Below are 130,493 nucleotides of genomic sequence, written 5' to 3' on the forward strand. Positions count from 1 at the left end.
ATAGTCGAGGTATCTCTGGATCTGAGGAACTTAAATATTCAGTGATGTAAACAAGGGACTCTTGTATCAGCCACCCTTCTGACATACTACCCTCTGGGCGAGCCATTTGGCGAACAAATCCCTTTAATGTCTTCATAAACCTCTCCAAAAAGAACATCCATCTTGAATGGACTGTTCCAGCAAACTGCAACCTCATCTACAACATGAACTAGCAGATGCATCTGGATTGTTAATAAACTTGTAGGGAAAAACTTCTCTACCATGCAGACTGCCTCTATGGAGTTTAAACGCGCTGTATCCAAAGTGTCTCTCTTTATCTCTTTTGAAGAAATCCAGCGCACCAATGTGCCAATCTTATAGATAGTAGCTCTAATGTCTTCAGTGAGGCAATCTTTTATTGCTATGGGTAGCACAAATTGTAGAAACTTGTGCCAATCATGACTCTTGAGGCCACTAAGATCATCATCCTTTGTAAATGCACTTTTCAAGCAATGCATACAACCTGTAGGAGTCCGAAACTCTTAAGTTGTCCTCTTGACTTGTTATTCCTCCATCTTGCTAAAAACCCATGGGGCTCTTGGAAGTAGCACCTTTCCATTGAGTCCAGTGCGAGCCCACAACTCTTGCATGCAACCAATCTCTTCCAAGTCATCCCTTTGGCCTTTAGTCTCCTTTTTTCCTGTCATGGTCTTCCACAGAATGTCAGCTACATTCTTGAAAATATGCATCGGGTCAAGCAAATGGTTTATAAGGAGATCACCCCAATAGGGGAGTTGGTGAAAGATAGAGAGCCTCTTCATCCCAGGACATGCCAAGTTGCCACATTCCTCCCATTTGATCTTCCAATCGCTTGCCTTCAATGCACTTGGAGGAGGTCTTCCTAGATTACCATCCCGTAATTCATGATTTTCTGGAAGATACCTAACATGTCCTTGGTAGACATTCTTTCGTAATGCTTTTGAGTATCTTGAATCAAGTCGAGGACCACATACAGGACATGCATTGTAACCCGATATAGACAAACCTGAGCATTCTCCATAGCCAGGCCAATCATGCATTGTCCACATGAGAATACCTTGCACAGTTGTAAGTCTTTGGCCACTCTGCTGCTTTGACATGTCCTTCACTTCAATTCCATTCCATAAGATGCGTAACTCATCAATAAGTGGTGCCAAATATACATCCATGTTCTTCACCTTGTACTTTCCTGGAACTATTAATGAGAGCAACAAATGACCTTTCTTTATTGCTAACCATGGCGGCGGAAGATTATAATTCACAAGGCAAACAGGCCATGTGCTCCATGAAGAGCTCCTTAAACCAAAAGGGTTTACACCATCCATTGCTAGGCCAAGACGGAGGTTTCGAGGTTCTTCCTTAAAAGCCGGCCATTTCTCTTCAATGTGTCTCCATGCGGGTGAGTCAGCAGGCACACGCATCACTTCATCTGTGGATCGAGTTGTGGCATGCCATGTCATCAAGCTTGCTATAGATTTGCACCTGAACATGCTTTTTATTCTTGGGATGATTGGAAAGTGCCTGAGAACCTTTACCGAGACAGCTTCCCCCTGAACATCTTCTCTATATCTGTTAGAGCCACAATGGGGACATTCTTGCAAATGCTCATATTCATGGCGGAAGAGGCAACAATCATTGCGACAAGCATGAATATTATTGTAATCCATGCCTATGGATTTCAATAACTTCTTGGCATCTGCACGAGATGGAGGCATCTCGTTGCCAGGGGGCAATATCTGGTCTTTACTATTAAGATTTTCTCAAATACAAGTTGATAATTTATCTGGTCTTTCAAAAGCCTGCAAGTATGGCAATATCTGATCGTTACTATTAAGATTTTCTCAAATACAAGTTGATAATTTATCATTTCAACAGTAGGTGTAATCTCCAAAAAAAGTCCTTACTTGAATAGTTCAGTGACACTTGTATTAGACCATCCAAAAATTGACTGCAAATTTAGCATCGTAAGAGATGCACGCAATACAGATATGTTGGCACCATTGTATAATGGAAGGCGTGCAAGTTTACGCATGGCCTCTTCCTCTGGTTCATAATTTGACCGTTGAGAATGTCGTGGTTGATGATCTTCATGTTCATGCTCCTCGAAGAGAGCTTCTTGTTGCTCGATGAAGGCATCCAACATTTCTTCCATTGGACCTTCTTCCATTCCCTTGGGTGCTGTTAATTGAGCTCCATCTGTCACTCCCTCCTGCGATATCCTCATCCTTTGTTGGGGACGAGAATTCACAGGCGCAATGTTATCAAGATGCGGCTGCACACTTGCTTGGTTGTACGATTGAAACCGTAAATTTTGCAAGCGCTCCATTGGAAATATGCCAGCGTCATGAACATGCTGGTTGCAAATCCTTCGTTTTCGAAAGATTTGGTACTTACATCGCATGCATGGACACGCTATTCTCTCTTATTGAGAGGCTCCATCTAGCAGGATAACATGTATATGCAGCTCATTAAACACAAATCATTATGCATTACACAAAGCACTATGTAAACCATAAAACAGGGCTTCTTTTCCCCAGCCGTGAGGGAGATTTTAAAAAATAACATTTAAAGCGTCAAACGGGCTTCTTTTCCCCAGCCGTTGAGGGAGACTTTAAAAATATTTAAAAAAGCGTCAAACGGGCTTCTTTTCCCCAGCCGTTGAGGGAGATTTTAAAAATAACTTATACATTAGCTTATCTTCTCTCCATACAAAATTAAGATGAATTTGAACAAGGATGGAGAGAGAAGCTATCTCTATTCATAAATAGCTATTTATAAAGACCTTATGCAAAAATCTAAATGCATAGATTCTGTAAATAGAGCCTACACATTGAGCTCTCTACGTAAGTCTTATGCAAGCTTTATGAATAAGGTTTATGCAATCGTATGCATAGTAAGGCTTGTAAGCCATAAGTATAAGCTTGCATAATAAGGCTGCAAGACTTATGCATAAGCTCTATGCATAAGCCAACTGCATAAGCCTTATGCATAAGCCTTATGCATAAGCTCTATGCATAAGCCATATGCATAAGTCTTATGCATAAGCTCTATGCAAGACTTATACATAAGCTCTATGCTATAAGCCTTATGCACTATTCTAACCCTTAATCCCATCACCCAATGGTGTAATAAACATGATCTTGTTTTACATGGATAAGAGATCTTACCTTGATAACATATATAAACTCTATGAATAAAGAGAATACCTTATGCATAGAAAAACAGAGCATAAGACTTATATGTTATATGTATAAGAGAGTATAAACATTCAAAAAGCTTATGCTTTCCATCCATGCAAGGCACTCTACATCAAAAAAAGGTTTATGCAAAAAAACATAATGCATGTGAAGCCTTATGCATAAAGCTCATCCATAAGATTTATACATAAAACATTATGTATTAAGCTTTATGCATAGATCTTAATTCATGCATTCAGCTAGATTCATATAGCTCTATGCATAAACTCTATGTATAGAGCTTGCATAAGCTTACAAGCCCTATGTATAGAGCTTTCATAATCTTACAACCTCTATGTATAAAGCCTATACATAGAGCATATGCATTGAGCTTTTACAAGAAGGCTATGCATAGAGCTTTCAACAAGAAGGCTATGCAAGCTCTATGTACAATGTCCATGCAAGCTTTCAAGAAACCTATGCATAGAGATTTTATAAGCTTGCAAACTCTATGCATAAAGCCTATGCATAGAGCTTATGCATAGAGATTTCACAAGCTCGCAAGCTCTATGAATAGAGCTTATGCATAAAGCTTGCAAGAAGGCTATGCATAGAGATTGCAAGCTTATGATAGGTTTTATGCATAGATATTAAATTAATCCTATGTATAAGCTTACAAGAACCCTAAACTAATCCTAAACCATAAAATAGGGATGCAATAATACATAGAAAAAAGCATAAACAAGAAAAATCGAAAGAGGATCTACCTCTTTTTTGCGAAGCTGAAGGAGAGGATTGGTGAAAGATTGGTGAGGTGAAAGAGCTGCAAAACAAAATATTAAACAAAATAATTAGTAAATTAAACACAAGAATAAGAACTAATACAAAACCCTAAAATCTCTATGCATGCATTAGGAGATCTATGCATACATAGAGAGCTCTCAACATGCATAGAGAGCCAAAAAAACACAAAACCCTAAACATCCTAATTCTTAAATTAAAAAGTAAAAGCAAGAACATATTAGGAGAAGGAGAAGAGGAGAGAAGAAGAAAGAAGGAGAAAAGAGGAGAGAGGAAAAAAGAGGAGAGGGAGAGAAAGAGACCTTCTCTGCAACGCTGCCTGCGAAAAAATCAGAAAATACGCTCTCGGTTGTAAAAAACTTACGAGCGTCGGTATATGCTACGGAATGTGCGTCGGTATATGCTTCGGAATATGCATCGGTATATGCTTCGGAATAAGCGTCGGTATACGCATCGGTAAACAAAAATTTGAAAATACCCCGCCCGACTTGTCTCCTCCAACATTACGACGGGCATACCGACGTTTGACATTTGCGTCGGTATGCCCTCAAGCTCTTGTAGTGTTTTTAGAACATAAGAAAGTAAGTAGGAATGTGTCGAGGCTGTCAGCCTCATAAAAATCGCGGAGTAAGACATTGGTTAAGCCTAGAGAGCCGCCAAATCACCTCTTACTTATGAGATTTATGAAGGAGACATGCATTTGCAGAGGAATCATATGCATTTCCTAGTGTAAGGATTTTCTAGCGCAACTACGAAAAGCGTGTTACTAGATAGCCTAACGCTATGCCATTATTGTGAGGCCCCTAGGTGAGACTCTCTACCCTCGATCGAGTCTTTCGCTGTAGTTATATCTAATAGATATAGAGGGTGGGGTCCTTATACTATGCATGGACCATGACCCATGAACTTTTGTAGATCCCCATGTTTTGGATATATCTACTATGATATATAGCATAGACTACGGCCAAGTTACACTAAAGAATTGCTATATAGTACATTATAGGCTATAGTTGCACTTAAATCTTGAAAATAAAGCTTATGTTATATAGCTATAGTTACACCAAAAAAAGAGAGAAAATATTGCTACTAGTGTTATATTATTGTTGTGTTAGATAGCAAAGAGATTGTGCCATATAGCTTACACTATAACAAATAGCAAAGAGACTGTGCTATATAGCTCACATTAGAACAAATAGCAAAGAGATTGTGCTATATAGCTCACACTAGAATAAATAACAAAGAGATTGTGTTAAATAGCTTACAATAGAACCAATAGTATAGCTATAGATTGTTGATAAGCTCAATAGCACATCATGTATAAGCATGCTCATTGTAGCACAAAACTATGCTATATAACATAGACTAGGCTAAAGTTACACTACAAAAGTACTATATAGCAGCACATAATGAGCTATAGTTACACTTAAAGCCTCTACTAAATAACATAGGCTATAATTACACCAAAAACAAAGAGAATATTGCTAAAAGTACTTTATAACACACACATATTATGTTATTGTGCTACATAGCACACACATATTCTGCTAATATAGGAAAGAGATTATACTATATAGCTTATAGTAGAACAAATAGCACATCCACAACTGGTGCTATATAGCACAACATGCTAAGCCTACTCATTGTAGCACAAAATGGTGCTATATAGCATAGACTAGGCTATAGCTATACAAACTTTTAAAGCTATTAAAATCAAGCGTATATATTAAAGAATTGTGCTATATAGCATAGACTAGGCTATAGTTACAATAAAGAACTTTTAAAGTTATTAAAATCAAGCTTATACATTTAGGAATTGGATAAAAGTTATTAAAGTCGAGCTCGCACTTCACACACATCATGGACACTAGGTTTTTTATTTTTCGAGCCGAGGTTAGAGACGAGCGGACTCATTCTGAGACTCCAACAGAGAAACACTTTTGTCATTAGCTTCGTCGTCTGTAGACACAGAGATGGTTTCGCTACCCCTTTAAGGCAATGCCGTGGAGGACCCATGTTATGGGCACAATAGCGACCAAGTACTCTCGGAGAAGCTTAGGTACTGTGGGACTTGCCTCGTGATGCACCCACTGAATTTTGGATAAGAAATAGAGGTTGGTACGAAATTGTGGATGGCTAGCAAAATGTGTGTGTCTAAATGCACAAATTTCCCTAAACTCTAATGAAATGGATACATACGGTCATTGACACGTGTGAATTGCCTCAGGAAGCAATCTTGTGTGCATGGCCGGCCAGGTGCGAGGAGGCTACATTATATAGCATGGGGGGGGGGTAAAGCGTTGCAGCCAGCAATGGCATCCACATTATTATACAGCGGCCCTAGGACTACTGATAGGAGCAAAGATTTTGTGGACACTTTCTCTTTGACTCAGGAGGGCAGAGATGGACGTGAAGAGGACACCCCCTAGAAAATTAGAGCATAGCATAGACTTGCACAAATTAAAAGCATAAATCTTTAAAAAATAAAAAATAAATAAACAAAAGAACTAGAAAACAGAAAAAAGATCACTGTTGACACAAGATGGATTGAATCTCCCCTAGATGAGTGTGGTCCATTGTACCACTCATCCATATTTATATGTGTTAAAAGCTTGCTTTTTTAAAAAGACAATTTCAAAATCAAAAGCGTAAGAGCTTTTGAGTTTTTGAGCATAAAAGCTCTTCCAAAAATATAGTAAGCTACAAATATAAAGTCTTAGGCCTACCAAAAGTATAAAATACTAATTGGTATGTACAAAGGCTTGAGACCTTAGCCTCACAAAAATATTAATGCCAAAATTTGAAACCATAAAAGGTGTTCACATGTCTTCCAAATATCTCATAGTGGCCCAACACATGTTTCACCCGCGATTAAGACATAATCTGCCACTCAATATTACCTACATCCCAAATAATATTAGTCAGCGCATAAAGCTAGTTAAATACATCAATCTTGACTATATCATACCAGTACACACAGCTGATTGAACATATTAATCATGATAAATTATATAAATAAAAGGCACATCCAAAATAAAATAAAATAATGGGTATCTCCATAGAGGTTATGACTAACGTTCCCTCTTGCTCGGGTTGCAACAATGATCTCAATTGGGTGGATGGTATGAGTGGATGAGATTTTGTTAAGGATGGAAAATTTTTTATGGCATCCATTTGATATCTTCAATAGGATGATTCTTAAAAGTCACAAGATACTTAACATAAGTATTACTTATGTGTGTAGTGATGGGCTCATGGTCAATGATAGACTAGGGAATAAGATGTTCTTCTTCTAGTGATAAAAAATGCATATTAAAATCTAGGAGCTAACTTTACCATAGATTACTTCCTTGTCCTTTCATTTTCAAAGTGACAAAAAGCCCGAAAAGTGGTATTGGGAGATTTTAAAAAGAAGTGTTAAAGAAGCCCAAAATCTTGATACTAAATTACCTCTGAAAATCCTTAATTGTATTACTAAAGATTCACCTTTGATAAAACCTTTGAAATTCTCCTTTTACTTGTAATCCTTTGGGACTCGACTTGCTTTTAACTAGGCTTTTCAAAAGAATTCTCTTGGAAGCTTTGACCATGAGGTTTTTCTCTTGAGTGTACTCTTTTAGATGCTTTGAGACTATAAAGACTTGAGCTTGAATGACTTAAAAAAAAAAGGAATTTGGCTAGAACTAAGGAAAGTTTGAAAATGGAAATTTTCTTTAAAGGAAAGCTTGAAAAGGTTTTAAACTTTATATAAATAAGGCCTTTGAATAAAAACCTCACAGCTTTTTAAAAGTTTTTTTTTGGGATCAAAAGTTATATATATATATATATATATATATATATATATATATATATATATACATACATACATACATACATATGTATATATATAAACTGAAATTCTTTGCATCAAAGTATCTAGAGCTTCAATCATCAAAATACCAAAGCCCTACATCTGTTTATACATCAGTTTATAGTCAAACCCTGTTCAGAAGGTCATTAATCAATATCCATCTCTCATCCTTGAACACAAAGGAGGTTTTCTCCCATGAAATTTGATACCCAAGCTGAATGCAAGCTTTCATTAAACTTTTTGTTGTGCACCATTTAGGTGATTGCTGCTCCAAAACCTCCCCTTTTTTTGACCAAACTTTGACCACTAGTCTAGTACCCTGAATGCTACGAAATTGTAATCCATTTGTTTAACTTTCTTGTACCACCTTTTAGTTCATGGCCCATATTTCACTAGCCTTGTCCTTGTCTTGGGCTCTGTACAAACCTGAATATACCAACACAAAAAAAACAGTTAGGCTCAGCCTGGTATGCATGCAAATATCCCCTTTCATAGGTGAAATCAAGAGATAGCTGCCTGCAAATTCTTTATCATTTGTACCATCACAACCTTGTTCAACTTATACATATATACGCACTTATACATTAATCTTGTTGTTTCCAAGCCTATATCAACAGCTTTTTGAAAAACAATGCGATTTTTGGTGTTCCAAATTTCCCATAGACAGCGAAATCTTAAAATGTTAACCACAGAATCAGTACATTCCTCATTAACAATCCATTTACCAAGCAACCAATCCTCCCAGATCCATGTATCTCAATGGAATTATACACCCATTTGCATATTTTGGCCCAAGCACCTCTAATAGTTGAATAGTCCCAAAATGCATATTTCCCATCTTCAATAGTAGTTTTGCATCTAGGACATCATCCACTAGTGAAGTTTCTCTGTATTAGCTTGGCTCCCAAAGGAAGGGCTCCCGTACAGACCCTCCATATAAATGTTTGGGTCTTAATAGGAATATCCAGCTCCCATATACTCTTCCATCTTTTCTTCCAACTATGAGGACTCCAAATTATTTTCCAGATCTTGTTACAATATACCACATTATCTTCAGTTTTCCTAAGTTCATTATATACACAATTAGGGTTTTCCCTATCTAGCTTAGTCCCATTAAACCAGGTCCAGTCCCTAACCCAACATGTGTCATCCTGACCAGTGGATACGTAGCCTTTATGTACCTTTTCTAGCACAGCTCTGACTAGTTGCCCTTCCCTGTAGTTGAGATTGAAATCCTCGTCCATCTGTTCCGGTTCTTTCCATCCCAGCAAAACTTTACCCCAACAATCAGACAGCTTCTTGAGCCCTTTATTATTCAGCCTCCCAGCAGTTTCAAGATCCTGAACCGCAAGAGGAGGATTGAACTTATGAGTCTACCATATCCCAAGACATAGCAAAGAATTCCCTAAGGCCCTAGTACATCCTTCCCAAACTATAAGAATCAGGATCTCTTTCCACTTTTGCTGCTAAACATCTTAGACAAGGCTGAACCTATAATTTTCAAAGGAGCATCTGAAAATAACTTGTCTTTCCAATCTAGTCCTTGCCAATTACCTCCAGCCCAAACTTGATGATCTTCAACAATTTCCCTAAACATCTTTGCCCAAGCTTGATGATCTTCAACAATTTCCCTAAACATCTTTGCCCAAATTTCCTCTTGTTGAAGGCATTTAGGAAGCAGTAGTGCAATTCTCGCAGTTGTGTGAGAAGGAAGGTGAAGAATGCCAATGCCTCCTTCCTTGGGCAATGCCAATCTATCCCATGCCATCCAAGCTAGAGTCTTCTTACCAGAGTTGCCATTCCTTCATAGAAACTCTCTAATGGGTTTTATAATCTTCTGCCAATGACTTTTTCCAAAGTCTAATATTGGACTTAAAAACATAATATATGCATTTCATACTGTATTACAGATGGCAACTCTATCATGAAATGGAAGTCTAATACCCTCCCACTTCCTAAGTTTCTGTTGAAACATGTCCAAAGCCCAGTTAGTAACCTGTTTGTTTAGTTACATCCACTCCAAATGGTACCCCAAGGTGCCTAAGCATCTGTCCTCTTCTGATGACTTCACAGCCCCATCTCTCAAGGTCAAAGTTATTATCCTCAGATAAACTTATGATTTTTGACTTATGAATATTTCAATTGGATCCTAAGGCATCAGCAAAGTCCTGAATGATCCCCAATGCTCTCTTAACATTCTCATTATGTGCTTGCAAAAATAAAAGAGAATCATCAGCAAAACACTATATTATCAACTTCTCCCCATTATTCAGCTTCAAGCTAGTAACTCTTCCTTCCATAGAGGCGAATTCCAGAGAGCCACAATCAAAGGGTGAGAAGCAATAGCAAAGAGTAAAGGGGCAAGGGGACAACCCTGTCTCACAGATCTATTTACTTCAAACCCTTGGCATTCAGCAAAACAACTTAGATTGACCTCCAAAAGTGAGGTTATATATACATGTAGCCATCCTTATCCCAACAAACCCTAGTTTGTCCATCACCCTAGAGACAAAAGACCAATGAATTCTATCATATGCTTTCTCTAGATCCAACTGCATCATAACACATTTCTACCTTGTCATCAAAGCCAAGTCTCTGCCCAACATTGTAGCATATATGTTATCATATATAGACTTGCGGTTGATAAAGCCATGTTGTCTCTTAGAAATAATATCCTTAAGAGTAGGAGTAATCCTGATGGCAATGACTTTAGCTAGGACTTTGTAAATCACAGTCATCAAAGTAATTGGTCTCCAATGATTAAATCTCTCACAAGCAAACTGTTTGGAATAATCAACATTCATCTACTTCAATATCCCTCTCCAGCCATCTAGCCTTGTTCAATCCTTCTATTGATTAAATCAAGCATTTTGTTTTCAGCCTAATATCTCTTTGTAGACCAATCCTCCCCTAGGCTCAGACTAGACCCCAGAAATTTTACCCATCTCTCAGCTATCATTCTAATGCCCTCAACCTTATGTCCATTCTTATCCAACACTTTCCCCATCACTTCTTTGTATCCTTTAGTCTCATTCAGTCTAAACAAATACCTTTCAGGAGACTTTTTACACCTAAAAGTTTTCCATTTGTCTCTACTCTTAGCTTTCCTAGAGCATTTTCTCATCCTCCACTTTTAGCCCTTCTTGACATTTGAGATACCAAATAACCTCTTCTTCAGACAACTTCCCAGTCTGTCTTTTTTTTTAAAATAATTGGCCAAGAGGATCACTCCATCTCTCTCTTTCTTGCCTCTTCTCCTCAGCTCTCACTGATTTACCCACTCTCCTAATTATCCCTTGTATCTCATTAGCAAAGAGTCTCTAAGACCCTTATGAGGTTCTCCTTTTCAATCTCTCTATAGCTTCTTCAGTTTGTGATCTAAACAGCTCATCTCTCAACAATGAATTATTAACTCTCAATTTCCTAGTTGGAAATCTATTCAAATCATCCTCATCCCAACCCTTGGTGTGCCACCTCCATCTAAGAGGCATATGATCAGATAATGCAATACTAGAATCTATTGAAATCTTAAGAGTATGAGGAACCCAAGTAGCATGTTGGTTGAACAACACTCTATCTAGCTTGGATGAAGATCCAAAATACTATAGGTTGAAATACGTGTGTCCTAGATCCAACCCCCAGCCTCCCATTTCCCATCCATCCATTAAACCCAATCTCCCTCTCAAACTTGCCCACTGCCTCTTCTCATGGCCCATCAACACAGAGATCACCCCACATCTATCCTTTGTCTCTCCACCATGTTGAAATCTGCCATTATAACACACTGCTTTTGAGTATTCACGTTATTAGTGCAATCCCACATTTCACTTCTTATTTTGTGATTAGGAGTCCCATACAAGTTAACCAGCCATACCCTCTCCTCTTGTAATAAAATTTCTACCACTAATATCCTCCCATTAGGATGATTAGCAACTATAGTAGGCATTAGAGATATTTTAATAATGAACATAACTCCACTATATCCTCCAACCAACCCCCCATATACCACAATCCAATCCCTAAACTTATCCCTCCTTAGCAACTCATGCCCAAAAAGGTTATGTTCTTGGACATCATAGATAGATAAATCACACTCCTTTATTAAATCCCAAAAAGGTTATGTTCTTGGACATCATAGATAGATAAATCACACTCCTTTATTAAATCCCAAAAAGCCAAACTCTTGCTTTTATCTGTAATGCCTTTAATGTTCCAGGTGCATCCAGAGATTGTTCATGTTAAAGCAGTCTCAAGAACTATATCTACTTCCCCTTTCCCCCCACTAGGTTCATTTTCTTTATGAATCATTTTCCATTCTTCATCAACCTGCCAATTAACTTTTTCAACAGATGATGACTCAAGAACTATATCTACTTTCCCCCCACTAGGTTCATTTTCTTTATGAATCATTTTCCATTCTTCATCAACCTGCCAATTAAATTTTTGAATAGATGATGACTCACTTCCCTCTTCCCCTAAAGGATTGAAAGGATTGGACTAAAGAATAGAGCTCCCAATCCGAGAAGGTTTGCTTCTTGAAATGATCTTGGAACCCTGACCAATAGTTCCGTTCCTTGCTTCCTCCTTAGCCTGTCTAACACCACTGACCTTACCTTCCAACCTAAATCACACGATGGTTCAGTATTAGTCCCTACAACCCCTTTTCCTTTATTCCCTTCTTTGACCCCCTTATCCACTATTTTTGTAGGCATGTTCCCTTTGTCTTTTCCTCTATCCTCCTCACCTTTATCTTGTGTTTCATTTTGTCCTACTCCTACACAATTTCTAGCAATATGACCAAACTCCCCGCATTTAAAGCATGCTCCCCAGAATGAACCAAATTTAAGAGGGAGCTCAAGTTTTCCAATCTCCCCTAGATCCACTTCTATAGTTTTAGGAATCTCTTCTAATGTATTTCAAGAAATACACACGCTATTATCTTGCCTACCTAACAAATCATCATACATACAACACCAGCCCAATAGCTGTCGCTATTTTCCTTAACATAGGTATCAACCAGGGTGGTAAAACCACTATTTCAACCCAGACTGGATAGGCCTCCACTAGACTTTTATTTATGTGAAAAGAGGGCTGAAAGGCATTGCATGAACTATTTTATGATTCAGAAAAAAAGGGGCTTTAGCAAAGAGTTCAGAAACTGCCTACCCTTTGATGAACAACACATTGTAAAAACCTTTTCCTAAATAGAAGACTTGTGAAACTACATTCTCATGAAATATCTCTTCCTACAACCATTTACCTATTTCTACTCTCGAAGGTGGCTTACGAGAGCAAAACAGAATACCACTGCAAAGCGAGAACAGACCAACCTGGTGCTTCACCAACTCAGAAGATACTTGCCAGCATACCTTACTACCCCTTGTTCTCGGTTTTTGAGGTTATCCTCCAACCCTCCCAACTAACCACTCGGGCGTCAACTTCTTACGCTCCCTCTCTTCCGCTTGCTGATCATGGGGTTGCTTCATCTCGTCAATGCATTCTTCTCCCCACATCTCATCGGTGCATTCTTCTCCCCAATCTCCCCATCCCCCTTCTTGGTCTTGAAACTCCATCGGCCACTCCCCCTCCATGCATGCGAGCCTCCTATGTCTCCATACTAGGACATGCACCACACACGTGTAGAAAATACCCTCCTAAGTGCCACTCACATTAATGATCGCTCCTCGTCGTTGCCATTGCTCCTTAGATCTTTTCCTTTTTCTCTTTTTAAAAGCTTTAATAAGTAAAGCTTATGCTAGCTAGGCTAGCTAAGACAACCAAACAAAAACAGGCCAGCCTCGATAGTGCACAAAGTGAATAGAGAGAGAGAGAGAGAGAGAGAGAGAGAGAGAGAGGTATAAGGCGATGGCGACCACTGCAAAAGGAAGAGAGCGAACAAAGGAATGGCTGGCGATGACACAAAACGCAAAGAGAGAGGAGAGAGAAAAAAAGAAACTAGCCATTCCCACCACCTGGCTTCTTCAACAAAATCCAACAAAAAAGGGAAAGAGGATAAGAAAAGGGAACCGACAGCGCACATAAAAAGAAACCATTGTTTTTTTATAGATAAATGATTGAAAGAAAAATATGCCCTCCATACTGTCGAATTCTGAATCTTCTTCAGAATTGAAATTAGAAGAATGATTCTCAAACCTTGCTCATTCCATCCATGTCTTTTGATCTTGAAGAGGCTGAGGGAGGTGAAAGGTGATTAAGTGGTTTTGCAAGGTGGTTTTGGGAATGGTGGTGAAGGAGAGGCCTTAACCAATGATAAAGGACCTATTACCCCCAATGGTCCTCAAAAACATGTCAATCAACCTTTGCACTTCCGCATTAATTTTTGACAATGCCTCATTTCTTCCTTTTTTGAAGCTCTTATATTTACCAAAAACCAATTCCTTGGCCTTCTTTGCTCCAAATAATTACGTAAAAATTTGCTTTTGAATTTTTCTTCAAAAATCCTTCTCCTTGAGTGATCCTTCCCCAAATCTCTAATACCATTGGAGAAAAAATTCCAACTCTCAAGCACAAAAATTAGAGCATAGCATAGACTTGCAAAAATTAAAAGCATAAAAATTAATATAAACAAGAGAGCCAGAAAATAGCGAAGAGATCATCATTGACACAAGATTGGGTTAAATCTCCCTTTGATGAGTGGCCCATCTTACCACTCATCCATATTTATATGTATTAAAAGCTTGCTTTTCAAAAGGACAATTCCAAAATCAAAAGAATAAGAGCTTTTGAGTTTTTGTGCATTAAAGCTCTTGCAAAAATATAGCAAGCTACAAATATAAATTCTTCGGCCTACCAAAAGCATAAAATACTAATTGGTATGTACAAAGGTTTGAGACCTTAGCCTTACAAAAATATTAATGCCAATATAAAACCATAATAGGTGTTCACATGTCTTCCAAAATATCTCATAGGGATCCAGCACATGTTCTATCCGCAATTAACACATGTTCTATCCGCAATTAACACATAATCTACCACTTAATATTGCCTACATCCAAAATAATATTAGTCAACACACATAGCCGATTAAACACATTAATCTTGACTATATCATACTAGTGCACATAGCTGATTAAACATATTAATCCTTCTAAAAGGTACATCTAAAATAAAATATCTCAAAATAAAATAATGGGCATCTCCGTAGAGGTTATGACTAACAATTTCGTTCTAAGAGAGTATGTGTCCATGTATTACTTGAGTGGAAGGCTAGACCCATGGGATGAGATGGGACTTGGTTGAGCCTATAGATCTGGTCAAAGTAGATAAAGGATAAAAACCATTGGAAAGTAGGGTGGACCCAAGCTTGTGGGGGTACTTTCTAAATGAAACTAAAATTGTTTGAAAAAAATACTTTAAAACTTGGAATAAACTAGAACGAGATTTTTAGAACATAAGAAAGTAAGTAGAAATGTGTCGAGGCTGTAAGCCTCTCGTAATCGAGGAGTAAGACATTCGTTAAGCCTAGAGAGCCGCCAAATCAGCTCTTACAGGAGACATGCATTTGTAGAGGAATCATATGCATTTTCTAGTGTAAGGATTTGTTTGCGTGGACACGGCCGGCTTGCAAAGTGTTGTGTGTCTAAATAGAGGTTGGTATGAAATTGTGGATGGCTGGCAGTGTTGTGTGTCTAAATGCACAAATTGCCCTAAACTCTAATGAAATGGATACAAGGTCATTGACACGTGTGAATGGCCTCTAACGTTTAAGGAAGAGGCGGCGAAATATATATATATATATATATTTTTTGTTTGATTGCATGGACACGGCCGGCTGGGAGGTGCACGTAAGGAAGGAATCTTGAGTGCATGGCCGGCGGCAAGGTGCGAGGCGGCTACGTTATATAGCATGGAGGGGGGTAAGCGTTGCAGCAGCCAGCGATGGCGTCCGCAGCATTATACAGCGGCCCTAGGTCAACTGATAGGAGCGAAGATTTTGTGGACGCTTTCTCTTCGACTGAGGAGGGCAGCGATGGACGTGAAGAAGAGGACACCCCAGAAACGCTGCAAAGGCCTACGTCGCCCCTCTGGAAGCTCTTCTCTGCAGCAGATGGGTGGGACTGCTTGCTCATGCTCGGCGGTGCCCTTGGTGCCTTCTTCTTTGGGCTCACCCAGCCTGGCTTCTTCATCCTCTTCGGCAAAATGATCAACGCTTCTGGGGACATCCAAGACGATGCTAAAGCCCTTGGTGCTGAGCTCTCTCGAGTAAGCCCCCTCCCACAATAATAATCATCTTGCTAATCATATACGCTTAGGTTTTAATTTTGCATTATCCAGGCAGAGGGGATTATGGGGGATCATGGTTCACGAGTATGATTAATAAGGCCTGGAATCGAATAGGGCTTAAAAATGCCAGCAATAATCTCCCAGGTGGTGTCAATACTCAACAAAGGTGGTGTGTATCCTAAGTAGAGGATATCATAACTAGGGGATATCATCTCCGAGTTATAGCCAAGTGTAACAAGATCCCTGTCCTAAAAAAGAAGTTGTGGGCCAAATTGAGTCAACCATGCAATAGTAATATAGATAGATCACTCCTCAATCTGCCCAAAAGTTGGGCTATAGTACCCAAATTCTATGTGCTCCTTTGCACTCCGATAAGCAATGATACATTGTCTTGGATGGCTAGGATAAGCCAAAAATAGATCTCCATTGGTTGGTGGGCAACCCACCGTGCAGAAAAGCTAGAAGAAGTAGGATACTTGCCTCCTCATGTACAAATGCCAGTCTCTACCAAAATCTTCTCTAAATAAGGGGTGTAATGTCATACGCCTTCGCGGTGAGGCCTCAGAGTGGGAACGTTGTGGGTTTGTCCAAGCATGAGAAACCTAGGGTTACACACAATGTAGCTGAAGAAAACGGTATGCTCCTCATGGGGTTAGTCACATCAATCGATTCCCACTCACCAGTGTCCCAACGTAGATATGTGATAGGGCATGCATAGGCAAGTTTGTATGCAGTCCCAAGGAATGTAATAGGCCTCCACTGGGTAATGTTAGTTTTATCACCATCCTTAGGGATGAGGTGGATAAGATCCTCCATAAGAAAAGGAGAGCTCGTGTTCCACATATCCCTTATAATGCCCACACATCCCAAATGTCATCTCAAAAACTCATGAAAAATGTGAGAGAGAGGCCATCATTCCCACTGAGAGAGGTAGGTTTCTTGAGAGAGAGAGAGAGTGACAGAGACGCTGCTTGCAAATTGATAAGTAGAGTGAAAAGTAGAACAACTCTAGAATTTATTTCTATTTTTAGAAGATTTAAAAGACATTTAAATAACACTATTTAAAGGTGATTTTTTCAAAGGAAATGATAATGTGTGGAATATTTCAAGTGCATCAATAAACTAAATCAAGCCAGAAAATGATTTCAGTGCCCTATTTACTATTTTGTCTAAGTTCACTACATGGGTATTTTGTTGCAAAAGGATAGCATAAATTTAGAGATGTAAATTTCTTTTTTGGAAAACTTTATATTGTCACAAGGTTTTCTTCTCAGTTCTAGTTACATCCCAAGGTTGATGGCCTATAGAACCTAAGTTCAGGATTAAAAGTTTAATGTCAAGGCTATAATTTATGCCTGAACCTGTTGCTAGCCAGGGCATGTACCAGGGGGGGCTGAGGGCACATAAGAGCATTTTCCCATGCCCAAGTTAATTGAATCATGAGCGTATCAACTGAGGGCACATAAGAGCATTTTCCCAACTGTGCCAAAATCGGCATAGTTGGATTCTTCTCTAGGACTTGGCCAGCATAATTTGCAGCCCATAACATTCTACATAGGGTTACAGAGAGAGTTTGAGGATCAGAGATGCATTGACATCATTTAAATGAGATTACAGAGGGATCTGTGTGTGCTTGTGTCCACACATGCTCTCCTTGCTCTCCCCCTGTATTTCTGCCTTCAAATCTACTTGTAACTTTTGTCATGTTTGTTCTTGATTGCATCATGTTTTAACAATAGTAGAAAAGATTCTTATTTCTTTCCAATATTTTGCAGCTTGCTGTCTACATGTTTGCAATCTCAAGCACAGTTATAGCTTCTACATGGGCTGGTACGTGTTGCTTTGGACAAGAATGCTTTATTTTGAGTCTCTCTCTCTCTCTCTCTCGTTCATTGTCCGTTGGTGTCTTCTCACTACATGTACACTGTTTTCTTCTCATTTATTCTGCTACTTGAGGAATTTTTGATCTGCGTAGGACCTACGAAAGGCAGGCTATGTACTCCTTATTCATCACCCGATCACCCACCCCACCTGTGGGTTCCCAAGTTCCAATGGATTCATGTTGTTAAGACTTCCAAGTGGTCAATCCTCGAGTTATTGGAGGTCGCAACATCCTAAAAGCCATCGTAGGTCCACAAGGTGACAATGCAGCGGTTACACGAGCAAAGAGTGGCTCAAAAGAACCTAGATAACTTGATGATAGGGGCTGTCAAGGTTCGAGCCAACCAGTCTTGCAGAAGTGTTAGGACCTCAGGCCATTCAATCTGCATTATGACTTCATGCATAGCTGTTATCCCAAGCAGAGACTTCCATTAAGCGAAAAGAGCAAAACAATTCTTCCTTTTATAGATGATACTCCTAAAAAAACCGGGGGGAAGCGTGTGAGTAATATCAGCCCATTTAACTGATTTAGACTGGGAGTGGAAAGTATGTACGTCTTAAATTGGCCGAAAGGGGGTGTGCAGAATCTGAGCCATACCTTTGTCAGCATGCAAATCCAGATCATAAGGAGCATGAAGTTGTGTAGAATCTGAGCCATACCTTTCTCAGCATATAAATCCAGACCATAAGGAGCATGAAGTTGCCGAATGGGTGTGTGTAGAATCTGAGCCATACCTTTGTCAGCATAAGGGGGTGTGCAGAATCTGAGCCATACCTTTGTCAGCATATAAAGCCAGACCATAAGGAGCAGACCATAAGGAGTGGCCTCATTCAAATTCTGGGGACCACCTTCCGTGAGCCATGCAAATGAGGCCCAGAGAGAGTGGCTCCCTCCCAATGAGAGATGTAAGTGAGACAATCCTGTGCCATATTGTCTGGGCCTTTTTACAACACAAGGGAGTCTGTGGTTTTCTTTCTACTATGAAAATTATAGGTATAATGGGATTTTGGATTACAAAGACACACTTATCGCCAAGGGTTTTCCACAGGTTGAGGGATTTTTTTTTCTTTCCAGAAAAGAGACTTCTATTAATCTTCGTCACCTTATTCGGAACTTCCTTTGGTCTAGATTAGATGGCACAGTACACACCAAGGTGAGAGTAGCTTGGGGCACCATTATTATTCCTAAGCAAGAGGGAGGATTGACCATCATTGACCTTGAGGGGCAGTGTAAGGTTGCTTTGTAAGCTGGTTGTTAGAGTATTTTTTCGTGGCGCTGAGCCTTGGAAGGGCTTTCTTTTGCAGTAGATTACGAGGCGCACTCCGATTAGGGGAGCTGATTGGATTTCATAGTCACATGGAACGTCGTCTTGGAATGTGGGAACACCACTTAGCACATGTGGGGAGCGTGGGAACGCCATGGAACGTGTGAGGCGGCTGGTCACACAACTCGCGTTCCGAGAACGGATGGAAGGCGTTCCGGGAACGGATGTATGTAGGGAGCGTGGAATGGAACAGAATGTCATAACCTCTCATTCCTATAGCTATGAAGTTACAGAATGTCCACATTTTCTATCTTGCAATCTCTCTCTCTCTACTAGCTCACTCTACTCTTTAGAGTTTAGACTCTCTCTCTCTCTCTCTCTCTCTCTCTCTCTCATGATGACGTGTCGTTCCCGTTTCCCGTTCCGAAATCCGGCCACGTTCCTGCTCCCGTTCCATGTTCCATGTAACTATGTTGGATTTACAGCCCACAATATTTTTTTTTGGATGCAGAGCACCGACCACCTTCTTCGCCTTGGTGAGATCTCTTCTACGAGCTTGGGATCACATGAGGAGTTTCTTGGTTCATATACCTCCGCAGTCAGTTGAGGAGGCTAAAAGGCAACCCATTTTGTAGAATGACTTGATTTCGGATGAGTATGGTAGACCTCTTGGGGCAGCCACGCATATCCAGTGGGTTGCCTGGTCGTCTCTTTCCCCACAGTGTTGGATTGGAAGAGGCTTAAGAGCCTCATGGAGGATGAGAGAATGCTTCGCACACAACACTTGAGAGGCACTAGTTTGAGGATTATGCAGATTGATGTAACCATACACAGTGAGGTGGACAATCCATAGGACGGAATGATAGTGACTACAGGTGTCAGGACTCAATGAACAGGACGAGATGACGACGACGGAAAAGGAGAGTGCCATGAAGAGCTGGATATATCTTGGATCCCTCGGGTTTCTTTGATGCGTTTTTTAATGCTCTGGCGAGTCTCACTGCTTGAGGATGCCTTTGGTGAGAATCATCTATCTTTGGTTCAAGGATGCGTCGGTGGAAAAGATGCCAATCAGCGGTTGGTGAGGAAGATGCCAATTAGCGTGTGGTGTCTTCAATGATGCGTGAGCCTTTCGCTTTTGGAGATTCTTAGAAATCCGTTCTAGTCTATCAAGATTGTCCAACTGGACTAGTCCAATGAGGATGTCTTGGACCGGTCCAGTGAGGATGGTCGAGGCTGCAAATAGTCACACTGTGGGCATCCTTGGTGGCTATAGTTTTGTGGAATGCTTCAAAAATCATTGCCACTTGGTTGCAAAGGGTAATAGAAATGGCATGATGTTTACTTTGAATGTTAACATTCCTGAAGTTAAAGGAGCCATGTTTGCTCATGGAACATGTATCATTAGAGATATTGGCATATGGCACAATGCATTGGTCATGTGAATATACAGCAACTGAAGTCTATGCAGGCCCAAAATATTGTTGTAGGTTTGTCAAAGTTTAAGGTTGATGGTATGCATAAAGCTTGGTAAGTAGGCCAAACATGCTTTTCCGCATGAAAAGCACGTCAATGCAAGGCCATTAAATGTTATGTATTTGGATGTACAGGGAACGACCAAGACTGCAACAATTGCAGATTGTAAGTATTATGTTACATTCATTGATGATCACACTAGCGAAGTGTGGGTTTATTCATGAAGGAGAAAAGTGAGGTGTTTACTCACTTTCAGAGATTTACAGTCTTAGTCAAGAAGTTAAAAAATATGCAAATAAAATGCGTGAGATCAGACGGTGGGGGAGAATATTGTTCTAATGAGTTCAATGATTTCGTGAGAAAGTAGGGAATCAAGAGAGTTTACATGATGCCGGTACACTCTGCAACAGAATGGTGTTGCAAAAATTAAAAATAGGCACATTGCAGAAGTGGCATGTGCCTTGATGTCCGAAAAGAATATGCTAGATTATTTTTGGCTAGAAGCAACAACAATTGCTGTTTACATTATGAACAGGATCCTCATTGTAGCTATTCATGGGATGACGCCTGAACAAAATTTTATACGCATAAAACTAGACATGTCTCACTTGAAAGTGTGACCGGACACATGTCTCACTTGAAAGGGTGACTGGACAGGGACTTGAAACAATAGAAAGACACTTCAAATATACCAAACAGAGCTATAATACACAACAGAAAGAACCACAATAATATGACGACATAGTACTGAGTCGGAAACGGCATGAACTTCTCTATTCAAATAGAAGCTTTGACAAGAAACTAAGGTGCGGGTGCTTTTTGCATTGGATTTTCCACAAAGAATCAACAAGACTCTTGCCCAGATCTCTGTCCAAAGTCAAGATAAAAACAACACCAACAGCTGTCCCAAAATAGTCACATAATTAGCCCCAAACACGGCTAGAATAGAGAGAAGAAACTAGCAGTTGTACGGCCAGTTATGTACGGTCTCTTCTATAGAAAATAGGCTACAAACAGCCAGCAGATAAGAGGGCAGCACTGCTGCTGTACGGCCATCACAAGGAACACTTGCAGTCAGCTGTACGGCCAGCGCACAGAAAGAAGGAGAGAATCTGCACTGTACAGCCAACGCTTGAAGACCACCAGCTGTGCCTGCTGTACGGCCAGTTCTGTAGGAGAGAAAGAATTGCTGCCGGAGCGCCAGATGATCAGAACACAGGCCCCTCCCTGCTTTTATAAAGTTGACCAACTCTATATTTGTTGTGCTTTTCTCTTTTTGCTAAAAGTAGCTGAGCTTCCCCAAAATATCAGTTTTTATGCTTTTCCCAACTTGTAGTCCAAGTTTTCTCTAGGTGCCTCCTTCTGTCTAGGGATCCATGCCCAAAATAATAATAAGTCCATGAATGATGTGTGAACACACTGACTTATAAACATTATAAGTCACTTTGATGAATAAAAATCCATATTGCTCATGCTCTTTAGCTATCTTTCAGGCCAAACTTTGCCAGTGTGTAAACGCTTCAGCTATCTTCTGTGGAAAATTCCCATTCTCACCTTGGTTCTGTTTAGTGTATGGGCTTGCTCCAAAACACCGATCAAGACTGGTGAAGGGACCAAATGGTGACATCCCCTCTGTCTTATAAAATAGTTGTCTGCAACTGTGTAAGCTTGAAATACTCTTGTATAGCACATATTTTGCCAATTTGAAGTATTTCATAATCCGGGCATTAAAGCCATAAGTCCAAATGCACGATCCGAAATCAGATACAAGCACAAGAGCCAACCGTATCGAAAACAAACTTTAGGTATATCTCGAGTCAACAACTCTCATAATAACTAGACACAGGCACAAGAGCCAATCGTGTCCCAAATATTCATAAATTATGTCTCGAGTCAACAACTCTGATGCTGATGATAGAATTCCCTAGAAAAATTCTCAATCCATAAGATATCCACTGCATCCCATAGAACAGGGAGCGAGATAAAAAAATACTCCATCCCAGTAAAGGGAATGATAGAGCTGTATATAAAGCCCAAGAATTACTGAGGGATTGATAACCATATAGATGCGCCAAATCATCGTATATGTATAAATCCTTGAGCAAATATATGCCAAAAATATACTCCATAGTCCTTGGACATATCCATATGAAAAACCATATAAACTAGGGTTTTCAACCATTAATGTTGTTTACTTGAAATAGTTCAAGGCAAACAAACAACACACAATTCTCCTTGTACGGCCATACAAGGGTTAAGTGTCCAAAAACACTTACAATAGATTGCAAAAAGCATCAACTTTGTAAAACTCAAAGTATACTTAGTTAGCTTTTCTTTGCTAGGCTCGTCATTAAGTCAAAAGGAATATCTCATCACCATATCCATAAGATATCCTGAGATATATCTTCAAATAGCTTGCTCATAAACTTGATTTATAATCCACAATAATCCATATGGACAAAGTGCTGAACACGGGCACATAAAATTAACTCCATACTTTGAGGATAAATTCTGTGAATCCATAAATCCTTAGTCCAACCTGTCTACTACTCATGCTCTTGACACATGACTGCTTCCATATTCTCAATAACAAAACTGGTCAGTGTGGTCCCCACTTCTAATCTTTTCTCTTTCTCATTGTTGGAAGGAAGTTTTTGCATTGTAACCGGATGGGGACTTGAAACAATAGACTAACACTTCAAATATACCAGACATAGCTATGATACACAGTGGAAAAGAACGACAATAATATAATGACACAACACTGAGCCAGAACGGTTGGCCTCCCATAGGAACTTCTCTATTCAAATAGAAGCTTTCACAAGAAACCAAGGTGCAGATGCAAAAAGCACCGGATTTTCCACAAAGCATCAGCAAGACTCTTGCCTAGATCTCTGTCCAGAGTCAAGATAAAAACAGCACCAAAAGCTGTCCCAAAACAATCACATAATCAATCCCAAACACATCGAGAATAGAGAGAAGAAACTAGTAGCTTTACGGCCAGTTTTGTACGGCCTCTTCTGTAGAAAACAGGCTGAGAACAGCCAGTAGATAAGAGGGTAGCGCTACTGCGTATGGCCATCACAAGGAACACCTGCAGTCAGCACATCTGTCCTCAACCTACCCGACCATGGACTAACACCAGATCCACTGCTAGGGGACTCTCTGTGTCACAAAATTCCTTACAGCTTCTATTTTTTCTACTGTTCATGTGTGGCATGTGGAGCCTGACATGACATACATGTATGGTTGGTGTAGCCTGGCATGGTGTATCTGTGTGGCATATGGAGCGTGACATGACAACACATGTATGGCTGGTGTAGCCTGACATGATAATACATGTGTGGCTTGTGGGGCCTGACATGGTGTACATGTATGGCACATGGAGCCTGACATGATGAAATTCTCTGGGACTAGCTGGAGATCTTTTGTATTTATGTTCTGGGAAGGTTCCGGAAGGATCATGAGCCTTGGACATTTTATCGGATACAATTGAGCAGATGGGTGTTTCTTCCAATATAATTGCACTTATGTGTGTACATGACTTTGATTTTATCTTTGGATGCCTTGTCTCATTTGCGTGGACAATGCCTGAGATTTTTGCCTGTGTTGTCCATGGGGCCGGGGACGCCTGGGCACCCTGTGCACATGTATGTGCACACCTGTTTGGGACTAACTGGTGGTCTACATGTGTTTTGCATGTGGTAAGTATTCCCAAAAACTCAATTTACAGCTTTATGAGTTCACATGTTATTTCCCTTAGGGTTACCCTAACCCACTCTCCCTTCTGGCTACCCTCACCAGTCTCCTTCATCATTTCCTTTCCCTTCTCCTCCTTCTTTTGGATCCCAACCGAAGCAGTAGTTTTTCCTACTCCATTTTTTTCACCCTCCTTCTCCCCCTCCTCTTTTGTCATTGGCTGTTCAGGGCAATTTTTTGCAATGTGACCAAACCCACCGCATTTGAAGCACGCTGCAGGAAAGGCTCCAAATTTCAAGCCTAACTCCATAATACCCCAGTCGCCCAAGTCCACATCTAAGGATTTCAGCGTTTCTTTGGAAGTATTCTAAGAGATGCAGACACAGTTAGCTTGTCTACCAACTACATCATCATTTGGAATATACAACATAGGACCAAGAGAGTAAGCAATATCCCGCAACGCTGGTCTTAGCTAGGGGGGAAGGCACACCACTTCGACCCTAACAGGACAAGCATTCTGGATACTCTTGTTAACATCAAAAAGGGGGTCGAAGGGGAACACATGCACAAGACGTTGGCCCAAGAAAAGAGGACAGTGGCAAATAACTCTATCACAGACTGACCTTTGGCAAAAAGGACATTGAAAAAGCCTTTACCTTGGTAAAACACCTTGGAGACAACATTTTCATGCAGTACACTTTCCTGAAGCCACTTCCCCAACTCTGCCTTAGATGGGGGTCTACCAGGATAGAAAACAAAGACGCTACACATGGAAAAGAGCCGCACTTGATTTGTGACTAGCTCCTGATTAAGCATCAAACATACCTTCTCCTTCGATTGAGAACAAAGTCTATCGTTTAGCCAATCGGGCACACACTTCTTCCTGGATAACTTGACCTCCGCCTCCTCTTTGCGTCGCTTCATCTCTTCCTCAGCATTAGGCTCTCAATCCCCCCATCTGCTCGAGCCCTCCACCCCATCTTGGTGCCACAAATTGGGCAACCCTGCCATGCAAGCCCCGTCTCGTCGACCACCCGTCGACGTACGGGATTTCATATTTCTCATGATAGTGTAGTTTCTAAGTGCTGCCAGAAGTAGTGCTAGGTGCTCCAGTAGATGAAGAAGTCAGAACACTAGAGAGAAGGAACTGGAGAGGGTGGAGGGACTCTTGTGTTGAGATTCAAGCTCGATGTCAGTGTGAGCCAGCTATGCTATGTGCTGGCAGATTAGGTAGGAACATGTGTGAGACATAAATGACCGCGTGTCCAGCTGGTCATAGTGTGTGTGGACATTACATTAGGTTTACTTTGTAGTGTGGACATAACACTATGTTGTGTTCTCCTTTGTGTGGGTGAGAGAGATGGTGACTATGGCTTCTCTCCTTCTTTATGGTTGATGGTTATGGATTAGGGTTTGCTTCTCTTGTGTGTGTTACATCCTGCTCCTGTTTTTTATCTTGGTATCAGAGCCAAGAGCTCATTAGCTGAGTTGTGAGAGTGAGTGAGAGAAGAGGGAAGAAGAAGAAAAAGCTGTGAAGGAAGCCATTGGAGCTTGGAGCAAAGGAGAAGCTGTGGAGCACACATCGGCATCAGATCTGAGAGCTAAGGACCATTGGTGAGTGTAGCAAGACCCCCTCTGCGGATTGCAGGTATCAAAGAGCAAGTTCAGTGAAGATTGAAGTGCATAGAGCAAGTGAAAAATTCTGGTTTTTTCTCAAAGCTTCCATGGAAAGCTTGAAGTGAATGTATACTCTTGGCAAATGTATACACAAAGGCACATGTATTCGGGCTTGAAAATGTATTAACAAAGTGGACACAAACAACATACAGAATCTTGAAGCAGATTGATGCATACAGATTTGAGCAAAATCAAATGAAAGTGAGTTTATGCAAAAATTTCTGGTTTTTCACAAAAACAGAAAACATACCCCCCGTGGAGGATCAATTGCAGGAGCTAGAGGCAAAATTGAGCTAAACCCTTCATACCCAAGGTAGATTAGGTCATTGCTAAGAGGCCTATCTATTCAATTGTGATTTCCCCTCTCTCTACAGCCCTCTGGAGTAGGCGGTGCATGAAGATGCAGAATTCTGGACAGTTTTCAAAGATTTCATCCTAATTCACTCATTTGGACACCAAATTGAATGCTTTAAAGCTTGGAGAGTTTAGCAAAGACATTGCTAAGGACTTGTGATGCTTGGTTGCAGCTCATTTCGTGGATTTGGAGCTCATTGAAGTGATTTATCAGAGGTGTGCAGGTTTACAGAAATTCTGTCCAGAAACAGAGCATTTTTAATCAAGGCATTAATCTTTGCCTATATCAAATTGGCCAAATTCCTCTGGTACAAGTAGAGTCCTATGAGTTGCTAAACGTTTGAATCAAAAAGTTTTGGATTTGGAGAAGATTTGAAGGAGATAGAGCAATTTTAGTGAGAGGTGGTACCTGACAGGTGCAGAAAAATTCAAACCAGAGGTTACAAAAATTGGTGGTTCTCATTCCCCTTGAAGAATTGGATCAAACCCTTCTAGGATATGTTGGAGCAATGTGTTGGGAAGCTAATGCAAGTTGAATCATTGCATTTGGACAAGATTTGAAGGATTTAGAGCATAATCTTGACTGGTTACTGGCGAGAATTTACTGGCGAGAAAAAAACCAGAAAATTTTTTGTGAAGGAGTTTCATTTGATTTCAACTTTGATCGAGTGTACATTGTTGGTGAACCATTGTGGGATGTTAATGCACACAATTTGCAAGCATTTGATGTGATTTGAAGAGATTTGGAGCATTACAGGTACTTCGTACATTGTGATCGAAAGGGTACATCTACTCTATTTTTTTGCAACAATGGGAGATGGTCCGATACAGATTGTTGGAGAGAAGCTTGATCGCACTAACTTTCAAGTGTGGAAGTTTCGAATGAAGAGTTTTTTGAAAGGCAAAGGTTTATGGAGTCTTGTCTCGGAGGAAGATCCGGAGCCATACCTACCTCCTCAACCAAATAATGCTCAGTTACTGGTTCACAAGCAATGGGTAGAGCGGTCCTCGAAGGTGTTGCATTATTTTTCAATATGTGTAACAGATGCCTTGCTTATTCACATCCAAGATGCAGATACACCGAAAGAAGCATGGGGTATCTTGTGCAGAATGTATGAGACAGACACTGGTGCCAGGAAGATACAACTAAAGCAACAGATTCACAGTGTAACACGAAGGAATCGGAGTATACATGAGTATGTTCAGGAAATCAAGGGTTATGCTAAGGTTGGGAGGAATGCCAGACTTTAATGAGCTTGTGTCATTGCTCATTGTGGAAGAATTGAAGCTTGGCCTTGGTGGTATGAGTGTTACAGGTGGTGCATCCTCGTCAAGCAATGATGAACATGCAAGAAATCAAGCTTTTTACTCATCTAGAGGCTTTCGAGGCAGGGGGAGATTCGCATCACGTGGACGTGGTGGTAATGGTCGTGGATGGCAGGATAGGCCTCCACAGCAGAATTTTCAGCCTTCATATGGTGCTCGAGGTGGTCGTGGTTATGCACCTCAGCGAGGCAGAGGTAACCCCCGTGGACGAGGACGTTGGCAAGGCCAACAAAATTCTATGCAAGATGTGGAATGCCATTATTGTGGCAAATATGGTCATATGGCGAGAGATTGCTTTCGCAAACAGAATGATTTGAGAGGGGGAAGAGCACAACGTGGTGGTCATTATGGTGGAAACTATGCACAACATGGTGGCAACTATGCATCAAGTAGCAATGATGGAACTGCAAATCATTTGTTTGCCATGAAGCATGTTGTGGGTTCTATGACAACAAATGCTGAGAATGATGATACATGGTACATGGACTCAGGAGCATCAAACCATATGACATGTCATGGAGAATGGTTTGAGCACATGAAGCCAATGGATGTGAAGGGCTATGTGGAAACAGGTGATGATACCCAGCATGTCATTACACATGTTGGAAGTGTACCATTGGTCATGCATAATGGTCAGACAAAGTCTATGTCAGATGTGCTGTATGTGCCTTCGATCACTAAAAGCTTGGCCTCAGTTGGTCAAATGGTAGAACAGGGATTACAGGTTAGATTCAATGAGCATGGATGCTTCGTTGAAGACTTTAAACATGGATGTAGAGTGATTGCTAAAGGCAAGAAAGAAGGAAGACTGTTTAAGCTGGATGCTGGAATTCCTGAGCTAAAATCAGCCATGTTCTCAAAGAGCAGGAATGTGGTACAGGATATTGACATGTGGCACAAGAGGATTGGTCATGTCAATATACAGAGATTAAAGAACATGCAAACAAGGGGCATTGTCAGTGGATTGCCTCGATTCAAATATGATGGTCATATGCATGTTTGTGAAGCCTGTCAGTTTGGAAAGCAGGCAAGGTTGAGGTTTCCTAGAGAAGGAAACATGAGTAATAGACCACTTGAAATAGTTCACAGTGATGTATGGGGCCCAGCACAAAACCCATCTATCAAAGGCAGTTTATACTATGTTACATTCATTGATGACTTTAGCAGGATGACATGGATATACTTTCTCAGGGAGAAGAGTGAAGTATTGGAAAAATTCATGGATTTCAAAGCTTTTGCAGAAAAGCAGTATGGCTGTTGGATTAAATGTCTGAGGACAGATGGAGGTGGTGAATACACCTCAAAGGCCTTTGAGCATTTCTTGAGGAAGCATGGGATAAGGAGACAGTTGACATGCAGGTATACACCTCAGCAGAATGGTGTGGCTGAGAGAAAGAATCGTGTCATATGTGAAGTGGCAAGGGCAATGCTCAATGAAAAGAGCATGCCAGATTACTATTGGGCAGAAGCATGTGCTACTGCAGTGTATATCCTGAACAAATCACCTACAGCAGCCATTCATGGAAGCACGCCTGAGATGCGGCTCACAGGTTATAGGCCAGACATTGGACATCTTAAAGTCTTTGGATGTGTAGCTTATGTTCATGTGCCTGATGAAAGAAGACGGAAGTTGGATCCTAAAGCAGAGAAATGTGTCTTTGTTGGATATGCACAGGATCGCAAAGCTTACAAATGCTATAACCCTCAAACTAGACAAGTAGTCATCTCACGGGATGTTGTATTCGATGAGCTTGCTAGTTGGTATAAAGCCAAAGATGAGGGAGTCATTGACACACTTGAGGCGAATGTGCCTGTGAACTTGCCATCACAAGCAAGTTCTAGTTCTACTACTATGTCTGGGCCAGCAGAAGCTGAGAGTAGTAGCAGTGTACGTCCATGGTCAGGACGTCTGAGACATGAGAGTGTGAGCACTGGGAGTAGTGCTATGGATAAAGGCAAGAAGAAAGTCGAAGGAATTGGGATCACAGGTTATGAGTCCTCTAGTTCTGAGAGTTTGGATGAGGAGCTCGGGATACCTGTTGTACGCACACCTGGTGTTAGGCAGGACAGATATGTGCCACCACATGCTCGTGTTACAGGTGTACAGAGTGACCCGCATGCATTGCGGAGATCCCAGAGAGTCAGATATCCAGTGGAAAGATTGACATATAGAGATTTTGCTATGCATTATGCATACATGACATCTATGGTAAAGCATGTGGAACCTACATGCTATACAGAGGCTATTGGAGAGCATGTATGGCAGAAAGCAATGGATGTGGAGATGGACGCATTGGTCCATAATGATACATGGGACTTGGTTGCTCTACCAAAGGATAAGAATGTTATTGGATGTAAATGGGTTTACAAAGTGAAGTGCAAATCTGATGGGTCTATTGAGAGACATAAGGCAAGATTGGTAGCAAAGGGTTATGCACAGACCCAAGGATTGGATTATGATGAGACGTTTAGCCCAGTGGCTAAGATGGGCACAGTGAGAGCAGTCATTGCTATGGCTGCAGCTAATGGCTGGGAAATGCATCAGATGGATGTTAAGAATGCATTTCTGAATGGAGATCTACAAGAGGAAGTATACATGGCACAGCCAGAAGGGTATGTACACCCTAGATATCCCACTCACGTATGCAGGTTGAAAAAGGCATTGTATGGTCTGAAGCAAGCACCACGTGCTTGGAGTGATAAGATGAGCAGATATCTTATCTCACTTGGTTTTCAGACTTCTACAGCAGATTCTTCACTGTATGTGAAGAAGACACAGCATGGGATTGTTTTACTAGTCATCTATGTGGATGACTTGATTATTACAGGTGATCATAGTGCAGATGTGATGCATGTCAAGAAAGCTTTAAGTGGGAAATTTGACATGAAAGATCTTGGTGAGTTGAGATATTTCCTTGGCATTGAAGTGGTGAAAGATCATGCAGGTACTTGGTTAGTACAGCGCCAATATGCATTGGATATGTTGGCAAAGTATGGCATGACAGGGTGTAAGCCTATGAGTACACCATTGGAGCAAAATGTGAAGTTGCGGGCTGATTATGGCGAGGAATTGGATGATCCTTCTATGTACAGGAAGATGGTTGGTAGTCTCATATACATGACTATCACACGCCCAGATTTGAGTTATGCAGTGGGGCTAGTGAGCCAGTTTATGCAGAGCCCCAGGAAACCACATTTGGATGCAGTGAGACGCATTATGAGATATGTGAAAACCACAGCACATTATGGTTTATTCTATGAGAGTGGTAAAAGCTTGGACATACATGGCTACACAGATGCTGATTGGGCAGGTAGCGCATATGACAGGAGGTCTACTAGTGGATATGCTTTTACACTTGGCAGTGCTGTGGTGAGTTGGAGTAGCAAAAAGCAACCTACAGTTGCTTTATCCAGTACAGAGGCTGAGTACAGAGGTGCAGCCATTGCTACTTGTGAGGCTATATGGTTAAAGAGTCTCTTGGCAGATTTATGTGAGCCTCTTGATGGCAAAGTTGTCATACATTGTGACAACATGAGCAGTATGCAGTTGGCAAAGAATCCAGTATTTCATGCGAGGACCAAACACATAGAGGTCCATTATCACTTTGTCAGAGAAAAGGTGCTGGATGGTACAGTTGATCTTCACTATGTGAAGACTGATGAGCAAGTGGCTGATATCTTCACGAAGCCACTTAGCAGGGAGAAGTTTGAGTACTTCCGGACTATGTTGGGAGTACATGGGATGAGCTTGAGGGGGAGTGTTGAGAGTGTTGATATCCCAAGCTCATCTACATCTTCATCGGCAGTACATCATGAGCTTGAGAGGGGCTGTTGAGATTCAAGCTCGATGTCAGTGTGAGCCAGCTATGCTATGTGCTGGCAGATTAGGTAGGAACATGTGTGAGACATAAATGACCGCGTGTCCAGCTGGTCATAGTGTGTGTGGACATTACATTAGGTTTACTTTGTAGTGTGGACATAACACTATGTTGTGTTCTCCTTTGTGTGGGTGAGAGAGATGGTGACTATGGCTTCTCTCCTTCTTTATGGTTGATGGCTATGGATTAGGGTTTGCTTCTCTTGTGTGTGTTACATCCTGCTTCTGTTTTTTATCATCTTGGAGGGTATCCAATTCGGTTGCCTGGACCCGTAAAGAGACCAGCTGCCGATTCTGCTACTCCACCAGATTGCGTAATACCACCACCTTCTCGGTGCTTTGGGAAGATGAGGAGCGGAGGTGGTTGAGCTCGGACTTTGCTTTGTGGAACTGCTGTTCCAATGTGGAGACTTGAGGCTGAAGACCTTGGATGGTATCTACAGCCTAGCGAGTGCGATCTCTCTAGTGACGGCGATCATGGAGAGCTCAAAAATGTAGTCGGTGAGGTAGGCGGAGTAGATACGGAGATTGGTCAAGAGGTTGTCTAGACCCCAAACTATACGACAAGCTCGAAGTATGAGAAAAACATACAACAGTCACAGCTATAAGCCGGAAAAGAATAGAATCACCCCAATATGTAAGGTGATTTCAACCACTGAGGAGCATCATGATGCCATGTAAGATCTGTACTGCTGTGGAGATCTCCCACCAAGATATCTGGAGCAGTGTAGGAAAATGGGGAATTAGGAAGCTCTATGCGCTCAGTGTCCTCCTCCCGATCAACACGGAAAATCACCTCATGTGGGGAACCCAGAGTAGGGGCACGCAATGATGGCCCTTTTGGCACGAAGGCATATTGCCATTGCATCTTGTAGGCGGTGCTCCCATCCTACAAAGACTGTGCCTCACCTTCTTTGGTATTGCTGTCACTCTCGGGATTTTCTTGATGATTTGTTTGGACATCTCTGGTCTCGTTTTCTGGGGAGGCGTTTCGGACGAATGTTCTGGCTTTTTGGGTTGCCTTTCTCCTTCGCTACCAGATTATATAGACTTCCTTGATTGGACTAGATTCTGGGCATTGTGGACTATCTATCATGCTCGGAATCAGTTTCTCTTCTTTGGCGATTATGTTCGGCTCTTTGCTTACTTCCAGAGAGCCCTTTTACAATCCTTCCAAGATTCTCAGGAAATCGGAGGCCTTTCCTTCCAGCAACTAGAAGTGTTTTCCCACTGTTTTTGAACTGAGTAGTAGCTGCCCCACTTTGGGACAGCTATGAATGTATATTTGTTTTCCCTAATGAGATAGTGGTTTCACTAAAAAAGGGTGTGGATAAAGGCATAGCCAAAATTTTCCAATTCCCTCTCATGGACCTCGGACATTGACTGGGCATTTAAAAAATTAAAATCAGGAGTATGTCTGGAGAGGCTTTACTTGGATTCCTAGCGAAGCTACTACCAAATATATATTGGGGTTGTTGTCAAGGGGATTGTGAACATCAACTTACACAGCCGTTTTGGCCCATTAGATTATGAACAAAAGATCTCATTTTATTTGATTAAAACTTCCTCCCAAAAAAAAAGCACCTACCCAAAAGAAAAAGAAAAGTTTTCCTTCTGATTCTACAGCCACCATATTTAATTGTCAAAGGCCGGCCCTTTCTATCATATAATGTTCTCTAGCCAGAGGCAGGAGTTTGAAATCTGACTTCATATATAATATATGACTCTCCCAAGTATTGGAGAATGCACAGGCAGAAACATAAACTGAACAAGAGAGAGAGTAGAAATGAAATGAATGAAATGTTATATTAACGTCTTCAGTAGAGAGAGCTTGTGGACAAGGTCACCTTTTATAATAACAAACAGATTTACAATGGCAATAGCCAGCAAGAGATGTTTAACAATGTGCACGGGATTGGATGACTGAAGTGAGCAATGAGGAGCTGCCTTATATAGTAGAGAAATGACCTGGCCGACTGCCTCTAGAACAGGCGGCTCACGACTCACTACACAAGGAAAAATACATAAATGCCCATAAAATAGGCTTTGCCCAAATACACTGAGATGCACTAATTCTAACAGTATATACATTGCAGAGTCAACATGTTGGATGTACACTGGGGAGCGTCAAGTCTTCAAGTTAAGGTCCAAGTTTCTCAATGCAGTTTTACAGCAGGATGTCGGGTTTTTTGAGACACAGTCAAAAATGTCTGAAATTATCGGAAATATTTCTGGGGACATCTCTGTAATCCATGATGTTATCAGCTTTAAGGTACTTCCTGCTCCAACCATAAGGGTCAGAGTTTACATCACCTTTGTTTTGTTTAATAATGATCAAGAAGCAGCCCATGATTTCTAGAGCCTATATGCCTTATTAAGGTTTATGCTTGGTGGCAGATGGGAAAATTTTTGAGGTTCATTACGACATTCGTTGCCGGGATATGTGTGGGCCTGTTTTATTGCTGGCAGTTGGCTTTGCTCACCATGGCAACTGTACCCATCACCATGGTATTGGCTGGCATATACAACAAGGCTGGTGTAAAACTTGCAGTTAAGATTCAAGATGCCACAGCCCGGTCCTCAAACATTCTTGAAGAGGTAGCTCAAATATACCCTCTTGAAAGCTAGCTCTAAAATATATATAAATATATATTTTTCAAGGAAGAGACCTCTAGCTCTAAAATATATTCACATTGCAGCACATTGAAAATTTGATTACTTTCTGTGGGCCAGTAACTATGGCACCATGCTGCTCAGGAGAGCTGACTTTTGAATCCAACACCTAAATAACCTATTTAACTCAACCAAAAAAATGGTCGCTTTCTCCTCAAACCTTTTGCTTTTTGCAGTAAGTGCGGGATTTGAAATAAAAAGAGGGGCGCCCAAGTGGTAGCACCTTGGACCGCCAGCACATAGGTCCAAGGTTCGAACCTTGGTACTTACATAAAATTACTCTCTCAAAAAAGAAAGGAAGAGGGTCAAGAGCATGTGTTGACAGTCCTGTGAAGATACTTTAGATACTGATTTCAAAATGCAAGAAAGTGAATATGTTTTAGATGTCCTTCCTCATGGTGTCCTTGGGCTGCTGGTTTCTGTGTATTTGTTTTGGGATACTCATTGGAGTGTCCATGATTGGTGATTCTCAAAAGCTTGTGGAGCTAGGATAAGGCAATATACTGACCTCAAGATTGATCCACCATAAGCCGCAAGCTCACTCAGAGAGTTTTTCTGTACATATGAAGATTGGCTGTTCCTAAAAGAGTCCACTTTTGAGGGCTGGATCTGGTGCTTGTTTGGGCTGAAGAGGGGACGTCTATTTATAAGTGGTAGGCCTACTGGATATGCGTTACTTGCTATAGTTGCATTTGCATTTGTTTTCTTTTGGTATGGATCCTATTGCCACACGTTCTCAGGCTTCACATGGCCTCAGTGAGGACATGCAAGTATGTTGTTTGCGGGGACTTATCTTGTATTATGCTATCAACATCACTCCATCTTCCACTGTCTAATGCACAATTGGGTTGAATCTGATTTACATGGGGTGTTTGTTGTTTTTAGGGGGGGCGGGGGTGTGTATGGTAATGGCAACAGCCTATGATTTAGGGGCCAGTTGAGCATACTACGTCTCACTTTTTTAGGTGATGGGTGGCCAAGTATTTTTTCTTTCTATTGAATTACCATAGCATAGAGTGGCAATAGCTGGTTATAGTTCAGTTCTATTTGGTGTGATATTTGTGCATATAAGGACAAAAACTAACTTTTTGTAACTTTTATGCTACCTAGTCTCTTGTTCCATCCTTTGCAGCTAATAGAAGTCTCTCTGGGTAGTCAAAAGTGGTCGATTAGATGCAGCGCCATGCTTCCTCTTGGTTCCTAAATGGGAGATACCATTGGGATGATTACCATATTACTAGAGCTTTGGAGGCGGCTGAATTTTGGCAGAAGCCTAAACAGACTTCTTTTGGCCTGATACTTCATCGTGGATTCCTTGTCAACCAATGGAGATCAGTTATAGGCGTAGGCCTCTATTACCTCAGATGCACTGCAGCATTAGAGACAATTTTAACATTTTGGTTGGGGATGATAGAGGCCTAGAAAGTAGGCAGACAATGACGTCTCGTTTGTCTCAGATCCATATTAAATATTCTATTATGGGTGCAATCGGAATGACTATGGCATGTATGCTATGATTTATACTAAACGTTTTATCATAATTCATGTGGGCAATTCAAATGACTATGCCATGTATGCTATTGGTGAAAAGGTCCATGTCACTACCTTTTCACATATTTCTGATTCTCCCATCAGAATAGTAGACTCAGCTTTGGCAAAGATAATTGAAGGGAGTTTGGTATCTTGGCACAGAGGCCATTGAGGGCACTCAGACATATCATGTGCTCCATCTGGTCTGATGTAAACCACACCCTCTCTATTATTTGGAATAGCGATTTTGGGCAGGTTCAGGGAAAATGTCAGGAGGACTCTCTTGGGTGAATTAACACACCATGCCCCCCCTTCTTCCTCGCTTGTGTGTGTGTGTCCCACCCCGTCATGAAAACAATGCGCTTTGGTTGCGCAGATCTGGATGGTCCCTGTATACGAGCCCATGTGGTCAAAAGAGTGTGAATAATATATCCCCATAAAGTACAAATGCACTGAGTGTCGTATATCTGAATGCCCTCTATAGCCTCTGTGCATCTGGCCCTTTAAATCTTCCAAGTTGTGATACTGGCAATGATCTCTTTTCCAAGTAGTGCAGAGGTGGTCTATACTGTGTATGAGGAATATCCAATAGAATGAGACGTTGGGCCACACCTCTGGATATCATTATGGTGGTGTCCAAATCTCCGCCCTCAAAAAATATGTGGACCAGACTAAGTGAGCCAAGAAATAGCACCCCAAGTAACATAGATGGTATCACTCCTCAATCTGCTCCTTTTGCCCCCCTCCACAGCCCCCAGACTGTGTGCCGCCCTCCCCTCCCCTTGCGCTGCCCATCAGTGCCTCTTGCGTGCTTTTCTTCTCGCCAACCCTTCCTCTTCAGTGGCCCCTTTTTCCTCAGCTCTGGTGCTTCACTTCTGGGTTGTTCTTCATCAGCAAGCGTAGGTGCCTCTGGTCTTTGCCTTCCCGGAGGATTCCATGGCAACTGCTCCCTCAACCCAACTGAGGCCGCTGTCCCTTGCCTTTTTTCAAAGGTGGACCTCTAGCTTTTAGCTTTGACAGGTTCCTCCCTTGTGGCCTCTTCTTTGGTTTGCAAGATCGTAGGGAGCCATCCCATGCACGGACATATCCGAGATTTGATCTAGATAGCCTTATTGGCTATCCCAGAAAAATAACTGGCATTCATTTTCTTGGGTTTGGCTACTCTCAGGTGGAGCTTGATTCACCCGCACGGCTGATCGTGTGATGCAACAGATTTCTGTCACGCAATATGCAACGCTCAGGCGTTCTTCGTGAGATGGCACCATGGCTTGGACCCTGTGTCTGACCCCTTGGCAGGTGTACCCGGCCTCCCGTGACGATCTGCTTCCCTTGCCTCCGAAAGGAGTATCGCCCTCTGATTTGATCGATTGGACAGTTGATAGGGCAGGTTCTGGAGTGTCGGAAGGCTTCAGTGGTGGTGGCCAGGATAGCGGGCATCGCGTCCATCATAGTTTGCATTGCTTCCTCAGAGGATCTCCCGCAGGTCATTGCGCTCCCCAGCCTCTAGGGCGACCTGATTCTACAGTATGCCGGGGAGCCTTTGCTTCTCCAGATCATACCAGAGGATATAGGGACTGAACCTCTCGTGCATCGACAGATTTTATGTGGATGAGTGGGTGTGCAACAAGGGTGGTTTGATTGGTATCCTCGTAGGCACCACATTATTAGACCACTTGCCAGTTGTCCTTCTTTTGGAGGACACATGGAGACTAGAGCATCAGCAGAGCGTTCACATTCCTGATTACTTGGTCCAGGACCCAGAGATTGTCAGAAGAGTCAAGAAGATTTGGGAGTCCCTTGCTTTTAGACCGGAAGAGAGGCGGCCACAACGCTCGACTATGGACTGCAAGAGATCAACACACTTTTACAGAGCGTAGTGCAGGACTGACTCACCATGTTCAGAGAGCAGGAGAGGAGTCTCCACATTCTCTCTTCCAGCAGCTATAGGAGCAGACTCCTCACAACCCGTGGGTGGAGTCTGAGTTGGAGGCCACCTGTGGAGATCCGATCGATCGAGAAGAGGAGGGTGCAATATCGGTACCATGCATGATACTAGGGCTTCCTTTTGGACTCAGGCAGGGGACAGGGTCACCCGTGATTTCTTTGAGACAAGTCCTCACCATCACAAAGACAGAATTTGGACGTTGAGGGGCTCAGACGGTACCATTGAGGCACATCCCCCCTAGGTTTGGGCCATAGCAACAGGTTTCTTCAGAGATCTCCTTTCAGCAGATGCCCTCATCCTGTAGGTGGAGGCGGCGAGGGAGAGAGTTTGGCAGCATACACGGGAGGTGGTGCCCCCTGCCCTCCAGGCGTTCTCTCTCATGGAGCTGTGGGATTCACTTCGTGCCCTTTCGTGGGGCATGTGTCTAGGCGAGGATGGCTTACTGGTCTCTCTTTTCCCGCACCACTCGGATATCATGGAAGGCGGTTTCATGGCCACCTTCAATGAGATCATGGCCTCAGGATACATGCTGAGGACCTGATTCAGTTGATTCCAAAGGAGGGTGGTGACCGTTTGGAGATTCATCAGTGGCGCCCCATCACCCTCTTAGGAAATGCTTGCAAAATCCTCACCAAATCCATCAGCCGACACCTGCAGCCTCATCTCCTTGACCTGATTCATGGCACCCAAACTGGCTTCATCCAGGAGAGGAGCATCTTGGATAATATCTTCACCTTCTGGAGGTGACAGCTTTAGCCAAACTTCATAGGGAGGACATGGCAGTTTTACTTCTAGACTTTGAGAAGGCCTAAGTCAATTGGGCTTTCTTGGAGGGAACCATGTGTAGGATGAGCTTTGCGGTGGAATGGATCAGAGGTGTCTCCGCCCTTTAGCCAGGTCCTCATCCTGGGGGCAATGGGGGATAGGTTTCCGATTTCGAGATGGGCTTTCTTGGAGGGAACCGTGCTTAGGATGGGCTTTCCGGTGGAATGGATCAGGGGTGTCTCCGCCCTTTATTTGACAACTCATAGCCAGATCTCCTCATCCAGGGGGCCAAGGGGAATAGGTTTCCAATTTCCAGATCAGTCAGACAGGGATGCCCCCTTGCCCTTTCCTCTTCCTCTTTGTTGAGGCGATGAGTAATTTTCTCTCTACATGACATTGATGACCCACTTGGGTGATAGATTCCGCACTTATACCATTGGCATGGTCGGTGAGATTAAGGTTGATATACCGTGTGGATCACAAGCTGTGTGACAGCCATAGTTGGATTACTATAGCCACCATGGAGTGTTATAGTATTACAGTGTTGCAATGTCACAATGTTGCGATGTTACAGTGGAGAGTCCAAGATTCTCCAAGTGGAATGTCTAGTGGACACTCCAGCATGTAGATTCCAGGGCACACCACTCCAAGGCGTTTAAGGCACCGCACCCCGAGAAATGAGATGTGCACCATGCATCTGGCACCTTCCAAAGATAGGAGATGCTCACCAATGATTACCGACAGCATCTTTGTGACTCCAGATTTATAAGGCATTCTCCCCATTCAAAGGGGATATAGGCTATCCTGTAGTTCCACCTTGTCCATTTGCAAGGCTACTCTGTGCTACTCCGTGCTATCCCACTCTACTTGAGTTTTGTGTTCATTGTGTCACTCCGTCCTAAGCAGAGTGTGTTATCCCTCACTGCGACCACTGCTGACTGTGCATGGTGCAGTGAGTGGTGATTGTAACTACTGGTTCGTAGTAATACAAGTGGAGTACATTATTCTTGTGCACTGTTCCTTGCTTTTCCAGTTTAATTAAGTATTTCTGAAGTGTGTTATGCCATCATTCCTTTCCTACTGTTCTATTCCATGACTCCCGTGGACATACTATCCAAGAGTGAACCACGATATCCTCGTAGTGTAACTGGGCAACCTGACCTATTACAGGTACACTAAAAATGGGACAATCAGTGGGAGTTCGCAGTGGGAGTTCCTAGCTTTCTTTCTGTGAGTATACATTATGTGTTTTCGTAGCTTTCCTTCTGTATGCCCAATACTCTTCTCGTGTCAATCAGGTCAGTCTAATCTGAAGCCCTCTCTCTCCCCGTTATTGTAGTCGTAGTAGGTTAATGAACTTTGTACCACCCCGAAATTCTCCTCCACCCCTTCCCATGGCACATGCACATCTAGCAAATCCTACTGGCAACAATCAGGGTGGAAATTCCCTTGCTCCAGAACCATTGACCACCGTGCTGGACCAGGTCAATGTCAAGCTTCCCACTTTCAGAGGTTCTGGCATGGAAGACGTGGATGACCATGTTCGACGCTTCCTGGCCATGTGTAGGAGCTGGAGATAGGACCGAGAGGATGCTTATGTGGTACTCTTTCCCTCCATGTTGGAAGGCTCTGTTGACAAATGGTTCAGCCAGCTCAATGTGGATCACTTTGCAGATTGGCCCACCATGAGGGACACCTTTCTTAGGACGTTCTGGCCGGGCAACTACGAAGAACTCATTCTACAAGAACTGGGGAAGCTGCAACTCTTGCCTGGGAAAAGTGTTGGTGGCCCGCCTGCCAGCATACCCAAGAGACTTCATGGTGCGTTAGTGGGTGATGCAGGCTTTGCCTAGGACAACCCAACAGAAGATTTGGGAAAGTACACCAGTCACACAACCTTGCAGGAGTTCCAGGAGCTGAACTCCCAACTGGAAATGCACGTACCATGTTTGAACGTGATATGGGTTCCCCAACTCTTACCATTCTACCCCCGGACGACCTAGTAGCTTAGCTTAAGCTTGAGCTGGAGGCGCTGAAGCTGAGTCAGAAGTCTCAGAAGGAAGAAAGCACTTTGGCACAACTTAAGAAGGAGATTGAGGATCTCAAGTCTCGGCAAGAGTCTAGGGAAGATCACTGGTGTGCACTGTGTTAGTGTCTTGGGCATGCAGAAATACTTCTCCTTCTGTGAGAAGAATGGGCACGAGGATAAGGATTGTTATTATCTTAAGCGATTCTGCCAACTGCACCAGCAACAACAGCTCCCTACCTTGAACTCTCCTGCCACCCCCACTAGTCATTATACTACCCCTTATGGTGCATCCCCCTCCACCTACTCTCTACAACCCCCTCTCATTCCCACTCCTCCGGCAACCCCTGTCACTATGGCAGCTACTCCTACTCGGAACCATCCCACTCGCCCCCCTCTACCCCGCAATCGCCCAACCATGTGCTATAGGTGTGGGGAGTATGGACACTTCCAGAGCTGGTGTCCCTTGCCAGAATGCTCATCTCCATGTAAGTTTTTTCCAGAGGTGAAATATTGCTATACCAGGGACAGTCCAAGACAGAAAGCACCTCTGCTGCACCACCCCCATTGGATTTCACATTTCCTGACTCTTACTTGATTTCAGTGGGTGAGCCTAAGGCTGTTCCCTCCACTTCCCAACCCCCATCCGACATCCTCCCATGTTGTATCTGCTGGTTGTCCCAAGGAGAGTTTAGAGGAGGTTCACCCCACTATTGTAGCAATCACTCGGGCTCAAAGCAAGGCTTTGGGGCCACCAGAACGTGCCTCCACCAACAGCCAGGATGCCAAGCACTCTTCCCCACTTCCTCGTAATGTTATAGATCATGCGTTCCTACAAGCTGTGCAGGATTTCTAGACTGCTCCACTCATGCTAGTGGAACCCTCCAAGGATAGGCACTCACCCCTCTCCATGGTCCCCCTCCTCGACTAATCCAAAGCAGAAGTCTCCTTGTATGACCTAATCCACTCAAGTCTAGGTATGCGCCAACAACTCAGCACTTTGCTCCAGCTGGACAATACAGAGTTTTCTAGTGGTGGGAGACTCGTGGAGAATCGTCACCTCACAGTTTAGATCAATGGAATATCTCTCTCTGGTGCCATCATTGACGCAGGATCTGAACTCAATTTGATGCCCGAATTCACCTTGGAAGCCGTGGGCCTTAAAATCACTAGACCTGCCAACTTCTCAATCAGAATGTCCGATCAGTAGGATGTTTTCCCCGTGGGCATTGTGGAGCATGTCAGAGTAGATGTGCAAGGCACTAGGTTCTTTCTAGATTTCGTGGTGATCAGGCTAAAGAAATTCGGGGTGCTTACTCCCTTTTGATCGGACATCTGTGGCTGAGGCAAGCTGGAGTGTTGCATGACTGGAAAGGAGACAAGCTGTGGCTTCCCCAATCAATCGGCCGCCTTGAACTCCAATTGGAGGATAGTGTGGACCAAGGCGTCCAGGGTGCTAGCATAGCAGCCATTCCAACCCTCAGGGGAACACCTGATTCCATCCAAGAAGAGGAGATTATCCTTCACAGTGAAGATTTTGAGCTTTTGGATTGGTTGGAAGCCACCCACAGCTTAACTTGCAATATGGTGGAGATCACAGAGGTTATTCCTAAGAAGCTTGAGGAACACTTTGAGGTGATCATCTTGGGTGGACCAGTCACCAACTGGCTCAGGGGCAAGAGGACCTCCATTCCTTCTGATGACAAGAGCCCTAGAAGCATGATCTGGAATAGAGGGGAGCCAGTGGAGTATGTTACATCATATGTATACTTGGGGATTACTTTCACAGGGCCAATTTTCTCCATGAGGGGAGCAGCTGAAGACCTGACACGAGGATACACAGCCCTGGGATCTTTAGAGAGGACGTGCTCACAGGTACAGTTCCAGGAGCCGAGGATGAAGCTGTGGCTTTTCGACACGTTGGTCACTCCCACACTACTATATGGTAGGTCATTTTGACCTTCTGTAGTCGTTTAATACAGCAGATGTGAGAGTCCTTCTCGCCCCATGCCCCATGTATGATGTACTACATCCCACCGTCGCAACTGGGTGGAATTAGTAGTATACCAGTTACCATGATTGTACATCTATAGCATGCTAGACAGTGACTGCATAGTGAGCTGCACATGACTAGGATTAGCTTTTCATTTTCATTTCAGTTTTTCTTTCTAGGACACTTAGGAAATGGACTTGTTGTATACAGATTTGTCTCACAGGCCAATTTGGCCTTCCACCAGGATCCCGACCACAGCATCCTCACCATCGCCAGATCAGAGCCATTATTGCCCGGCATCGGAGGCCCTACCTCGCTTCTACGACCTCTCCATTCTAGACAGCCCCATGGCAGCACTTTAACTGATCAGCATACATGGATCTACTTGATATACATTTTCCAGTATTTTCTACTAAGTACATAGTTACAAGAAACGTTTCGAGGTTTTTTTCGTTTCAAGGTTTTTGGGGTTTTGTATTGAAAGGTTTCGTCCCTTGGCTAAGAAACCACACGGTTTCGAAAAATCTATAATTTCATAATCTATAAATACTTAAAGAACTTGCAGTAGCCATCTAAAAACATAGTGTAATGATGAAAAAATGGTCTCTTCTCACACATCTCGGGGAATATAGAACTGAATCTTTGGGGGTATCTATGAGGATCCCAACCAAGTAGTGTGGTTGTGTAGGCGAAGGAGGTCCGACCGAATCAGGTTTTCAATACCTTGATGGGTGAGAGGGAGTAGGGATGTATCCAAGCGAGAGAGAGAGAGAGAAAAAAGAAGTAAGAAAGAAAGATCTCTTAATGTCTACAAAAGACGTTAATAGATCTATTAATGTCTACAAAAGACCCAAAGGGCCTATGAGACCATGAATATACAGTGCCATAGAAAAACCAAAAAAGAACGTGAAAACTGAAAACTGAAGCATGACTCTATAAGCCTCCTAGCAGGAGATGTGGCTATGGTGAGGGCATGTCATGTTGTTGGAGAATCTCATGGATCTGTCTGTGTGTGGTGCAGATCCTCGGTGCTCTACCTGTTAGCACGTGAGGGGGTGGGGGCTAGGGGGAGGGGGGGAGGGAGGGAGGGAGAGAGAGAGAGAGTAATGAACGTCTACGAAAGACCCAAAGGGTCTACTATGATCTCCACTCTCTTCATCCTCCTCTCCTAGATCACCTCTCCAAATTGGAGCCCCATACATCATAGCTGGCCTCACCAATGTGTCAAACAACCAACTCTTTGTGCTAGGTTCTTGAAAGCAGGCTTTAAAGCACTCTCTCTGGATGAGCAAGTGCGGCATATCCTCTTGCAAGGTGGGCCTAGGCAATTGTGCATGGTGAAGATAGGACACGTGAAGGTAATCCCCATACATACATATGAAGTAACTATCTCCATGGTCTCGCCTCTATATGAGAAAGAGTGTCTGCGTGCCACTTGGTACATGTCACAATCCTCCAGAGATTTATGCCATGTGGAAGGATTTCCTAGAGCATGATGGATTCACTCATGTAAGAGTTGGTGACTTTAATGAGTGATTAGAGTTGGTGACTCTAAGTCAGTAAGAAGAGTTGGTGACTTTGACTACTGTAGTTATGTATTTATACAAGGGTTGGTGACCCTCGTGTCTGCATAAACTCATGAAAGAGTTGGTGACTCTGTTCAGTGAGTATGTTAACTCATGGAAGGGTTGGTGATCCTGGTGAGTTAGTTGGGCTCATGCAAGGGCAATGGCTCTAGTGAGTACAGCATTTGGATCCATCATGGGTGGTGCCCATGGTCACGAGAGTTTTTGTGTACAAGATGGCATGTCGGGAGATTTAATCCAAATCATCGCATACAAGCATTTGCCTATGAAGTGCACTTGCATGTGTGACTTGTTTTGTTTGCCTGGACATTGCATGGTATTTTGCTTGTGAATGTCCACGGGGATCGGGGATGCTTGGACACCCTGTGGACGCGTGTGTGCACACCTATTTGGGACTAAGACGGTGAATTTTATGTGTTTTGCAGGTGGTAAGTGTGCACACTCAACCTTATTTAATTATTATTTCTTTGTTTACTAAAGTCTATGGTTGCAGGTTCACATTCATTAAAGTTTGGGCGGACAAACTTATAATTTATAAGAGAGTTCATATCGGGCTGGACCATTTTAATGAACCAGGACCAATTTTTAGGTTTGGGCACCCGTGCATGGACCAGAAACCCATGAGTTGCTAAAAGTGACCCTGGGGGCTATTTTTGCCAGACACGAGTTGCTTTTTTGGGTGCTTGGGGAGTGGAGCAAGGAAGGTCAGCCAAGAGAGATGGTCTAGTGCTTCGCTAGGGAACACAGGGCTTTTGAACAACAAGGAAGAGACCTGTGTGGCTGGCCGACTCCATCTACTGCTACCAGACAGTTGGCCGACTCATGAAACAGTGAATATGTGGCTGGTCGACTGTGGAAACATCAGCTACAGGGCTGGCTGTCAATGTTACCTCTTTTCTCTAGTGCTGGCTGGGTTGTATACAGGCTACAGGGGCTAGTCGAGTTGCATAATTGCTCCCTAAAGTTGGTCAACTTCCTCTACTGCTTCTTTTTTGGCTGGCTGTACGGAATCACAGAAAATCTCAGCCATACTTCATGGGTTTCCTTGAGATGGAACAGACACAGGTTGTGCCTGCTTCAACACAGCTTCATGGGATGCAAAACGATTGGTCTAAGTGCTGTTTTGGCCTGTTTGGAGCTGCTGAATTGCACAATCGTGTGGACAGCTGTGAAACTAAGGAACAGTTGGTGACTGTTAAGCCCAGGTTGGTGACCAAGGGCTTGGTTTCATTGGACAACAATTGGTGACTGCTTTGGCCTTGGTTGGTGACCGACGATTTGTTCTCTATTGGGCAGTTAGTGACTGCCTTGCTCTGGTTGGTGACTAAGAGCTTGTATTGCTTTGTTTTACACAGATTTGGATAAATCCAATGCCATCAGAGGAGTGGAACTCTTGGGCACCCGCATCTTGCACAAGAGATTACTCTGTTGGTAATAAAGATACCTCGGGGGGGCTGGCCCAACTTCATCCCTTAGTGCTATGTCATGTGCAAGATTATCATGTGGTTTCAGGATGTATATGTACATGATGTATGTGACAGATGTGTTGATTCATGCTTATGTTGAGATGTATGTTGAATGTATGCTGTGATTCGGGCCATTGGTTTTTTGTATTACACGTGCCCACATGTGACAATATCAACTATTGAAGAGCATGATCTTGGTTTTACCAAGATCACTATGAGATCTCTCTCCTCACAAAAAGTCTGTAGTGCATCCAGAAATCTTTTTAGCTCCTCCGCTGAATTTAAGATGAGGACTATGTTATTTGCATACAAGAGGATGGGGGCTTTTGTGTTGGCTAGCCGAGATCCTCTACCCCCCAATTCGGAGATAAAATCTCATCAATATAGAGTGTGGGAGAGAGTGGGCAACACTCTTTGATCCCAATGGTGCTACAAATCTCACCTAACATGCGCCTGGAGCCCAAATGCAGCCTGTCACTCACTCATAGAGGGCCAGCAACCCTCACATTATCTCGTGGAAAACGGAGCTTCTGTAGGAGAGTAGCACTAAATCAAAGGCCCTCCTAAAATCCACCAAATAATTGAAGATCCCTGTATTATGTGGAATAGAAAGAAAGAAAGAAAGAAATATACATTAAGCGTCTACTATAGACCCAATGGGCCTATGAGACCAAAGTGATACAATAATATCCATGGCATATCTCATCGGAATGGAAAATAAAACAGAAACAAAACATAAACATAGCTATCTGACTGAGGTGATACAAAATTGTCCATGGAAATCTCATCATGGAATACCAAGAGCATGAAACATGAAACATGAGAGGAGCATCATCCTCCAATAGACGGTATTCCACTCTCCAAAATATCAAGCATGGGGCTAATGAGTATGGCCGAGAGTTCTCCCTTAGCTGCTTGATGTGGAAAGGTAGCTCGATGGTGATGGAGCATGTCTTGGATCTGCTAGATCTACCACATTGGCTAACATCAAGTTTATGCTCTTGCAAGAAAAAAATGTCCATAGAACCTTTCGTGACTGTAGAGTGAAGCTGCTTCTTGATAAGTTGTTTCTGACGGCGCGGGACATACCAATTAGTATTTTATACTTATGGTAGGCCCAAGACTTTATATTTGTAGCTTGCTATATTTTTGTAAGAGCTTTTACACTCAAAAACTCAAAAGCACTTATGCTTTTTTTTTTGGAGTTATCTTTTTTTAAAAGCAAGCTTTTAATACATATAAATATGGGTGAGTAGTATAAGGGGCCACACTCATCCGAGGGAGATTCAACCCAATCGTGTTGATGGTGATCCCTTTTCTACTTTCTAGCTCTCTTGTTTATTTAATTTTGTTTATTAACGTTTATGCTTTTAATTTGGACAGACACCACCAAGCCCTTGTATGGTATTTGAGACAATCCTCATGAAGACAAGGACTGAAAGTTGCGACCAGATCTCGTGGTCGATGAAGGACCCCCTTTCAAGGTGGGAATGCATCTTGCATAAGTGAGGGAGGGGAAATTCTCCAAGGAAAATCTGAAGGTCCTTGATCTTGAAAGTACATCTGTTGTAAGTAGTGTCGGCCAGGGATGACAAAGCGGATGCTGTGAAGTCCTCCATGAGGGGTATCCCATGCACGAGACCACAAGAAAGAGATGAAGACGCAGGGAAGGAGGAGCTATCGGGCATAGGAGGGGCTATAAGGCGAAGCAAGGCGACAAGAAAGGGACGATAAGAAAGAGGAGAGCCGAGGGTGGGGGAGCATGGAGGACAGCTGGGGTGGGGGTTGTGTGGGGGGGATGCAACAAGGAGAGGAAGGAGATGGCAAGGCAGCATCAGGAGACGACGGAGTAGCAAGGCACATAGCGGGAACGGGCAAATGATGGCAGGGAGATAGGCTTGTGAGGGCGGGCGGAAACACGAAGGAAGAGCCTTCTGGCGGGGGGAAGGAAGCACGAAGGCGGAGTAGAGAAGGGTGCAGGTGCGCAACAAAAAATAGGGCGAAGGGGGGGGGAGGTTACATTGTCAGTTCCATGAGGGATTTAGCCCACTTTCTAGTATCGTTTTCTTCTTGGACCAAGGTTGCCTAGGGTTCTTCCTGCTCAATCTTCGCAAACACAAGGACACTTTCTTGAGTGAGCTTTGGCCCCATCCACCCCGACCCCTCCCTTGCCAGCTAACCACCAGCTTCTTTGAGACCCAAGAGGAGGACACCAATACAATGGATCCCATGGACCCACATTGAGAGGAGTTACGTCGGACCAGGCCTCTACACTCCAGCATGTCCCACGCCCCCGGCCCCCCAGATGTTGGGCTGATCCATGTACAGAGAGCATAAGGCTCAAGACCAAAAGGATTACATCATGTCCATTGAATACATCATCATGGCTACTAAAATGAAAGAAAATGACAAAGCTAAAATGCTAAAGCTGAGATGCTAGGGCTGGTCCATGTACAAAGAGCTAAGGCTCGCATATCATCCTAAGATATCCCGCATGGGGCGTCACAACATGACACTGAGAGTGGTAAAGCTGAGCTGGTGTGAGGAAGTCCTATGATGGTGTAAGATGATGGCCTTGATCCTCCTATGGTGGCGCTATGAGGTGATGAGCAGCACAATCAGTCTTTACCTCTACAGCTAACCTCTGTCAGTCTCTCAACCCTTAAAAGCTTCCAAAGCATAAAACTCTTGTAGTATCATAATCTGCACAACTTGTAGGTAACAACACCAAAAGTATTTGAACTCGATTCCTCTGTGGAAGCACCAAAATATGGGAAGACCAAACAGAATGTGCCTCTATAGCATCTAAATCACTGAAAACATCCAACTCAAGGTACCCAGAAACCCTACAGCTATCCTCTGACTCTCTTCGAATGCAGTCGGACACCTAATCATCCTTAGCCTGAATCAGCTGACCCACCAGAATGTCCTCCTGGGTCAGATCTAACTCTAAACAACTCTGATCTTTAGTCCTATCACCTCAGCTGACCTCCTCTGATCTGCTGCTGCTGACCTTATCTCACGCCAGCTGACCCTCAGCTGACTGTTATTGACTCTTGTCTGATCCCAGCAGACTTTATTAGATTTTTAGGCAGCTTCTTGTCCTCTAAACTCCCAAATTTTCCTCCATGTCTAACAACCCTCAAATGCCTTACTCCAAAACCCTACTGATCATGTCAACTGACCTCCGTTGAATGCCTGTTGATCCCTATCTGATCCAGCCCTGAATCATCTACTGTCTGATTCAACTCTGATTTAGCTAACCTCATACCTTCTTATTTTTAACCTCTGACATATACAAACCTTTAAACAACCTAGATCCTACAAAGATTCAACACAACAGTTTCTTATCTGACCTCAGCTAACCTTCAGCTGATGAACCACTGTCTGAGTCTGACAGTCCTCTGGCTGTCAGACTTGACCTTATCTAGCTTCCTCTCACCCCAGAAAGACTATTTCTACCCTTCTACCTCCTCAACTGACTCATCCTGACATTCAGTTGACCTTTAGCTATCTATTGCTGACCCTTAGTTGACTTGGTCTTGACTCAGCAGACATCAAATCATTTTTCTCAACAAACTCAATCAAAACAACACAACCAAAACACCATAGCATAAGAAACTCATCTATCCACTCACAAAATGGTCAGACCCAAACACTCTATTTTTTGCATATATGCAATATCAAAACCAGTCTCAACAACCCTGAGACCCTGGGCTCAAACAAGAGAAAAAAACATAAAAAGTGAGAGAACGTCCACAGTTTTAAACCTCCTTGTTGAATTCTGCAGATCTTCTTCTTCAAACACAAACTCTATCTTCTTCCTCTTCAAACACCAATCGTAGTTGAGCAAAGTCTAGCACCAAGTTCCAATAGAGGTCCAGACGGAGATCCTAAGCTTGCCTCTTGCAATCTTCAAATGATCCTCTGACTCACTCACTCCCTCTACTCTGGCCCTATCCACACTTGCTCACACTGTTTTGACAGACTTCACTCTGAGTTCTTCTTCTCTCTGGTCTCTTGGTGACTGGCGGTATCGCGTCCTCTCTTCAAGGTCCCGCGCGATCTCCAGCCAAAAACCTCTCTTTATAAAACTAAAAAATACCTTTTCTACCTTCTTTCCTCAAAAAAGGGTTGCCGCCTGATTCCTTTGATCTCCCCATTCCTTTCACCCTTTTTTGTCGCCCGCGTTTTCTAGATCACTCTCCGCACCGATGGAGGAGGTATCAGGAGGTGTGTGGGCTGGGGTACTGATGCTGGTGCTGGTGCCGAAGAAATCTGTCAGGATCCTCTGTCTAGGTACATCATGGCTCGGTCTACATACCAATAGGGTCTCTCTGTGTCTCCTGAGCTCAAGTAGTAACAATCCCAAGCATCTCTGATCCTCAAACTCCATGACCTTGCGTAATGGCCCAAAACCCTCTTGGAGGAGGCAGTGAAATCTCCCACGGATCTCATAATATACTGTACATCAGCAAATGTAGTGCTACTCTGTCTCTGCCTCCTGGTAGCATAGCTGACAAATGCGGTCATCCGAAATCTGATGCACATATCACCCTGTCTCAATCCGCAGCTAGTGTGATGAGGTCCGGAATCTGTCCAATGGCACAATGTATCCCATGTGATAGGTGTACATCCATGTACGCCGGGCGGGTGATAAAATCATTTGGTGAGAGGTATAGAAAATGGCTCTTGTAATGAGCCATTTTTGTGCCTAAGGGCTCAAGGGGACTAGTCCATGTCCTCCCTGTGTCCACTGTGACGATATCCATCCTAATCACGCAGTTCGGCTCTGAGCGGGTGAGATCCAAAAATGGACAATCCAAGTTGTACTGAAAGGGTGGTAGTGCCCCTATCCGCAAACCATGTAGGTGAAACCATGATCTCATCTGAGCATACCAGCAATGAGTATCTCCATCCTTTGCCAACTGTATGGATGAGGTCAATGCCAATCGGGAGTACCTCTGCTGAGGGAGCTCCCATAGCTGCTGTAAAAAGGTAACTGCCTGGAATAGGGCCTCGGTTCACTACTGGTGCAGCACCCAACTCAGCCCGAACAATCTCATGTGGTACCAATGATTTGCTCTGAATCATGCGGGCAATCATCATAATCAGTGGTCTCTCCATTTGCCTCCATCCCTCATCTGTCCCTCTCTGAGATCTGTGATGTATGCTAGGCCCCCAAATTGGAGCTCCGTACACGAGGGTCCGTGTAACAAGTGTATCAAATAGCCACAATTTGGCGCTCGGCTCCTGAAACTGTATGTGTGCACACTGCCTCTCAAGTGCCCCCAAGGCTGCATGCCCTTGAGCTAATCTAGCTGCTGCTGCCTCCTTCAAGGAGAAACGCGGTCCTATCAAAGTAACTCCCAAGTAGACGTATGACCTAACGTACTCAATTCGCTCCCCTCAGAAAGTGAACTGAGACTCTGATCTCGTCACCCATGCCTGTGTGGTGTTAAACACCATAACCTTGGTTTTTCCAAGGTTCACTGTCAGATCTCTATCCGCACAGAATGCCTGTAATGCATCGAGATGTCTATGTAATCCCTCCAGAGAGTCTGAGATTAGAACAATATCATCAGCATATAACAAGGGTATCAACATCACTACCAGGCATGCCCCTAGGCCTCCCAATCTGTCTACATAATCGAAGACCACATCAATGTACAGTCCAAAGAGGGTGGGTGATAGCGGGCATCCCTGCTTCACCCCTATCGTGCTGGTAACCATATCGGATAGTCCGCCTGGAGCTCGGACTCTGCCTGTCATAGACTCATACAAAGCATATATCCCCCACTGCCTATCCTCAGGTACCTCAATGTCATGCAGTTTGTGCATAAGCCTGGCACGTGGTATGGTATCAAAGGCTTTGCGGAAGTCCACAAAGCAACAGTATATCCTTCTCTTCTGTGCCTTGCCCTCTTCAATAAGTGCCCGGAGTGTCAGTATGTGATCCAAGGTAGTAAATCCTCTCCTGAAGCCGGCCTGTCCCTGTGCTTGATGACCATGCCTCTCTGCCCAGTGGCTCAGCTCCGACTCCAATATAGAGCCATATAGTTTGGCCAAGTAGTGACTAATCATGATCGTCCTATAGTTGCCTGGTACCATGGGGTCCCCACTCTTAAAGAGTGGTACAATGATATGCTTTGTCCAGCTTGCCGGGAAACCCTCACAAATGGCACGATTAAACACATTTACGATCAGCGGAGCCAAAGTATCGCGCGCATATGAGAAGTCCTCTCCAACTAGCCCATCATGATCCTGTTCCTTTCCATTATGTAACCTGTCTATCGCATCTAGCACCGTCCACATAGTAAAAAAGGTGCTGCTAGCCTGTCTAGCTCCCAGTGGATGGGGGGTGGGGGGCTGTCCTGGTGCATCTTATAGCTCTCTAGCATAAGCATGCCATGCCTTAGGTGCAATAATCGGAGTACCAGGCTGTTTCTCCAGTAACATCTTCCATGCCCTCTTGCTGTCCTTCCCCAAGAAGAGTTGGTAGATCTCTTCCTCTAACTTAGCCACGTAGGCTCATTTCTTCGTCCGCACAAGGCGCCGAAAGATCATCCTGCCCTGTCCATGCGTGTGAGTCCCAATGGAAATCTTACGCTGTAGCTGTGCCCTGTCTCACGACACTCATCGTCGTACCAACTATTCTGTGGGGCAGAGAGAGAGAGAGAGAGAGAGAGAGAGAGAGAGAGAGAGAGAATGTCTTTTTTAACCTTTGGTAATCTCAATATAATGTGCAGACCACATCACAAATCAGAACTGTATATTCCTTCACTTGTGAGAAGAAGCAGACTAAAAAGTTTACAGAGGCTTTAAATGAAAAGACTCAACTTGGTGAGAAAGGAGGAATGGTGAAGGGTCTCGGAATAGGCTCTCTTATAGCTAGTGCAAATCTTTCATGGGCACTTTTACTTTGGTTTGGTGGACTGCTCATAACTGGACATCAGACCCAAGCTGGCTATGTTATTACAGCAATTTTTAGCATAGTTTATGCTGGCCAGTAAGTTCTGCTGCTTTTGATATTAATATCCATGTACATAATCTCATCATCTCTTCCATTATAACATTTTTGTGACTAAGGACCTATTTCTTCACAACATCTGGATCCATTATCTCCCTTTATTAATATGTTGAAAATTAATAAAATGAATGTAGATGAACTCAATGCCTAATTACAAAACGAAGATAAATGATGGATTGTATTCCTCCTTCAACGTTGGGAAAATACTCTTTTTATACAAAAGCGCCAAGGCCTTACAATCCCTTTGTTTTATGGGATAACTCACACACACCACCTCCTTTCACATGTGGATACACGGACAAGATACCCCTCTACAAGTGCCCCGGGTGTTAAGAGTTCACCGTCCCGGTGAACAAAACATAAAAAACAAGTGCATAGTTTTCATACATGTGTACAATCATGAACTACCACAATCCAAAAAACAAAAATAGCCATCATCAACCATGTGAGCGTGAGAAGGTGGAGTCATGCTTAAGTGATCATGTCACCAAGCCATCTTCTCCATACTGCACCAAGGCGGTTCTAACCCTCCGCCCCCTTGGCTTCTATTCTAATGCACCAAGAGTGGGTCGCACCCTTTGCCCTCTTGGCTCCTAAGACTTCTCAATACACAAATGTTCGAGTCTAGCTTTATGCCCAACCATTCAACCACCAAAACTGTAAACACATATATGAAAAGACTATATAAATGTATGCATGAAATTGCATCGAAGGAGTGACTGAAAGCATGGTGCCCTTGTCAAAGGGGAACTCCATGTGCAGGGCAGCCAACTCTATTTTGGTACTAGCAGCATCTTGCCTTTGTCTTGTTCACGATGAAGGTTGTGCATATGTGATGAACTTGTGCCCTTATGATCGTCCTTGGAAACAGGCCAACTTTTGCACCAAGGTAACCCTAGACCAAGCATGTCCATAGATGTTTTGCATAGAGAGAGTGGCAAGCTGAAGCAAGTTTTCTTGATGAAGTTGTCACCTGGCTTGATTCCGTCCACTCCATGCCTAGATGGTTATTTGAGGTCGATGATTTTCACAGCCATCAGTAGATGGTCGAGAAATCTTTGCTGGTGCTGCTGTGGTGGCAATGACAAGGGCAGAGGTAAGCAAGCTGCTTTCCGCACTGCAGGCTCCTGGTCTCCCACCACGACTCTCTGCTCACCACCTTAGTGTCAGCTTCTTCTGAGCATTGCCTGCTGTAATTCTTCTTGAAGAAAGACTATGGAAGTAGGGGCGGAGAAACAGGGTGGCAAGGAGTAGAAGGGCTAGGGGGCGAGACTGGTGCAGCAACAGTACGTGGCATAAGGTGGCGAGCTTGGGCAGCGAGAAACGGGAAGAAAGGCGAGGCAGATAGTTGAATGAGTAGAGGTGATACAGTGATGCGTGGCTAAGGAAAAGTGGAAGAGGTAGGCTGAAAAGGGGAAGCAATTTGGGTTCCGGGCAGAAACCAGGTGTGGCACGAATTTTGGGCAGTAGCCAAGGAAGAGCGCTGAGCAACAGCGTGAAGTGCACCGATAATGCAGGCGAACCCACGTGGTCGACCGGTGAGCCACGAGCAAGAGAACCGGACCAAAGGCCTGAGGGCGAACACAGAAGCGAAAGGAGCCTGAGGGAACAAGGTGCCAACAGTAGATGCAAGCATCAACAAAGACACAGCGAGGACACACGGTTGGTGGCGAGGTAGAGTTGGCTGCAAATGGGAAGAATGAAATGCAGACGATGAGCAGCAGAACAAACTAAGACACAACCATGATGAGCAGCAGAACAAAACCCAAATGATGAGCAACAAATAAAGCCAAAACACGAATACAAAGGTTCTGGGGAGGGAAAGCAATGGAAGCTTTCCCTCCCCAACAGTATCAGAAAAATCTACTCTACCTGTAGATGAACTCAATGCCTAATTACAAAACGAAGATAAATGATGGATTGTATTCCTCCTTCAACGTTAGGAAAATACCCTTTTTATACAAAAGCACCAAGGCCTTACAATCCCTTTGTTTTATGGGATAACTCACACACACCACCTCCTTTCACATGTGGATACATGGAAAAGATACCCCTCTACAATGAATGAATAAAATTGGCTACAACTCCAGATCCAGGACATGCTCCACCACCATTGAGCTACCTTTCCACGTGACATAGCTGAGGGAGACCTCTCGGCCATACTCATTAGCCCCATGCTTGATATTTTTATTTTTATTTTCAGAAAGGAGACTTCTATTAAGTATGAAAAAATTTTACAAAATGGAAATTTCACACCAAGCAAGGTGGAGATCTCAACCAATCAGGAGCCCTGTGCTGCCAATAGGGTCCCGAATGAGAGGATGTGAAAAAGATACCAATGTCCCACTCTCTCATAAACTGGCCGCGCTTCCTCTCCGCAGCCCTCGAAGATCCCTGGATTCTGGCCCAAGTAGCCATAATGGTGTGAATAATATCACTCCAAATCCTGCAAAGACACTGAGAAACAAGAAGGGGAGTGGTATACCATCTACTCGGAGCTGATGTTGTATTCCATGATGAGTTTCCATGGACAGTTTTGTATCACCCCAGTGAGATAGCTATGTTTATGTTTTGTTTTCCATTCCATGATGAGATATGCCATGGACATTATTGTATCACTTTGGTCTCGTAGGCCCATTGGGTCTTTAGTAGACACTTAATATATCTTTCTTTCTTTTCTCTCTCTCTCTCTCTCTCTCTCTCTCTCCATTTTTTTTTCTGGACATCCAGAAGACATTGACAGTTGTACATTGATTTGTCTCATAGGTCGAGTTCGGCCTCTAGTAGACGTTAATACAGCTTTCTTTCTTTCTTTCTTTCTCTCTCTCTTGAAGCTGATGTTGCTCTCATGTTTCTTATGTTCTTAGTATTCCATGATGAGTTTCCATGGACAGTTTTGTATCACCCCAGTGAGATAGCTATGTTTATGTTTTGTTTCTGTTTTATTTTCCATTCCATGATGAGATATGCCATGGACATTATTGTATCACTTTGGTCTCATAGGACCCAATTAGTGGACGCTTAATATCTCTCTTTCTTTCTCCCTCGATTTGGGCGAGCACACAGAAGATTGGTGACCCCCATATCAAAACATGCCTGACCACCACGAGAGAAGTATGCAAAATGCAAGATACGGACATTGAGCACCTACAATAGAAGCTCAGGGAGAACAAGGATAGTGATGAGATGGATAGGTGGAAGGCAGACACGCAGGTATACATGGCAACTCAGCTAAGCAAGATGCAAGAGGAAATGGTCCAATTGTTGGACGCAAAAACCAGCCACCATACCTCACTAATCACGGAGCTAGAGGCCCAAGTCGCCATCCTTAAAGTGGAAAACGAGACCTTGAGGGCACGTACTCAATTCGAAGGAGGATAAATTCAACTATCCCTCAATGATGAGCTGAATACACTTATAGAGCAAACGAAGACCTTCTAGGAACAAGAGGAGAAGAAGGCAAACAAGGAAACTACATGGGCCGAGATGATTAAGAAGACACACAAACAAGTGGAAGAAGCGGGCAGTTGGATTGAGGTTGCCAAGAAGCAACGGAACCCACCATCATCCCCAAACATCGTCAATGACACACTCGAAGAGGAGAAAAGAAGCAAGATTAGGGCATTGAATGTGAGAGTGGTGGGATGGAAGGAACGAGCCTCGCCGAAAGAGGACGCCATAGTACTATGCAGAAAGCTGGAAATCCCTGATATCCCCTTTGTCGAGGCATGGAGGGTGGGCAAAGACACCACCAAGGAACACGCACTCATCCTCAAGTTTGCGGGGTTGGAGGCGAGGCAAGCATTCTTTACCAAAAGGCGGGCACTAAAAGGAGAAAAGACTTATCTCGAAGACGATCTCACTGTCACCAGCCTGGACATTTCCCAGTATGAAAGGGGTCTGGTGGACTCCAGGATGCCTAAATATTTGGAAAGTACAAGCTTTGGGACTGGGGGATTATCCTAGAATACAAAGGACCACACTCCTAAAATTTAGGAGAGTTGCTATTTTTGGCCGAACTCCGATGGAAATTCTGTTCGTGTCATTACATCTGGAATTGAGCAGATACCAAGAGTTGGCAAAGTGCCTATGACAGAATGTCTACCAGTTGGGATATTTTTAGAGAGAAAGTTTATGGAAGAACCCATCTATTAGATTGGGACATGTGGCAAGGAGGTGGACCAAAGTGAGACAAGTGGCCTGACACTTGTTAGAAAGTGGATCAAAGTGAGACAAGTGGCCTCACACTTGTCACTTCAGCTATTGTGTGGCTCTCCACTTGTCATCGTAGCCTTCTCTTGCCATTTTAGCTCATGGGAGGCCCAAATCTATAAATTGGAGCCCTCTCTCTTCATTAATAGAGGCTCTCTTGCTACACACTAGCCTCTACCACCGTTGAAGGCTTCCCTAATGATGGCTACTCTCTTTCTCTCTCTCTTGAAGGCTGCCCATGAAGAATACCGGCTGTTGGGGACTGTTTTGGAGGCTTCCATCGCGAAGAAATACTGAAGGCAAGGGTATTTAATCATTTATTATGATTTCTAGCCATTGTACTTGTTGCACCAGCATTTGTACTTGCTGTACCTGTTGTACCAGCCATCATACCGGCTGTACCAGCCACTGTACCTACTGTACCAGCCATCGTACCGACTGTACTAGCCACTATACCTACTGTACTAGTCATTGTACCTGCAGTACCAGCATTTGTACTTGCTGTACCTGCTGTACCAGCCACCGTACCGGCTGTACTAGCCACTGTACTTGCTGTACCAGCCATTGTACCTACTGTACCGGCTGAATGGAGAGTTGTACTTGTTGTACCAGCTCTATTGCATGAAGACCCGTGGTTTTTTGGGGAAGAATCAGTACCCACACGGAGATATAGGGATTATATTGTTGGCTCAGCATTTCTACAGCCTATGTTCCGGCTTGGTAGCCTTGTGTTGGGCTGTGCTATGGCATTTGTATAGGGATAATCCGGCATCTCCCGTGGGGAGAGTAAGGCCCTCAAAGCTTGTACATGATATTATTCTCCTTGGGTAATAAAATACTCCAAGGGGGGGGGTCGGCCCATTCCGGCCTCTATGCGGTGTCACACGTGCAAGCTCCATTTTCAGCATTTGTGGATGTTTTGTCCTGCTCTATGTTTTATGCAAAGTGATGATGGATATGTGTTTAGGCTGTGGCCATGTTTAAATGTTTTAATATGCATTGATGGTATCAACAAGTGCGTCAAAGGCCCTAGTCCCCCGGGCACCGCTGCTACGAGTTACATTGGTATCAGAGCATAGGCTTTCTTGGAAGCGGAGGCTTCCTTCTATCAATAAGAAAGAGAAAAGATCTGGAGTGGGGACCACACTTACCATCATTGCTATTAAGCATGGCCAGCCACTTCAGAGCCTATGAAGCAAGAGCATGAACAATAGACAGCTTGATCTAAGGATTTATGAATTCACAAAATTTATCTTGGAAGTATGGAGTTGGCTTTATGTACACACGTTTAGCACTCTTTCCATATGGATATTGTGGATTATATTATCAAGCTTACAGGAAAGCTATATGGAGATATATCTTAGGATATCTTAAGGATATGGTGACGAGATATTTCTTCTGGCTTCATGACCAACCTGGCAAAGAAAAGCTAAGTATACTTTGAGTTTGCAAAGTTAGTGCTTTTGCTATGAAGTGTTTTTGATGTTCACTAACCCTTGTATAGCTATGCAAGGAGAAAGGTGTTGTTGTTTGCCTTGAGATGGTTTCAGGGAAACATTGTTTATGGCTCCCTTTAATGGGATGAATTCTTTTCATGGCTCTCTTTATTGGGATGGATTATATCTATGGAGATTCAGCTTTGGATGTGAAATGGATGGATGAGGCCTACTTCGAGGATTACCCAGATCTTTTGAAGGCCTATCTGGAGGCTTTTCAGTTGTGGTCAACTGATTAGAAGCCGGGGGGAATGTCACAAACCCCTATATTCTAGGGACATGCGGATGCGTGTCAGGCCTAGAAACATGCGGATGCATGTATGTATTATACCTGGGCATGTGTATGGATCATATGAGTGGATGCATATGAGTCCAAGGACATGGCAGGACATTTGTGGACTTTCGGGCGGTGCCCGTGTGGATTCCGGCCATGCACACATGGTGTGTTATGATGGCAGGCGGAATATTTTCAAGTAGCAGAAATGCTTATGGAACTCCAGGTTACCTATGCCTGCGAGTGATTGTTTTATCTTGTTACTTGAGCCCACCTCTCATCCAAGGTGTGTGGTCTGAGTACCAACACGGAGTGCAAGTGGTAAAGTGGACATGACGGGACTTATGTCTATGCCAAGGGTCATGTGGACCGATGTCTTGTTGGCAGGAGACTTATTTTGTCTCGCCCATTTACTTGGGACATTGATTATGATATCTAGACTTATGGGACTGTTTTGTCTCGCCCATTTACTTGGGACATGGATTATGATATCTGGACTTATGGGACTGATTTGTCTCGCCCATTTACTTGGGACATGGATTATGATATCTGGACTTATGGGACTGATTTGTCTCGCCCATTTATCTTGGGACATGGATTATGATATCTGGACTTATGGGACTGATTTGTCTCGCCCATTTATCTTGGGACATGATTTTGATATTGGTATTATGGAGACTTATTTAGTCTCGCCCATTTCTTTGGGACATGAATTCTTCAGTTATATTGGATTTTTGAGACTGTCTCGTCTCGCCCAATCGATGGGACATGATTATATCTTGAATATATGGCTTGAAGCTTAAAGTTGCGGACAACTTTTAAGAAGTTGGGGAGGATGTCACCAGCCTGGACATTTCCCAGTATGAAAGGGGTCTGGTGGACTCCAGGATGCCTAAATATTTGGAAAGTACAAGCTTTGGGAATGGGGGATTATCCTAGAATACAAAGGACCACACTCCTAAAATTTAGGAGAGTTGCTATTTTTGGCCGAACTCCGATGGAAATTCTGTTCGCGTCATTACATCTGGAATTGAGCAGATACCAAGAGTTGGCAAAGTGCCTATGACAGAATGTCTACCAGTTGGGATATTTTTAGAGAGAAAGTTTATGGAAGAACCCATCTATTAGATTGGGACATGTGGCAAGGAGGTGGACCAAAGTGAGACAAGTGGCCTGACACTTGTTAGAAAGTGGATCAAAGTGAGACAAGTGGCCTCACACTTGTCACTTCAGCTATTGTGTGGCTCTCCACTTGTCATCGTAGCCTTCTCTTGCCATTTTAGCTCATGGGAGGCCCAAATCTATAAATTGGAGCCCTCTCTCTTCATTAATAGAGGCTCTCTTGCTACACACTAGCCTCTACCACCGTTGAAGGCTTCCCTAATGATGGCTACTCTCTTTCTCTCTCTCTTGAAGGCTGCCCATGAAGAATACCGGCTGTTGGGGACTGTTTTGGAGGCTTCCATCGCGAAGAAATACTGAAGGCAAGGGTATTTAATCATTTATTATGATTTCTAGCCATTGTACTTGTTGCACCAGCATTTGTACTTGCTGTACCTGTTGTACCAGCCATCATACCGGCTGTACCAGCCACTGTACCTGCTGTACCAGCCACCGTACCGACTGTACTAGCCACTATACCTACTGTACTAGTCATTGTACCTGCTGTACCAGCATTTGTACTTGATGTACCTGCTGTACCAGCCACCGTACCGGCTGTACTAGCCACTGTACTTGCTGTACCAGCCATTGTACCTGCTGTACCGGCTGAATGGAGAGTTGTACTTGCTGTACCAGCTCTATTGCATGAAGACCCGTGGTTTTTTGGGGAAGAATCAGTACCCACACGGAGATATAGGGATTATATTGTTGGCTCAGCATTTCTACAGCCTATGTTCCGGCTTGGTAGCCTTGTGTTGGGCTGTGCTATGGCATTTGTATAGGGATAATCCGGCATCTCCCGTTGGGAGAGTAAGGCCCTCAAAGCTTGTACTTGATATTATTCTCCTTGGGTAATAAAATACTCCAAGGGGGGGGGTCGGCCCATTCCGGCCTCTATGCGGTGTCACACGTGCAAGCTCATTTTCAGCATTTGTGGATGTTTTGTCCTGCTTTATGTTTTATGCAAAGTGATGATGGATATGTGTTTAGGCTGTGGCCATGTTTAAATGTTTTAATATGCATTGATGGTATCAACAAGTGTGTCAAAGGCCCTAGTCCCCCGGGCACCGCTGCTACGAGTTACACTCACATTGGCACAGGTGGCACACAGGAGGGAGTGCATGCCATGCATCTTGGATGCACACAAGGCAGGGAAATAGGCAGTGTATAGAGATGGGAGGGTGATCATCACCAAGCGACGTGCCCAATGATGGTGCAAGACCTATGAGACCAAGCTAGAGATTGCGGTTTGGAGCTGCAATGGCGTCTTGAGGACAGATGCAGGTCTTTTCGAGGAGACATTTAGGGGGAGGGACTTGGTCTTATACAGAGGGACACATCAGTGCCAGGGGAGTCGGCTTCCAGAGGTGAGAGGATATAGATGGGAGTCTGTTCACCGTCCACACCCACGCACAGCAAGGGGTACCCGGGGGTCGGGAGGGGTGGCTTTACTATACAGGGAGGAGCTTCAGCATGTGATACAGGTGGTCGGGCAGGATGAGGCTGCGCGGTTTTTGTGGGTGAGGATCTAGACAGAGAGGACCCGGGACATCTACATTGGAGTGTGCTACTTTGCACCCTCCACTTCTAAATATGCCACCCATGGAGAGTCCCCGTACCTGCCCCTTTATGATGACATTATGAAGTTTTCTAGTCTAGGGGACATCCTCTTGGCTGGAGACTCCAATGCCCGCACCACATGTGCATAGGTACCCTTCTTTGAGACAAATGATCCCATGTACCAGGAGATTGACATGATAGGTATGGATCTGGAGCGGACATCATAGGATATAGCAGCCCGCATAGACTATGGAGAGTATCTCTTAGCCCTCGGCGGGGCTCATAGGCTAGCCATTTATAATGGCATGGATCCAACTCCTTCACCTCCTACCCCTTCGGACATGGAGCCAGTACAGTGGACTATCTAATGGGATCCCTCTCTTTGATCCCACTCATTTCGGAGTTTACCATCTCGCCTTGCCCTATCGGTGTTGCAGCCGACCATGCATACCTGGCCTTCTCCCTCACATGTCGATCAAGGTAGTTTCAAACGTACGAAACGGCACGAGTTTAGTATGTGGTATAGAACGTTGCCGACCAGTAAAGTACGTCAAAAACGTTATGTACTTTACAATGTTAAAATCATATATATGTGTGTGTCTGTGTGTGAGAGATTGGTCAAGAAAGCTCGAAGTCTATATCTAATATCCTTTGATAGACATGTCAACACATGTCACATTCTAGCATTTCTCTAAGAATTTCAAAATTAGCACTCACAATGTCTAGACATACCCAAATACACCATGATTGGAATTTAACAATTCAAGTAGATAGTAGAAACAAATGATGAATCAAAATCAAATGACAATGTCACATCTATTTGATGTCATGAGCGCAAACAAGCTATACAAAGCGATCGCTGAACATAATAAATAGAAAAAAGGACACGGGAGAAGAAACTAAAACACAAACGTTTTTTAAGTTTGAAACGTTTGGAAACGTTCGGAAGTCCAAAAAGTACTAAATAATAAAAAACGGGTTTTAAATGCAACCTTGAGGCCGATACACCACCCAGCCACCTGCTTTGCCCCATCACCACCCGAGATACCACTTCACCAGAGAGACCTCTTCCATCTATTCAGATCACGTCTACCGCATCCTCTCCAACCTCGACCCCCACATCCCACTTGACGAGCTTACCACACACCTCAGCCACCCTCCATACGTCCGTTGCAGCCACCTCCCCGCACTCCAGAGCCACTCCTACATCACCAAGAGGGATTGTCCCACATAATAGCTGGTACGACGAGGAATGTCGTGATACTCGAGCCTGTCTACATCGGGAGGTGGTGCTAGGATCCACCACTCTTCAGCAGGCACGAGTGATCTTTCGACGTCTCACACGGAGAAAGAAGAGAGCCTACCTAGCCAAGCTTGAGCAAGAGCTATACCAGCTATTTCTTGGGAGAGACTGTAAGGAGACCCGGAGGATCTTCCACGATCATCGCCTGCTGACTCCAATTACTTCACCCGGCACCTGGCCCCTGAGCAGCCACCTCTCCCCCACCCACCCGAACCTCGTCCCCCACACTCTTCCTTCTTTCACCTGAGCATGGTGAGAGATGCTATTGACAGGATGCAGACCGGGAGAGCACAGGATCATGATGTACTCCTCACCGAGCATTTCTCTCATGCTAGGGACACAGTTGCCCCTTTACTGGTTCACATGTTTAACAGGGCTCTATGTGAGGGCTTCCCTGCTAGGTGGTCATCAAATACTATTGTACCTTTCTTGAAAGCAGGTGACCCCATAGACCCTAGCAACTGCAAGACTATCATGATTGGTCACACCTTGGCCAAGATTTATGGTTCGATTTTGTAGCATGAGCTTAGTAGATGGTCCGAGGAGTAGAGACTCAGAGCACCAAGGTAGGCAGGCTTCAGGAGAGGGCACACCACACTAGATCATATCTTTACACTACGGGGGATCATTGAGGAGGGGAGAGCTCATGGGCATCGGATATATTGCTGCTTTGTGGATTTCCACAAAGCTTTTGATATCGTTCCACGGGCGAGATTGATGAGGAGACTGCAAGATATGGGAGTGCCAACATAGATGCTTTGGGGGATCATTACACTCTATGAGCCAGTCATAGGCAGAGTATGGGCTCCAGGAGGTGACTCAGAGATCATACACAGACTATCGGGGTGAAGCAGGGCTACCCCTTGTCTCCTACTCTATTTGGTCTATACATTGACGAGATCTTGGATTACATAGACAGACAGGGAGGACCAGGAGCACATTTAGCAGGAGTCCTGATACCGATCCTCTTGTATGCAGATCATATTGTTCTTATTTTTGATTCACCAGAGGGGCTGCAGAGACATTTGGATGCATTACGGGCCTTTTGCAAGGACCGGGACCTCACTGTGAACCTTGGAAAGACCAAGGTCATGATCTTTAACACCTCATAATGGATAAGTAGATTTGTAGTATAGTTTACATACAATGGAAAGCCCTGTGGAGTATGTTACCTCATATGTATACCTTGGGATCACTTTTGCTGGACCTTAGTTCTCGATGCGGAAGGTGGCCGAAGCTGGAAATTGCTAACAGAGAAAATGGAATGACATGAAAGATCTCCGGAGATCGGAAACACCGTGCGCCTGGAAAGCATACATTGGAGTAGGGTGTTCCGTGCTCCGTTAGGCCTTCTTGAACCATGGAAAGCTTTCTTCCTCTCACAAAAGAATATACGTCTCATGGCGGACGTGGTCAATGATGAAGGCTATGTCATCTCCTTCGCAGAAGCATGTCAGAGGTATGGGTTGGGCATGCACTACAGGCCTCTATGGCATCTCATACGCAACCTCTTGCAACCTCTTCAACCAGTGCCTCTGCTAAATCATGAGGAGCACTTGAAGGACTGGCGGGTTACATGAACTAACAGCTAAAAGGGTCTATATTAAAATGCTTGCTCCTCCTTGGATTGCAGATCATGCTAATGCGCTTTGGATAATGCATAAAATAGATAGATGGTGGGGTGGTTGTTTGAGGAGCATATGGAAAAATGGTTTGCCACTGAAAGAAAGATTGTTCCTTTGGAGATGCATTGTGGGAGTTCTGCATGTCGGTGTGTTTTTGGAAAAGAGGCACATCGCTACAGCAAGATGTTGCCGTTGCATGCTGTGTGATGAGACAGTGCCTCATTTGCTATGGTATTATGATTTATCCCGTGCTCTCCTGGACAGCCTCTCAGGGCGTCTTCGTACTACGCGATTCCCAGGAGCTCATTTTGGGAAGACATTCTGGCTTTTTGCTCGGATTCCACAACGATATACCAACTTTGGGGTATTTTTTGGGTGGACTACTTTTTCGGCATTGTGGACTATATGGGAAAATAGAAATCAAATGCATTTTGGACATACTCCTCTGGATCAATACACACCTACGTGACCACCGAAACTTGCAACAAATAGACGATCAGCAATACATGGGCTTCTTTGACTGCTTCTAGGCAGTCAATGCCATGGGCCCTATATAGGGACCTCAGTTGTATCATGATGTTTTGTTTGTGGGTTTTTTGGGTTTTGTGGGTTTTCACCTCGTAATGAGGTTTTCCACTGGTAATATAAGAATTACAAAAAAAAAAAAGTGTGTCTGGGGGGGTGTGTGTTTTTTCCCACTGTTTTTGTTCTGAGTCGTAGCTGTCCCACTCTAGGACAGCTATGAATGTACATTACTTTCATTAATGAAGCAGTGGTTTCACTAATATATAAAAAAGTGTGTTTACATACCTGCATGTGTGTGTTCGCTGGCGCTCGCTGTTGAACACACGCACATATGTGCTTGCATGCATGAACCCATTATATAAAGTAAAAACTCCGGCTAAATACTGTGACAGTAAATTACACATAATTCTTCTTTTGTGCTTGTTTTAAAGTAATTATGTCAACTGAATACCCAACTTGGAGGAGATAATGAGTGAGAAAATCTTTGCAGAGCGATGGGAAACGCAATGCAGTGTCTTCAAGGCTTTGCAGATGGAAGAGCATCTGGAGCCAAAATCTTTTCACTCATTGAAAGAAAGCCTCTGATTCAGAATAGCAAGGAGGGCAGAATATTATCTTCCATTACTGGAGCAATAAAGCTCAACAATATCAGCTTCAGATATGAATCTCGACCTGATGTGCTGGTTCTAGACAATGTTTCCTTAGAAATCCCTGCAGGGAAGGTTTTTGCCCTTGTCGGGGGAAGTGGGTCTGGGAAAAGCACGATCATATCTCTGATTGAGAGATATTATGACCCTGAAAATGGTAAGCGCAAAAGAATAATTCTCTCTCTCATTCATGTTTTGTTGGCATACACTTACAGATCACATGTATTCCTTTTGGTCTGGGTCTTTCGTGGATGTAAAAAAATCTCTCTCTCACACACACACACACAACAAAAAAAAAAAAAAAAACTGACACACATGTACACACACACGTACGCATTGGCATGCAAGCACACATGCACAATAACCCTGCAATAGAAAGAGCACACATAGACGCATGTGTACACGTATCCAAGCATGCATACATGCCATAAGGTGCATACTGGTATAAGTAATAGTAGCTGGACTATTTCCTTGGGCATCATTGAAAATTTTTGAGATATCACCTGAGTGCACATGAGATAGTTTTTTTATTAGGTCAGGTTACAAGATTTACATTTAGAAAACATGTATTCTTTTATTAGATTCTCATGTTACTGATCTGCAACAGGGGTGTTAAATTTTTTCCTTAAGAGTATGTATAGTTACAAAAGAGCATAATTGTGTGTGTGTGTGTTCATTAACATAGACCTATATCTTATTACCCTTTGTATGTAGGTGATATTGAGGTTCTCCTCAGACATGAGCCTGTCGGGATTAACCCTTCAATTGTATGTGCACACAAGCACTTGCACTTGCACTCATAAACATGCATGCTGGTATGGATTCTTTTAGCTGGAGTCTAGAGAAACCCTTTAATAAGGATTCTAGTAGCTGGGGTCTAGACTAACCCTTTAGCAAAATGTGCACACATGCACTCACAAACATGCATGCTTGTATGTATTCTACTATCTGGACTAACCCTTCAATAAAACACACACACATGTACGCTCGTAAGCATTGTACTAGCTAGACCAATCTTTGAGGATTGCGGAGAGGAAGCGCGCCCAGTTTATGAGAGAGTGGGACATTGGTATCTTTTTCACATCCTCTCATTCAAGACCCTATTGGCAGCACAGGGCTCCTGATTGGTTGAGATCTCCACCTTGCTTGGTGTGAAATCTCCATTTTGTAAAAATTTTCATACTTAATAGAAGTCTCCTTTCTGGAAAAAAACACACACACACACACACACTTGTGCATGTAGTGCAAACACGGGTGCTTGTATGTATTTCATTAGCTGAAGTATTCTTTCATCAAAAGAACCGTTTTCCATGGCAGGTGATATCTTTTTGGACGGCATTAACTTGAAAGATTTGGACTTAAGATGGCTGCGAGGTCGGATTGGTCTTGTGGGACAGGAACCTGCCTTGTTTGCAACAAGCATACTCGAGAATATTACTTATGGAAGAGAGGATGCCACCATGAAAGAGATAGAAGCTGCTTGTAAGGCTGCCAATGCTCACTCATTTATCATTCAATTGCCTGATGGATACCATACTCAAGTACGGATTTAGACCCACCATATCATGAAATTTCTGTTCTGTACTTATCAGTAGCTTGATCCTTTCGTAGAAAGTATCTGATTGCACACTTGATGTTTTACATCTATTAACAGGTCGGGGAAAGAGGGGTGCAGCTATCAGGAGGACAGAAACAACGTCTGGCCATAGCCAGGGCAATCGTCAAAAACCCTGCCATACTACTCCTTGATGAAGCCACTAGTGCACTTGATACACAGTCGGAAAGACTTGTTCAAGAAGCACTTGATGGGTTTATGCTTAGTCGTACTACGGTGGTAGTTGCACATCGACTGTCAACGATATGCCATGCGGATACTATAGTGGTGCTTCAGAAGGGCCAAGTGGTTGAAGTAGGATCCCATGATTCATTGATGAAGAACCCTTATGGAGCATATTTTTCGCTTGTCCAGTCACAACAAGTGAAAAAATCTCTAAGGTAAACATACCTACCTATGTACATTTTTCTGTCAGTATTCATCATGTTCTAGCTATATAAACCATTTTCAATTGTATGCAGGACAAACACCATGGCTAGCCAACACAAAATATATGGAACAATTTCTCCTAGGATGCGGGATCCATCTGCTGCAGGCAGACCTTCAGATCATGAAAATGGATACCATAGTGCACGCAGCTCCTTTGCATCCTTCTCATCCATGGTGCTAGGCACTCCATTATCTCCTTACATTGGAACAGGGAACCAGTTCAATTTTCCATTTGAAGGCAATCCTGTGATTGAGAACACGACAAAAAGTGGCTCTGAAAATACTGCAAGTGTTCAAGTGATTTTCAAAACCATCAAAAAAGCAATCATTCCAAAGATGAAGGAGACAACACTAGCAACCATAGGTGCTATTTGCAGTGGATCCACAATGCCGGTCTTCCTTTTCTTCCTGTATGATGTCTGTATTGCATATATAGATGACAACCAATCTCGAAGGGACAGAAAAATACATCATATTCTCGTACTATTGGTCTCCCTTGCTGTTGTCTCATTCTTATCGAACATAGTACAGCACCTCAATCTTGCCAAGGTTGGGGAGTTTCTCTCAAGAAGAATACTAGAAGAAATGTTTGAAGGTATGGATATAACCTTTGTGTGTGTGTGTGTGTGTGTGTGTGTGTGTGTGTGTGTGTGACGTATGTGGTTCAAGCTTTGTGTGTGTGTGTGTGTGTGTGTGTGGTGTGCCTGTGATGTATGTATCTGGTGTTCGCTGCGTTCTAGACAGTCGTGTCAAATGGAAGGACCCGCCTCCTTCTTTCAGTTATAAGATCAAATTGCCGACGATTGTGTCTCCTCTGCGTAGATACTCAGAGAAAGGGATTATTCTCTTCTTTCCAGGTAAAATGCCTTCTGCGCAAGAAGTAGCTCAATGGATTCAGTCCATTCTAGGTGGACCCTTTGTAGATGGAGTTCACTTTGCAGCAAGGGGTTTTTATGATGTATTACTGTCTGATGGTGAATATAAGCAGCAGATGCTTGAATCTTCTCCCCTTATGTTTGGTGTACAGTTGGTACATGTGTTACCTTGGTCCCCGACCAAGGACTATCAGTCCTTGATTAGGCATCGTTGTCCTGTTTGGGTCGAGGTCGTGGATTTTCCAGAATATTTGAGGGAACATTTGCCAGGTATAGCAGCCACTCTGGGCAAAGTGGTTTGTGTACCTCGTCCTACAGGAAACAAAAACAGATTTTGCATCTTGTGGGATACAGACCATGAACAACCACCAGCAATTGCTGTTGAAGTAGAAAATGTGCGTGGCATGGGTGCACGTTACTTCAAATTAAATTGGGGAGTCTTTGCAGGTGCTTGTTTCACTTGTCATAAGTTTGGGCATATGGCTTCTGAATGTCCTTCTTTGCTGCATCCTCCGCCGTTATCTGCTGTACCTCCCATCTCAGCGAATGAGCAGCCAACTCAGATTAAGGAGATACCAACAAATCAAGCCACTCGAAATACTCAAAAGGAGAAAGAGAAAGGAAAAGCTAAAGTTTTTCCACAAGCTGTTTCTTCTTTGGCAGTGCCTAATCAACCCAAGGATAAAGGAAAAGATAAAATATCTTCGGCTGAATGGAAAACTCCGAAAAAAGCTACTATGGTTCGTCGTGCTCCCGTTCCTTCACGTAATTGGACTGCATCTGCCACTATTACACAGTCTTCCACTTCATCGACTATGCTTTCTAGAATATGGTCAGATGTAGTTCGAGGTGCTTCCTCGAGTATGGATGCCGATGTAAATGCTTTGGATATGTGTGTTGATACGAATATGCATGAGTCTCTCTTGATTCAGGGCGAGGGCTCTCTCCCTGATTCAGTTGTTGTTATGCAGCATTGATTTTGCTGGCTGTTCACTGTATATACCTTTGTACAGATTTGATGTTTGATGCTCCAATAAAATGTCTTTCGTACAATATTAGAGGACTTTGTGATCCAAGTAAATTTAGGTTGTTTTGGCACTATGTACATAAAATGCAGCCTCATCTGGTGTGTGTGCAAGAACACAATCAGCATACCTTAGTGGGTCAATCGGGTCACTTTGCTGGTTATGATATATTTTATGCGGGCACTCAGCATTACTCGGGAGTTTTTATGCTTGTTAAGCATGATCTACAACCAATGTTGGCCTACAATGATTCTGCTGGCAGATGGATGGTCATTCAATGTTTATTGTATGGACAAATTTATGAATTTGCAGCAGTTTATGCACCACAAAGCTCAGCTGACAGGGCAAATATATGGTCACAAATGTTGGCTTATCCCTGGCTCCATAATGCATTCCTTTGTGGAGATTTTATCTCCTGAATTTAATTCCACTGGAAGAACTCATATGCTTGGAGCTGAACGCAGAACATGGAATGATTTGCTCTCTTCTTGCAATATTTTGGACCTATGGCAACATGTATTCCCTCATCTGCAAGGGTTTACTTTTAACCACAATGCTTTTCCACATATCTGGACACGTCTGGATCGCTGGTACTTGTTACATGCTGACCAATATGATGATTTTGTTTGCAAACTATGGATTGATTGTTCCATGTTACTCTCTGATCATTCTCCTTTATGGTTAGGCCTTTATTTCGACATGCCACAAGATCTCTCTATTCTTCAGAAACATAGGCTGTTGCTTTTAAACAACAGTTATCTTGGGCATGCTGATTTCAAGGAAATGGTTTTGCAAGCCATTGAGCCCTTGCCCCTTCAAATGCATGAGGACATTGACATTGCTTGGTTTCAATTTGTTGAGTGCATGCAAGCTGTGATCTGTGATTATGGTCGTTATTACATGGCCGATTTGCGGGATCAGATCTTGCAGGCTAAAGAAACATGTCAATCCATGGCTGATCTTGCTCAGTATAGGATTTTAAATACTAATGAACAAGAATCTTTAATGCAGGCTAAGCATTTCCTCATGCTAAATGATAAGAGAAAATTGCAAAAATGGTTGACACGTTCGCGACATCGAGCTATCATAGATAAGGGTTGCTCTTCCAAAGATTTTTTCAAAAATCTACATGCTTCGAGACAAAAGGAATGCATCAGAAGGGTGAAAAAATCTGATGGTCAATGGACTCATTCTTTATCGGAGCTCTCATATATTGCTAGTCAGCATTTTGCAGCTCTTTTTGCTAAACCGCCAACTTCTTCATCTGACATACTTAATGCTCGTTATGCTTTATTGCATCATGTTCAGCCCATTATTTCTCCACAGGATGCATTGAAATTAGAATCTGCGTTCACTGATATCGAACTTAAAGATACTTTACGTTCAATGGGTCGATGGAAATCTCCCGGATGGGATGGATTGACAGTGGAATTTTTCCATGCTTTTTGGCCTCAGCTGGAACAATCATTACTGTATATGATCAATGAAGCTTGGGCAAATGATGTACTACGATCTTCTTGGAAAGAAGGATTGGTTAAGCTTTTCCCTAAACGGGATCTTTGTGAAGTTTTCTTTGATTGGAGGCCCATTACTCTTATGCCTGTCATCTATAAGCTTCTGACTAAGATGTTGGCAAATCGTATTAAAGGATTTTTACATGATGGTTTGCATCCTGCGCAATATGGTTTTGTGCCTCGGAGGCAAATCAATGATAATTTAGCCAATGCTTATATTGCCATTGAATATGCCAAATACACTAAGTAGGATGTACTCATTTTGCAGGTTGATATTGAGAAAGCTTTTGATTCTGTGCATTGGGACTATATAGCTATGACTATGAGTTCTCTTGGTTTCGGTGCAAAGTGGCAAAATATTGTGTATTGGCTCTATAATGACAGTGATGCTTCTTTGATTTTGAGCTCTTCTCTATCAGATTCTTGGAAATTGGGACGTTCACTTCGCCAGGGTTGTCCGCTTAGTTCCTTGTTGTTTGCTATTGCCACACATCCTTTTCTTTGCTATTTGGATTTTTTGCAAGCCACTGATGAAGTGCATGGCTTACAGCTTCCTGCTGGGCATACTTTCCTTGCTCAGGCTTATGCTGATGATTCATTTTATACCCAAGAATACGCAACAAGATCTTCAGAGATTAATGAAGGCTTTGGAACTTTTTGGTCTGGCTGCTGGTTTGAAAGTAAACTTCCGTAAGTCTACCTTGCTTGCGCTTAGTGTACAGCAATGGCATCATGTATTATGGCCCGGTGGAATACCTCCTGCTGGACATATCGTTCGTCATTTGGGTCACCCTTTGGGTTGGCAGCTGTCATCTTCACAAATGATTCAATGGGTTATGCTAAAATTGAATCGCAAAATTGATTATTGGCAGCTTTCCACTTGGCCTCTTCATGTACGTCTCAGGATAGTGCAGGCTATTGTGATGGCTTACATACAGTTCTTTCTTCCATTGATTATGTGGAGGAAAGCTGATATAGATCGGTTTATGTCTCTGGCAATGGCAATTGTGTGGAAAACTCAACATCGTAAAAAGGGTCTTCGTCTTTTGTCAATGCCAAAGATGTGTTCTCCAAAGATACATGGTGGCTTGAACATATTGAATATTCATTTTCATGTGCTTGCTCGTAAATCCACTTTGCTGTTGGAATTTGTACAACAGCGCCAGCCATGGGCTATTATGTTGGGTCATATGTGTATGTCTATGTCTTCACCTGCTTTTGGAAAGTGGACTGTTACGTATTGGGATGCAATTTTCAGCCATTTCAATGGAAAGATTGTCGGCTGCCCTCTTTCATCTAAGTTAATTTTTGCCTGGAAACAGATTACGCAATATCTTTTTTGGAATCCGAGGCTTAACGCGCAATCTTCTTCGCTTCGCCTTGAGAGTATTCATTGGTCGAAGGCTTTTGATGTACCCCTAGCTCTACGTGAGCCTAGGAAGGCATATTTCCTTTCAAAGTCGCTTCGCCTTGAGAGTATTCATTGGTCGAAGGCTTTTGATGTACCCCTAGCTCTACGTGAGCCTAGGAAGGCATATTTCCTTTCAAAGAAAGGAGTTTATCTTATTGATGATGTTTTGGATGCTGCTGGCCATGTGCTTTCTTTTGTGGTTGCCGCCAGAAAATTTGGTCTGGGGATGCATTATAGATCAATCTGGCAGCTTATTCGAGAGCTTCTTGCTCCTTTTGAACCAATTGCAGATTTGGATCGTTCTGATCGTTTGGTTGATTGGAGCCTTAAAAGAGAACAACCTGCACGAGGCCCTTTATCAATGGCTAAACTTTCAGTTCATTCGATATATCATCTCTTGTTGCCTGCCTCTTGGGTTCAAGAACATGCAAATCAGATTTGGCATCTTCATAAAAGTCAGGCTTGGTGGAAACAGCGGCTTCATTCTCTTTGGAAATGCAGTCTTCCTTTGAAAAGTAAACTTTTTTTATGGAGATGCTTGATTGGAGTCTTGCCAGTCGGCCTTTTCTTGGCTAGGCGACTTTTGGCACCTTCAACTTGTCATGGTTGTGGTGCTTCTCAAGAGACAGTCTTTCATCTTTTATGGAGTTGTCCTCTCACCAGGACTTTATTGGATCGGATTGCTACATGTTTGAGAGCCCGCTTCCGACAGGCACCCTTTGGGAAATACTTTTGGATCTTCGGTCTTCTCCCTTCACCCCTTAGATCCTATAAAGTCTTCTTTGATTGGGTTCGCTATTGGGCTTTATGGACTACGTGGGAGTCTCGCAACAGGATAGTTTTTGCTGGGCCTCATTTGGATGCTTACTCATTCTTCCGTTCCTCTCTTCAACAATCTTTATATGACTGTCTCTCTCTTCATGAGATAGACTCATCTCTGTATGCTCTTTTTACAGATTGTTTTTAGATGTTTAACTATGTTCACACTGAACATAGTGAACACTCTACTAGTTTCCCTTGTATATGGTCTTTTTGGTGGGTTTTCCTCGTTTTGAGGTTTCCCACCTGTAATTAATGACATGAAGCTTTACAAAAAAAAAAGTGTGTGTGTGTGTGTGTGAGAGAGAGAGAGAGAGAGAGAGAGAGAGAATGAGAGAGAGATATTAAGCGTCTACTAAAGACCCAATGGGCCTATGAGACCAAAGTGATACAATAATGTCCATGGCATATCTCATCATGGAATAGAAAATAAAATAGAAACAAGACAAAGCTATCTCACGGGAGTGATACAAAGTTGTCCATGGAATCTCACGATGGAATACCAAGAACATGGAACATGAGAGGAGCATCAGCCCCCAATAGATGGTATACCACTCTCCAAAATATCAAGCATGGGGCTAATTTGCCACTTCCAGTAATGATTAAATCATTCACATACACTAGAACCAAAACAATGTGATCATCTTTATGCAAAATATAGAGATTTGGATCACACTTCTCATGAATCCACATTTCAGCAAATACTCATCAATCCTAGCATACCAAGCTCTTGGAGCTTGCTTCAATCCATACAATGCCTTGGATAGCTTGCAAACAAGATGTTCTTTCCCTTTCACCACATAACCTTTTGGCTGTAGTATATAAACTTCTTCTTCAAGAAAACCATTAAGAAAACACTCTTTACATCCGTTTGAACAACATCCCAATCATAATACATTGTGATCTTGCCTGCCTCTTCCCCTTGGTTCGGATTGCTCCTCATCCGGTTCAAGTCGACCTTTTTCTTCGATTAGCATCATGGCTAATTATTCTCCCTCGACTGGGCAAACCATTGTTTTTTCCGAAGCCGAGCTCACGGTCCTCTATGCCGAAATAGAGAAAGACTCCAAAACGACCCTCATTGCCAGAATATTTGGATCTCACCCGTCCCGTCTCCAGGCTCGGGATTGGGTCCTGGTGGCTCTGCCCTCTGACCTCGCTCCACACTTTCAAGATGTCAAGTTGCTTGGAAGAGGTTTCTTCCAAGTGGATTTTGATTCTGAGGACGCAGCCTCTGAGGTTTTGAAGGGCAGCCCTTTGCCATTGGGCCCGAGGAAGATATTCTTTCTTCCCTACTCCAGCTAATTTGACCCTCTTGAGGAAGACCGGAACCGTTTCTCGATTACTCTCAGATTCCCAGGTCTTCCTCGCACATATTGGCCTATGTTAGAGGCCATCGGGTCTGCCTTTGGGCTGGTTCTTCAAGTGCCCCCCCTCCACGCCTTGCTGACATCTTTTGCCCAGGTGGTCACTGCCTCGGTCGATGCTGTCCCCAGGGTCATGGTTCTTGCCCGTGACATTGAGCTCTTTGAGGACCTATGTTTTGCTTCCGGGCCCTTGTGGCCCTTTGAAGCAACGTATGGAGATTGCAGGTAAACCCGATTAGTGCCGGGTTTGTCACCAACAGGGTCACTTTGCTCGAGATTGCCCTCGGGCTCAAGGTTGAAGGAGGCCTCGTAAGCGTGCTTCTTAGGCGCCACCTCCCTTGGTTCCTCCCCGTCCTTTAGTCCGCCAGGTGTGGCGAGCTGTCTCTCATGCCCGCCCCCCCGGTGCGATTGATGGGAAGGCCTCCTCGGATCATGTCCAAATAGATGATGTTTCTGGTCAGAGGGATGTGTCAGCTGATGCATCTTTGCAGAGCGATGATATCTCAGATCAGGATGATTTTGTTGAGTCCTCTCTACTTGGAGGGGGCGATATGCAGATGTTCAGCGCAGTGGGGATCATGTATTGCAGGATTTTCAGCATGATGCCATTGCCCTTAATGCCCTGCAGGGCGAACAGGTTTATTGTACATATGCAGGTACTGTGCAGGGCCTCAGACAAGGGCATGTCAGTGGACTTTGCCCCGTGGATTTTCCCGTCCTCCAGCATTATGATAGGCGTCCTCAGGCTGCCCATTGTCTTCTTAGATCGGGGGTCAAACCCTCTTCTCTTCCATGAGACCACACCTTCTGGTCCTCGGCAGTTGGGACTAGAGGGGGTGTTTGCATTTCAGTGGCAGCATCTGTTATGCCTCATGTTATTGGGCACGGTGTTATCATCCCTGCTAGAGCACAGTGGATCTTGATCATGCATGAGGGTCAGAAATTGGGAATCTTGAATATCTATGCACCTAACGTGAGAGGTGAAAGGGTGGCCTTTTGGGACACCATTACAGATGTCATTCCCCAGGTTGATCATTGGATAGTGGGAGGAGATTTTAATATGGTTGAGCAACCTTCTGACAAGAAGGGTGGACGCGAAGGGGGTTTACACCCTTTAGAGCGAACCTCATGGGAGAGGTTCACACTTTCCTTTTTTGGCAGGGATTGCTGGACTGAGGATGACTTCCAGAGAAGGCCAAATTCCTTATCTTTCTCTTGGCATAACTGCAGGAGCGGGGATGAGAGCATCTTTGCACATCTGGACAGGTTTTATGTGGATGATTGGTCCTTGGATAGAAGAGGTACCATTGCTATTATGCCTGGCACCACCAAATCCGATCATTGCCCCATCGTTTTGTGTCTCAGGGAGCCTGGAGCTCGCTCGGCCTCTCCTCGTGTCCGTATCCCTAACTCTCTTTATCTAGATGTTGACATCTCCCTTGAGATCAGAGAGATATGGAGATCTTGTGACGGTCCTGATCCTCGTCATAATACTGCGCTAGCTCTTGAGAGGACCAGCCATCATTATCATAGCACTGCCTTGTCCAAGAAGAAGGAGGCTCTGGACAAGGAGAGAGCTATTAGGCGTAGGATTGTTGCTCTTCAGAGGGAACATGAAAAGCATCCACATGCATCTTGGATTACATACCTCTTGACCACAGTTAGAGCAGAGCTGCAGTTGGCCATGGACAGGAGGGCTGAGTTCGCCTTTCATGCGAACGAGGCTTTTTGGACTCAGATGGGTGGTAGATGCAACAAAGAGTTTTTTTCAGCACACAGACTGGAGGCCCATCACCCTCCTTGGATCTGCATATAAAATCTTAGCTAAAGCCTTGAGTATAAGGTTGCAGCCGATTCTCCAAAGGACTATCCATGATACCAGAATGGGTTCCTCCAAGTAAGGAGTATATTTGATAACATCTTTTCTTTCTGGGAAGCTGTCGAGTGGGCAAAGTCTAGTCAGCAGCCTCTTGCCATTCTTTTGCTTGATTTTGAAAAAGCTTATGACAGAGTGGATTGGGATTTTTTGGAGGGCACTATGGCACACATGGGGTTTTCCCAAAATTGGATCAGAGGGGTGTCCTGCCTATACAGAGAAGCTCATAGCACTGTTTTAGCCTGTGGGGGGCGCGGTGAGCGTTTTCAGATTTCCCGTTCAGTGAGGCAGGGTTGTTCCCTCGCCCCTTTACTGTACCTCACTGTAGCTGAGGCTATGAGCAGGTTTCTTCGGGCTGTCCCTGGTGTTGTGGGTCTCAGGCTGCCTTTATGCAAGAGGAAGAGTTTTTGGACTCTGAGTTAGCAGATGATACGGCGTTGTTCCTTGAGGCTTCACATGCTTGTTTATGTGCTTTCCGGACAGCCTTGGAGGCCTTTTGTTTGGCAGCAGGAGCTACTATCAATTGGCATAAGTCAGTTGGTTTTGGATCAGTGATTCTCCTCTTGCAGATTGGGGTACAGATGTTGGTTTTACTTGGATTGAGAGAGGATGCTCTGCCAGATACCTTGGTTGTCAGGTGGGCGTTGACATCTCCCCTGCACAACAGTTTGCTCCAGTGCTCTTAAGCATTAAAAGCAAACTTCATTACTGGAGTAGAAGGAAGCTTGACTTGGCCTCTAGAGCTTTGGTGGTTAACCAAGTTTTGCTAGCCATGGCTTGGTTTATCGCTTCGTGTTGGATTTTTCATAAGGGCTGCATTGGCTAGCTTCGTCGCCTTATTCGGAACTTTCTTTGGTCAGGGCTTGATGGAAATGCACACACCAGGGCTAGAGTTGCGTGGGAAACCATTATCAAGCCTAAGCAGGAAGGGGGATTGAATATCATTGACCTTGAGGTGCAATGTAAGGCTTTGCTTCGTAAGCTTGTTCTTAGGGTCTTCTTGCTCCATGTGAGCACATATTTAAATGTTTTGTTAACAGTTCTTTTGGGCTTTTGATGTTTATCTTATGTCATTATGCAATGCAAACCCAAATCTATGCGGAAGGTCTTACCTCTTGCCTTATTCTGGACAAGGGCAGTGTCTGATCCCATTTTTACACTGATGTAATGTGCCCAATACATAATGCATATAGCATTCATTCTTATGCACATTCCCAAATGCAACTTTGGCTGTGAATAATCTTGAATTTGAGTGTGATTTGCAGGCATTAACCAAGGGTTGAATGCAAAATGATGATTACTACAAATTTATCAGCATATTTTTCCCAGAAATTACATTAAATCAAGGGTAACCAATTTGTACGGAATGGTTGGAGTATCAAACCAACTCCGAATTTCAATATGAAGTTATAGGGATCTGTATCAGATATCTAATGGTTAATTTGAACCCTCAATTGCACCAAAATACAGTGATTAGCACTGATTAACTGATTAGCAAATTAATCCTCTGTTTTGTGTGCAAAAAAAAGAGTATGCGGGAGCCCAGATCTGGGGCCTTAGACTTCAAATGAGCTCAAACCCTTTCAAGGCCATCAATAGCAATTAGTCTAGTAGAGGATTAAGCTAAGAAACACAAGATTTGACCAAACATTGAATGCGTAATCTCTGTTTTACCAAAGTCACCTGCAGATTTGATGAAGAGCTTGGATCTCACTGTAGACTTGATCAAATCAATTTTTGACTTCACCAGCTTGTAGAGCATGCTTGAAAACAACTGGGGCTAAGAGGAATTAGACCCATTAATTTGTGGAAGTAGAAATCACTGATTTGCTGTAAAAAAACGGCGCTTCTTAATCAACGAAAATCAGACGCTTGCGTGGGCGGTTTGCTGCGTTGATTCGACTGGCTGGAGCACCATTGAGTTGGCTATGTTGGGCTAGAAGGGTTTGGGAAATGGTTGAGTGTGCAAGGAGAGGGAGCTCCTCCACTGGCTGGGGGTACAGAGGTTAGTTGAAAATAACTAAAAATTTTGATTATTTTCTAATTATCTACTAATCCTAATTAACTAGATAATGGGCTCATTAACTTGATGAATTCTAGGCTTGGCTCTGATACCATATTAAAATTACAGCAATGTGATGAGCTATGGTGGATCAAATATTAGAATTAACATCATTAACAAAGTGATTAGCAAATAATTAAGATGTGATTAGTGAGTAATTAATAAATAGCTTAATGTAGGCATGGATAATCAAAAACCAGCAAATTCTCATTAGGCCAATGCCTCAATTTATAGTGTTTACATCCAAGCATCTAATCCCACTGATTTCTCCTTGATTCACTCCACCTCTTTTGCTTGATTCTCTCCACCTCTCCCAGAATATCTCCACACTTCCTAAATCTTCTCATGCTACCCTTTATTCTCTCCCAGTAGATTCTTCTCACCTTTTCACAGGTTCTCTCACATTTACAGATTCTCTTTTACAGCCTCTAACCAAGGGCTTGTTCCTGCACACACCCTATTCACTTGTATATTTCAACAACTCTCAGCTCACGCTTTATTTTTTTAGATGCAGTTCACCCATGGTTAGTTAGTACGAAAGGTACGATACGGTACGGTACGATAAAATACGGTACTAATTGGTACCTTAAAATTTTTTGAGGTACGGTACGATATTAGTACTTTTAAAAAAAAAAAACTTCCTAAACTTAAAAATTGTAGACAAGAAGTTACAAAATAGTAGAACCATGAACATAATGTCATCATGCCATTAGAGTACAAAATTGCTACAAAAGGATAGACCAAAAACTCATGGCATGGGCGACCGCCAACATGCGTACATACATGATACAGTATACTACATACTACAATACATCATCGATGGGCTAGAAGGAGATAGATGCCCAATGCCTAGAGAGCTATAACATATCAAAAGTCTACATCATCACCAACATTTGCATGATCATCAACATGATCACTACTAGAGTGTCCATCAAGAGAGTTCTCTGGAGAGGACTCTTCGAAGGTGGACGAGACACTCTGGGGATCATTCTCGCTAAGTAGGTTGCCATCATCATCAAACAAGGGCTCTCTAGGCAGTGGGGTATCATCATGAGGGGGCAATGGAAGCTCACTATAGAGCTCCATGAAGATTGCCTCCTCCTCCTCATCAGGCAATATGATCGCTTGTCTAATATGGCAATGGCAAGTGCACACGCTCCTGACAAACAGCTTCCTATAGGCTGCAAAGGGCGATGAATGGCTCTCTAGAAGACTGAAATTGCTCCACGCAACAACAACAACAACACCACCACCACAAAAAAAATAAAAATAAAAAAATAAAAAAAATCGTACGGTATCGTACGAATCCGTACGGTACCGTACCGTACGGCAAGTACGTACGATTTCAGTCGTGCGACGTACGGAACTAACCCTGAGTTCACCGCTCCCCTTCATCCCCCTTGGTTAGGTCCCTCCTACGGGCCTGGGACTGCCTCAGGAGTTTTTTGGTACACATCCCCCTGCGTTCAGCGGAGGAAGTTAACCGGCAACCCATTCTGTGGAATGATTTGATCTTAGATGTGCATGGTAGGCCTCTTGTTGCAGCTATGCATATTCTTTGGGCTAGCTGGGAGACCCTATGCCCCACAGTGCTGGCTCGGAAGAGGCTTCAGAGCCTCACCGAGGTACAGAGATTGGATTTCACGCAGCATTTGAGAGGCTCTAGCCGGAGGATTGCACAGATTGATGCAGCCATTCCCAACCACTGGATTACTAGATCTTTCTTGGAAGGCCGTCATCATTCTTGGTTTGGGGTTATTTCTAGGACAGGTGTTCCTCTTCAGGTTATGGGTCGCCCCTTGCCTAGGGAGGATGATGTACCGGTCTTTTTTTCTATACAGGATGGATGGCAGCTGGGGAGATGTGACGTGCAGGACCTTATTGAGGGCCCCCATATTCGTCCAGTCAGAGTTGTTGGCAGGTTAGGGAAGCACGTCTTTGTTGACCCCCCCCCCCCAAAGGGATGATCACAGAGAGTGTTAGCCTTTGGTTGTATGGTGGCTGCCCTATCAGACATTTGCATTGAGACCCCGGTGAGTGGGAGTGGAAGAATGCTTGTAACCCTTTGAAAAGCATGCCTTTTTTCAGTTATACGGTGCGGAACGCCAAACATCTTATCTTGGGACGCATTCAGAGTGTCCCTACTCTTAGACCCCATTGGGAATCTTACGGCATTTCGACTGACATTCAGAGGGTATTTTGGCGGAGATTGTGGCCTTTATATGGGTTTCTCTTCATGGTGGTCTGCTGGCCACCAATCAGTGTTACTGGTGCTTGCCCAGCATGCCCTAGATGTGCAGGAGTTTCGGAGTCAGTTTACCATTGTTTATGGGAATGCTGGGAAGCACAGAGGGTTTGGCCTGCGATTGCACACCTCTTTGGTAGGATTAAGAGGGATGCTATCATTTCTTTTGGTTCTATCATTTGGTTGACACAGTCTGGGCCTCAGCTGAGATTCGAGGGGACTGACAGGAGCTTGGCCATTATGGTTAGGCAAGGAGTTGCTCGGCAGTGTTGTCTTCATGATTTGCCACTTTCACACTTTGTCCTCCAACACAAAGGTAAGACAGCTCTTGGGAGATTATTGCTAGCATCTCAGCCTGGAATATCTGCAAGGCTAGATGCACCGAGGCCATTGAGGGTACTCCCGTTCTTGTTTCTCAGTGTCTTTGCAGGATTTGGAGTGATATTATTCACACCATTATGGCTACCTGGGCCAGAATCCAAGGATCTTCGAGGGCTACGGAGAGGAAGCGCGGCCAATTTATGAGAGAGTGGAACATTGGTATCTTTTTCACATCCTCTCATTCGGGACCCTATTGGCAACACAGGGCTCCTGATTGGTTGAGATCTCCACCTTGCTTGGTGTGAAATTTCCATTTTGTAAAATTTTTTCATACTTAATAGAAGTCTCCTTTCTGAAAAAAAAAATAATAATACATTGTGATTGCAAGAGCAGTCCTGATAGTATTCATTTTAACAACTGGAGCAAAAGTTTCTTCATAATCAATACCTTCTTTTAGCACATATCCTTTTGCTACCAATCTTGCCATGTATTTGTCAATGCCACCATTTGATTTATACTTCAATTATATACCCACTTTGTTCCAATTGCCTTCTTTCCCTTTGGGAGTGATACAAGCCGCCAAGTATCATTCTTCAAGATAGAATTATACTCTTCATCCATGGCTTCTTTCCACTTTTTGTTTTGACATGCATCTGCATAAGATCTAGGTTTTGTGCTTTGTAAACCTTTTGCCATCAATGCGTAATTCACATACCTCTTAGGTTTCCTTTCTCTCAAGACTCGCTTTGAGGCTTGCTCATTGCTCTCCGGTTGATCCATAACTTTGCTATCTTTAATGGTATTTAGGTACCATCTTCAAAGCTTCTTTGCCACTCTTGGAGTTGACCCTAACTCCGTCTCATTTGAGTCTTGTTTAGGACTGTTTTCAGCTGAAAGTTGAGAGGAAAACATATCATCATCATGAGATGAAATACCAATATCATTTGCATGAGAACCTTCATTTTCTTCTTCATAATCATCACTCAACCAAGATAGAATGTTGCTGTCCTTTTTTTGCTGAGAAAAACAGCCCCTTTAAACTCGTCAAAAACAACATCACGGCTAACGATAACCTTCCTCTCTTGAGGATCATATAGCCTGTCAGCTTTTTCATTAGTTGCATATCCAATGAACACACATTTCTTGGACTTTGCATCAATCTTCCTTCTCCTTTCAGCCAGATATATATACCTATGCATCACAACCAAAAACTTTCAAATGCATAATGTGAGGTGTGAATCCCAAGAAAGCTTCAATAGGAGTCATACCATCTAGTGCCTTTGTTGGAGACCGGTTTTGCAAATATACCGTTGTTTGGACAGCTTCGGCCCAAAACACATCACCCAACTTATTTACCCTCATCACACTCCTTGCACATTCAAGTAAAGTCCGATTCATACGCTCAGCCACACCATTTTGTTGTGGAGTGTAGGCTGTAGTAAGTTGGTGTATTCCATGCTCTTTGCAAAATTCATGAAATGCATTTGAGTTATACTCACCGCCACGATCCGTCCTCAAAACTTTGATGTTTCTTCCGTGCTGTTTTTTCAGCCTTGCTTTGAGATCTGAAAGTACTCCAAAGCTTCAGATTTGTGCTTCAAGAAATACACCCAACATTTACATGAGTAGTTATCAATAAAAGTGATATAATAAGATGAACCTCCAAATGATTTAGTTGGAGGTCCCCAAATATCACTATGAATCAAATCAAGAATCCCTTTTTCTCTAAATGCTTCATGCTTTGGGAATGGTGTTCTTGCATGCTTGCCCATCATACATGGCTCACACACATGAGAATTCATATTTATCTTTGGAAGGCCCCTTTCTTATAAAGCATTTGAAGATTGCCATAACTCAAATTTCCATATCGCTCATGCCATAAATTACTTTGATCACCTTTGGATACCACCAAAGCTTGTTGATCTAACACGGTGTCAAGCTTATAAAGCCCATCATCTCTCACTCCTCGAGCCACTACTTTGAAGTTTTGCCTCATATCTTTGATGAGACACTTGTCTTTATAAAACTCCACTTCCATATTTTGATTGGCAATACATCGAATGGATAACAAGTTCCTTGCTAATTTAGGAATCCTTAATATGCCCTCTTTCACCTCAGGAAAGCTGAATTGGGATATCACCATATCCCTCAATGCCTTGAGCACTATTATCTCCGAGTATCACGTTGTTTTTACAGCCCTCATCCACAAAGTTAGAAAACCAATATTTATGGTGTGTCATATGGGAGGATGCACCAAAACAAGAAACCACTCACATCATGCATTGTGCCTTCAGTTGCCATGAGAAGAAACTCATCCTTTGGTTCTCTTTGTCCCACAAAGTTCGAAGTTTGCCTTCCACGACTGGGGAAGCTTCATCCTCTTCCCCTTCCTCTACTTTGTTGTTGAGATGATTGCTTTATGCGGTAATATCTCTCAAAATGACCACAATAATAACACGGGCCTTTTCTTTGGTTTGTAGTCTGGTTGGATGACCTGAAATTTCCTCTTCTAGTGCTGTAATTTTGATTAAATCTTTGTTGTGGTGACTAATCAAATAAAGAATTCTCACCTTGACTTTGAATTGAATGATGAGAAGCAAACCTAAAATTTCCTCTTCCACGGCCACGTCCTCCTCTTCCACTTTGAGAGCTGGTCCCCACATTGTATGCCTCTTCACTACCCTGAAACCTTTGGATTCTTGCCTTTCCGGGACATCTCCTGAAGCAAGATTCCTGAAAGCTCTTCAAAGGAAAGAGTGTTCCCTCGAACCATTAAAGCTGTCTGCAAGCTTTGATAGCTTGGAGGAAGCGCCTTGAACACTATGCTCACCATATCCACATCATCCACTTGGTCACCACTCCCATGCAGCTCATCACACATCTCTTTGAGGCTTGTCAAGAAAGATGCCACCGTGTCATGCTCTTTCATCTCCAAATTGTGAAGCTTTTGCTTCAAGTAAAGCAACCTTGTTGTATTTGTTGCTTCATACATGCTACGGAGGGTATTACATGCCTTCGTTGGGGAATCGGCACCACTTATGTGAGGAATGATGTTGTTAGAAGTCATCTCCTGTCTATTTTTATACACCAAGGCCTTTGTTGTGGGTGTGCCCGCCTACGAGGTGTTTTCTCATTTTTCCCCACTCTCCGTATTTTTCCCCTATTTTTTTCCATTTTTCTGTGGCTTGGGAGGTAGCCCTGAGATGGCAGGAGGACCCAGTAGCTGGCCGACTGATGGCACTGGTCCACAACTCCTTTTATGTTATGGCCGACTGCTCACAGCTGGCCGACTGGCTGCATATGCTGGTCGTGGAGTTTCAGGACTAGTCGGATGCCTTTAGCACAGGCCGACTGGGTATATGGGGCCATATAAAATGGCCCCCAGCCCCCCATTCCATTTTGTACTACTTCCGGGATCTTCTTGTGTATATAGAGCAGAGTTACACGCCTCTATCTCTCACACTCTTGTGCTGTGATTTTCTGCACTGCGTTTTGCTCTTGTGTTCCCAGATCTAGTCATCATCTCCGCTGCATATTCTAACATGGTATCAGAGCCTAGGCTCTAGATAGTTCTTGGGATTTGTGTGAGCAAGAGGGGGACTGCTGTGTTGTTGATTGGTGGACCGTACGGGACTGTTCGGGAAGAGGAGAAGCAAGAGGACGGCGGGCTGATTTGCTGGACAGCCACTTGCAAGTGTTAGTTCTTCTTTGTTCCCACCCACCCACCCTTTTCAGAGAACATCCCCGCAATGGCAGATCTATTTGAGATGGCCGAGAGGTATGTGAAGATCCCGACACTCCCCACCTTCCCGGTGGACCGTCAGTTGGACAGGAGCAACTACGGTATATGGAAGGTTATGATGGAATCTGTTCTGGAGTCTTACGACCTCGTTGATTTCGTCGTTGTTGGGATTCCACGGCCGGAAGTAGAGGAAGGGGAGTTATCGTCGATCCGAAAGGACCGGGAGGCTCAGACACAGATGTGGGATCGTGTCAACGCCGGGGTCCGTTCGTTTATCTTTCTCAACTGCACACCGCAGGTAATCAATCATGTAAAGCATATGACGCTGACCAGAGGTATATGGCAGCATTTGGCCTCTCTTTACAACAGGGTATCGCCCATGAAGAGGATTTCCTTGGAAGTACAGATGCGGGTTATGAGCCCTGCAAAGTCATCGACGATGCGGGAGCATATTAACAAGCTGCAGGCTCTTCAGCAGGAAGTTCTTCAGGCTGGGAAGGAGATATCGTCAGAGGACATGGCCATAACGTTGCTGTCGCACTTGCCCTCTCAGTACTCAGCATTTTACTCGTCTTTGATTACCAATGGCAGGCTCAGCACCATCATGTGGGAGGAGCTTGTGCCCATGGTCCTAGACCAGGAGGAACGATTCACGAACGCTCCTCAGGGTGGAGGTTCGGAGGCCTTAACTGGCCAACGGTCGAAAGGCCGTAACACGGGCAAAGGGAAGGCTTCGTCGGAGAAGTCTTTTGAGAAGAAGTCCGTTACTGACCGCGAGAAACTAAAGGCAGAGAGGACCTATAATGATTGTGGCGAGAAAGGCCACTATTGGAGGCAGTGTCCCAAGCGGAAGACCGAGAAGGGTGAAGATTCCTCAGCAGCAATCATGAAGACTCCAACTTTTGTGCACCTGGAGGTGGTGGACACCGATGGTTCATTTTCTTCAGGCAGGGAGGAGATTGGAGGACTCCGCAACGGATACTCAGGAGTGGATTCTAGACGGTGGTGCTTCCAGGCACATGACTCCTTCCCGCTCTGGTTTCCAGGATCTCTGCGAGTATTCTGGTCACATTCTTACAGGGGATACATCCACTATCCCAGTTCACAGTGAGGGCAGGATGGAGATAGTTCCCGATGGCAGAGGGGGGAAGCATTCCTCCCAGGTGTTGTATGTTTCGTCACTTGGTTTTCATCTGTTGTCAGTGCATCAGGTTTGTAAGACTGGCGTACGGGTGGAGTTTGATGAGCATTTTGTTGCTCTCCGGGACAAAGCAACAGGCCAAGTGGTTTGGGAAGGCGGAGTGGAGAATGGAGTTTACAAGCTTTCAGCACTCTCTCTCCCAGGTCCTCAGGTTTGTGATGAGTGGCGGTCTGGTAATGGCCACTTAAGTGTGGATACGCTGCAGATACAGGCTTTCCGGGACCAGATGGTGGATAGCTTGCCAGTAGATGGCAGCAGTTGGCAGGAACTCTCCAGTACTGATGTTGGTAGTTCTTGTGTTCGTCAGTCAGAGGAAACTGGACAGGTAACTTATGCTCTGATGTCTCGTAGTATTCGGGACAAAGAACCTCCAGTAGATGAGGATGTTCTTTCCACGGGGACCTTTCGGAAAGCCAGGCAGGTGGCAGTTGATTACTTGCAGAAGGAGGTGGTTTCTCCAGGCTTTGTGGTTCCGGATTCAGAGGGGGTGGTTGACAGGTTTCAGAAGGCCTTGCGTGGTCTTCATCAGGTTTCCAGGACTTGTTTTTGCACGGTAACAAGTGTTGATGCTTGTGAGCAGTGTGATGCCTCTTTGACTCAGAAGCAGAATGGTTCATTGATCTGGTTGATGGTGTTGGATAGGTGTCATCTCCAGATGGTGTCACGCTAGTGGCACACTCTTTAGCCTCTAGGCATTTTTGGAATTTATAGCATTCATTTCCATTTTTTCCTATTTACACACATTTTTGGGTAGAGGAAAGGGTGGAGAAACTTTCCTATATATATGAGGCATTGTAGTTCATTTCTAATGAAGTTGGCTAGTGGTTCATTGATGAGTTCTTGAGTACATTGTCTCTTCTCTCATCTCTTCTTTCTCACATGGTATCAGAGCAAGGTGGTGGCGCACATAGAGCCTCCTTATCCTTCTTCCTCTCTACCTCTAGTCCTCTTCAACAACCCCGCTTTCGATTGCGTTTTTTTATTCTTGATTATCTGCTAAACGGATGCGTTTTTGAGGATTGTGCTCACGTGACCTACTGGAATCATCGTGGTCTACAACTTTGCAGAAGAAAGTTTTCGCAAATTCCTCACCGTTTTTGAGTTATTCTTCGCTGACTGCCTGCATGCAGAATTTCTGCTTGCGTTTTTTGCAGAAGCTCTTACATTCTTTATTATCTGCTAAACGGATGCGTTTTTGAGGATTGTGTCCGCGTGACTTATTGGAATCATCGTGGTCTACAACTTTGCAGAAGAAAGTTTTCGCAAATTCCTCACCGTTTTTGAGTTATTCTTCGCAGACTGCTTGCATGCAGAATTTCTGCTTGCGTTTTTTGCAGAAGCCCTTACTCATCATCCTTGCACTCATTCAATGATGCAAGAGGCTTCAAACCAGCCCCTTACCATCCTCTACAAGTGTGTTTTTAAAGCACTTCAATCCGAGTCCTACAACTCTACTTGCGGTGAAAACATTGCCAACTAGTTTTCCCTACATGCGGTAGCGTTTTTTTGGAGGCTTCTTGTGGAGAGATTTCTTGGCTGCGTTTTCATCATAACTTCAGCCCTCTTCATGGTGTTTTGAGGTACATATTCATCCTCTTTTCTACACCTTTCTACCGGCTGAAAATTCCACTTTGTTACACACTTTGTGTTTGCGTTTTTGTGGACAATCAACTTCTCCATACTCCTTCTACCTAAGGCTACATTCTCAGCCCTCTTTTGGTGGTTTCTACGGAGTCTATTGGTTCATATATCGGCTGCATTTTGTGGCTGCGTTTTTGCACTATCTTTGTGCATATTTTGGAGATACTTCCTTGGTGGACAGCCCATCTATTGGCTGCGTTTTTGGAGGTACGACACTTCTTCCCTTGTGTTTTCCCACCCTCCTCTCCCTATGGGATCTCGGAAGTCCTCTACTCCAAAAGACAAAGGCAAACTTGAAGATACTATGGATCCTACATCTCCTACGATGGTTGGTGGACCGGCAACTACTACAACGGAAGTTGGTGCAATTCCTTCTTCGGTAGGTGCTTCTACTTTCTCTTTTTCGTCATATCCATTACCTTCTACGGATCCATACACTCTTTCTTCTTTGTCCTTTATGCCTTCCTATCCACATACTTCTATGCCCTCTATGGTATATCCCCCTACATCATCTATGCCTTTTATGTCAACTTCATCTACTATGATTCCTCCTCCTACTACTTCCACTACTACTCCTCTCCCCACTCAATCATATCAGCCCTTTAACCCATTCACTCAATCTTTGAGCCTTCCAAGTCTTTCCGATTCACAAAAGCTTACCCCAAACAACTACCACACTTGGTCCTTGTTTATGCAACTTCTTTTGGAAAGCGCCGGGGTGTGGTCTATAATCACTTCTCCTCATATGGTGCCTTCTCAATATCAAACCTATATGGATGCACGGGCCAAAGCTTTACTTGTGCATGGCATGTCTACATCGGTTGTGTCTCAATTTCTCTCTACAAGGAGTACGGCTCAACAATTATGGCACGCTATACAAATGTAATATGGAAGACTTTCAATGGTTAAGATGGCTAAGTTGGAAGAAGATTTGGATAAGCTTTCTATCTCCGAATCCGACAACATAGTGGAGAAGCTTGGAGAATTCAATCGAATCAAGCGGCAACTTGAAGAGTTTGGTACATTGGTAAGCAATCCGGTCCACAAGCTACTTGGTAAATTGCCTTCTTCTTTTGAATCGTTCAAAGATAACATCTTTCTTCGAGTTCCTTTCCCTTCCTTTGAAGAGACTATGGGTCTTCTTCATGATAAGTGCCTTACTCGTAAGCAAAACAAAAAGGACTCGGCTTTTGTAAGCCAAGGCAAGGGCAAAGGCAAAGGCAAGGGAAATGATCAACGCAAAGGCTCTAATTCCAATGCGTAAGATTCTTCAACCAAAGGTGACAAGGACAAATCAAAGGATTCTTCCAAGGAGTGCACTTTCTGTGGTCGTAGTGGCCATACGGAGGATCGTTGTTTTGCTAAGAAGGCGGCATCCAAGAAGGTAAAAGCTGAACTTGAATCCAAATCTAAGGATTCTTCTACATCAACATCTTCTCACGACAAAAAAAAAGACAAGAAGGAAGACGGTGACGCCAAGATTGCATATGTTGCTATGTCTTCTACTTCTTCATGTGACACATCACTTATGGTAATCAAAGATCTTGATACGCATACTGCGGATGAGTGGATTGCCGACAGTGGTGCTACCTCTCACATGACGAATAGTTCTTCCTTATTGGAAAACCATAAGTCTATCTCTTCATCAGTACACATTGGTGATGCTTCATCTCTCCCTGTGATTGGTATTGGTGATGTTTCTTTTGGAGATGCTATCTTACGTGATGTTTTGCATATGCCTAAGATGTCTGCCAACTTATTTTCTATCTCTAAGGCTACTTCTAAAGGTCTTGGGGTTTACTTTGATGATGAAGTGATTGAAATCATTGATAGACAGTCACTTTCTTGTGTGGCACATGGTTATCAAAATGCTGGGCTTTATCATATAAGCTCTTTTACAGCACAGTTGCCACCACATGAGTCTCATCTTCATCAATTATTTGCTTCTCCTAAAGCACTTGTTTCTAATGAAGATAGTGATCTATGGCATTTCCGCTTTGGCGATGTTCCTCTTGCTACTTGCAATAAGAGGCAGTCATCTTTTGCCTAGATGGCAGGAGGACCCAGTAGCTGGCCGACTCATGGCACTGGTCCACGACTCCATTTATGTTATGGCTGATTGCTCACAGCTGGCCGACTGGCTGCATATGCTGGTCGTGGAGTTTCAAGACCAGTCGGCTGCCTTTAGCACAGGTCGACTGGGTATATGGGGCCATATAAAATGGCCCCCAGCCCCCCATTCCATTTTGTACTACTTCTCTGGGATCTTCTTGTGTATATAGAGCAGAGTTACACGCCTCTATCTCTCACACTCTTGTGCTGTGATTTTTTGCACTGCGTTTTGCTCGTGTTCCCAGATCTGGTCATCATCTCCGTTGCGTATTTTGACAGATGTGGTCCTGGACTGACATGCTGATCATGCACAATGCCTTTTGGGCTCTTGGATCATAATCAAGTGATTTTTGTTGAAGCTCTACCTCTTTGGCTCCAAGCTTCTCCTTCTCTTCAAGAGTCAACTCCTCATCATCAAGGGATGACCCCTCTTTGCCGTTACTTATCTTTCTTCTATACATTTTCCAAATGGGGGTAAGAGGTCTTCTCTCCGAACCAATGGTGAGTTCCCATAGGTCTTTTAAGACCAGCAAGTTTTTCATCTTAAACTCCCATATTTGATAATTCTTGCCATCCAACTTGCTACTATCCGGCAAGACCAAGGCATGCATCTTCTCACCCATCTTCACACCAAATCTTATTGTAACAATGGAGCAAGGTAGAGAATTTCCCGGCAAAGTAGTTGAGGAGTGCCATGGTCTCTTGCCACACTTGATGCCAATATGGACAAAAAACATAAAGATCCACGTGTCTATTGATGCGCACTTGCTCTTGTGGGGTTGTCTTTTCCTTGTTTCCCATCTCCCAAGCCCCGGCATTGTGCTCGGTCAAGCTTGTAACTAGGGGAGAGGACTCTTCTCGTCACCCTAGCTATGCCGACTTCCCACGCCAGAGGGCTGGAGTGAATACCACACGTGAAAATCCCTTCTTAATGGTTTTTATGCTCTTGAATTGTCCAAAAGCATGCTCTCTGTTTTCTCTCGTAAATTGCAAGTCCACATTTCATTTAAAAATGGCCGCCGGTCACTTTATAAGTTTGTCTGCCCCAGATTTTTTGAAAAATGACCGTCGGTCACTTTACAAGTTTGGCCGCCAGTCCCAGGTTGCTTTTCCTCCTTAGAAAAGCCTAAGGTCATTAGACCTTAGGCAAAAGCTTAATTAAGCTTAACTAAGCTTTTCGAGAAAAAAAATCGTCGCCATATTCGAAGAAGCAGCCGCCGTCGCCAACTTCGAAGAAGCAACTGCCAACGCCATCACCATCACCATTTCTTGGTAGATCTGCAGTCATCACCTTCTTGTCACCCAAACCGGCTTGAACATCACTGCCATCTCTTGCAATCGACTAGCCTTCCTATGTGTGTTGCTTCTTTTGCTATCGACAAGCCAATCAATCTTCTCTACAAGCGCTTCTCTATGAAACCTCCATTTGGCCTATACGTGAAGGCCTTTTTTTTCTCTCTCTACACTTGGGCTTCGACTCTCCTCCTCAAGACGGGCCCAAAGCGATCTTTGCTCTGATACCAATTTAATAAAATAAATTCAACCTAATGCTTCAATCAAGATTACCATTAAAGCCTGAATATAGGAAACATATTGAATGAACATGGAAAGTACTGTTGATTTCATCAGACATCTCGAATACAATGTTTGCATGAATGAATAGAGGTTAATTGTACGCACCTCATCATGGCTGAAAATAAACTATAATGTCTTCACACTTACTAATGTCCTAAAGTCACTTATTAAAGTCCATACACTAAAACTTACACAAAAGCCTATCTAATGTAAATGTTCCACACATCCCATATATCATTGTGAAGCTCTTCACGAGCACTATCCAATGAAGCACACGTTGATATGCAAATCTGAAAATATGTGATCATTATTTCCTTCACTAATGAGTATGGCCGAGAGTTCTCCCTCAGCTACATCACGTGGAAAGGTAGCTCGATGGCGGTGGAGCATGTCCTGGATCTGGAGCGGATAAGGGGATTGTGGCCGACGTCCGGGGCCGGGGGCGTCGGGCATGCTGGAATGCTGCAACTGGAGTCCCCTCCACCTCTAACATGTGAATCCTACGGCCCAGCCATGCAGTGTAAGCAAAAAAGGGGATGCCAGGTCACTATCCTTCGGATCATGCCATGTCCACTCTCCCGGGTCCCTAGTGTCATGTGCACAGTGTGTATCTATCGTGTGCTACACGCACACAAGACTAGCTTCGAGGTTTGGGAAAGCTTGGAGCTAGGCAGGCTGATTGGCGAGCTGAGTTAGGGATAGACTAACAGGTAGGCACCCAAGTATGGACGGGCGGGCACCCAAGTGTGGATGCCCGATGACCGGCCAAGAGCCTATAAAAGGGTGGCCAAGGTTAGTCATTAGTTCATAGAGTCTCGCGTGTCTTTGTGAGAGCTCTATGGTCAGGAGCCTGGATCTAGTGCAGACGTGCACCTGCTTTATGCAACTGAGGCCGGCAGCAGTCTCGAGGCCTGCGAGGGTAGTTTCGTGGCGGTATGGGACGTCACGAGGTAGAGATTGGTCGGTACGTCCATCTAGTTAGCTCAGCTCGTGGCTCGGTGGGGACAGCCAAGACTTGTGCGGCTTGCCCACGGCTGTCAAGGTTGGGAGGTGAGTCAGACCTGCACCCCCTTCACGTTTGTTTGGTTTGTTTGCAAGTTTTGAGTCTTGTACCAAGAGCGTTCTCCTCAAGGCTTTGAAGCTCAAGGAGGAGGGACGTTGCTTCGTCTGCGAAAAAAAAGGACATATGCGTAACGAGTGCCCGAAGCAAAAGGGTGCAAAGACCAACGTAGGACCCAAGCCAAAGGTAGCTAACCAGTTGTCTTTGACAGGTACGTCAGTTACTGTACTTTCTCGCCCTAGTTCATGTTCTGATTGTCTGTTCAACTCTAAAGTTTTTGGCTTGCATGATCTTCTCTGAGTTTATGGAGAAGTGAATGGCCATAGAATCCACATTCTTCTAGACCCTGGCAGCTCACACAACTTTGTTAATTACAAACTTGTGCAGAAATTGGGTCTTGACACAACACCTAGCAATCATACCTATGAGGTACGCCTACCTGCGGCGGCAAGTATAGGATCGAAAGGTGGAGACGCTACCGATCCGGATTCAGGACTACAAAGATACTTTGGAATGCTATATTATGCACCTAGAGCATGTAGACTTGTTATTAGGGATTGAGTGGTTTAAGACTCTTCAAGTCCAGATAGATTGGTCTAGTCATATTTTTTCTTTTGAACATAGGAACACTCAGTATAGTATCTTAGGTGATTGTATACATCCCTCTCAGGGACCTCTTGTAAATACAGTTGATTTTGATAATATACTGGATTCTTCTTTGTATACTCCGTTGTGTCTTGATTCCACTTTCTTCATTTCTCATACCTTCTATGGATGTCAATTAAGTGTGTTTGAAAGTAAAGAATTAAAGAAGATACTTGATTTGTTTCAAGATGTATTTCCTAAGGAATTGCCATCGGGCTTAGCACCCGAAAGAGCAGTAGATCATCGTATTGACCTGATCCCTGGTGCTCACCCTGTTAGTATTCCACCTTACAAGATGAGCCAAGCTGAGGAAGATGAGTTGGCCAAACAACTCGAAGATTATTTGAGAATGGGCCAGATCCGTCCAAGTAAATCAGCTTGGGGTGCACCTGTGTTGCTTAGGAGAAAGAAGGACAACACCTGGAGAATGTGTATAGATTACAAGAGATTGAACAAGATGACAATTAGAACCGTTATCCTCTCCCTAGATCAGATGACCTGATTGGCCGGTTAGTGGGAGTGAAATATTTCACAAAGATAGATTTACATACTGGCTATCACCATATATGAATTCATGAAAGGCATGTCAAAAGAACTGCCTTTCGGACTAGATACGTCCATTACGACTTTAACGTATTACCTTTTGGGTTAACCAATGCTCCAGCCACTTTTCAGCAAATGATGAACGATTTTTTCGTGAAAATTTGAAAAAATTTATGGTTGTGCTCCTGGATGATATTTTGATATATAGTCGTACTCTTGAGGATCACGTTAGACACCTCACGATTGTCTTAACTATTTTAAGACAGAATCGACTATATGCTAAATTAAGTAAATGTGAGTTTTTCATAACAGACATCATTTACTTGGGACACAAGATCACTAGAGATGGATTGAGCATTGACTATGACCAAGTTCAGAAGGTTCTGGCCTAGCCTATACTGCAGATAGTGAAACAACTTCGTTCTTTTCTCGGTTTTGTTGTTTTTCTTCAGAAATCTGTGCGGGAGTACTCTCAGATCACACTACCGATGACCGACTTATTGAAAGGTCGTGGACGTAAGTCGAATCAGTCTATCACTTGGAATAACGATCTGGATATGGCCTTCAGACTTTTGAAAGATAAAGTCAAGGAAGCGCCTATCTTAGAATTACCCGATCCTAGTCGGCGTTATGTTCTTGAAACTGATGCCATTGACTATACAATCGGGGTAGCTCTATTTCAAGATGGTAGACCTGTTGCTTTTGAAAGTAAAAAGCTAGACGATACTCAATTTCGTTGGCCAACCCTTGAGAAGGAGCTTTATGCTGTCAAGGTTTGGAGACATTATTTATATGGCTCCAAGTTTGTGGTATTGACTGATCATCAATCAATCAAGTATGTGTGTGATGCGGATGATTTGAGAGGAAGGAAAGCTCGATGGGCTGAATTAATGCAAGATTTTGATTTTGAGATTCATTATAGAAAAGGGTCCATGAATAGTGTCGCAGATGCGCTTAGTCGAATTAAAGAGGTGAATACTTTGTCGTTCACCGAGATTTCTACTGACTTATTTCAGTCATTGAGAGGGCTTTGCAGGACTGATAGTTATTTTGGTCCAATTTGGCAGAAGATCCAGGACGGGAGCTCATTGATTGACCAAGACTCAGTGACTGAGCAGCCTACCATTCAGGGTGCAGAAGGTCAATGGATGATTCGGAATGGTTTACTATTTCGTAATGACAAAATTTGTATACCACAGATCCCGGACATTAGGTACAAGATTCTTAAGAAGTGTCATGACGCCCCTTCTGCTGGACACCCTGGGGTACAGAGGACATTATCGTTAGTGAAACACACTTTTTATTGGACAAAGATTCTTAAGAAGTGTCATGACGCCCCTTCTGCTGGACACCCTGGGGTACAGAGGACATTATCGTTAGTGAAACACACTTTTTATTGGACAAAGATGAAAGGGTATGTAGAAGATTATGTTCTCAAGTGTCAAGTTTGTCAAGCAAATAAAGCTGAACGCTTTAGACAGGCTGGGCTGTTGCATCCCTTGCAAATCCCAGGTAATAAATGGGAAAGTATTTCCATGGATTTTATTACTGGATTGCCAAGAACAAGTCAAGGCCACGATTCTATTTGGGTTGTGGTGGATCGCTTGACAAAAATGGCTAGATTTTTACCGACACGGAAGACCATTATAGCTACGCAATTAGCAAGGCAGTTTATCGAGCAATTGTTTAGACTGTATGGGTTACCGTAGGACATAGTCAATGATAGGGTTTACAAGTGACTTTTGGAGACTTGTTTTTAAGAAGTTCGAAACAACTTTGAATTTGAGTTCCTCAAATCATCCTTAATCTGATGGCGAGACTGAAAGAGTGAATGAGATTTTGGAGGATATGCTTTGAGCATATGTATCCAAAAGACAGAGTTCATGGGAGGAATATCTTCCTATGTTAGAATTTGCATATAATAGTACTAAGCATATGAGTACAGGTTTTTGCCCTTTCATGCTTATGTATGGTTTTCAACCTAGATCACCTGTTTACAGTGGGATTTTCAGGACTTTAGCATGATGCATGTAACGCGCGGAAGCTCTGGGAGTCTTCTTTCAGCCCTAAACACTCTTGGAAACCTTCTGATGCAAAAACGCACCATCTGATGCAAAACGCAGGTAGAGAGAGAGTAGAGAGAGAGAGTGAGAAGTGCTGGAAATTCAGTATATACTATGGTACAAAAAGGGTACATATCTGCAGCCATGGGCTGCCTTCATAAAAAGGTGGTTAACACCAAAATCTGTCCCCTATGGGACCTCTAAGGATCCAAACCCCTAGTGGGATTGAATGCTTACAATGAGGAGCACCCTTTGCCTTTTATACCTCCTTTTGGACTTCTTGGACTGTTGGTAAGCTGGCCGACTGCTGGTCGGCCAGTCATACATGAATTAAATGCCTCTTAATTCGGCTGACTGGTTATCTTGCCTTGTCATCATGCGCCTTCAGCCACCTTGCTTCCTGGTACAGCCGACAGCTCCTGTACTCAGCCGACTGCCCCTGGTGCTTCTCCAACCTGGCCACTTCTGTATCTTGTGCTCCACACTCTGACTCTATTTGGTTCATACTATTTATCTGTTTGCCCCCTCTGGATCTAGCCCTGAGATTGTCCATGGCATCTATGATGCACATGACATCCCCCTCTGCTAAACTTGATGACGGGAATCCAACTTGCTCTTGGATGACTGTCATCATCCCAATCGTGTCCTGAAGTCCCTCTGTCATCATCCATCCCTGGCAAACCTTTTTCTCTGAAAACCCAGCCTGTTCTCCAAACCACTCTGTCTCTGATGAAGATCTATGCATCTGGTCTTCCTCTAGTCCACAATCCATTCCCGCCCTGGCTCTGAACACCGTCTTGGTCTTCTTTCCTGGAACTGAGTCTGGCACTCTCACATCACCCTTGGAGGATCAACCGCCCTTGGGACCGTTACCTGAGAACCTATCTGGCTCACGGAACTGCCATCCCCATCTGGCACTGTGGAACACCACCAACAAACCTCCTGGGAGTTCTTCCCGAGTCTGTGCTCCTCGCTTTGGGCTTCGAATCCGTGTACTTTCCTGTACCTTGGACCTGTACACCATCATCTGGGACTGATTCAGTGTTTAGCTTGGCTGAGCCTGATGCTCTGATACCAATGTAACGCGCGGAAGCTCTGGGAGTCTTCTTTCAGCCCTAAACACTCTTGGAAACCTTCTGATGCAAAAACGCACCATCTGATGCAAAACGCAGGTAGAGAGAGAGTAGAGAGAGGGAGTGAGAAGTGCTGGAAATTCAGTATATACTATGGTACAAAAAGGGTACATATCTACAACCATGGGCTGCCTTCATAAAAAGGTGGTTAACACCAAAATCTGTCCCCTATGGGACCTCTAAGGATCCAAACCCCTAGTGGGATTGAATGCTTACAATGAGGAGAACCCTTTGCCTTTTATACCTCCTTTTGGACTTCTTGGACTGTTGGTAAGCTGGCCGACTGCTGGTCGGCCAGTCATACATGAATTAAATGCCTCTTAATTCAGCCAACTGGTTATCTTGCCTTGTCATCATGCGCCTTCAGCCACCTTGCTTCCTGGTACAGCCGACAGCTCCTGTACTCAGCCGACTGCCCCTGGTGCTTCTCCAAGTCCAACCTGGCCACTTCTGTATCTTGTGCTCCACACTCTGACTCTATCTGGTTCATACTATTTATCTGTTTGCCCCCTCTGGATCTAGCCCTGAGATTGTCCATGGCATCTATGATGCACATGACAATGCAGCATGTAATTTTTTGTAAGATATGCAAGAAATGTTACAAGTTGCGAAAGAATCTATTAGAAGTGCTCAAGACAGAGACAGATTTTATTCTAATAGACATCGTTCACCTAGAGAGTTCTCTGAAGGAACGATGGTGTATTTGCGAGTTCCGAAAGATTCCGAGACTTTACGGACAGGTCGATCTCCGAAATTATGCCCAAGATACTGTGGACCATTTCGTACTACACGACGGATTGGTTCAGTCGCATATGAATTGAATTTGCCTTCGCATGTGAAAGTTCATCCTGTATTTCATGTCAATAGACTTAAGGAAGTACTGGGTGGAACAGACCAGTTAGTTACTCCTCAAGAAATCATAGATGTCGAGGACATGACATTTGTTCCACAACACGAACCCGAAAAGATTCTTGGATTTCGTGAAAGAAGATTGCGTAATACGCTTATCACGGAATACAAGATCAAGTGGAAGGATCGTGTTGAGGAGGACGCTACATGGGAGACATTGACTACCCTTCAGAGAGATTACCCTGGTTTTTTAGTGAGCTCTTAGAGGAAGGGGAGTATGTCATGTGCACAGTGTGTATCTACCGTGTGCTACACGCACACAAGACTAGCTTCGAGGTTTGGGGAAGCTTGGAGCTAGGCAGGTTGATTGGCGAGCTGAGTTAGGAATAGACTAACGGGCGGGCACCCAAGTATGGAATAGACTAACGGGCGGGCACCCAAGTATGGACGGGCGGGCGTCCAAGTGTGGACGCCCGATGAGACCGGCCAAGAGCCTATAAAAGGGTGGCCAAGGTTAGTCATTAGTTCATAGAGTCTCGCGTGTCTTTGTGAGAGCTCTATGGTCAGGAGCCTGGATCTAGTGCAGACGTGCACCTACTTTATGCAGCCGAGGCCTGTGAGGGTAGCTTCGTGGCGGTATGGGACGTCACGAGGTAGAGATTGGTCAGTACGTCCATCTAGTTAGCTCAGCTCGTGGCCCGGTGGGGACAGCCAAGACTTGTGGGCTTGCCCACGGCTGTCAAGGTTGGGAGGTGAGTCAAGCCTGCACCCCCTTCACGTTTGTTTGGTTTGTTTGCAGGTTTCCAGTCTTGTACCAGGAGCGTTCTACGAGGAGATCCTATGGGGATTTGACACCTAGAGAGGCTGGCCCTCCCAAATCCATAACCGAGAGAGTCTCTCTCTAGCCATCTTGGCCAATGGAGGGTCGATGTGCCACTCATGTGCATGAAACAATCACCCTCACCCTCTGCAAGGTGCATCCCCTGAAATCCTCTAAGGGGGTCTTTACTCTCTCCAATCTGGCTAGAAGAACTTGGTTTGCCACCACAACCCGGCCAGCTAAGAAAAGCCAGGCAAAACTCTAGTATAGCAACTTCTTCTGAATGCTCAGAAGAAGAGGGACTAGCTGCTGCTTCGAGGAGATGTCAATGCCAACCTGGCATCCAAGATAACAAAGTGGAGTGCCTCTTGGGACCCACTAAAAAGCTTCAACATGATGCCAAGTCAGGGCAGGCAATGAGCCAACCCAAAATCCACACAACTTGTGCCAATTGATCTATGCTCCGAATGCACGACAAAAAATCTCAATCGCCTCAGCGAATCTCTAGAGGTTCCCCTCGTCCTCCGACAAGTATGCTACCGTGACATCGGCAAATTTAGATTCAAGTAGCTCCTCCTACGCGCGGATGGGAAGACGCAGTCCCTGAAGCCCGGTCTCCGGGGCGGAGAGAAAACTATTCATGGCCTCGGCAACAAACAGGAAGAGATAAGGTTCTAGAGGGCACCCTTGCTAAGCTGAGCAAGAAAGTGGAAATCTGCCACCTCTAGCTCCCTGAATAAAAACCTGGCTAGAAGCTAAGTAGAGTCCCAAAGCACATCCTGCACATCGTCCCCTCCAGAAAGCCCCAATCTTCTCTATCAGAGACTTTCTCAAAATCAAGAAGGAGAACAATTAGATCTTGTTGGCACATCCTAGCCGATGCAGTCACCTCCCAGAAGGTAAAGATGTTGTGCAGAATACTCCTGTTATATGTACATTATGTGTGCTATGTTATATACACATTATGTGTGCATATACTAGGAGGCTAACCCACATTAGGCTTGTGAGCATGGGAGCATGGGAACAAGCTCGAGTGGAGCATGGGTTAGGACTAACCTTAAGGGTTAAGGTTAGGGTCAGGCATCCAAGGGTCACACATGGGAAATGGAAAGTCAAGAGTCACTTGAGGACCCTCCTATATAATAGGGGCATGGGGCACACTCAAGGGAGCTTGGGGGTTTGGAGGCTTGGGCTATGGTCTCTTGTGTAGAGGTTCATGTCTACTCATCTACCATTTCACACTATAGCTACATGCTATTGGATTAGAGTTATACCTCTTGATGGTATGGGACATCAAGGTAGAGTAATGGAATTCTTTACAAAAATACCATATGGTTGATGGTGGATATTTTTGATAGAATGGATTCCCTGAATTTCTAGAAATTTTTAGAAATTTTTCCTAATTTTTTAGGAATTTTTTGAGCATTTTCTTTATTAAAAATGTATTTTTATACATTTTTGCGGGTTTTTTCCGCGGGAATGCGATCAAATTTCTGTCAATTTTCTACTGAAATTCAGTAGGGGACAGCGTGTTGATGCATAAATTGCTCTCCCGTGTGTGTGGGGTCCTCTCTGCCTCTCAAATCTGATTTTTCCTTCTTTTTTCCATGAAATTTCTCTTAAAAATGAATTTTTTTAATTAAACATTAATCATAATTAATGTTAATTATGATTAGGAGTTTAATTAAAAATCTTAATTAAAGATTAAATTAATCTCTCTGATTAAAATGATTAATAGAGGGGAGGAAAGAGAATGGAAGGAAGAAGAGAGAGAGGAAAGAGGGGAGAAGAAGGTGAGGAGGGAGTTTCACTCCCTCCATCTCTCTTGGCTCTTCTACGCGCAGGCGACCGGGGGGGGGGGGGGGGGGGGGGGGGGGAGGGGGGGCTGCGCTGCAGTCGGGCGAAAAAAATCGCCTCCCCCCTTAGAAAAAATCAAAAGTTACAAAAGCTTATTAAAGCTTTTATTTATTTTTTAAATTTTTTTTAAAAAAATAAGTTTTTTATTTAAAAAAAAAAAGCTTTTTGATAATATTTCAGAAAAAAGCCTGGAAAATACTGAAAAATATGGGATTTGAGAAAAAAAATCTCTGAAAATTTCTTCTTGAAAATTTTTGGCTTTTCATCTTCCGGAAAACCTTCGGCTTCCCGTTTTCCCGAAACCTTTTGGCTTTCCGAATTCCGGAAAAACTTTTGACCTTCCGTATTCCGGAAACCTTTGACCTTTCACATTCCGATTTTTTTTGTCTTTTCGTTTTCCCAAAACTTTTGGCTTTCCGTATTCCGGGAAAACCATTGGAATTCCGAAATTTTTTGACCGTTCGTATTCTAAATGCGTTCGGGGTAATTTAAAATTTCAAAAAATTCTTGAAAATTAGTGAAAAATTAGACAAAGGTTATTTTAAATTTTGAAAAAATGTGGGGTCGGTGTTTGGCATGTGGTGTATCCATTCGGGCACCCGTGACCATTCAAATTCCTTTAAAAATATATTTTTTGACCCAAAAAATTAGAAAAATCCATTAAAATGGTAAATTTTCATTGGATTTGAGAATTGTCGGGCGGAATTAAAAATTTCGTGAACGATGGGGTTCTCAGAAAAATTAGGAATATTCTAGATATTATTTTTAGAAATCCTAAAAATTGGTATTTTTAAAATATCAATGGTATTTTGGTAAATTTAATTGCTAAAAATTTTCTGAAAAAATATAGGTTTGGAATGCCATAAGATAGGTTTGGTGGAATTCAAAATTATTATATTTTGAGGCCCTAGAAAATTAGAAAAAATTAGAAAAAATTAGGAAAAAATCATGATAATTTTTTTTCTCGAGAATTTAATATTTTCGAGGGTTATTTAATGTTAAAGTACGTTTTCTCGTGCTGACATTAGATAGATGCGAGTTATTCGTATATTATTAATACGATTATATCTCGTATTAATGGATATTTATATTTGGATTAATTCTAAACGATGTATTCATGATTTTTTACCATTGTTTAGCCATTCTTTTTGGACATGTTCCTTAATTTCTTTTGATGGCTATAATATTCGTTCAAAGTGTGTTTCACCTTTGATACTTTTCCATGATAATTTATTTTACACTTATTTAAGTGTGGTTTATGCTTAATTTCTTAAGCCTAAGACAAATTCTATCATGGACTAGTTGATCGGTTTGTTTTGGTGGATTTTTATTGGATGTTTTCCAAGTTTTATATGGACTCATCAGGTCTCGCCTAGATCACTTGTGTGTAGGGGTTTTTTATTGAGTGCTACACATATGTGTTTCACTTGCTTACTTTGGAGTTTTGCTTGAACGACACAATGTTCATATACTCCGGATTGATGAGTTGGCCACCAATTTTAATGCTTCTTTTGGCATGATTAATGTCCATTCGATGGTATGCATTGATTTTTATGATCAACTATGGTTTTCATGGATTTAAGGAGCTTCTATGCTTTTATCCATGGTTTTATAAGGATCTTTTGTTTTGGATAATTTCATGTGCCTTGAAGGTAGCATTTGCCTTCGTTTTTTGCACGTAATTTTGGAGTATATTTCTTGTACTCTTGTACATATTCCAACTCGGATACCTAGTTGCTTATATATCTAGGTGAGTTATTTTTTTACCCTAACTTTATTGTGTTTTGGATAGCTATCATTAGAAAGGCGCCAATAATTCAATTTCTTTTCTAATGATGTACTCAGAAGGAGTTATTCCTTGATGTAGTCTCAAGTATATAGAGACAGGTTTAGTATGTGAAAGTCTGGATAGGGCCATCTTATTCCTTTTATACAGGATTTTATTCATATTTCCTAGACGGCATACTAGGGAGTTTCAAATTGTTAACGTATGTATGGGTGGTATCATGGTGGTATGGGACGCTAGTGATCCCTCACATATATTATCTTATGGGATAATTTGGGCTCAAGATTGTTGCTTTGCTTACATCACTTAGCATGTTGACCTCAACCTTCAAAGACAATCTCATTTTCTAAATTCACTAGAAGTTATACTGTGGGCATTCTCTAGATAAACTTCTTTTATCTATAACCTGCATGTTTTGATGAGGGAAATCTCGTCGACATTTTCACTTGTTGAAATCTCTTTCTTTAGAGTTCAAACAAGTTTATCTTGTTGTGTTCGGATAAGGAAATTTGGATTCTTCTTTTGTGGGCATTTCTTTCTCTAGTTCCGTACTTTAGGTAATTTATATAGTCAACCTGATTGTTTACGGATGGACATATGTGACTCATCGAGACGTTGATGACTTTATATGTTGATATGGGTAACTCGAGACGTCGATTATTCCATATGCAGATATGGGTATGTCGGGGCGACGATGAATCCCTGGTTTGCTGTTATAATGCCATGTTTTCCTACTTTATTCCGAATGGTTTACAACGAGGAAGTTACTTTGAATGTGAATTGCTCTGATCATCCGCAGTAGTCTGATGGGCAAACAGAGTATATGAATTATATTATAGTGTATATGCTTCGTGCATATGTCTCTAGAAAATCATCATATTGAAAAAAATATCTTCCAATGATGGAATTTGCCTATAACAGTTCTAAATTTACGGCTATTATTTTTTAGTCCGTGCATACTTATGTATGGGTATCAACCTAGGGCACCTATTGATGTCGGTCTTAAGGACATCGAGCTTGATGCATCAAGGGATTTCTTGCGAGATATGCAGAAAATGTTGACCGAAGCTTGGGATTCTATCAGGAGTGCTCATGATAGGGCACGGTTTTATGCTGATAGGGGACGCTCATCTCGGTCTTTTGAACGAGGAGCGTCGGTTTATTTTAATGTTCCTAAAGATTTTCAGACTTTGTCAATGGAAAAATGCTCGAATTTATCTCCTAGATATTGTGGTCCATTTCGAGTTATGCATCAGATTGGCACGGTTGCGTAAGAACTAAAACTACCTCCAATTGCAAGAGTCAACTACAAGGTTTCCTTTTCATTGCAAGAGTGCAATGTTTTGAGAGAGGGGAAGTATGTTATATGTACATTATGTATGCTATGTTATATACACATTATGTGTGCATATACTAGGAGGCTAACCCACATTAGGCTTGTGAGCATGGGAGCATGGGTTAGGACTAACCTTAAGGGTTAAGGTTAGGGTCAGGCATCCAAGGGTCACACATGGGAAATGGAAAGTCAAGAGTCACTTGAGGGCCCTCCTATATAATAGGGGCATGGGGCACACTCAAGGGAGCTTGGAGGCTTGGAGGCTTGGGCTTATAAGACCAAGGCTATGTAATGCTCTCTTGTGTAGAGGATTATATCTACTCTTCTACCATTTCACACTTTAGCTACATGCTATTGGATTGGAGTTATACCTCTTGATGGTATGGGACATCAAGGTAGAGGTATAATGCATTTCATTATTATTCATGTGTGCATCCCTTGGGCTCAGGGATAGTTGGGTGGTTGAGTTTATGCCTGATTTATGCATGTTTATGCATAACAATTATCTAGAGAGATCTTAGGGTTTTAACAACTCCGATCCTGAACAAACCCGATCGGTGTACCATGAATCGAGTCGAAGTAAGTCATTGGTCCAACTAATTCCCGATAGCTTCCTTGCACTCCTTTTTCTCTCCGAAAAAAGGCATGGCCTGAAACTATAATTGGTTGAGGACCAATGAGTCTAATCAAATCTTGTAACATCATTTCAAGTGCGGTGAGACAACTAGTCATTGTAGTGATGATAGTTTGCAAATTATTAAGACTTTGCTCCATCCAAACCTAGTGCTTGATCGTGAAAGGAATCTGCGTGGGATCGTTACCTTGAGCACTAACTTATGGGCTTGTGGTAGTGGTAGTGGTAGTGGTTGTCTAGTCCTCCATGGTAAGGAAGTGAAAGGTTAAGAGAGGATAAGGGTAGATGAGAGGGGTACAATGAGGTATTCAGCCATCAGAGATCAGGGCATAGCGTTGCCGCACGTCAAGCATGCAAAGCTTGTGAGTATGAACAAACAGGATGGGGTGGGCTGAATTTATAGTGTACAGAGCGTTTATAAAAAGCTTGCTTTAATTTTGTGTGTTTCTATAAAAGTTAAGGCTTAAAATAAAAGCCCCCCCTGTGTATACAAAAAAGAGAGTCAAATCAGCGAAAGCAAACTGTGTCTTTAGGGAATTGGGATCATGGGATCTTCTTCTCTTTGACTCCCCCTGGACTCTCTCGGCATCACCGTGCCCCTGACTGGCTGTGATTACCTTACACTCTATGATGATGATTTCCAACTCCTAGCCATGATTTTGTATTGATTCTTTCATACTTAACTCTTTCTTTAGGGGGGAAAAAAAAGAGAAAGAGTCAAAGCTCATCTTCCTCCTGAATGGTGTACAGTCAGAGTGAAAACAAATTTTCAATTTTTGCAGCTGTTTTGCAGAAGGATGTCAGTTGGTTTGATCAAGAAGAAAACAGCACTGGTGCTGTACTGGAGCGCTTTGCAAGCAGTGCATTCCCCATTAGAGCAATGGTAACAGAGTGTGCTGGTACCATTATCCGAACCATCTCCACATTCATTGTGTGTGTCATACTGGCATTCGTAGCATCCTGGCCTATAGCTCTTCTGATCCTGGCCATCTTACCATTCCTTACATTCGGAACATTCCAAAGAGTAAGGTTCTGCTGTCACATAATTGATGTAATTTTTGTTCATTCAAATGCTTCAAGGTTTTTAAGTTGCCAATCCCTGCACAGAGCAAGGATGCAAAATATGCCCATTCTGAGGAGATGAAAACAGCCAGCAACAATGCCAACATGATCGCTGCTGAGGCCATCAACAATATACGGACAGTTGCATCATTCACGGCAGAAGAGAAGGTACACAATAGGTTTCTGGAAAATCTTGAAGAGCCCTTAAGAAACAACACAAAGAAGAGCATTCGCATTGGCCTAATGATGGCAATCGGGCAGACAGCAGTGTATTTTTCTGTGTGCTTCATCTTGTACATAAGTGGGGTGTTTGTGGGGGCCAAGAAAGCAAGCTTTTTGCGCTGTCTTCAAGCATTCCAAGCCCTCCAGCATGCAGCCGATAACTTCGGGGAGGCCATTACCATCATGTCCATCATCCAGAGCGCACGAGCGGCCTTCCCGACAGTGTTTTCCATCATAGGGCAAAAGGAGAAGAAACGCAGAGATGAAACTGATAAAACTCTGGAGTCTGTTGAGGGCCATGTGGAGTTTAAGAGAGTGAACTTTGCATACCCTTCAAGGCCAGGTGTCGTAGTTCTGCGTGACTTCAGTTTGGACATCCGTGCCGGAAAGACAACGGCATTGGTGGGAAGAAGTGGCTCGGGGAAGAGCTCTGCCATAACTCTACTGCAGAGATTCTATGAGCCACAAGCTGGGCATATCAGACTCGATGGAAGAGACATCCGTGAGCTTGGGCTTCATTGGCTCAGGATGCACATGGCAGTAGTGCAGCAGGAGCCAGTGCTCTTCACGGCAACAATAGAGGAGAACATCAGGTGTGGAAAGGAGGATGCAACGGAGGTGGAGGTGAGGGAAGCTGCTCGGGTTTCCAATGCACACGGATTTGTCAGCTCCTTGCCACAAGGGTACAGAACACATGTAGGAAATAGAGGGGTCCAGCTCTCGGGTGGACAAAAGCAGAGAATTGCCATAGCCAGAGCTGTGCTCAGGAAACCGAAGCTTCTCTTATTGGATGAAGCCACCAGTGCACTTGACACTCAGTCTGAAGCCCTGGTTCAGGAAGCTCTCGACTGTGTGGCCGCTTACACTCGTGCCACTGTACTTGTGGTGGCCCACCGCCTTTCCACCGTCCGCTCGGCTCACCTCATTGCCGTGGTAGACCACGGCCATGTACAAGAGCTTGGATCTCACCAACAGCTCATGCAAAACACTAATGGCCTCTATGCAGAGCTCGTCCGCCTTCAAGATACCCCCTCTAGCATGCCACTACCATAGTGCGGTTGAGAGCCATCACGCTTTGGATCTTTATGTATCAAATATGCATGAGTCCCATGGTTAAGATGCACTTTCAGTGGCAATTCGATCCACTAGTGCATTTGGCATGACAATGTAAGGCAACCTTGCACATCCATCCTTCTTGCATCACTTGATTTGCATTTAACATACCCTCATCTTTGTGTGTTTCTCATGCAAGTGTTGCATTGCAAGGAGACTGTATGTCATCCATCCTCTATTTCATCTACATGCCTAGTACACACATCAAATCCATGACATTCGTATGTTTTAGTATTGTCTATATCGCATGTTTTCTAGCATAATCACCACATATTGAAGTTTGGGAAAGTCACAAATGGTAGCATCCAAACATACCAAACCAACCACCATTAACTACAAGACGGCATCCAAAATCACTACGTAACCATTAATCAAGACACGTAAATTCACGTGTGGGTAAATGTGGTTATAATGGAAAAGAACCTCCCAAGGGGTCTAAGGTTCAAAGCTTGGCTACTACTACATACGATTATTCTCTTTTTTAAGGACCATATGTAATTCATGCTCTTTGGAAATTGTGATCATGTCCACAATGCTTTTTCTTTTTTCTTTATTCTCAAAGAAAAAAAACCTTGTCAAATTTGCCAAAGGTAGTAGCAATTGATGGGATAGCCATTACAAAGAGGAGAGAGATAGTCTAAGATTTAAAGAAAATGAAGAAAGAACATGGCACAATGCATAAGATAATTTATTGTGGGCTGAACGATGATGATGACTAAATAAAGAAATGTTAGTTGAATAGAAGAATAAAAGATTTCAACAATCCATGTTGGTAGGTGAATTTGATGAAAATAACCAAACTTCTAGATTATTTAATGTCTCTCTCTCTCTCTCTCTCTCTCTCTCTCTCTCTCTCTCTCTCTCATGTTCCATGTTCTTGGTAGTATCACCCCAATGAGATAGCTATGTTTTGTTTCTATTTTATTTTCCATTCCATGATATGATATGCCATGGACATTATTGTATCACTTTGGTCTCATAGGCCCATTGGGTCTTTAGTAGATGCTCTCTCTCTCTCTCTCTCTCTCTCTCTCTCTCACAATCTAGATTTTCTTAGCCTAGAAACTAGTTACTACCAAGATCTAGCCTTTTTCTATCTCAACTCATCCTTTCATGGTATACTCACTCTAGGGAAAGACTTCTAGAAGAACCATTCTTCAATGATTAACACTTAACCATTCTTTAATTATTAATACTTAAACCATCAAAAGTAATATTAACACTTGAATCATTCTTCAATTATTAATACTTGAACCATCAAAAGTAGTATTAACACAGATCTACTTGACTTCTAAGCATTAATTAATTAAACATGGATCTACTTGGCCTCAAAATTCTTTTTTGTATCAATAAAGCATGCTTAGGTATTCTTGACCTTTCAAATAACTTCTTAGGTGTGCTTGACCTCTCAAATTTCTCTAGACTTACAAATATGCACTTTCTAGGTTATCTTGACCTTCTTGGCTCAACATATAGACATAGCTTGAAAAGTTTAGCTCTCTTGAGCTCTCGAAACATGCATTCAATATTTCCTTACACTAGTCAAAGATGATAAATCAAAGTAAATCTAATTTCTCACCTTCTAACTAAAGTAATTGTGCTAACACTAACCACACATAAGTTTCCTTAGTTTGTGACCTACTTGCCCATGAGTTGCTAGTTAGTACCATTTGCCTACTTTTTCCTTAAACTACAAGTCATGTTTCCTTGGACCACTCTCTAGCATAATGAAATTGGGGAACCCAAAAGTCTTTAGGGTTTGTGGTATAGCAATAATGTGTAGTGGTTCTTGATTTCTATACCCTTTTCAAAGGTCAATACTTACCAATCTAAAAGAGTTATCTTCCTTAACCATTCAAGATATACAAGTCTAACCTTGCCATACATACTTAACTAATTAGCCCATTCCACAGAGTTTTATCAAGTTCGTGACTACACGACTTTTAATTCTCTAATTACAATACATGATTTAATATTTTATTAATCTTTCTATATGCTATGAGAGGTCCAATATGTATCCATTAGCTTATGATCATGAAGTTATTAGTCAACCAAACATTCACAACTTGTGAGTAGCTTACTAGGTGAAATCTTTTTTAAACAACTAATGCCAATGTTAGATGGTACAATCCATACTTGTGGAGTTGTTTGATCAATTCATCCATCACATTGATCCCTTTACAACATATTAATTTCCAGATCCCCATTACAAATACCCCTTCAAGTTTTATCATCATTAATGTCCAATCTTGTTTGAATAATTACAATTTGGAAGTGAATTTAACTCTAACTTATGATATCCAATCTTGTTTATATAATTAGAATTTGCAATTGATTTCAACTCTAACTTACTAAAATCTAACCTCTCAAACATTAGTTGCAATGTTAATAATGTAACTACGATGTTAAGTTTGGTAAAATATTAAACACATCATAATCAAAATAAGGCACCAAATCGTTCCTTAAATAATTAATGCTAAAGATTTTCATTTTTGGTAGTAGGGAAAATGGAAAAGTTTTTCCCATTTTCCCTACCAAATATTTAAATAATTAATGCTAAATATTTTCATATTTGGTAGGGAAAGTGGGAAAGTTTTCCTACCGAGTATTCCCACTGGGAGGTAAAACAAGAAGGTCTTTCCTACTCAGTATTTCCACCAAAAGGGTAGCCATGAGAGATGACTTGCCACTCCTGGCAAAACTCTAGCCAAGATAGAGCCTTAGGTTATGTTGCTGGGTGGTGAGGTGTGTTTGTGCTCTCTCCTATTATCCCTAGCCCTAGGGAAATCTCTAGAAAAGTGCCCCTATTGGTGATAGATCCAACATTGGTCATGCCTACCTACAATCTCCATATCTTACTTCAACAGACTGTTAGGTCCTCGAAGTAGCACAAAGTCCTCAATAAGCTCATTGTCTCACAAACAAGCATTATAACTGGGTGACAGGACATTTAGGCCTTAATAGGTTTTTGAGGATGGAACGTACATCAGGTGGGGGAATGTTATAACCCCAATTTAGGATTAACAAAGCACTCTCAACCACTAAGAGAGTTAGCAATAAGTGTCATGAAAAGGCACTATAAAAATTATAATTTTTATGTGAGAAACATCAACCACATCCATCCTATAACTAGTCAGTTATTCAAGTTTTTTGGGTGCCCAAATGCAAATAAGGGCCAGTTGTATATAAGACTTTTTCTCATAATACACAGACATAATCCCCCTTTTTATGTAATTGAGCTCTTGTGTACTCCTTGCTCTTTTCTCACGTGTGTGTATAAGAGAGAGAGAGAGAGAGAGAGAGAGAGAGAGAGAGAGCTTTGAGAGGACATTTTTCTTATAATGCAAAGACACACAATCCACCTTTATGCTAATTGAGCTCTTGTATATTCCTTGCTCTTTGCTCTTGTGCATGTGTGTGTGTGTGTGTGTGTGTGAGAGAGAGAGAGAGAGAGAGAGAGAGAGAGTTGAGAGGATTAGCTGGTTGTTTTTAGTACATGTGCCTCCCTAAGCTTTGTGAGAAGAGTGTAAAGAGTGAGAGAGGTGTGTCCTTACAAGGAGGTGTAGGAACTTCTTGGTGACAACATGAGGTAAGGCTTGGGAGATTGGAGCTAGCAACCATTAGTGGAGTTTGGAGGCTATGGAGATCCCAAGCTTAGAAGCAAGGTAAGTATCCCCACAATGGTTGTTGTGCCTATTCCCTATCTTAAGTGAGTGGTTGAGTTCTTAGGGGGCACGGGTGATAACACCTCAAAGGAAAATTAGTGCTTTTAAGCTTTCCATCAACATCGAATTTCTTAAACAAAAATTTGTTGTAAAAAATCCTACTTCCTACAAAAAATACTGGTAAACAACCTCTGGGACCGATGACGTTTCCAAGCTGGAAATTGATCCCTCACCTATAGCCAAAGTATCATTAAAGGGGGGGAAGTGCCAAAGTAGCACATGGGCCAAAGTTGCTCATAGCACACAGGGGAATGTAGAAAATTAAAAAGTCAAAATCATTTTATAACCCTGCTCTTACAAGAGACCTCTAGACCTCAAAGATAGGTCAAGTCTCTATCACCCAAGGGGGAACCTCACTCTTAGAGATGACCTCTAGGCCTCAAAGATAGGTCAAGTCACCATTAAGGGGGGGCGTTAAGATTTGAGGTGACATGAGAGCTAGAGAGAATGTGATAAGAGTTGGGAAGTGTCCCACATGCAAGAAAAACCCAAAGTGGATTGTACCTTCTCCTACAAAAGGAGCCCATTTCAAGCAATGCAAACATTGCACTTGCACACATCTCAAGCCTCTTTATGAGTACAAGTCTTAATCTTGTAACCTAATTGTGCTTGAGTCTATTGCACATACTCATTATCATGAGTGTACTTAGGTACCATCCACTCTATATTAGCTTAATCATGTGTCATTAGATAAACCCTAATCTCCATAGGTATGTGTAGGAGATAACATGAACCTTAACAAATATGAGATTGTTGTCAGGCAGCACTCTGACTACTCAACCAAGGCTAGTTCTCATAATGGGGGCTGTACAAACATGAGCTAGCTAGTGCCTGGACAATACCAACTCTCTCTCTCTCTCTCTCTCTCTCTCTCTCTCTCTCTCTCTCTCTCTCTCTCTCTCTCTCTCAATTGTGTGCATACTTTAATACATGTGTGTGCATACTTTAAGATATGTGTGTATTTTCTTGTGATTATGTATGCGTGTGTGTCATGTCTTTTGCCCTGAAAGAGATCACTTAATACACATAAATATGGATGAAAGCACATCAATAATAAGATGACAACCTCAATGACATAGATGATGGTGATTCCCACAGTGACATCAATAGCATGATTGGCATGGCATGGACATCAATGTGATGTTGGTACCACAATGACCATGATGAGGTATGGCAATGATGTGCACATGGATGGAAAGGAATGGTGATAGTGCAATTGACATGGTTGGTTTTTTCTTCTTCTTTTGGCATCCACTTTAGTTCTCTCATCATCTAGGACATGTACATAACATTCACACCCATAAATTTTCAAGTGTGCAACTGAAGATTTCTTAGCATCCAATTTAGTTATCTCATCACCTGGGACATGTACATAACATTCACACCCACAAACTTTCAAGTATGCAATTAAGTGTGCAGCTAAAGATTCCTTACCCAAGTAGGTATCATGAGAGAAATAGAGGGGTTTGTGTGTGTGTGTGTGTGTGTGTGTGTGTGTGTGTGTTCAATCTTCTACATCAGCAGAGTCAAAAAAATCCAAGAACCTTATCCAACTTGACCAATGAAAATGTTAAACATGATCATATAACATCAAATTTGTATACAATAATCATGTTACAAATAATTAGAGTCATGGCTCCATTTGCTGAAAATATTTGAAGCAGAGCAAAGTCCACAAAGTATTTTGAGAGAGTAGATCATATTACCTAAGAAGGAATCCCAGCGGGTAACGAGTGCCATAGACATGCTAGAGGAAACACCAAAAACCATAGGCTAAGTGAGTAGGACGACTCACCAGTTGGTTCTCTTAAATAAGCAGAGTCGTAGTTCTTGGCCAGTGGTCCTCATGAAGGCGAATCTTCAGAGCCATATCTGTGCAGGGCTAAAGCCCGTAAAGAGCCAAAAACCCTTAATATATTAAGATTCTGACGCGGGCAACTCACCAAAGCCTGATTATTATTGAAGTTAATACATGTGCAGAGTGTTTATTCAATAACTAGCTCATGTGTCAATATAAATGTACCAAAAACCTAGCAAAGTACATGTCCCATAATCGACGAGAGAGATTCTGAATGCAAGAGTTAGTGTAACGTGTAACGTGTAGCTATGTGGTAGAAAAGTAGATTTAAATGTGTAAGTGTGCATGGTGTGTGTAAATGTGTTAAAGAAGAAAATAGAAAAAATCCTCTAAACTATGATTTTTGTGGATAGATTTGTGTGTGTGTGTGTGTGTGTGTGTGTGTGTGTGTGTGAGAGAGAGAGAGAGAGAGAGAGAGAGAGAGAGAGAGAGAGAAAGTTATATTAAGTGTCTACTAAAGACCCAATGGGCCTATGAGACCAAAGTGATACAATAATGTCCATGGCATATCTCATCATGGAATGGAAAATAAAATAGAAACAAAACATAGCTATCTCACTATGGTGATACAAAACTATGATGAAACCTGTATTTGGCCAATTGCAATCCGCATGGCATGGGACGTGAACACTTACGTAGCCCAGCTATGCTGGATCCTCAACAGCATAAGGAAGTGATCTCTATAGAAGTGCATCTTGGTTGGGAGCTCCGAAGGTGTGATCCATGTGCAATGGGTTTAGAGGCTAAGAAGATCTAATCTAATAACCCAATTGGTGTTCTCATGAGAGAGTGGGAACTAAGGCATATCATACTCTAGAATGGCCCTCAAGTGCTAGCTGTTGTCCCGAGGACTCTACGGCAAGCCTTAGCTACATGTGGGGATCCATGTAACTAATGTGATGGACGTATGTGACTCTCCAAAAGAGTGCATCTGCTACCATCCGCCGGGATCCAACAAACTCCTCTTGGATAGTTTGGTGTGGGACTAATGGTTTGATGTGGATCATATGAGAGAACGTCATGACCTAGGTCCTCTCAACTTGCTACCAATCCTCATCGGATAAATTTGGCCCCTAGAAGGCTACTCCATACATCAAGGCTAGTGTGACGAGGGTATCAAAAAGCTAACCCTTTGTCCTAGCTCTTGGAAATGTGCCTAGAAGCACTGCCGCTCAAGTAAGCTCAAGGCTGCATATCCTCGTGTCACTCTGGCATGTCACTTTGGCATGTGTTGCGAGAACCATGGTGAAGCATGGGCCACTAAAAGTGACACCAAGGTAGACACAGTATGTGAAGCTCAATCTAAATGTGAAGGGGTAGGAAGTATTGAAGATCATTACCTTGGTTTTACCAAGGTTAACAAACCTCTGAGTGCAGAAGTCCTGTAAGGCATCCAATTGTCTCTAAAGCCCCTCAGTTGAATCTGAGAGAGGAGGACGATGTCATATACATAAATTAGTATGGGTAACAATATGCATGCCGTTGCAAGATGAGCTCCACCGAATGCCGATCTCATCAATGTAGAGGCCAAAAAGAGTGGGTGTTTCACTCCAATAGTGCTCGAAATCTACTATGATGTACCTCCTAGGGCTCTTGCTCATCAGATGATGGACTCATATACAAGGTGATGATGCTCCAAACCATGTCAAATGGGACTCCTATCTCATGTTGACGGTGTAGGTAAAAACTTTGTGGAAATCCACAAAGCAAAGTAAATCCTCTGATGCCATGCTCTATCCTCCTCGATGATGGCATGGAGCGCGAAGGTATGGTCAAGGGTAGAGTAGCTCCTCTGAAGGCCTTCCTGTCCTAAGGCTCTACAACCCTGTCTCTCTACAAATGAACTGAGCTCCACCTCTAGCACCGATACATAGAGTTTGCAATGTGTGGCCAATCATGATCATCCTCTAATTATTAGGATCGAGTGGATCTCTGGCTTTGAGGATGGGGGTGATGGTGTTAGTGGAGCAAGAGGGTGGAAATCCTTCACAAAGGGCTCTATTGAACATGTAGGTTAGTAGGGACACTAGAGTATCATCGGCATGTGAGATGAGATCCCATAAGGTAGTCCACAGTGCTAGTACCTCCTAAGTGAGGGAAGGAGGTGAGGGCATCAGAGGAGGGCCATCAAGATATCTCGTTATACATAACAAGACCATGTGCATCTCCAAGCTCGAAGAAATATCTCCCATACACCATGACCTCCACACGGTCCTGTGATTATCTCTACAGCCCCTTGTCAATGATGTCCAGCTCCTGTAGTCTAATAGGGTAGTGAGACCTGCTGACTGCCCATCTTGGCGTTGAATTCATATAATGGTAAGTACGGTCACTAGCCATGCTGTGTGCAGCATAAGGGGAGTGGCCCGGTGCAAAATAACACACGACAAATGTGGATGACTCTATCATCGCTATGCTATAGCCGCACCCAAAGATACCATGCATTCTCATCCTTTCGGACAATCCTGAGAATCTATCGATTGAAGATGGGATCTAAAAAGGACAACTACCCCTCCTGAGCCACGTACTCCTCGCTCGTGATGTGCAAGTCTAGCCTCGAAAAGCTGACTCCCACTCATACACAGCTATGTATGGTAAGCCCATCTCAAGACTCTGATAAGTCTCTGTATAGAAAATGACATCCGTACTGGTGAGAATGTCGCTCAAACCTCCTGGATTCAACCATAGGGTGCCATTGCATTTCCATATTGCTAACCTCAGGTGTTTGGTCTCATAGACCCCGCATCCCTATTTGGGATGGCACTCAATGATAATGACCCTACCATCTTTGTAGATAGGCCACTTGCCCACTCTATGGGCCTCCTAAACTATCATCATCTCCTCATGCTAGTGTGCCACCTGTGTGCTAGGGTGAGATCATCTCACATGTACATCTATGTGTCCTTGAGGTAGCTCGTCTACTAGTGGTATCAGGGAATTTGATGATGAGGGGCCGCTCTTATGTCATATCCTTGCCTACTCTCCATGTATCTACAAAGGGGGGGTGATCCCGTCCACTCCTGTGACCTGGCAAAACATCATGGCATTCGCCTTGGGGGAAGCTCCCACCTATAGCCCCCACACTCGCACATGGAGGGCCCTATCCTTCCTGTGTTTCTCCTCCTCAAGAGTTAGATAATTAGGCTTTTTTCCTTTTTAGAGCTCCTCAATCTAATGATATTCCACTGTTTGCAATTCATGACCATTTTTTGGTGCCTCCCGACTTATTTTTCCAATGAAAATACTTAATGGGGGTTAGATTTAATGGTTAGGAATCATTTAGCTTTGAAGTTAGTGTTTTTGGGTGTTGAATTTATGTTTCAAAAGTGTATCAACTACATTGAGCATGGAGATAGTGCAATCTAGCAATATTTCATGGATTTTTTTTTTTGCATTGGTCTTTTTTCAAAAGAAATCTTCATTTCCAACCTCTTACAGAGATCAAAGCTCAGAGCTAGGAGGTTTTAGCTCAAAATTTTAGCCCCCTATAAGGAAATCAAGAACTATATGAGTTTCTCTTACACAAAGAAAACAAGCTCACAGCTTGAGGTTTTAGCTTGGAAATTGGTAGCGCCCTATAAGGATGTCAAGAACTACAGTCTATGATCTATTAGATGATGCCAATAAACTAGGCTTGAATGTATAAGTATTTATCCCACATTGTCAAATACGCCTTTCAAGTAAAGATAATATCGTGCACTCCATCATTATGGATGTCATCAATACACTTGATGTTATTTATACTTATGCATACTTTTGTTTAAATGAGAAAATAGAGTAAGGGACACTTGAACCATTTGGATGTATAGTTGACTTTAAAGAAGAGAAGTAGTATCTAGATCAATTAGGAGCTCAAGAGCATTACCTATTAACAGCATAGCTCTTAACTATCTATGTAATGTTTCAAGAAGCCCATAGCCTTAACAAAGAGTGATCTTGCTAGCTCTACAAGGTGCATATATTGATGTCTACACTTATTAGCTTAGCACACTTTTTCTTTCTTTGAGTGTTTAATTTTTCAGGACTACAATTTTTGGATCAAGTTCTTTATGATTATGAAGACCATGAAGATCTTGAGGGAAATTTGTGGTCCTGCAAGAAAAAAAGATAAAAAGATGATTAGTATAACATTGTTCCCTTTGAAAGACCACATTATTTAGTAAATAAGATCTTCATGCCCTTCTTGTTGTGTATTTGTTCTCAAAGGTTTTTTTTGGACATCCAGAAGACATTGACAGTTGTACATTGATTTGTCTCATAGGTCGAGTTCGGCCTCTAGTAGACGTTAATACAGCTTTCTCTCTCTCTCTCTCTCTCTCTCTCTCTCTCTCTCTCTCTCTCTCTCTCTCTCTCTCTCTCTCTCTCTCTCTCTCTCTCTCTCTCAGTAGACAAAGGTACATATGGCAGTGTGGAACTGTAATGGGCCACTATTGTCAGATCCAAGGCGTTTTGAGGAGGTGCTAGGAGATTGGGACATTTTTTTTCTCACAAAGACACTAGAGTCAAGAGAGGAGTTTGCTAAGGGTGACAGGCTATACATGGGAGTTTTCCTTTAGAGAGGACAGACTAGATGGGCAGGAGGTGTTCAAGGATCAGGGAGAGTGGTTGTACTTTTTAGGGAGGAGCTCTAGCCACATGTTGCAGTGATGAGCCGAGATGAAGAGGCTAGGTTCATGTGGGTCAGAGTGCAGCTCACCGATACGAGAGCGGTATATATTGTTGTGTGCTATTTCTCACCAGATGGCTCACTTTTTGCTCAAGGGAAGCGTCATAGAGATCAGATGGAGGATGCAGAGGAGCATGAGGATGCTATAGCAGAGGAGGGGGGAGATATTCACAGCATTGTCAGAGGGGATCACGGAGTATAGAGGAGGAGGGGGGATATTTTGCTAATGGGAGACTTTAATGCGAGGACCCAGAGTAGACAGTGTGAGATGTATGACATGGAGGATCCACATTTGAGGGAGCTGGATGAGGAGGACCTCCCTCGGGATACAGAGATCTTTGGAGGATCGAGGGGAGATCAAAAAACATGGGAGACAACTATTGGTGTTTGGTGCGCATCATTGGCTCATTATTTGTAATGGGCTCAAGAGGTGGCCAAGCTCAAGAGCCTACACTTTTTTTCCATATAGAGGAGGGAGGAGCACTGTTGACTACATTCTTGGTCCCATAGAGACCATGAGTCTTGTGGACTCTTTTTACATCCCTACTTCTCCTATTGGGGCGGATCATACATACCTACTACTATCGTTATGAGCACAACCTTCTAGTTCTACCACTTTACCTACTACTAGTACATCACTTCGCCCTACTATATATTTCACACATGATTATGATCATCTATATAGTACTTCTATCTACCAAGGCCTTCTTCATCTAAACCCACACTCACCTCTTAACACTCTTACTGTGCACAGCTTATAAATTTATTACATACATCTGCACTATTGAGCTTCCCACATTCCTGAAGGAGTACCGCCAAGAGTAACACTTGAAAGATGCCCCAAAATATTTGGTACGATGACGAGTGTCGGGCTACTCGTTCACGTCTCAAACAGGAGGTAGAGAGAGGTGAAATCTCGGGCCACAAGGCACAAAGACTTAGCCAATCTTTAACTTGTCGTAAGAAACACATGTTCGAGGAAACCAAACATTGGGACATGTACCACTTATTTTTTAGCAACAATTCAGCTGAGGCTTCATGGAGGCTACGGGAACACTGTTCACACACCCCTATCTCTGACCCCAAGATTTGGCATACATATGCTCAGTCACTATATGATGTGCCAGATCAGTTGCCTATACCCTATCCTTTCTTACGGGTGAGCATTTCTCATATATGCAGTTGACACACTGGAGCCATTTACAGCACATCTCTATCACATGGATCTGAGTAACTACAGGACTGTGATGGTAGGCCACACATTGGCCAAACTTTATGGGTGGGTCATTGAGCATGAGCTCAGTAAATTGGTAAAGATCTCTGGATTCAGAGCTACTGGTGAGCAAGCTGGTTTCTATCGAAACCACTCCACTCTTGATCATATCTTCACACTTAGGAGCCTCATAGAGGAGGCGAAGGCACAGAGACGTAGATTATATTGCTTCTTTGTGGATTTTTGCAAGGTATTTGACACTGTGCCTCTTGCAAGACAGACTTATGTAGAGATTGCAGACACTTGGGGTACCATCTCAGAGATATGGGGTACCATCAGAGATGATATGGGGGATTATTGCTTTGTATGAGAGAGTTGTGGGTCGTATGCGATGCTTGAGCGAATTATCAGAGGAGCTTGCTAGCACTATTGGTGTTAAGCAAGGATGTCCATAATCTCCCACCCTGTTTGGATTATACATTGATGAGCTAGCACATGTTGAGGATAGAGGGGGGGAGTGGATCATCTTTAGCAGATCTATATGTAGCTTTGATACTTTATGCATATGATGTAGTACTTGTCTCGGATACACAACAGGGGTTACAGCGACACATGGATGCCTTGGGAGAGTTTTGTAATCAGAGGGGCCTGACGGTCAATCTTGGTAAAACCAAGGTTATGATTTTCAATACCACAAAAAGCAGGGGCGAGAGACCACCCATATCATATACCAGGACAGAGGTCTGCATGTAGTGACTTCATATGTATATTTGGATGTCACCTTTACTGGAGGTTCTCCATGAGAGGTAGTTCAAGACAGGGTAGCAGAGGGTATGCAGCTTTAGCTTTACTTGAGAGGCAATGTCACCAAGCGCATTTTTAGGAACCTCGTAGAGAAAGGGATGACTTTTTTGATACCATAGTCACACCAGCCTTGATGTATGCATCCCCCATCTAGGCTCCAGGACTATCAACGAGCGGGTGGCGAGGTTTAAAGCGCCCACAGATACTTATGTTCTCACAGATGATTCATAGTAAAACCTCAACGCCACATGAGATAGTTTTGGCAAAGTTTGTGTCTTCGCCCACGCTAGTGGAGGCACTCTTTTAGATAGTGACATTTATTCAACAGGTTAGGCACATGCCCCCAAATAGATTATCAAGGCATGCCCTAGAGTCATCAAAGCGAGTAGCAGCATCAGGGTGATAGTCATGGTATGTAGAGGTTCTACAGTGGTTTTCACTACATGGGATGAGTACGGACAGGCTCCCTCTGTTTCAGTATGATGAGGACCATCTGACCATGAGACTCTCCCGTGTGGAGAGGAACCGATTGATACGTCAAGATTTACACACGTCATACATGGATTGATCCTCCACAGTCTCTTCATGTGAAGAGGCAGCACTACCATGATCATTTCTTACAGCTCAGAGAGGATGGGTTTGTGCAAAGATCGGGTTACATGGATGTATATATGTCTCATGCCATGCGCACTACTATTGAGAAGCTTCAGGTATCTTCACACACTTTAGAGATAGAGGCACAGAGAGCTACAGGAGCCCCGAGGGAGACACGTATTTGCAAATTATGCCACTTAGTGGTGGAGACAGAGGAGCATTATGTTTGCCATTGCCCAGTATACTATGAGATTCGGGGGAGATGCCACTGTCTTCAGGGAGGGATTTGGCCCACTCAGCAAAGTTATGCAGTTTCATGATTAGAGATGCTTGGGGGGATTTTTGATGGAGTTACGATGTCATAGAGAGCGGCTATTACAATAGCTCCCACAACAAAGGGATACTACATCTTAGACATGGATCACTGCCTTCTTCCAGCCACGTAGTGGTGGGACATCCTCCATAGCTTCTTTAGTCCAAACCCGAGTCACTTGGAGATGCACTATATCTACATCTACTACCAGAGGAGTGACATCAGCCTGAGCGAGAGAGCTACGATCCAGGAGATGCCCCTGCCCACCTGGCCCTCAGCCCCCCAGGTCTCTACCAGACACAGATTGATGAGATTTTGAGGAGACATAGCAAAGATGATAGACCCCAGATTAATCTAGCACAGATTGGGAGATATCTTACCCCTAACTCAATGTATGACATCCTACACCCAGTCATTGGCACGGGTTGGATCTAGATGCTTTATTGGATATATTTACCCCCCCTCCCTCCCACCCACCCCATAGTAGTTAACTAGAGCCCTGTATGAGATTTATCTCCACATTATAGAGTACTCTATACTTTTTTTTTTGTATCCATTTGATGTCCATTGAGACATGATGATGATGTACACAAGTTTGTCTCATAGGCCGTTTTTGGGCATCTAGTAGATGTTAATATAGCTTTCTCTCTCTCTCTCTCTCTCTCTCTCTCTCTCTCTCTCTCTCTCTCTCTCTCTCTCTCTCTCTCTCTCCTCTCTCTCTCTCTCTCTCTCTCTCTCTCTCTCTCTCCGTCATACACACATTGCACACACAAATAGATCTAGGAGCATGCCCCAGAATCGGTGGTATGATGATGAGTGCAGAGAGCTATACAGACAGCTTCGTGCCCAGAGAGCACCATTACACAGAGACAAGCGAGCCAACAAATACGAACCCTCACACGCCATAAGAGGCGTGCATATGAGGAGGCACAGTACTGGGATATGCACCACCTTCTCATGAGCAAAGATACAGCCACTGCATGGCGCAGGATGAGAGAGCCTCGCCCTCATACTCCGATTGAGGATCCACACACATGGCACACATATGCAAAGAGCCTCTACCATATCCCTCAGCAACTACCCATACCACAGCCACAGGAGCCCTACCCTACCACCACCTCTACTTTCTTTACTGCCTCGATATGGTAGAGAGAGCTATCTGCTAGTTATAGCATGGGAGATTGGCTTACCACACAGGTATACAGAGTGAGCATCTTATTTATGCAGCTAACACACTAGCATCCTTTGTTGCTCACCTCTTTAATAGGGCACCAGCAGCTGAGTGGACTATGCACACCATCGTGCCTCTCCACAAAAAGCGGGAGACATGCTAGACCCCAACAACTACAGGACTATCATGATTGGTCATACATTGGCCAAACTTTATGGCATAGTGCTCGAGGCAGAGTTGAGCTCATATGCAGAGAAGGAGGGATTGCGAGCACCAGCGTAGGCTGGATTCCAACGAGCTTTCTCCACTATTGACAATATATTCACTCTGAGATGTCTGATTGATCAGGCTAGGGCGTGGGAGAGAAGGTTATATTGCTGCTTTGTGGATTTCTGCAAAGCATTTGACATGGTGCCATGGGAGAGACTCTTCCAGTGCCTCAAGTCATTGGGGATCCCATCAGAGATGGTCTGGGGTATCTATGCTTTATATGAGCAGGTCCTCGGGCACATACAATGGGGGGCTATCAGATGTTATTGCTAGCACCATAGGTGTGAAGCAAGGATGCCCACTCTCTCCTACACTATTTGGGCTATACATTGATGAGGTGGCTGACTTCATTGTTCACGGTGTTCACGGTGGTGGGGATGGGATAGACATCTCAGGTACCACAGTCCACATTATGCTATATGCAGATGATATTATTTTGGTCCCTGAGTCGCAAATGGGACTACATCATCATCTACATGCACTCGATGACTTCTGCACACTAAGGGGACGTACAGTGAACCTTGGGAAAACCAAGGTCATGATTTTCCACACCTCAGGGCCGGTTCAACACGACAGGCCATCTTCACACTAGCAGGAGAATAAGTACAGGTTGTAGACTCATATGTGTGTACTTGGGGATTACATTCTCGCAACTCCGCCAGGAAGATTTACTATGGCAGAGGCAGCCAGGGATAGACTCACACGAGGGTATGTAGCTCTAGTCGCCATGCTAGAGAGAATGTCACCAGGCACACTTCCAAGAGCCCCACACATGAAGGGGTGGTTATTTGACACACTGGTCACCCCTACTTTGATGTATGCTGCAGTATGGGCACCTGGGCTCGCCACCTCCACATGGTCTCAGACAGAGAGGCCTTAGATTCTCATGCTCTCACGGATGATCCGCAGCAAACCCTCTGTCCACATGACATTGTCCGAGTGGAGTTTGCTGCACCTCCTATGCTAGTAGAGGCCCTCTTCCCAGACGATCTGCTTCATACAGAGGATCAGAGATATGCCATCAGATCGACTCTCACATAGAGCTTTTGAGGCGTCCAGGCAGCTCACAGAGAGTGGAGATAGGAGATCATGTATTCATAGATAATACAGTGGCTCACTCAGCATGGTCTCAGCATAGATCACCTACCACCTTTCCAGTATGATATACACGCACCACACATCCAGCTCTCACAGTGAGAGGAACAGAGTCCTTCGGCAGGATTTATGGCAGCGATACACTCAAGAGACTTGGGTTACACCCAGTCAGCCTCTACCGCTGCCGAAGATGCTATACTACAGAGATCAGTTTATGCATATCTCAGCGGATGGATTCATTCAACGACCCGGATATATGGATGTGTACATGCCTTATAGTGCCCGAGTGGCAATTGGCCAACTCAGAGTGTCATCACACCAGCTTGATATTGAGGCAGGTAGGGCAGCACACAGATCCCCAAAGTAGAGAGGATATGCAGACTATGCCAGGAGGAGGTTAAGAGTGAGGAGCATTATGTATGCAGATGCAGAGCATATAGTGTCATTAGAGAGAGATACACCACCATCTTCAGTGGACATCCGTCACTCCGCGCCAGATCATGGAGTCCACAGAGACCAACGTGGATAGCCAGTTCTTACTAGAGACACGGCGCCATAGAGAGACACTGCTACTACGGACTCATACCACAGGGAGAGGTGGGCGACAACTCCAACTCACTGATTTCTTCCAGAGATCTATCCCAGTGCCTACCCTGACACAGGAGCGTTGCGGACCTCCGAGAGCCAGACGGAGACCGAGAGCACCAGGCTACCAGACTCCCAAACTACATCATCAGAGGGAGATCATAGAGATACGGGCTCGACATCAGCACCATATCCAGGAGCGGGAGATCATGCTCCGAGGGATTTTTGCCTCGCCATCGCCTATGTATCACATATTACACCCCCATTATGGTACTAGTTGGAGCTAAACAGATCTGCATTGCATTCTTGTATATCCTACGCATATAGGTTGCATACTGAGCCTCTAGCGGTAGTGCTCCATCCATCACACCCCCCCACTAGCTCAGTACTTTCATAGTTTATTTCATGTTCATTTTGTCCTTTTTTTCTGGACATCCAGAGGACATTGACAATTGTACATTGATTTATCTCATAGGTCGAGTTCGGCCTCTAGTAGACGTTAATACAGCTTTCTTTCTCTCTCTCTCTCTCTCTCTCTCTCTCTCTCTCTCTCTCTCTCTCTCTCTCTCTCTCTCTCTCTCTCTCTCACACACACACTCTCTCTCTCTCTCTCTCTCTCTCTCTCTCACACACACACACACACACATTCATGCATGCCATTTATTTCTAAAATTTAAAAAAAATGTTAAATTAAATGAGCATCACTTATAATGTGTGATCTTTAATTTATTCCCTTTCTACTTGAGCATATGTGCTCTACCCCAAGATCTAAAATTCTAGAGGAAGGAATGGGAATTTGTGATTGAAAGGAGGAGAGTGCAATGTACTCGGGCATATGTGCTCTACACCAAGATCTAAAATTCTAGAGGAATGGGAGTTTGTGATTGAGAAAAGGAGAGTGCAATATATTTGAGGTGAATACAAGTAACTTGCATGGCTATAAATGGCATTTTAATTTTAATTTAATTTAATTCATTTCATGATTTTTTGGGCAATTTATGCTATTTGAACGCATTATTACATTGCAACTTAGTTTTTAAATGATTTTAAATGGATTGGTTGTCTTGGTCACTACGCTTCGTTTTATAATACTGATAATAGCCACTAGAGCTTGTATGAAAATGGTCATGTTGTGCTCTCCCATAAGTACCATGAGCACATATATCACCACAAGTATGAAAATGGTCGTGTCGTCTCTCCCACAAGTACCATGAGCACATATATCACCGTATTCTCAAGAATCAGGAGGCCCATAACACTCCTCATTTATATTAATATCTTGTACGTATTCCAACCCTAGGGGTGCCAAATAGATGAGCTAGCCTCCATTTAAATATATGTGAGGGATGTGAAAGGATTACATTTTAGCAACATCAAATGCTAATGTAAGGAGCTCATGAAAAGTGTTGCTTTCCCAACAATATAGAATCATGGTCAAATCATGATTAAGTACAACAATTGCCACTTTTTTAAAAGTGAATCTCGAATGGAACCATAGTGTTCAAATTATACGATCATTTCACAAGAATTTAGACCTTTAATTCATGTGAACACCCTTTATGCAAGATCCTTTCATGCTATTTTTTGAATCCTTATCCCTTTAGATTTTTCAAATCTTAATAAAACCATAATCAATATACGTATAAATGAATTGAATTTATTTAGTTGTGAAGAGTGTGTTGTGCAAGAGAGAAAAATCTAGTTACATGAGCTATTTGCACTCTACTTGTTTATACTACAAGTGAGAGGAGAAGGACATAGTGGAGTAATTGATGGAACAAGAGGAATGAATACAAAGAGGGATTTTCATTATTGCTAGGTAATGTACTCTCAACAACTAATATAAGCACAACATGACCATTTTCATACAAGCTCTAGCTATGGTTTATTTTCTAGTAACAAGATCAAATGTAGTTAGAAAATAGAGGAATTGTATGCTCCAATAGATATGATGTTGGTAGCTAATTTAAGTAGCGAGAAAACTAGACATCGTTTTCAACCAAATATAATCTCAAATTGAAACAACTTCATGTTCTTAGAAGCCTATAAATCTTTGGACTATATACCAATTCACCCCATCCCATGATTATAAGCAAGCCCTTATTCATAACATTATTCGTCAGCATAACCTCATAATCTTAGAAGCCTAGAAATATTTGGATTTATTAATTAAAATTTTATGCATTGGAAATAACCCTATGGAGTGTAGCTTCTTTATGATTGACGTGTACGAGCACTCCAAGACACATTAGTTCTAGGAAGAGATTGATGCTACTCAATGTAACATGGTTATGGTTTTACTTTGTAAAGGAAGAAACTATTTTGGAATCTATCTCACCACCCCTCCAACAACCCCAAAATCATTGATAACAACCATTTCAGTTCTAAATCCTACCTTATCACTTCTTCAAATCCAACACCTTACTTGAGAGTTATAATGCAGCCACATCCACTACAGAAGTCTTGACATTTATATAGAATCATACGTGAGTACACATACCTCACAAATGACACTAATTGTTGCCAACAACTCTCCAAAATATGGAAATCCCACCACATAACTTATTGGTATGAGTAGCCCCTCAATCAATATCCTTTACCTCATCATCAACACCGCCCAATTAAAAAACAAAAAGCTATAGTATAATCAAGTAGTACCATCCCACATAATTCCTTCCAAGGAGTTCCAACACACCCAAGGAGGACCAATGTCACATTCCCTCAACAACATTCAAGGGTGCACCTATTGGTAATGCAAGGGCAACACCCAACTTTGGCTACCTAAAGAACCCTTACCACCACGATTGCCTCCAAAGGCTAGCAAGAAAAATCAAAGGATTTCCAAACAAGACAAGCCAAAATAGGCCATACAAAGGTCAATGTAAATATCAAAGAAGCCAACAAGGGTGGGTGCATGCGTTTTAAATACTAAAGGCTTAACTACAAGGGCAATACCATGTCACCCTTACCACATCTTCCCCAAATGATCAACAAAAGAGCCAACAAGAGGGCTAACAATAGGCCAAACAAAGGGCAAAATAGGGCAAAGTCCAAACATTAATAAGTAAAAAGAAAATCCCAACAATGCTAGATATCGCCTCTTTGGGTATATCCCAACCATAGTTCCTTTGCCTCCCAAACCAATGGCATCAAAGTTCATTACCCTCTCTCACTTTTGTTTTTTAATGCTAACTATCTAGGTGCCATTAGAATTAAAAGGGTTATACAAAGGTGACACTATTATGTGGGTCTCTAAGTGCAAGAGTAAAGCATGCTAACACCATCAACTTTGAGCACCAAAGAATCTTCTACAAAAGCTCAAGTTGAGTGGCACCCAAAGTACACCACAAGAAACTATCCCCAAAATAGGATAGACACAAGACTCTAATTATGCTCTCGAAGAAAAAGAACAATAATAGGAAATACTACAAGCAAGCCCCATAGTGGAAAGTGACAGCATCAAAGTTCACTACCCTCTCTCACTTTGTTTTTTAATGCTAGCTATCTAGGTGCCATTAGAAATGCAACTGTTCTACAAAGGTGACACTATTATGTGGGTCTCTAAGTGCAAGAGTAAATCATGCTAGCACCATTGACTTTGAGCCCCAAATAATCTTCTACAAAAGCTCAAGTTGAGTGGCACCCAAAGTATAGCACAAGAAACTATCCCCAAAAATAGGATAGACACAAGACTCTAATTACGCTCTTAAATAAAATTAACAACAATAGGAAAAACTACAAGAACCTACTCCAAAATAAAGGACTAGTACTACAAGAGCCTATTTATTCCACCCCTCAATCTTGAAAACGCAAGTAGAAGCACAATAACTTTGCCTAAAAATGGAAAAGATACATAAGAACCTACCTAGGATGGAGACATGCAAAGAAAAAACTCTAATTAGTACCATAAAAACCTTCACCAAAAAATGAAATCCCATAATAACCTCTCATAACCAAGAGCCTCATGAACAAAAAGTCCCTTGGTAAACTTAATCAATCACATCACCAATAATGAAGCAACATAAACAACTACGATGGATAAGCACCAAACATAAATCCAATGAACGTAATGCAATAATCTAGGGTGCGAAACCACATGAGATGCAAGCCACGCTTGTTCTGAGGGTTGTGTCCTTGTTTCTCCGTTATCGCCTCTCACCACTTGCTTAACTTTTTAACTTTCATCCTTTCTAACCACCACCATAATTAGTAATCCTTTGCTCACGATCTCTCTCCTCCACTCATCTTAGAGCATTAGTGATTGATTACTCCCCCATAAAAAAAACTATACACGAGCCTTAAAATAAAAAAGCAAAAAAAAAAAACTATACACGAGCCTTAAATTTTAAAAAACAAAATAAAAAATAAAGGAAAAACTCAAATTTTTAAAAAAGGGTAGAAAGAGCCACAATACACTCATTTTTTATATCAAAGACCTACCCTCAAGTTGATTAATCCATGGGCGATTGCGTACTAGAATTACAAGCAACTTCTTCTATAGATGCAATCTTTCTAATTTTCTAATCCACATTATACCCAATCCTAAGGATGTGATCAACAAGGGGGGTATGTTAACCCATTCAATCTACATGGATTACTCTAATCAACTCAAGTCCACATTTGCTAAATTTTCATTTACTATGGGCTAAGTTTATAAAAGAAAACTCCATTTTATATCTCCATTCTAAAAGCATATTTGCTAAGTTGTAAGAATCTTTGGGGGGGGTGAACACACATCTTGAGTGTCAAGCTTGCATTATGAGAATTATGGCTTATAAGCCTAAGCTAATCCTGTATAAAAGCCTAATCATGTATAAAATTCTTAGAACCAAAAATGGGTGTCCTTGAATCATGCTCCCAAGGTGGCCTAGTGAGAAAAGCCTTACAAAGCACATAAGTCAATTTCATCATGTTGTAACAATCTTTCCTTCCATGCAATAAATTAAGTGCTCTCTACTCTCTCTCCCTTGCAACTCTAAGCTAGATTGTGTAGAATTGTTCACGCTTAAGGTTTGGGAAAGACAACACCATCCATAGATTTTCATTCATAGACTGTGTGCAAGCATGACAAAGCACACAAGCGGGCCACTTGAGGTGCAACCTCTTTATCAATATGAGAGTTGGACTCATGGGTTTTACTTTGTGGTAATCAAATGACCCTTGCTCACACAAGGCTAAATAGGTTGATACCCATCCTTCTTGAGTACTAGTACCAATGCTCAATCTCATAGATAAGACCCACACATCTAAGAGTTCTTATATTTTCTCTTTCATAAGTCTCACAAAGGTATAATTCATGCTCTGACAAGGAGCTTTGATGGTGATCTAGGTAGATGACAGAGGATGGCATGCACATACAAGGATGCACAAAGCATGAAGACAGATCTAAAGCTACTAATCTCGATCTAAAATGAAGATTGTCGAACTAGTCTAGTATCCAGGATTAGTCTACTAATATCGATCTAAAATGAAGCTTGTCAAACTAGTCTAGTATCCAAGGTTAGTTGTATCATGGGTCAACTAATGTCGGCCACCTACAATTGGTCCAAATGGACAAACCGACCACATCACCTAACCAGAACCATATTAGACTACAACATAAAACAACGGTCCTTGAGAAACTTCTAGACACATCTGAGGTCATTTGGGAGCCTGAATGGGCCCCAAATGGGCTTGAACCCAAGGAATCCCGAGAAGATCACCCTCTACCATCCCAAGAAGATTGCCTTCTACCCAAGAGTGTGGTGGCCAATCGACACACACTAGCATCCTACTTGGCATGGTGTGAAGTTTACATAAATTGTAAATCATGTTTTTCAAACTTTATAACTAACATCTTATGTTGAGAATATTTCTCTAGTAATATTTTTTTTATCAAAAATCTCTAAAAGCCACAAAAGTGGCTTTTTTTTACGAGTCTAATGTTAATGTATCATTCTTTCTCCTATATTTAAAATACCCCACTTGTATACATAAAGGAGGCCTTTAAAATACCCCACCTATATACATACTCTAAAGGGGGCCTTTAGAGTATTTATACCACCTGTATACATACTCTATACATACCCTTCGTATATACATACTCTAAAGGAGGCCTTTTAAATACCTCATTGTATACTACCTATACACCCCTTGTGTACATTATGTATATATTATTTTATAATATCCTACTAGTTATCTCATGCGATATCATACATTTGTATAGAGTGGCACGCTTGGGCACCTCAGGCTATTTGGCCTATGAGATTGAGTGCCTTAGTTTGCTTTCTCTATTGGACTTTTCTAGCATGTTCCTCAGTGGTTGCCCATAGACAAAGACTATTTTTTTAAAGTTGAGAATCTATGTACTCACCAAGGGATAAAAATGATTCATTCGATGACATAAACATATTATTATCCTTTTTCTCAAGTTAAGTGGTCTAGTTTTTGTTTTTCTCACCTCCCAATTTTTTTCCTCACCTCCCAAGTTTGGAGGTCTCTTTTGAGACATTCCTCCGTCAAGTTCCCCTTGTTAAGCTAGTTTTTTGCATCCCTTTCTCTCCCATTTTTGTGGCTTAATGCTTGGTTTGCACATCCTCTTTTCGACAACACCAAGAATGCTTACAAAATAGAAATGGTCCAGTGGTTATTAGTGAAGGCTAATAAAGATGCCTTTGAAGATTGGTGATCATGGTTTCTTCTTGTGAGGACAATCATGGTAGAGATGCCCATCACCACAGGATTACCACAAATAAATCAGACCATGCTCCTTTGAGATCCCTATTGTATATGATGCATTAGCATAAACAAGGAATTCTCTAGTCACAAGCATAGGTTCTATAAAGTTAGCATCTCTGAGTTCTACAAGTCAACAAGTTCATAACAAGTAATTCTCTAGTGACAAGTATAAGTTCTTTAAGGTTACCATCTCTGAGGTCTACAAGTGAACAAGTTCATAACCTAAGTTTAGAGATGTGGGTCACCTGTGTAGTTGGCCTAATTGTAGATCCTGATTATTGTGTGTTGGAAACAATGGAGAATGTACTAATAGGGTGATGGGTTTGAAACCTTATGCGTTTCTTATTAACCCATGTCATTTCTCAAGGCTATCAATTTGACAATGTCTCCCCACCTAGTGTTACACTTTCATGCATGGTCCAACAATATTTCCTATGGTCAAAGGGCCTTTAGCCTTTAGTCATTTGGATTCTCCCCCAATGGTTTATAGGCTAGCTCCTATGTGCCTTTTCCTCCTAGTCTCTAGCCAAGTCCTATGACAACATTTAATGTTAGATTAGAAGTTTTTTTTCCCTTGACCATCTAGGCTCTCTCCAACTAGTTGTAGGTGGTACATCCTTGACACACGGATAGATTGATGTCCTATGGGCCAAGGCACATAAGCAATTTCCTTTGAGAGAAACAATTATCCATGTGTGTATGGATAAAAATAGCATAAAAGTCCTAAATAAGCATGAGGGCTCATGATTTAGTGTTCAGCACGCCTTATGTGGGTCTCAAAGGGCCTTTAGCCTTTAGTCATTTGGATTCTCCCCCAATGGTTTATAGGCTAGCTCCTATGTGCCTTTTCCTACTAGTCTCTAGCTAACTCCTATGACAACATTTAATATTAGATTAGAATTTTTTTTCCCCTTGACCATCTAGGCTCTCTCCAACTAGTTGTAGGTGGTACATCCTCGACACACAGATAGATTGATGTCCCATGGGCCAAGGCACATAAGCAGTATCCTTTGAGAGAGACAAACAATTATCCATGTGTGTAAATAAGCATGAGGGCTCGCGATGTAGTGT

The 130,493-nt window shown here is 43.0% G+C and overlaps 1 protein-coding gene across 1 annotated transcript; it reads left to right on the forward strand.

Moving 5' to 3' along the window:
- Positions 1-15,712: 15,712 nt before the first annotated feature.
- Positions 15,713-106,954, forward strand: LOC147629698 (ABC transporter B family member 19-like). The gene is made up of 11 exons (XM_086811239.1): positions 15,713-16,065; positions 17,862-17,916; positions 33,738-33,913; positions 34,039-34,239; positions 52,375-52,634; positions 65,302-65,615; positions 66,776-66,999; positions 67,113-67,453; positions 67,535-68,097; positions 104,797-105,038; positions 105,122-106,954. Exons 1-11 carry the CDS (start codon positions 15,742-15,744, stop codon positions 106,349-106,351), a joined length of 3,930 nt encoding a protein of 1,309 aa, XP_086667365.1. The 5' UTR covers positions 15,713-15,741; the 3' UTR covers positions 106,352-106,954.
- Positions 106,955-130,493: the final 23,539 nt, after the last annotated feature.

The sequence above is a fragment of the Cibotium barometz genome, chromosome 17 (genome assembly GCF_041138505.1).
Source record: "Cibotium barometz isolate CiBa-2024 chromosome 17, ASM4113850v1, whole genome shotgun sequence".
Classification (NCBI taxonomy): domain Eukaryota; kingdom Viridiplantae; phylum Streptophyta; class Polypodiopsida; order Cyatheales; family Cibotiaceae; genus Cibotium; species Cibotium barometz.

Bases quoted from the DNA above. Each gene is read 5' to 3' on its own strand.
- LOC147629698 (XM_086811239.1), top strand. From the start codon at position 15,742: ATGGCGTCCGCAGCATTATACAGCGGCCCTAGGTCAACTGATAGGAGC. The intron at 52,635-65,301 runs GTAAGTTCTGCT...AAATCTTTGCAG, and splicing joins AGCATAGTTTATGCTGGCCA to AGCGATGGGAAACGCAATGC. The intron at 68,098-104,796 runs GTATGGATATAA...CAATTTTTGCAG, and splicing joins ACTAGAAGAAATGTTTGAAG to CTGTTTTGCAGAAGGATGTC.